This window comes from Meriones unguiculatus, chromosome 14 (genome assembly GCF_030254825.1).
Source record: "Meriones unguiculatus strain TT.TT164.6M chromosome 14, Bangor_MerUng_6.1, whole genome shotgun sequence".
NCBI lineage: Eukaryota > Metazoa > Chordata > Mammalia > Rodentia > Muridae > Meriones > Meriones unguiculatus.
The window spans coordinates 10,465,369-10,609,547 of NC_083361.1; the positions used below are offsets into that span (position 1 = coordinate 10,465,369).

General features: G+C 41.6%; 1 long non-coding RNA gene across 1 annotated transcript; it reads left to right on the forward strand.

Moving 5' to 3' along the window:
* The first annotated feature begins 3,057 nt into the window (after positions 1-3,057).
* LOC132647012 (uncharacterized) lies at positions 3,058-112,773 on the forward strand. The gene is made up of 4 exons (XR_009585304.1): positions 3,058-3,167; positions 34,710-34,840; positions 53,937-54,017; positions 112,250-112,773. It is a non-coding gene; the product is annotated as an uncharacterized LOC132647012 (long non-coding RNA).
* Positions 112,774-144,179: the final 31,406 nt, after the last annotated feature.

Here is a 144,179-nt window from a genome sequence, read left to right on the forward strand (position 1 = left end):
GGTACCTGCTGTAAAGCCTGAGGATGCTATCTGGTTCAATCCCTGGACCCCACATGCTGCAGAAAAAGAACTGACTCCATTAAGTTGCCTACATATGTGCACCGTAGCATGTGAACATACACACACACAAACAAACAAATAAAATAAAATAAAATAAAATAAAATAAAATAAAATAAATGTGAAAATCAGAGCAGCTGAGCAAATGCACAGAATACTCTTCTTTGTAGAAGGAGAGTGTCCTCGGACCCTCATTTAAGGATCCTTTCCTCCCAGTCCTTCCTGATGTACATAGTCTTGGTGGTGCCTAAATATGTAAGTAGTGAAGGTTGACTGGGATGGGGACTCTGGGGAGATAGCTTTTATGAGTCATCATTTGGTGACATGGTTTCCATGAGACTCACTTATGTGAGTGTAAGTAACCCCTCCCCCATGTGTCTGTGAAGAAACACAACGAACTCATTGCTTTACCACGCTGAGTGGAAGCATTTCCTTTAGCTACTGATATCTTGTCAAGTTTGCATAGTCATTTCTGTTTATCTCCCATGAAAACTCATAAAACACTTAAAAAAAATAAAACCACTCTTGTTGGGATCAGACCTTGCATTTTATGCTGTTATATCTGTTAAGTCAAATCCTCATATTCAGTCCAGTGGGGCTTCCTGGGTTTAATTTACAGTCTATGAAAATGAAGCTTAGAGAGTGGTTTGTGTGAGGTCACAAAGCTAGATGAAACACAAGGACACCCTAGGTCTCTGTGTCCATGTCTGTGTTTTCTCCAGGAATGCATGATACCTTGGAATGGGAAAAGGCTTATCATACACCTACCCTTGGGGACCAGGCTCTCTCCTATTTAGAAGTAAATAAAATGGCTGAGTCTACTAGTCTTTGGGTTCTCTAGCAGCTTCCTAGGAACACCTGGTATTCTATCTATCTCAAAGGCAGTTGCTCTGTACTATGCATTAGACAAGAGTGTTTTGGTTTTGATGAGCCCTTAAGCTTGACTTGGAAGAGGTACAGATTGTGTGTGTTTTGGCGGGCACGGGAAGGGGTATAACAAAGCACTGAAAGGGTTTTATTAGGTATATGGGTCCCTGAGGTAAAGAGTAGAAGCTGATTCACAGTGTTCCCAACAGGTGTGGACCTCTTTCCCCACCCCCTGAGGCCTTGCCTTGGTAACCAGTTGGCTCCCTGATGTCCCTTTGGAAGCAGTCACCTAGGCAGTACAGATACAGATATCACCTTTGGTAGCACATACTTCCTATCAGACTCCATTCCTCCACAGGGGTAGACATGCCTGGTGCCAGAAGTGAGGTGCATGGAGGCCCATGCTCAGTATCTGTTCCCTCCTCCATAGCAGCCACTCAGAAGCAAACACTGGCTCAGAGCCTCATTGTACAAGTCACACCAGGACCAATGTTTTTGTGTCAGGAGAGGTCGACCATGTGTCTGATCACAGACATTTTTTTATGTTGTTCACAGTCAACGCAAAACAAACTCAGTGTCATTATGTACAAGGTTGCATGTACAAGGTACATGACGGGACAACTCGTCCTTTGGCACATCACCCTGACCTTACTTTATCTTACTTTATCTGCCAAGGCAGTTGGCTTCCATGAGGCTTTGCAATGCTCCTTTTGTGCCATCTTTACCCCCTACCCCACCTCCAGGCATGCACAGAGCTGCTACTCCTCAGTGTACCCTTGCTGATCACTGGTCCCTGTGTATCATCTCCCCAAACACCATCATTAACTGAGCTGTTTTCTTAGTGTCTGACACCAACGCTGTCTATTGTTTGCTTTGCCTTATTAGAACGCAAATGATTAGTGTATCAGCACCTCTAGAACAGCGCTCCACAAAATATTGTTACATGAGTGAATTCCTATCAAGAAAAATGGTCATGGCTCTCAGAAACACTATCTGGAACCCATAGCAAGTTGATAACAACTTGAAATGATCGCATCTCTTATTGTATCACAGTTGGTCTCTCTCTTCCTTTCCCTGTGTTCCTCTGGGAGTAACCTGTTACCCAAGGGAAATCGGTTTAGAAGAGAAAAAGTTCATTTGAAACCACAGTTTGAAGGGCTTCAGTCTGTGGTCTGGGCTGAGCATCGTGGTTGAAGGGTACAGCAAAGCAAAGCTGTTCATCTCACAGTGCTCAGGAGATGAGAGAGAGAGAGGGCGAGAGAGATCAGGGCTCTAATATACCAATCAAGAGCATGTCCCCAGTGATCTACTTCCTCTCAGTAATCCCCACTTCCTGAAATTTCCACTGCCTTCCACTGGTGCCACAAGCTAGCCTTTTACAAGGCCTTGGGAATATTTCAGATCCCAAACATAATATCTCTTCTCCTTTAGCTTGTGCTCCTCTGTCCTCTTCATCCTGCCTTTTTTTCTTTTTTGCCTGCTTCCTGGTAAGTAAATGTGAGAAAGAGTCCTATCTGTCTTTTTAAAATATTTATTTTTATATATTTTAAGTGTCTTATCTGCAGCACGTATGTGTACCATGTGCATGACTGGTGCCAGCGGAGATCAGAAGAGAGCTTTGGATCCCTTGAGACTGGAGTTAAAGATGGCTTTGAAGCACTGTCTAGGTGCTGGGAACCAAACCTTTTCAGGTGCAGCTGGTGCTCTTAACCATTGAACCATCTCTCCAGACTTGTTTACATAGTTCTTGGTGAAATCTTCAGTGACCTAATCATTCCAAAAAGCCCCCTCCCAGCCTTTTAAATCTGGATAGTCATCTGGTGTTCCAAATTAGCCTGTCATTTCTAAAGGCGTGGTGTCACTTATAGTGTGACACATGCCTATCACAGGTGGATTTGGGGCTTGAGTGCTGGAGATGAGCAGGTAAATTCCCATCAGGCACCAAACTAAATCAGCAAAACCCACACAGAGCCACCCTTGTTTACCTAGAGCAGGTTTAATCTATTTTTAACTCCTTTATCCTTTTTTTTTTTGCCTCTAATGCAGGCTTTGGTAAAAAGTGAAAATGCCATTTCCCCAAAGCATATAAGCACAGTAGTATTTGAAAACAAAAAGTGATTGTTCTTTGTTCCAGTCTTAGATTCCATCACCTTGGCCTGCACAGCTGAGTGTGGTAACGAGTGCTGAAAGGCAATCTGAGGATGGTGATCGGGTATTAAATGTGGACAGATGCTGCCCAGAGGTGAGTCGTCCTTCAGAGCCCTGCAGAGGATCTCTCTCATGAGCTTGTCTGGACTGGGCAGAGGGTGGGCTGCACTTTGGCAAAGGGAACTTTGGTGTAAAGATTCCAGGCACATGGTTGCTACTTCCAGCAGGCTAGATTTGTAGACTGGCATTTCCTTGGGAGGATCCCAGATGTCATATAACTCCACATTTCTAGGCTATAGAAGGGTAGATGGAGACTTAGACTCCTTGTTCTGAGTGCGTACAATGTGCATAGTGGTTGAGCACTGACAAGCAGCCTCCTAAAAGCTGAGTTTGCATGGAAGAAATGATTTGGAAGGAAGGCTAAGGGTTCCATCATTTTAAAATTAGGATATATAGATCAGAGCTCTGGATTCCTCCCAACCCCAAGCACTCCCCTGTACACATCCCCTTGTATGCAAATATGTGGAACACATGCACACGAACACACACAGCCCTCTCATATTTTACTAGTTGCTTTTAGAGTGATCAGGGCTTTAAAAAATACAACTTGCTGAGTTCTGACATATCCAAAGGATCTGTACTATTAGGTAGGAAATGTTTGTACCTATAGCTTCAAGTAGGAGATACAGAGAATTGCAGACATATGCAGGCCACAGTACCTCTCTGGTACCCAAGATGTACACAGGCATTTAAAGTTCATACATACTTTCTTATTTGGATTATATTCTGGGCATCTGCCTTCTATTTGGCTACCCTACTCAGGACACCTATTTTGAGGACTATAGAACTAACTATTTCAGTCTAATCACAAGGTTGAATGAACATTTGCATTGATCTCAGAGCCCTTAATCAATGTCACATCCTGCAATCAATGTCACTTCTATGTATTTGAGCCCTTCCCATTAGCCGGAGGTAACCAGCGGTCTCCTTTCCATGTCTCTTGACTTTTCTATTCTGGACATGTCACATGAACTGAGCCACATGACAGGCAATGTTTTGTGTCTGCCTTCTTTCATTCAGACTTTTCAAGGCTGAGCCACAGCATAGTATGTGCAGACTTTTTTTTTTTTCCTTCATCTCTGAGTCTGCTGTAGAGCTGAAGGACAGTTATCCACCATTCACAAGGTTAAATGTATGAATTACTCCCACTTTGGGTTATTGTTATCAATCCTGCTGTGAATTTCATGTATAAGTCCTCATGTGGACACATGCTGTTAATTCTGCTGGTTGTGTATCTAGGAGTGGAAGGAACTGCTGAGTCATAGCAACCATTTTGGGGTTTTGTTTTGCTAGAGTTAGATGTAGTTTAAAGTTTTGAAGGACTACTAAGCAGCCTTAAAGTGGTCTCTCATCCCCATTGGCAGTGGGGAAAGTCTGCTTACTTCACAGTGACCAACATTTGCTCTTGCCTGTTTAAAAACACAATCTTCCTTCTGGATGTGAGGTAGAGTCTCACTGTAGCTTTGGTTTCTATTTCCCTGGTGTCTAAAGATGTTGATCTAGTCAGGCATTTATTGTGTTTATTTAAATATTTCAGAGAGGTAGTTGTTATTCAAAACTCTTATCTACTTTTAAATTAGATTGTCCTTTACTTTTGAGCTGTTCTTTGTATATTTTGAATGCAAGTTTCTTATCGTATACACGCTTTACTAATATTTTTTCCCATTCTGTTGGGTTTCCCTCCCTTTCTTTCTTCTTTCCTTCCTCCCTTCCTTCCTTCTCTCCTTCCTTTATTTCCTCTTCCTTTTCTCCTTTCTTTTTTTCTTTCTCTTCCCCCTTCTCTTTCTCCTCCTCGTGTTCTTCTCATTTTTCTTTTTTGAGACAGAATCTCACTCTAGCTCAGGTTGGTCAGGAACTCAGTATGTAGCCCAGGTTGGCCTCAAACTTCCACTGCTTCAGCCTTTCATATACTGGGATTATAGGCATGCATTATCATACAGAGCCTTAGGAATACTTTTAAAACAGCAACAATGACAGCAACAACAATAACCTTAAAGTATTCACGGTCTTAATTATCTTGACCAAACTATCTTACTCTATTATCTGTAATTCATGTATTTGGAGTATTTTTCCTGAAATTAGGTGATAATGATTAGTGTTACAACTTTTTTAGTTCTCAATTAAATATATATATTTGGTGGCTTCTTGATTCAAATAATAAAAATAAAGCTGCACAAAATTTGTCAGTTTGGGGTGAATGCAAAAGATGTTATGGTACATGCAGGATATAGCCACCTGGGGAAAATGGAATTTGTGCTAATACAGTGATTAATTTTCTAGGAGATGATTTATCTCAGAGGATGCAGGAAAAAAAAATCAATGTTTTTCATTATTTGTTCATATTTGGGACTAATACATTACTTTTGTTGATTGATGTTTAGAAATTTATGTATGTGTGGTTCTTATTTTCAATTTGAAATACGTCTTGAGTTGACATACAAGTGTCAGTCCTCATGGAGAAGGTCATTCTTGCTCTTTAGTGCCAAGATGTAAACTTTGACTTAAATGTAGCTTTAACTGCTGGGTGGTTGGCCTCCCATATTTAGTTTCTGTTTTCAACTCTTGGTATTGTGACTTAAAGTACCTGGTCCTTGGGAGATTTAGCTGAGGACTGAAGTTCCTCCACCTTCTGTGGCTCCTTCACAGGGAAAGAACTGGCAAAGGAGGATCCACTCAATTGTTCAGGGGCTGACACATAGGCAGGAGTGCATGATGTAGGACTTTGGTTTCCTGTTCTCCTCTTCGGTTCACCCTCTGATGAGTCAAAGGTTCAGCTTCTAAACAATCATGTGACCCTGAACAAGCATTTCCTTCTCCTCTTCTGGACAGTGATCAGGAGGGATAATCTCTGAGGTCCTATTTGTCTCAATGATAATAATTTACGTATTAATTCTGATCCCTTGTTTTATGCTGCTGTGATAAAAACATTGACCAAAACAAACTTGGGGAGGAAAGGATTTATTTCTTCTCATACTTTCAGATCAAAGTCCATCTTTGAGGGAAGATAGGAAGTCAGGCAGGAACTCAAGACAGAAACCTGGAGTCAGGAACTGCAAAAGAGATAGTGGAAGAATATGGTTTATTGGCTTGCCACCAGGCTATCTTCAGTACTTTTCTTACATCAGTTAGCAACCTAGAAAATGACCCACAAAGCTGCCCACAGACTAGTCTGATGAGGGCAATTCTTCAGTTGAGGTTCTCTCTTCTCAGCTGTGCCAAGTGGGCAACCAAGAGTATCCATCACACCTCCTGTGTCTGCAAGAAAACCCTATGTACCCTGTAAATTGGGGGAGGTGGATTGTGGGTGCTTTGAGAAGTTATTAACAGCTGCCTGGAGGTGAATCCCATCATTCTTTTTGCTCTGGTACAACTCTGGACATAAGACCTTAAGGAGTGGGTTGATAACTGTCTATTAGGATGCCTTGGTATTCTTTTGTGGTGAAAAGCATAATATGACTGCCTTACGTGGGTACAGAGGCCTACCATTGGAAGGACATGAAAGATCATGAGCTTCAGAAGGAGAGGTAATACCAATGAGTTTAAACAGCAGGAGATACTTTGGAGACTGGACCAGGAATCTCCATGGGATCAATGGATCCCAGGGAGGAATTCTTTGGAATATCTCATCTGCTTACAACTCAATTACAGAGGGAAGTGTGGCAGTCAGGCACTAGCCAGGTCCATTGATTAGCTTCTGCTCCCTTTGATGACTATGATGGACTGCGCTTCTTCACTACTTTGGCTTGTTGGGGCTATAGCCAATGAATTTAAAGAAGAAATGACAAGTAAAAATCTGGAGCAAACAAATTGCAGCAAGACCTGGCAGAGCTTCGTTTACACTGCCTTTGCATAATGGGAGTGTGTTCTGAAAGGTAACTTGTGATAACCTGGACTGATGTTCTTCAAAGAGTAAAGCACCTCCTGCCCTTTTAATGTGGGATGGACATGAGAAAGAAATAAGCTATTATTTAATCTACTGGGAATTTTGAAGATTACAATGTAGCAAACCACAGCAGGTTAGTTGGCCAGGAGACCAGCCATTGGCCTGGCTTGGGTCTTGCTCATCCCTTGAGGAGAGTGTGTCCAGCGGGAGACATCTAACTTCGTCATAAGAAAATGGGTATATTGTTACTGAGATACAAAGGACATTTGATAAACATGCCATCTGTTCACTGTGGTGGTCACAAGATTTATCTAGAAACCAGGGTCATGACCTTGTAACAGTTGTACATCTGGGTCTTTCTGTGGGACTTCTAAAGCTGGGGCAGGGATTTTCTCTGACTACATTGCTTGCCTTTGGATCCCTTTCCCCTAACTGGGCTGCCTCACTTAGGCTTTATGGAGAAGATGCACCTAGTTTTACTGCAACTTGATATACCAAGGCTGCTTAATAACCATGGGAGGCCTCCCTTCTTCTGAGAGTGGGAGGAGGAGTGGATGGGCTAGGGAGGGGGGTTGAGAGGGAGGGACAAAGAAAAGAGGAGGTAGGGAAAGCTGTGATTAGTATGTAAAGTAAGTTAATGATGATGATGATGAAGAAGAAGATGAAAGATTAAGTCACTTATCAGATGCCCCTCAGTGAATGATAAACTCGGAATAATAATAATAATAAAAAAGAATGTTTGGTCTTTAATCACCTCACTTCTGAAAATAAGAGCCATATGAACCCTACAAAGTAACAGTCTCAACAATGTGCAAAACAGCTTCTAAAATCTAGTCTTTCTGAAGAAGCTCCCCAACCTCCAAAGATGCTCAGAGTCTCATTTGTCACCTGTGGTATTTAATTTAGTTTTAAACCACAAAATTTCCTGAAAAGAAGTTCGAAATTCAGATTATATTAAATATTAAAATACACTTTATTGCACAGCATTAAGAAGCTGTATTAAAATACTCAATAAATCATGTTCTGTTTGTGTCATGCTTCTAACATGAATAATACATGGCTGAGGCGCTATGCCTTTAATGGGATGAAGAAATCTTAGGGCATTTCTAGACTTTGTTTCTCCCCACTCTCCCAGGTTAGTATGTTTTGTCATCATCTGACACATTTAGCCATCATTTGAATCACCGTGTTACCTCCAACTAGACTGCTGGGTAATTAAAAGGAATAAGAATAAGTGTATATAATAAATTCAGAAGACTTGCTAATTATGTGCATATTGTACTATATTAATACCACTAATAATTCAAAGGAATACTAACATAAAAACCATCATCTAATTTGCCATGTTCTCGCAGACCCACATTTTATAACCTCGCCACAGGGAGAGATATGGATTAAGCAATTTTTCTTTCTTTAGGCTGCAAGAGTCACTGGAGAGCACACAAGCAGTAGGTCACCATACTGCTCAGAGGTGGTTTCCTGGGCATCGAATGGTGCTCTTTGAGAGAATAGGATGATCAATGGAGGAGATGGGCTCATCTGCTGCTTAAGGGCAGGGAATGTGTACAGACTGGGGTCCTTCAGCAGGGCTTCGCATCGGTGGGAGGACAGATTTGTCATTACTGTAGCTGCATCTGTAATAGTGACCTAGAAACAACTTAAAAGGCTGGCAGTAGGGCCGGGTTGAACAAAACGTGTAAAGCCCTGCAGAAGGAATGGTAGTGTACAGGGAGAAAGTGAGAATCTTCATGATGTTGCATCACAAGAATTTTCCTGGGAAGACACAACACACACACACACACACACACACACACACACACACACACACACCCCTAATCACCCCAGATGGGGAGCCCAGGTCAGATATCCAAGTATGGATACCATCGAATTCCAATTTGATGAAGCAATGAGTTTTATGGGGTTTACTTACAGAAATGGGGGTGAGGGGTTACTTAGGGCAGCAGAAATGGCTCACAGACAGCTGCATCACCAAAGCCCACCTCTGCCTGAGTAACAAACAGCTCACAAAGCTGAGAAACTGGTACACTGCACAGCCTGCAGGCAGCACAACAGGTTAGACAGTGTCTTTTCCGAGTGACTCTGGTATAAACCTCTTCGAAGCAGCTACCTTGGTTCTGCCTCTTGTAGGCAGCTGGTGTGGTTTCTGAGTCTTCTTTGTAGCTTTTGATCTTCTGAGAGTCTGCTTTGCAGCTTGTCTTGTCTTAAAAAATCTTCTTTGCAACTGTCATTGCTTACTCTGGCATAGGGGATCCTCGTGAATCTCTTCAGTTTCAGGTACTTCCTGAAGATGTTTTGAGTAATGCACTGAAGAGTTTAAGTTAGCCTGAATATAACTCCATTTTGAAATAAAGATCTTGACTGGGAACTGAATTCAGGTACCAGGAAATATTACAGAATGTACACCTAGCAGAAAACAAAGTTAACTCTCCTAGCAACAGCTTCCAGGAAAAATAACAGAATAAATGCTTCATAGAAAATAGAGACAAACTCCCTGGCAATAATCAATGGGAATCAGTTGAGAATTGGGTGGGAAAATTCTCCCCTATGTTTCAGAGATGGTTTAGAAAAATAGCCATTGTGATTATATGCCTTAGCCATTGTGATTGTGTGCCTCAGAAAAGGTCATCCCGCCCTGCTAAACTTCACCCAATTCTGTAACGCCAAGGCTTGTGCCCCCCTGCTTGCTGCCATGGAAAGTCTGCTCACAGACTTTCCCTTTAAAAATCCTGTTCACTCAGAGCTCAGGGTCCCACTTCTCTACTGCTATGTCAGAGAGACTTGGATCGCTCTAGTAATAAAGCTCTCTTGCTATTGCATCAAGTTGTCTCCTGGTGGTCTCTGAGGGTCCCGTGAACCTGGCATTACAGTACCTTCCTGGCTAAGGAACTTTCTGCAGGATGGAATGCTTCAGTCGTAGAGAAAACTGTTAGACAACAGTTTTTAAGGCCACATGGAGAAGTCTAGAACTTGTATTTTAAATAAATATGGAAAAGATGGAACATGTTGTATTGAGTACAAGATGGAGGAATGGCATTGTATTGCTTTTGTATCTACATGAACTTAAAAATGTATTTTCTGGGGCAGGAATTAGGACTTCAATGGATGGGAGGAAGAAAATTCTTGGAATATCTGTTTTGATTTGCATAAGAAGTGTCCCTCAAAGGCTCAGGGCTTTGTTGAGAGGTAACAGGACTGGGAGGGTGTTAACTTCATCAACAGATTAACCCATTGGTGAGTTGGTAGCTAAAGATTCTGTTAGGGGGCAGGGTCTGGTGTGAGGAAGTGGGTCACTAGGAATTCCTGGGACTCTTCTTTTTGCTTATTGTCTCCCCCAGGTGAGTGGCTTCCCTAATACACTCCTACCACAGTGATGGAGACTGGCCCCCACTGACTGCTACCATGAGCTAAACTAAACCTTTCACCTTTAAGTTGATTTTCTTAGGCATTTTGTCACTGTAGCGAAAAAAAGTACTCTGATAAAACACTTTTTATGATTTTATAACATTTACAGGTTTGCCTCATCATCTTTGAATTTTCAACCAGGTGAACACATTTCTCTTGTCAAATAATTAAATTATTTTAACATTACCTCCCAGACATCAAATATTGAACAAGGTGACGAGAAGTTTTAGAAAAATAAAATGTCTCTCTTTTAGCCCTAGAAGAAAATGCGGCCCCGAGCTGCTATAGAACAGAGTAACCAACTGAGCTAGGAGGAGTGAATCAATTTGATAATGAGGGGCAGATACAAGGACCAGGAAACTGGTTAGTGTCTTTCCAAAGGGAAGAATGACAGACCTTTCCATATTGCTATATGCTAATGGTCCCCAAGCTTAGATGTAGAGATGTGCAAACAAAAGGGACAATAGACAGAGCAGACTCCAAGGCATTAGAACAGCAGAGCCTGTGAGAGCTGGGTTATCACAAAGAATGGCAGAGCTGGGGGCTGCTGGGTCACATGATTTTTCAAGGAAGGTGGCCATCTAGATTTATAGTACATTACTCTTATATTTCTAATCATTAACAATTCCAGATTGCTGTAATTAGTCCAAGACAGGAACAAGTCAACCAGAAATATCCCTGTACCCCAGGGCCTGAGGAAAGTCTTTAAATGAGCTGATCCTAGGAAGCAAACACTGTGTATCTGCCTTTTCCTACAGGAGCCACCATAAAGGCTTTTGATCAGTTTGTCCCTGGTTCCCTTCTTTCTGATGGCCCAATGACCCTGGTGCTTCCCTATGTGTCCCTGTATGGCTTATTGTGGCTCTCTGTTAGAGAAGTATGAGCAAAACCCATCTATTCATTAGTAGTTATTTCCTGATTTTCAGACTTCATTATACTAAAAAACTAGTAAGCCCTTCACTTAAAACAGAAGGCAAGAAAGAATAGATGATGGAAGTAGTAAGAGGTCCAGAGAGGAATAAGAGAGGGAAAAAAAAGAAAGAAGGGCTGGAGGAAGAAAGGAGGAGGAAATAAAGAAGAAACAGAGAAAAGAGGATAGGAAGATGGAGCTGGAGGGAGGAAGAAAGAAAAGACGGACGGATGGGTGAGTAGGAGTGAAGGTATCTTAGTTAAGGATTCTATTGCACTGTGATGAAACACCAAGACCAAAGCAACCTGGAGAGGAAAAAGTTTATTTCACTCACACTTCCATATCCCTCTCATCATCAAAGGCATTAAGGGCAAGAACCTGAAGGCAGGAGATGATATAGATGAGCATGGATAAGTGCTGTTTACTGCCTTGCTCCTAATGCTTTGTTCAGCCTGTGCTCTTACAGCACCCAGAGCAGCAATGCCACAACAGGCTGGGCCCTCTCTCATCACTAATTAAGAAAATGCCCTACAGGTTTGCCTACAGTCTTATATTATGGAAGCAATTTTCTCAACTGAGGTTCCTTCTCCTCAGATGACTTCAGTTTGTGTCAAATTGACATAAAACTAGCTATCACAGAGAAGATGAAAAAGAAAGGAAGGAAAAAAAGAAAGTATGTAAATAGAGAGGACATAGGAAAGGAAGAGAGGGAACAAAAAAGAAAGGAAGGGGACGGAAGATAGTTGAAGAAAAATGCATAAAGGGCATAAGTGGAGCAGACATGCAGGCAAGAAAGCCACTGGGGTGGTTCCAATGAGAGGTGATGATGACTTGGACTTTCAAAGTGTCAGTGGAAGGGAATAAGTGGATGACTTTGAACCATTTTAAAAGTAGCATCTATAGGCCTTGCTGTTGTGGGTCATGAAAAGGTGATCAGGAACAGTTGGGGCTGGGATATAGCTCAGAGACAGGAAGTTCAGCATTGAGGGGAAATAGGAAGAATGGACCCTGCCTTAGTGTCTTGACCAGCTGAGTATCTGGGTACCATTTCCTGATGTAGAAGGATGGAGTAGGAACAGATTTGGACTTAGATAAACTTCACTGGGTCTCAGTGAATTGATCAGTGCAAGGTGGATGTCCATGGCAACTTCCCAAAGTATAGGGGCTAAGTGAAGTGATGGTGTGTATAGAAGAAATACAGGAAGGAACTCAGTAAATAATGTGGGAGTGAATACAGTACCTACTGTGTGGTGTGAATGAGGAGGGGCTGGAGGTTTACTGGAAAGTTAGGTAGAGCAGATGGTTGAGAACCTGTGAACTTCCTAAGACTTTATCAAGGGAGAAGAGTCAGTAGAGTGCATCTTGTAGACTGCTATTTAAAGGACAGGCTGAAGAGGAGAAAGAAAATATGAGGAGACCGGTTAGGTGACCATCTTCTTACTGGACTAAAGCTAACCACAAAAGATGAATGGTTGGATAGGTAGCAGATGAATTGATAGTTCACAAATACAAGCATGAAAACAAGTATTAAATTTGCAAGTTTTCTTCAATGTTAACTGAAATCAAAGCTCTATCTCTGCCATTCTGCTGATGACAAAGGCAGCTTTAAATTCAGTCAACCCACAGCCAGTATTCTTTGTTTCCCACTTACTAAGCAGAATCACTAAAAGTCTTTGGGCCCCACATGCCACCATGGTTCTACAGTTCACATAGGGATGTGTGGTTCTTTCACGCCTAGAGATCTTCAGAGCACCATTAGGAGAAGAAACTGGGCAGGGATTTCCAAGGTCCAATCTTCTTAAGCCACCTCCAGGGGCTGGCTTTGCTCTCTTCCCAGTTTGGGGAAGAGTTTCCCTGTCTCCTCAGGGAAAGGCACACATCCATGTAGAAGTGAGGCTGCTACTAAGGAAGGAACATCAGGTAAAGAGAAACACACCAGTAGATGTTGAGAATGTTGCTGGAGCTGGGGCAGGTGTGCATAATCCTGGTCATGTATAGTGGCATGCCAGGCACACAGGGGGCAGGCATAACTGGCTTGAGTTGTAGATAAGGCCACAGGATCTCCCTTCTGCCCTAGCTGATAGAGAACAATGAGTGACCCTGCAGGAGTAGGTGAAAAATACAGTCTAGGTCCACTTGAGCTTCACTTGGGAGCATCATTCTGATCTTCAGGTTTCAAGGAAGATGAGCAGGGCCTTTGAGTCACTTTCTGACTGGACATCAACCTCTTTAGGATTCCCCCCCCTCTTCCTTTCCTTTTTCCTTCTTGCCACATTGTCCTCTTATTTCTGTCTGCCCCTCTGTTCTCATTGACTCTAAGATGCTAGGCTGAGTAGAGACTGTGCCTTTCTGTGGAATACAACCCTGCATCAAATAGGATGCCTCACAGTTGTTAATAAAAGGGCTTGCTCCTGCTCATCAGGAGGGAAATCATGCATGATACTAGAAACCTAGGCAACCTCCTGGAACTAGTGAGGTTATGGTTATTAGAGAAAAACCTACAACCATCACTTTATTAGGCCAGCATGATTCCTAAATGCATTCTAAATATTTATTCTTATGCATACAGATAATTGCAGTGCTTTCCTCCCATCAAAGAAGCTTCTCTTTGCATCAGACTATTAAAGAAAGCCACAACTTCCAAAAATGCAGAGAATAAGTTGAACGTGGGGTTCCTAGTCCCATTGGATCCTTCTATAACACAATCCTTGCACCAAAGGCTTAGGGAACATCTTGGAAGATGAGGAAATATTATCAGAGCTGAGAACAGAGGATATCTGCTGTATGATTGTCTTCATGAAATGACAAGGAAGCTACAACTTTCATATCTCAAAAATAGGGCTTCCTAAATAAGACCTGAGCAAGCATGTCATCAACAGACATACTAACACGAAACTGGGGGAGTCTCATGGGGCCTCACTTCTGAACAAAGAACTACAGACAGCTAAGAAATGCTGAAATCAGGAGAAATAATCCCCACCCCCAACACACACTATATATTTAAAAACAAAAGAGGTCATGAATTCAAGAGGATTCATTGGAAGGACTAGAGGGAGGAAAGAGAAAGAGAAAATGAGTAATTATATTTTAACTTATTTTTTTCTTTAAAAGGTCTGCCTTGTTCTCCCCTACACTCCAGTCTGGGAAAGTCCAGACAGGACTGGCTTGACCTTGGCTGGTTTCTTCTAGCTCAAGTTTCTGTCAGGTCAGGGTGATGAGTGTTTCATTTTGATTGCTAATTTTGCTAAACAAACATACAACAAAAATTCCAAACATACTTGCCAATGCAGGGCAGCCAAGCCAGTGAGGCATTGCATTTTAGCAATTGAGTGTGCAGCAGCCCCTGGCCATGTCGCTGCTATTCTAAGGCCTGTATTTAATGCTGGATTTGTTATTACTTGGTTATATATGGCCCTAAGCCAATGGCTGTGACCAGCAAGCTTGGCTGCAGGATGGTCCACTTGGATGTGGTCTGCTTGGACTGCTTCTTTGTAGGGAGGATTCTATGTCGCATGTGGTACATTCACTAGGTCATAACACTTACCATGGCCAGCTTGACATTAGGGACACTGCAGTGAGCCACTGGCTGACTCAGATGGCTCTTCTGTGGGCAGAACACATTTCTTGCACTTGGGGAGTAAAAGGCAGCAGCCTGGATGTGTTTTCACTGACATGAGTTTGGCTGTCTCCTCTTCAAGATGGAAGGTGCCAGATCTGAGTGACCTTATAAGGGCAGTGGAGTGAAGCTGGAGGAGTACTAATAATATTGTGAGCACAGGAATAAGACTCCTGAGGCTACTAAGTAGACTACCCAGTACAGCTGTGGTCAAGTGGCACACATCTGTGATGTTAGGATAGTAACACTTGTCTGCCCCTAGCATAACTCCAGATAAATTGGAAATAAGGAACTCAGAGTTGGGGATAGAGAGATGAGTTATTGGTTAAGAATGCATACTGCTCTTGCAGAGGATCTGAGTTCAGGTCCCAACACCTCCATCAGGTAGATCACAACCAAGTGTAATTCCAATTATAGGAGGTCTAATGGCTTAGCCTCTTCAGGCACTGAACCTACACACACACACACATACTATTAAAAGAAAAAGAAAGAAAGAAAGAAAGAAAGAAAGAAAGAAAGAAAGAAACTCAGACCCTACAGAGATCAGACAAAAACAACACTTGTTTATCAGTGATATGAGGCAGGACAAAGATTTCAAAGTGCTTACATTGTGAGTCTCACAATCTGATGCTGTAACCAGCTAGCAAGAAGATGCAGAAGCAAACAAATGACCAAGCAAACACTTAAGAAAAATAAGGTCCAGGTCATAAGACTGTGAGCCCTGGAAATTATTCTTTATTCCTATTTAGAATTGCTCAGCCTTCACAGAAGGCCTTGTGCCTTGGATGTCAAAGGTGGAAATATTTGACAGGTAGAGAGCAAGGGGCAGATACTGTGACAGTGAGAATAAAGAGAGCAAAGTCCCTCAGCATCCTTGCTAGCACAGCATTGGGAAGGGTGAAGCATCTGCAGAAACCTACTGAGGTGGCCCTGTCCATGGACACGGACCTGGCAAGGAAGGCAGTTGACTCTGAAGTCTCCAGCCTGTGGCAGCTCTGCCCGGAGGGCAGCTTTCACTGATGAGACTATTCATTAATACAGGTTCATCAGCATCCCACAGACAGCTCTGGGCCATTTGTTTGCTTGTCAAGCTGGGCGTTGCTCTCCGCCAGGCTGCAAGAAGCTGACATTAATATTTTTATCAGCCTGACTTTGGGAGGTCAGGTGGGATTATTACAGATGACATCTCCCTGATCTTAGTAAATAAAATGGATTAAAATGTGCTGAATCAGAAAGTCTGGCCCAACAGTTAAAAGCTACAATATATTACGGTGTGAGATCATGTCCAGTTGCCTCAACTGGAGAACATTGTTTTAGCTCAGAAGGCTCCAGAGCTGTGATTCAAGAGAAACAGGAAAGGGCTGGGAGGGTGTTGGGAAGGGTGTAGTGGCATTCTTTATACCAGTGATTGCCTTCCTGTCAGTCATAGGTTCCCTGAATGTGACTGAGTGCTTTCCTCACTTTCACTTTCATTTTATGTATGGACTTGATTGAGCCACAGAGGACCCACACATATTACCTTGGGTGGTCTCATGATAGAAGCACACATCTGGGTAAGATGGACACTTGAATCAGCAGACTTAAGAACATTAGTCTCCCAGGGAGGATGGGCCTTACATAATCTTTTGAAGGTATCTGCAGAACAACAGGTTGAGTGAGAAGGTTGTTTCTTTCTGCCTGTCTCTGCTGTCTCTAAGAGGCCTGTCTTTCCTGCCTTTGGTATTGTATTAGATTAAAGCATATACCATCAGCTTTCCAGATCTGGACTCAGGATCCATGATGGGATGAGCCAATTTCTTATGAGATATGTATACACACACAATTCTAATTGGTTCTGTCTCTCTGGAAAACACTGACTCATGTTATGTATAAAGTGTATAAACAAATTGTGAAATCAGGCAAGAGCTAAGGAAAAATCTGGAAGCTCTCCATGTCAGATGGTACAGCCTTACCAATGCATGCATTCTTAAAGACCATCTGATCCAGTCTTTATATTGTAGGTTGAGAGAAGAGAGGCAATTGACTATACTCCTGGAAGAGACCTGTCCAATGGCTGAGCTCAGCTCAGCCAAACCTTCTGAGTCTGGGCTGTATTCTTCCATATGCATGCTCACACATGCACATAAACAAACGTATGAATGCATATAGGATAAATACATGCATACATAATCAAACATGCTGCACATTTCATACATACTCATATGCACACACATGGATGCACATGTATAATATGGACACAGATACATGTCAGAGACCTTCCTTCCTAGATATTCAGAGAGAAGCCAGTTAGCCAAGGTCACCAAGTCTACATCATGAAGGCCTTTTGTCCTGATTTCTGTCACCAACAGGGCCGCTGGAGGATGTTTCATCTGTATCAGTGACTGCCTGGCTGGTATGAGCTAGCAAAGGGCACTGAGCTAAGGCACGGCTGAGTTAGCTGTAGTCCCACTCAGGTGCCTGTGGTTGATGAATTCTAAGGTGTCCCCTGGTGTTCTTGCCCCTGCTGAACAGTTTGTGTGAGTCAGCCTTTGTGTGTGTGTCAGAAGCTGTAAGTATGTGAATACAATGAGGTTTCTATCTTGATTTTTATGTTGCATGACCTAACCCTGAGGTTAAGATTGCTAATCAGAGCAGGACAAGATGCAGAAACAGAGGATTTGCCCAGCATAAGCTAGGTCCTGGTTGTAATCTCCAGTACTGACTTATCAACTGACCAAACAATAGATAGGTAGATAGATAGACAGACAGACAGACAGACAGACAGACAGATAGATAGATAGATAGATGATAGGTAGATGGATCTATAACTAATATATTTTGATGAGCCAAGTTTACAAAATGAAGATTAGTTTTTAGCTTGACTACAAGTCCTTTAAATATGGGTCTAGAGTATAAGGCAGAACTGTCAAAGAGCTCCAAAGCATGGGTCAGTCTTTCTGGACTGGGAGAGATAAAACATTGTTACTGTCATCTGATAATGGGGTCATGTGTAGGAGAAAAGAGGTGGCTGGAAGCTAAAAGTGGTCCCAGCTAACCACTCACAAGAAAACATGAATGTCAGCCATGTACATCCAGGGAGCTGACTTCTGACCACACGCTGAATGGGGTGGGAAGGCTCAAGTTCCCATGCAGTTCACCAACTTCACAATATCAGTCTTGGAAAATGCAGGCTGTTTGTGGCAATTTATTACACAGTAACATAAAATTAGTACTAAGCCTTGAATGACTGCAGGCTCTTGGATGCAGAGCCACCACCTCCTCCATCTTGTGGCTTATAAGTAGGGATGTAACCAGAGTTGGGTTTTTTAAATCTCTGCCCTATCTTGCCCTATAGGAAGGGCCTCAGACTCAGTGCAGGCCAATGTCATCACAGTCTACAGAAACAATGAGCATAGGTTGCCAGAGGCAACAGATTCCTTGCCAGGGTCACGATGGATTTTGAGGAGTCCACATCTTATACCTCATTCTTGGAGGAAGAGAAGCTAGCACCCAGCCAGAGTGGGGCTGCAGCAGATCCACAGTGAGCTGAATTTTGTCCTCACAAAGTGCCAGGCTATGGCTCAGTCCTTTGTACTTATTCATCCTGAATGAGATCTTGTTAGGATTTGGACCTGACTCCTTCTATCCTGGTCAGGCTGGCCTTGGTTTCCAACAGTATGTTCAGGCCTTTGCCCTGGCTCTTTCCTAGCTGTGGAACACCTGAGAAGGTAAATTTGAGAGAGGGAAGGTTTATTTTGGCTCACAGTTTTAGAGGCACAGTTGGCTGGCTGCTTTGCCTCTTCTGGTCTGTGGGGTGGTGGAGCATCGCAGAGGAAGAAAGGGCATGCAGAAGAAGAGCTAGCCAATCACTTCTTGGCAGCCAGAAAGCAGAGAGAACAACTGTCCTTGGAAGAAAAGAGCTTGAACCTGGAATCTGGATTTTCTTCATCTAACTGTGTTCCAGGAACGCCCTGACCTGTAGGAGTGTGCTCCCCACATTTGTGACAGGTCTTCTTACCCTAGTTGCTGTCTCACATGTCAATCATCTTTGCAAACACCCTCGAAGACACACCCAGTCTCCCAGGGGTCTTAAAATCCTGTCAGGTTGACTGTCATTGAGAACCATTATAGATGGGTTACCTTTTCTGTGTTGGTGTCTGTTTCAGGAATTGACACAGTTTGTAAAATAAAAACCCAGCATTCCCACCTGGGAACTGGTAGTGAAGGTCAGGAGAGGTGAGACAAATGGAAGACAAATTCCCCAACCCCCTTCCACACCAGGAAGCACTGGAGGTAGCAGGCTGAATCACACCTGTGTAAGGCTTGGCTTTGCTAAACCTCATCCTACCTTCTGCCCCAGCCCCATGGCTTTTCCTACACCATCCTAGATGGCCACAAGAACAATCTCACTTAGGGAAATTCATTCCAGGGTCATTTGAAGCCTTAACTCTTTCTCTGGACTTGGGGAGGAAGGTGTTCCCTTCTCTCCCAGGAAATACCACAGTAAGCCCCTAGCCAGCCCTAAGAATCTTGACTAACTATTGGTTCTGAGCCCCAGGTATCACCCAGATGTCCCAGCATGCAGGACTCTGGAGACCAGTTACATCTCAGGACCTGCATAGTACCTAGGCTCTCTCTCTGCGGGGTGCCTTTCCTTCAGATACTCCCAGGACTCCCCCTTTCAGAACATGGGTCTTAAATCCCTTACTCGCTCCTCTGCAGAATCCCCTGCCTTTCTCCACAGCCTGCCTCACACTAGCTCTGACTTACTTTCATTTTTTTTTTCTCCAAAAACAATGGGTAGATTTAAATTTCTCTGCCTCTGTGCTTATTCCACCCAGTCCCAGCATGGGACCTGCCCACCATGGAGCTGTTCAGAGGAGAAAAGCAGCAAGCTGCTGCATAACGTGTGGCTCCCAGTGGTGGGGAGCTTACCACTTTGCAAAGAGACAGTGGTAGCTCTCATACCTGCTGACTCCAACTTGGGGTCTCCAGAGCAAGTCCAGAACTGCCTTGACTCGAGGGAGGCTGCAGCATGCACTAGTCCAGCACCCCAGGGACCGTCAGTGTCAGTTTCCTCTCCTATGCTTTTGTTAGTAGGACTTTTGCCACTGTTACAAATACTTGTTTAGACTAACTTAAGGAAAGAAGGATTTGTCACAGCTTCAGAAGCTTCAGTCCAGGGTCAGCTGGCTCCGCAGGCCTGTAAGAGGGCAGGAATTTCATGTGGAAAGGGAGAGCAAAACTCTTTCTTCATTGTGGGAGGGAGGGAGAAGAGAGGTAGAGAAGGAGGGAGAAAAGAGAGGGAGGTAAGGAGAGGAAGGAAAAGAAAAAAGGATAAGAAAGAGGGAAGGAGAGAGAGAGGAAGAGGGAGATAGAGAAGAGGAAAGGAGAGGATAGGAGGAGAGAGAAAGGGATGGGAAAGAGAGGAGGACAAGATATATCCCCCAAGGTCTCAGCTTTCACAGTTTTCATCCCTTTCCAATCCTCTATCTAATTACAGATCTGATGAGGCCAGAGCCCTCATGGTTCAATCACTTCTCCAAAGCCTCACTTCTGAACATGGCAGTGGGGACTGAGCCTTTAGCTCATTAAGGACATTTTGTAACCAAGCCACATTTCAGGAAAATGACCACACCATGGACCTGACTCAGAATGTCTTCCCTCCCACTTGCTCAAGGCCCCGGATCCAGCAGGCTATCTGGGCTAGGAGTGCTACTTCATGCTCAGAGCCTGAAAGCCAAGGGGGAGCTGCAGTAGGGGTCAATTTCCACACAGCCTTCATAGCCACCTCTCCACTCTCTATTTCCTTTATAATGTCAGAGCATATTCTGTAAATATTGTCACTGCTGACACGAGTTCCTGCCCACAAAGGCTATTCCGAATTCTAGCAAAGCGTAGAAACTGGTGCAGTGCTTCCAGGTGCAAATTGGCTTTTCCTCCCTATAAATAGAACGAAGGGGATGTAGTGATCGTTGTTTCCTGAAAGCAGAGAAAAACTGCCCACTGCTGTCTTCCAATCAGCCATTGCTGCCTTACCTATGTGGAAAATATTTTACTAGAGAGACCTGTCTTTTGGACTCCACTGGAGAGGCCCAAGCAAATTGTATCATGGAAACCACATCCATGTAGGTGGGTCCCGGGTGAACTGCCTGACTCACTCAGCTCTGCTGCTGGCTGTCCCCTAACAACAGCTCAACATCTTTCTTTCCCTCACTCTCTGTAGCCCCCAACAGGTTTTCTTTATTACCAGACTAATCTTGAACCCCAGATACTTCTGTGTCATAATGCCTCACAGCTGTAATTTCTTGAGTCTAGAGTCAATCATTTTCTCTAGCACTTTGTATGTGTGTGTATATGTGTGTGATGTTGGGGTTTGAACCCAGGACTTTGGGCACATGAGGCAAGTACTCTCCTACTGATGTACAGCCCTAGACCTTGAATATTTGAGATAGGGTGTTCTTAGGTAAAACAGGATAATCTTGAGTCCTAGATACTCCTGTGCCACAACACCAGTTTCTTGAGTGACCTCCCCATTTTCATGCCTGCCAACCTCACAACCATTGCCCACACTGCAGTACATGGCCTGTGTCTGATCCTGTTTCTCACAACCTATCTGTGTGGCCCAAAGAGTTTTGTATACTTTATATCATGTTTTTCCATTACCTACATTTACATAAAAACTGGAATCTTCCTGCAGTTCCTAGGTTTTTCGTATTTCAACCTTTGACACCTGTCCCCTGGGCTCTGGTCACTCAGTCTCTCTACATTTAGATTCTGACAACCTCATTCTTGCCTCGGGGCCTTCACACATGCTGTTTATTCTGTCTTCGATATGGTTGTCCAGACCTTCCTTCAGCTCATTTCATTTGCCTTCATCAGTTTAGTCAATTTGGGTGTCACCTTTATAGGACACACCTCTGAGAACCCCAGCTGTTGTAATTTTTTCTTTGTGGCTGTGGATTTTTCTTTGACTTCTTTATGCAGTGCTCTCTGTTTGCAGATTAGCATTCCTGCACCCACAATATTGGTCACATGTTTGGACCTGCAGTCCTTGGGAGTCTAGGAACATAGGTTCTGCCTTTGAGGTGGAGACCAGGACACTCCTCTGTACATCACCAGTAGTGTTTTCACTCTGAAACAGGAGGTGGGGCTGTGCCTGGGAGCTTAGTCAGTGAACCCATTTTCCATAGGGGCCTGTTGATAGGTGTGGGCACGAGTTATTGGGAGATGCAGAGCCAGGCAAAGAGCAGCAAATCTGACAGTGACAAATTCTCCACCAGGTGACTGGAGGGACAGACACTGTGAGCTCCTATCCCGGAATGGCACAGCCACTGGGTTATTTATTAATTGCACTGTACTGAGCACAGGGAAATGGAAGGTGATTTCTCTTAGGCACCAGCTAACACCTGAGGAAACTCTTTTGTAGAGGACAAACCATTTTTTGAGCATTGGCTTGACCTGGACCTTTGAGAGACCCTAATCCAGGAAGGACAGAGTCTGGATGGGGTGCTAGGTAAGGTTCTTTCTTGGCAGCCACCCTTTCCTGCTTGTTGTATATTGAGGCTGTATGGAAATTTCCAGATTTGGCCTGGAAAACACAGAAAAAATCAACTAGGCAGAACCCCAAGGTGAGAGAGACATCGCCTTTGCCTGAAAGCCAAAGTAGAAAATAAAATGCTGTCTCACTCACAAGTGTAAGGAACTCTTTCCTGATGTGTGCCTCCAGGCACCAAAAGGGAGCCTTTTTGAGGGTTGAACCCCAGGAGAGAAGACCATTCTCTGGGTATGTCTTTGAGAGATTTTCAAGAAATAATTGGAACCAGTGGATGAATCTAACAGATGTTCTTATATTCATTGTCTATGGCTTCATAATATAATAGCATTATTAGGACTGATGAAAGGTAAGGGCTAGGGCTTGGTTGAGGAAGTCCTTCGGGTTACATATTACTTCATTTTCTTTTGCTTCCTGCCTGCTACAAAAACAAAACAAAACAAGACAAAAAACCCAACTTCTAACCACCATGCTCCCCACAAACACATAGGTCAAAGCAAACAGAGACTAAAATTGTGAGCCAAAAGGAATCCTTTCCCCTTTAGTTGTTTCTGCAGGGTATAAGACCACAATGATGCTAAATGACAAATTTAGCTATGTTCCTACCCATCCACAGAGGAGTAAGTGGGTAGGAAGGAAGGAGCAAGGATCCTTTCCCCTCCTGATGCCCGCACTCCAGGTAGCTTCTACAAGTCTGGGCATATTCAGGAGCACATCCCACAAGATTTGATGTGATCTCTGCAGCATGCTGAGGCCTTCTTTGCTCACTTTGGGTCTTTATACTATTTCAGAAAGCAGTGAGGTTGATGAAAGCGTGAGCTGTTACCAGCATGCATTTAACCAGCTGTGCAGACAAATCATATCCAGTGGGGCCAGGGTGGAAGAGGAAATAGTGACAGCATTTGCTAAAAACTTTCTGTAACTTTGCAAACTTAACTCCACTTTTGGGAGGAGGAAAGAGCAAGATCCATTGTACATAAGACCAACTGAGGTATAGATACCAGACAACATAACCAGGCTCTCACAGCCCATGAGCCGCAAAGCCCAGGTGTGAGCCTGAATGGGGGAAGGAGGGTTTGCAAGGTGTATGCACAGCTCTACACTGCAGCATGCAGATGGATGGAGCTGGGCCTCACAGGAGGCATCAAAGGGCTGCTCCGAGACAGCTGACAGTGATTGGTAATATCAACAGCTCCATCGTTTAATTAGTCCTCGAAAACAATCCATTCGCTTACCTAGTTTAAATCTGTCACACTCTGCCAACATGCCAGGACTGTTAAATAGCTCCTTCTTTGCAGCTTGTATAAGCTGAAATTTAACCTTATCCATGTCATCACGTGTGCTGTATTTAAAGAAGCGGCAATTAAAAACTGCTCACTCATCAGCCTACTGCTCCATCTTTGTGACTGTGTTCATCTAGGTCCTTTTTTTTTTTTTCCTCTTCAGTGCTCCAGTTGCCTCAGCACTCAGAGTCATAGCACTCTCTTGGTACATACTCTCGCTGACTGCCCAAGGTGTGTGGCTTTGCTAAGTGGGCAGGCCTTCCATTTCCTCCTTCTTTGGAACATGTTCATATTTTCTGTCATCTGGGGATGAGGTATGACGAAGAAGTTTTCTTTCCCCTGCATGAGTGTCTTTGTGTTTCTGTTTTGTCTCCTCCTTTTTCCTCACATTCGATTCGAGGCCATTTTCTGTAAGTTATGATTCACTCACTCCCCTTAGTACTAGCCTGGGGCTCTCTCTTATCGCATTATGGGAATGAATGAGTGAGTGATACTTTCATAATTTTGTCCTTACCATTCCTAAATTGATTCTGCTTTAAGTCAAAATTCTAGCTCTTGCCCCCCAAATCACCAACCAGCTCACTAGCTTCAATGAGCTTGCTTTGGAGGACAGGCTTGGCTATTATAATGGACACAGACAGTGTTAAAGGAATGGTTAATTAATACAGGCACAGGCGCAGGTGCAGAGACAGTAACTCCCTGACTTGGAAGTCTAGCTGCGCATCTATGGTCTCTCCTGAGGAATTCCTCCATGGGCTGACCCGGAGCTATGTCACTGTTGGCTAATAAGTACCAAGACACTAGCCGTGGAGGAAAGGAGTATTGAATGTGCACTATGTCTTGCCCAGACAATCCCTGCAGAGTGGTGCTGCCTTGGCAACATGGATGTTGATGGAGGCAGGGGAGGAGAGAACTATCTGAGAGGCCAGGCTAAGGATCATCCAGGCAGCCAGGCAGTGTCGTGGTAGGAGACTGGGGACAGGTGGCCAGGACATAGGTGGTGGGGTTTGTAGCACTGCCTTGAGGAATATAGCAGTTATCATGGTCCCATCTGCAAAGTGGTCATGAGGTCATGAGGGCCGATCAATCAGTTGTAGAACAGTTTTTGGCCCCGATTTTCATAGTCAGCAATCATCAAGATTGCTTTATCCAGTGGATTTCACAGCTCACCATCCTGGATTTGACAGTCCAGGTAATGGTCACTCTTTTCTTCACTTTGCTGGGCCGCTGAGTGAGGTGTGGTTTGTTCTTATTCCCAGCAAGCAGGAAGACTTTGTGAAGGATGGAACTGGCTGGGCTCCTGGCAGTGTCAAAGGGAAGGGAAATCCACATCTGAAACCTTGACAGAAGATCTCAATATCTAACCATTTTCCCCTTACATTAGGCTTCATCTACCTTAGCCGGGGAGATACCCTGTGACAGTGACACAGGCCATTTGTCATCACTGTGACAAAATATCTGAGATAATGGACCAAACAGAAGAATAATTTGTTTTACCTCATGGTTTCAGAGACATCAGTCCATGAGCAGATGACTTCATTGTTTTAGGCCAGTGGCATTATAGAAACATCATCGTGGCAGGAGTAGCTCAGGAAAGCTGACTACCGCATGGCTGACCAGGAACAAGGAACAGAAGGACCCAGGGACCAAGATTTTCCCTTCCAAGTCAGTATTATAATGACTCACTTCTCTAAGCAGTCCCCCATTTCTTAGTTTTACCTTATTTCTATTAGTCTTCCTGGTGATGAATCCATCAACGGCTCAATCCTTTACATCATAGCCCTCAGGATCCCATCACTTTTCAGTAAAACCACCAGATAAAAGTCAGGCAGATGGACTGGCGGCCAGTGGGGATGGGAACAGGAGGGATCAGTTCGGGGGTGTGGAGGTTGAGAGTGCTGGGGGAGATGACAGGGATTGGTAGAAACGTAGTCCAATGGAAACTCCCTGGAATCTATGAGAGTGACTCTAGCTAAGACTCCTAGTAAAGGTGGATACAAAGCCTGAACTGATCATCTTGGCAAGACTTCAAGTGGAGGGATTGGGACATCAACCCAGTCACAAAACCTTCAAGTTATAATTTGTCCTGCCTGCAAGATGTGCTGGGGAAAAGGTGGCTCAGAACTTGTGGGAATGGCCAACCAATGACTGGTACAATCTGAGACCCACACAGGAGAGATAACCTATGCCTTATACTGCATGGAGGGCCAGGAGTGGCTGGCTAGCCAAGATGCCTAAGATAGAACCAAACACAACTAAAAAAAAAAAAAAGTCAATGAAATCATTCCTAAGATAATCTGCTATATTCCTAGACTACAAGCCCAGCATAATTATTATCAGATAGGAGCAGATGTAGAGAACTATAGCCAAACAGCTCAGAGAACTCTGTGTAAGATGGGGAGAAAAGACAGTAGAAGCCAGAGGGGTGGAAGACACCACAAGAACATAGCCCACAGAATCAACATACAAGGGCTTATAAGGGATCACAGAGACTGAAGTGACAACCAGCGAGCCTGCATAGGTCTGACCTAGGTCTTCTGAATATGTATTGTGGTTGTGTAGCTTGCTGTTCTTGTGGGACTCCTAACACTAGGAGTGGGGGAGGGGGATTGTCTGAGTCTTTTGCCAGCTTTTGGGACCTTTTTCCTCCTACTGGTTTGCCTTGTCCAGCCTTGATTTGAAGGTTTAGGCCTAGTCTTATTGCAACTTGTTATGCTATGTGTGATGGATATCTCTGGGAGGCCTGCTCTTCTCTAAAAGGAAACAAAGTGGATCTGGGTGAAAGGTAAGGTGGCAGGGTTGGGGGAGGCTGGGAGGAGAAAGGTGAGGCTGCTGTCGGGCTGTAACATATACATATGTGAGAAAAATAAGTAAACTTTAAGAAAAAAGTAACAGAAGTCAGGCCAGACCATAGCAAAATGAACCCTGATACTTTTTGCTTTTAGCCGGAAGACACATCCTCTTTTGGCTAGTTCAGGAACTTCAAAAAGCCCTCTCTCAGGAGCTTAGACATCTGTCAAATCACAGAAGCAAAGCATCCACGGAGGAACAGCCTTTACTCAGCAGGCCTGGCATCCCCACAGCGCTTTTTCCTTGTTGGTGTGTCCCTATGCACCCTATCTTTTAGCTTTTCCATGGCTCGGAGAGCAAATTTTAGTTTACTGTAGAGTGGGCAGTGTGAGTTTTAGCCACGGATTGTCTAAGGGGTGAGCTTTAAATTTTGTGTCCATGTATCATGAGATTCAACTTCTTGTCTGTCTCTGTGATGCTCTGAACAAAACAAAACAAAACAAAACAAAACAAAACAAAACATAACAGAGAGGTCTGCATCTTCCTGCAGGCTGATCTTCATGCTAAGGCAAATGGACGAGATTAGACTAGATGAGTGACCACTGCAGCACCCAGCACTAGAAAATTGGAAAAATGAATGTCTTATCATATATCTTTGCTTAGAGTGGGCTCCCCCTCACCTTATTTAATATGGCTTTGAATTGACAAGGAAAAAGAAAGTCAACTTCTATTTCCTTCCTCCTTCTTTTCCTTCCTTCCTTCTTCCCTCCCTCCTTCTCTCCTTCTCTTTCTCCTTACCTGCCTCCCATCCTCCCTCCCTTCTGCTGTACCCTCCTTCTTCTTTCCTCTCTTTTTCTCCTTTTCCTTCTCTCCTTTCCTCTTCTCTTCTCCCCCTGTCTCGTTATCTCTTTTGTGCCATTTTTAAGTCCAGTTCCCTCACCTGGACACTGGGGACAATGACAGAAACAGACGCAAACACTGCGTCTGTAGAACACTTTCTCACTCTTGGGCCTTATAAAGAATTTTGTATGCATTAATATGTTGTGATAATTAAAGGAAGGGACATACTTAGAAGTACTTAGAATAGTGTCTGTCATACAATAGACACCTCATAAATGTTAACTAATGAGGCTGTGCATATATTCAGTGTGGATGAGGTCACTTGCTGTTTCTGTTAGATACACTGACACCACATACACACACACAACACACACACACACACACACACACACACACACAACTTAGTTCATATTTATGTGTATATTTAACTGTCAAATAAATTCATTATTTGGCTACCTAGGTGAGAATTTCCAAAGGGTGCAGAATTTCTCTTGGTGTTTTTTGTTTGTTTTTAATCTTATTTTTCTGGATGAATGGGTCTTTGTTTCTTCAAGATTCTTCTGTTTAACACTCATACCTGCAACTTCTGGAGCCTGGCACTTGAAAGTGTTTCTGGAAACAGGATAGCCAATGACTTTGCTTTGTTGATGGTGAGTTTGGTCATTGCCGGTTGCTGCTGGTAGGCTGTCTTCTCTTCAGCTCTGTGCTGAACAGTCAGGGAACATTCTGCCCCCAGGGTGTGCTGGAGGCAGCTGTTAGACTGGTTGCTTCCACTTCCTAATCTACTTCCCTGATGGAAAAGCTCCTGGTCACACAGATATACCATAACGCTTCGTTAGTGAGAGCTCTGGAACAGTACAGAGCCCAACCGCTGAGTGGCCAGAGTGGAAGACATGCAAATAAGAAGGGTCCTTGTTAGTACGAACGGTTGCATTAAAATCATGGCTATACCTTATGATCAACTCATGTCTAAGTATTCTTATTCCCAATCAGTGGGCAAAGGAGGAGATCCTTAGATGGAAGCTTAAATCTCTAAGACTTGCCAGCATTAAGCAGTTAGTGGGGGATTGCTTAAAACCAACCCCTGACACTGATTTTAGAGATGGAGAACTTGGTTTTACCACAAGAACCAGGCTTCTGTGGCTCAGCTAAGTAGATGACAAGGAAGGGGTGCTATGGGGCATGGAAGTTTTATCCATGTTAGCTCATCTACTCAACATCCAGCAGATGGTAGATTATTAATAATGCCTCAAAGCTCATCCTGATTTTCTCCATGACCATCTCAGGGTGGAAGCCCAGGTTTCAGGTATCTACTGCTTCTCCAGCACAGAGGAGGCTTATCACTAAAGTCAGTGCCACTCCTTTGGCCACTAGGTTTGTGTGACAGCCAACATGATGCTGAGCAGGGCAAAGAGCACACAGTTGCAAAAGCCAGATGGTTGTTTCTGAATCCAGTTCCTGCCTGCTGCCAACCTGCTTTGAAATACAATCCATCACTCACCATGATAGATTCCTTTGAACTGAGCAACTCAGCTCTTGAGAAGCAGAGGAGGGAAATTTAATAGCAACTGTTCCTATTTCTCCAAGAGAGGTTCTACTATGGCCTGAGGTGGTGACAGCTTAGAAAATGCTATCACAGCTCAAATTAGTGCTGAGCAGGCATGGCGCAGTGGAGTCATCAGGGCCTACTGCTCTGAGGCATGGCTGAGGTGACCTGGGACACAGTCATTCGCACTTCCATCAGCAGCCTTGTAGACAGATTTGGCTTTATAGACAGAAAATCCAAGGCCTCATGAAAGGACATTTGAGAAAGAGGTAATAGAGGGGTGGATGGAGTGTGATGGGAAGAGAGTAGGAGAGACAAAGTAGAAGTCTAGAATGGCCAGAGAGAAACAGCCAGGTCAACATGGTCAGCCCAGCATGCCTGAGCTCTTTAAGTATTTCACTCGTAGCCTTAGACTCAGCAACATCACAAAAGATGGGAAAGAACAAATACCTTACAAGAAGTGGCCAAAAGGCAGCCAGGAAGGACGTGGAGGATCCAAGAGCCTGGGGGTCCGTGAGGTAGCACCTTGTGCTCAATATGAGAAGCTTTGAGAAAGCACTAGATAAGGACTCATGGAACACAACTTTCATTCCATGGCCTAGAGGCACATAATTTTAAAGTGAGTCTTGCTGATTGGCTTTAGAAGAGGAGAGAGAGGGCTGGGGAGATGGCTCAGCAGTTAAGAGCATTTGCTGTTCTTGCAGAAGACCAGAGTTCTATCTCCAGCAACCATACTAGGCAGTTTACAACCATCTGTTACTCCAGTTCCAGTGAATCTGACGCCCTCTTCTGGCCTGTGTGGGTACGTGAAACCATGTGGCGCACACACATACACACAAAAATAAATTTATAGAGGTTTCAGGCTGATTCCTAAAGACATTCAGGTCAAAACTACCTACCTTTGATTGATTGGATTGTTCTGTGTAAGACATACCCCATGGTCAAAACTGCTGTCCACAATAGAGCTCATGTGTCCATCATGGCCACAGATGGTTTTTTCCGTAAGTAGTACCTTTCTCTTCCATGCTGATCTTTACTAAATTATGCCATAATCAGATCTGGGTGCTGGCCTAAGTGCTAAGACCATCAAGCCTGGAAGACAGTGGAAGGCATGACACAAGATGTGCATACCAAAGCCTTGGAAAGAGAAGTCCAGCAGCACAGGTTTGGTTGTTCACAATTTTTCTTATAGCAAATGCAAGTGCCTGTGAGCCTAAGCAAAAGCAAAAGCAAGGAAAAGTAGGTAGATATTTCTTATGGAAGGGAATTCCAGGGTAAGGACATGGAAAACTCTGCCACGGGGATGTCTTGGAGTCTAGCTCTGATCTCAGCATTTGTTCTAGTGTCCCTCTCAGACACAGTTATCACTGTCAGTCCCTTCTTCTACCAGTAGAAGGAGGTAGCTAGCTTCCTCTAATTGGTGAAGGAAGAGTCAGGTTAAGGTATAGAAGAGCTGGGTGAGAAAAGCATTTGCACTGTGACTCCTGACTGGATAGATACCTTCAGATGAGTTAATGTCAGTTTTGCTCTTTGCAAAAACAAAAGTAGGGGGTGGAATAAGTGAAATTTATGAAGCCCTGGGTTCCTACCCTTGCCTGTTGTACCATTTTAGAATTTATCCAACCTTTACTGAAGTTTTTTCCCATGGGTTGGTGGCGAATCTTTTGCTTTCATTACTTTCTATACTTCTGTGAGAGTGTTATTTTAATTTGTTTAGTGCCTGCGTGCATGTGTTGCTTTTATTTATTTGTTGATTAATCTATTTATCTATTAACTTATTTATTTGTGTGCATGTGTGTAGGAGGGATTGTAGAGGTCAAAGCACAGGTCACAGAAGTTGACTCTTATCCTGGGTCGTGTGGATCAAACCCAGGTTGTCATCTTTGGCATCAAGCACCTTTGTCCATGGAACTATCTTGCTGGCACTATGTAAGGTTATTTATTCAGGCATATTTTTTGAGCACTTACTAGACCCTAGGTACCTGAGATAGCTAATACTGATTGTCAACCTGTCTATATCTGGAATGACCTAAATCTGAAGGAGCTGATCGTGGATGTGAGGGATTTTCTTTTTCTTTTGAGGTGGGAAGACCTACCTTAAATCTGGATCTTTTTAAGGAGGAAAACTCACCCTACATCTGGGCCATATTTTCTAGTCACAGCCCAAACCTGTGAATAAGGAAGCTTTTGCTTTTTGCCTGCTTGATCCTACTCTCAGTGGCAAGTTTATATGGTTGCTGAGGCATTCCTTTACTGATGTTAGAACCTACACCAGGGTGAAGATATTTTTTTCCATTCTGTAGGCTGCCATTTTGTCCTTTGACAGTGTCCTTTGCCTTATAGGAACTTTTCAGTTTCATGAAGTCCCATTTGTTGATTGTTGATTTTAGAGCCTGAGCTCCTATGTCAATATGTTCAAAGCTGTTCTCCACTTTATTTTCTATTAGATTTAGTATATCCTATTTTATGTTAAGCCTTTTTATCTACTTGGACTTGAGTTTTGTGCAGGATGATAGATATGGATCTATTTGCCTTCTTCTACCTATAGCTACCCAGTTAGATCAGCACTATTTGTTGAAGAAGCTTTCTTCTTTTCTTAGTATAGTTTTGGCTTCTTTGTCAAAAATCAAGTGTCCATAGGTGTATGGTTTTACTTCTGGTTCTTCAATTCAATTCCATTGACCAAACTATCTGTTTTTATGTCAGTACCATGCAGCTTTTATTACCATTGCTCTGTAGTACCCCACATCTGACAAAGGGCTAATATTCAAAATATATAAAGAAATCAAGAAACAATACCTCAACAAACCAAATAACTCAATTAAAAAATGGGTACAGGTCTAAGCAGACAATTCTTGACAGAGAAATTTCTAATGGCTGAGAAGCATTTAAGAAATGTTCAACATTCTTAGTCTTCAGGAAAATGCAAATCTAAACTACTCTTAAATTACATCTTACACATGACAGAAAGGCTAAAATAAAGACACTCAAGTAACAGCTCTTGCTGGAGAGGATGTGGAGCAAGAAGAACACTCTTCCATTGCTGGTCAGAGTGCAAACTTGTACAACCACTGTGGAAATCAATTTGGCAGTTTCTCAGAAGAGTGAAAATAACTCTACCTCAAGACCCAGATATACCACTCCTCAGCATATAATCAAAAGAATTTCCACCATATCATAAGGATACTTCCTCAGCTATGTTCATAGCAGCTTTATTCATAATAGCCAGAAACTGGAAACACTGTAGATGCCCCTCAACCAAAGAATAGATTAAAAAATGTGGCATGTTTACACAATGGAATATTACTCAGCCATTAAAAACAATGCCATCATAAAATTTCCAGACAAATGGATGGAACTAGAAAAGATAGTCCTGAGTGAGGTAACCCAGACCCAGAAAGACAAACATTTTATGTACTCACTTATAAGTGGAATTTAGTCATAACATATGGGATAACCTGCAACAAAACACAGCTAAGTACCAAGCTAAGTAACAAGGAGGGCCCAAGGGGGGGGATACGTCAATTTCACTGAGAAGTAATTAGATTAGACATGGGGGTGAATGGAGAGCAGGTACTGGCTGTGGAAGGGGAGAGATGGGAACAGGAGGGATGCTGTGGGCAGAGGACAGAGGGAGAGTACTAGGACAGACAACTGGATGTGGGAGCATCTCTGGGATGAGTTAGAAACCTAGGATGAGCTATGGAAACTCCCAGGAAACTATAAGAGTTACTATAGCTAAGAGTTCTAGCAATGGGGGATAGGAGTTGACCCAGCCATCTCCTGCAACCAGGCAAAACTTCCAATGAAGGAATGGGATACCAACCCACCCACAAATCCTAAGACTCACAATTTGTCCTGCCTACAAGATGTGCAGAGGTGAAAGATAGAGCAGAATTTGAAGGAAGGGCCAACAAATGACTGGCCCGCTTGAAACCCATTCCATGAGAGCCTCCTCCTGACACTATTAACAATATTCAGCTGTACTTGCAGATCAGAGCCTAGCGTAACTTAGTCATTAGAGAAGACTCACCCAGCAACTGGTGGAAACTGATGCAGAGATCCACAGCCAAACATTAAGTGGGAGCTTGGGGAATCCTGTGGGAGGGTGAGGAGGGAGGCTTGAAGGAGCAATAGAGGTCAAGGACACCACAAGACGATCTAAAGAGACAACTAACCTGGGCCCATAGGGGCTCACAGAGACTGAACTGCCAAACAGAGCATTCAGGCCCTTGGTACAACATATGTACCAGTTGTCCAGTTGTATCTTCATTGTGGAACTCCTAAAGCAGGAGCAGGGGCTGTCTCTGACTACACTGACTGCCTTTGGATCCCTTTCCCCCCAACTGGCCTACCTTGTCTAGACTCAATAGAAGATGTGCCTAGTCTTAGCGCAACTTGATATGCCAAGGCTGGTTGATAGTCATGAGAGGCCTCTGCTTTTCTGAAGAGGAAGGGAGGAGGGGTTGATGGAGCAAAGAGGAGGTGAGAGGGAGGGACTGGGAAGAGGAGGGATAGGAAACCGCAACAGGGATGTAAAATAAATAAGTAACTTTTAATAAATCAAAAGCCTACTTCTTCAGGATTACAGCATAGACTGAAGACCAGCAGCTCTTTAAAAATCACCTGGGACTCTGGCACCAGATTGGGCTTCCTGTAGACTAAACAACGCTTGTGCACACATTCATTCTCTCAGTTCTATTCCTTTAGAGAACCCTGAAAAACGCAGTACCATCTGAGGTGACCGGAGATTGCAGTGCATAACGTGGGGACATTGTAAACTATGGCAAGAGAGAATCTGAGAGTAATGCAGCATCTGGTAATAGTCCCAGGGTGATCAGTACCAGGTATCAGAGTAACAGGGTGATGGAGAGGGTCTAGGGTAAAGGGTGGCTGCAGATGAAGCAGGCAGAGGAGGCCTGCTGAGGAAGGGCTTAGTGCCAGCAGTCATTTCCCCCTGTGGAGTGACAGGAATAGCAGCACAAGCAGAGAACACCTATGGAGACAAATCTGGCGAAGCGGAAAGAGATACTGGTCAGAGGGAGTTGGGGAGCGATAGCAGCTGAGCAGTCTTTCCCAGAAGCTAAGTTCTTTGCCAAGCTTGGTCTTACTCTGGAAGCACCTGGAATGCTGTATTAAAGCTGGGCCTCAGCCCAACAACAAATTTTGATTCAAACTAAGCAGTTTAATTTATTATGTATTTTTCAAAAGAAAATGAAATTTATGGTACATTTTGTAAGTATTGACAAATCTGTGTCCTTCTCAATAGGGACAGAGTATATTTTCATCACCTCTAAAACTCCAGCCTGTCTTTCTGCTGCCAGTTTCACCCTTTCCAACCTCATTTACACAGAAGCATTTATGTTTCTTCTTATTTCTACTGCCTGCTTATTTAATCAGGTCATTTAGTTACAAGCTGCCTGCATAGTCGATATTTTGAGAAATCATGACACTGTTTTCCCCCAGTGACTATACAATATGTACACTCATGAGGATTGTGTAATAGCTGCATATACTCTACAATGGTTGGTATGGTACTTTCAGCCATTCTGCTATCTATAAGGGAATTATTTCATGATGTGATGGGTCTTTTCCCAGAAAATTTTTGCCTGACTTTGATATCAAGTATTTCTGGTTTTATAAAGCTGATCTGGAATGTCTTTTTATTCTTGTGTGGAATGTAGAGTTGACCTTTCTTCTTCAAAAAACCCATTTGTTTGTTTGTTTGTTTATGTGTGTACCCGAATGTAGGTGTATCACATACATGCAGTCCTGAGGTGACCAGAAGGGGGCATCGGATACCTTGGAACTGGAGTTATAGTCTGTTTTCCCGTCACCCAGTGTGGATGCTGGGAACTGAACTCAGGTCCTCTGCAAGATCAGTAAGTGTGCTTAACTGCTGAGCCATCTCTCTAGTGCTGTGACCTTTTCTTCTTTACATATTTGACACTGCACATGGAAGGCACCTAGGCCTGAGTCCATCTTTACTGTGAAACCAATCTCTTTGTCACTCCAGTCAGCTTTCCTCTCTTCTCCCTTTCTTTTTTGTGGTGCCGAGTTCAAACCCAGAGTCTTACATATGCTAGGCAAGCACTGCATCACCCCTAGCTGAGAGGATTATAAAACATTACTGATCAACTGCAAGTTACCAATAATGCATCAGTGTTGCCTTAAGGAAGGAAATAAAAGTACTTCCTCTTGGAGTCATTTAACCATGAATGAGTCCAGATTTAAATTCTCTACTTCATGCTTTCATGCTTTCAGTTTCTTCTGTCCTCTCTGTTTTATGATTGTGAATCTATGCACACCTGAAGGGTCTTTTGAATCTGTCTCTCTGTCACTCTCTCTCTCTCTCTCTCTCTCTCTCTCTCTCTCTCTCTCTCTTTGTGTGTGTGTGTGTGTGTGTGTGTGACTGTGTGTGCCTGTACCTAACAAACAAGTCTATTCTGAATTTTTTGAACAGAAATCATATCGGGCAAGGAATGAGATAGTTTAAAGAAATCATTAACAGAATTTTACAAGGAATTAAGTCACTTGATCCAACTGATTTTAACTGATCCAAACAACAAACATAATTTTTTTTTAAATCAACCAAGAATCATAAATTGATGCTTTCAACCTTTATGGTAGATTACAGGAAGTTGCTTTCAACTTCTGTATTTTGCTGCTCGTAGCAAATGATGTACATGAATTATTCTGGGTCAGAGGCATGGAAGAATACATAACTTAAGATCAAAGCTATGCATTAGCATAGGTGGTAAAAACTGATTACATGGGAAATCCAAGGCAAGTAGGGTTGATGGTTACATTGTCACTTAAAAGCAGGTTAAACAAACAAGCAAAGGGCACAGTAGGCTAGCAGTCTTAAGTGACCTCAAAGCCTATTATTAATTTTGGCTGTGAGGTGCAGCAAAATTTACATTCTTTCAGAATGTAGGAGCTATTTTCAGAACATGTTATTGCCACGCTTAGATCTTGGATTTTGACACAAGGTCTTACTCTGGAACCTGGGCTAACCTGGAGCTTGTGATCCTTCTGCCTCAGCGCCCCTCTCACTTAGTGATGAAGTCACGCAGACATGTCTTCAATGCAGACCGGCCTGTTTTGACAGGAGAGCTTAACTTAGCTGGCTTTGAGCTGCCCTGGGCTTCACAGGGTGAGTAGGGCACTGGGCTCGGGGATAGCAGCTGCACTTAGAGATGGGTTAACATGTCTTGGTAACATTTCTGTTCTTCACAGAGGTCACTGGGCATTGCTGGTCTCCTCCACAGGCATGAATGATTTCAAAGCTGATGAAATTGCAGGCCGGAGGGAGCACTAGGAGAGCCGAGCTCCAGCAGTGCCCGGGTTGTAGGAGGGCAGAGTGCTACAGAAAGTATGACTGATCACTGCTGGCACCATGTCTGAAGAAATCTAAATAGGGACCTAGATTTGGACACCTTTGGTATTTGTTATGATTTATGTTCTTGTTTTAATTCCTAATTTTCATGCAAAATGTTGTTTGTGCAAAATTGTAGTTCTCCTTCTTCAAGTGGATTTCCAGAGTGTAAAGACAGTGCCTTTGACCCTTGGTCTTTCCAAGCTGACTCTACAGTTCAGCCCTCAGCAGCTTCCCCAGGCCCTTTCCAGTCCTCAACATGGTCTCCTCCCTAGGTCCACTAAAACCTCAGGGTGCCCTCCTTGGCCCTTTCTACTTTTGACATAACTCCAGGCTCTCCCCAGTCCTTAACATGCCTCCCAGGCCCTTCGGCTCTCAACATGCCTTCACCAGGATCTCCAGCCCACAGTATGCCATCCAAACCTCCTTGTCTTTCACCACCTCCTCTAGTCTCTAATCTTCAGCATGTCCCTTAAAGCTATCCATGCCCTCACCAGACCCTCCAGCCTTCAACGTGCCCCAGGCCCTCAGTATGCCCTCACTAGTCCTGTCCAGCCCTTTGCATATACTTCCCAGCCCTCACTATGTCCTTACTATGCCCACAGGCCTTTCCCTGTCCCCAGTATGCCCTCACTAAGCCCTCCCAGCCTGCATCATGCCCTTAGGTCTTTTCCAGACCTCACAGTCTGTCTCCAAGCTGCTTCCAGACCCTCCTGATGTCAGAGCACTGGGTCCCATGTATACAATTGTCCCTTTAACCCTAATAGAGTTTTCCTATTAATGTCCTCCATGTTGTGTGACCCATCCTGAAGAGTTGGCTTGATGATGGTGAGGGGACAGGTCTGGGATGAGGCAGTGAAAACACTGTGTTTGCTGGAGACTTAGAGAGGAAGAATAGAGCTGAGAGTGTCTGGAGGGGGTAGGGCTGGTGTTTAGGCTGGAGGGGAACTCTGAAAGAGAAAAGAACAGTGAAGAGCTCTGTTGGAGGTTGGTCTAATGCCAATTACTGGCTCTGTGTGTAAACCTGCCTAAGTCATTATACATGATTGGCTAATGAAACAGCTTGTACCTGGGTAGGGGAAAATGGGGTAGGCATGGCTAAGGTTCCTGGGCTTTGGAGAAACCCAGGAGGAATCATGGGAAGGACAGACTAAAGGGAAGAGAGGAGAAAGGAGGAGGAAGCCATCATGGGTTAGTATGGAGAAAAAAACATGTGGTACTGGAGAAAGGACTCCCATGATGGCATGGGAAGGCCCAGATAAAGAATAAAAGCAAGTACCATGGGATTATGGATGCAAGGTATTTTAATTTAGGAGGATTAAGGTGGATGGCATTGGATGGGGGATGGGAGATGGATGGATGGTGAGGATATTGAGACAATGTAAGTGAAATATCTGCCTGGCCCAAGGTAAATAAGGTAATTACAAATCTAACAGGTGTCTGTGTTTCCTTATTTGTCACAGTGGGTTAAATAATACCTCTGTGCTAATCTTAGGGCAAATAATAATAAATATTTTATAGCCCAACACCCATTTTACCATAATTTACTAAAACAAGCTCCAAGGAGTTCTCTGTTCAAAAGAGAGGCAGGTCCCAGGGCTACAGTGTGACAGATGAGAGACGGATATCTTGGGCTCCTTGCCCCTTCTATATAAGCTATTTTTTTCATATTATTTTAAGTTCATGCACAGAGCACAGAATGACAAATTAAAACAGCACAAAAGTTAGTTTTTTTTTGTTTTGCTTGATTTCCCCTTGTACACACACACACACACACACACACACACACACACACACACCTGTGCAACTTTCTGCAGCTGTTATGTATTAGTGCACACCTGTTAGAGCTTCCTCCACACCTGGGGCTCTGCATCAGCCCGTTGTTCTGAATGCTCAGTCTCAGGAATGCTCTGAATCACTGTCCACACCACCTTGGCTCTTCTTACCCTGACAGTGGCACACTTTGCTCGCCTATAGAATCTACAGGCCTGTGTGGCCCTGTCCCACTTGATGACACTGTCCACAGCACACGACCTGGGCCAGTTGTGTGGCTTCACTGCCTCAGTTTCCTTGCTTGCAAAATGTAATCACTCTCTTCTTAGAGACAGCTATAGGATTAGTAAAGACTGTGCAAACTATGTTGTTCAGCAGGGTACAGCATGCACACACCCTTGTCTTGGCTGCTGGTGTCTACCCGGTGAGACAGGAGACCCAGGGGACAAGCGACCCACCTGTCCTGAAGGCAGAACAACCGGCCCATGTGTCCACCTCATCTCAACCCTGCACCTGCCCTCTTCCTCTGGAGTCTCCTCTGATGTCGCTGCCCACCAGCTCCCAAAGGAAGGAGGGAGTGCCAGCTAAATGTCACCCAAGCAGCGGTCCACCTTTCTGTTTATTAAACTGCTTGGGTTAGACTGCTCAGGCATGAGGCTAGCTGAAGCACACTTCTCTGGCTCTGCCCAGTGGTCCCCTCCCACACTAGACCACCCTCAGCCGATGGTTTTGTGTGAAAACAGAACCATGCTGGGATCTCGTGTGGAGATGAAAATTAAGGGATAAATACACAGGTTTAATAATATTCTGTCATCCTGACAGGCTCCACTGCTTGTCTGTGATATTTTAATCCACTTTGCATGCTTTCAACATTAGAACTTATAACAAAGTTTGGCCTGGAAGATAATATCATTATATAACAGCCTTGTACTGTGTCTGTGATTCTAAACACAAATTTATTTGCTTTTATCACTCTGGACTAAAGAGAAAGAAAATGAACCATTAGAGCGAAGGCTTCTATTATCCACCCTCTAATTCTCCCGTGGAAGCCTCCTCTTTGCCTTTCATCTCCTGCTCTACACTTTCAGGCAGAGCTTCAGTATCTGCTCCAGTGCTGCCTCCGAGGTTAATATTTCAATTCCGTCCTTCCGCCTTAGCCGTGCAGATGAATTAAACCGGTGCTGGCAGGAAGAGTGAATTAAATAAACTTTAAAATAAAACTACCTCCTCCCTCTGCTGTGCTGTATCCCAGTTCAATTCTCAAATGGAGGCTATAGGGCTTCGCAGATAGCTGTCTTTAACTACGTATAAACAGAATTTCAGGTGGCTCAGGCCTTTTCCAGTCTCCTGTAATTCATCTGCCATTTGGTTCCTAACCCTGTGACAGGCTTTGTCCTGTCTGGGGAAGAGAGTGTGGTGTCCATGTCCCAATATGATAGAATAGATGGCTACTTTTGAGTGGAGGTATAGGAGGTTAGCTGAGGCAGTGTTCCAGAGAGAGAGAGAGGGAGAGAGAGAGAGAGAGAGAGAGATCACTAAATACCTTTTAGACCTCTGAATGTTTGAAATTTTCCCCTGTGGACTAGGAAGCAACTGGCAGCATGCAGCAAGACAAGTCGTTGGTAGAAGCTCAGCAGAGAGACAGGAGTGGCCATCCGGGGGAGAAGAATGGGAGTTGCACACAGTGGGTGGCACATACTGCAATCCCGCACTTGGGAGGCTGAGGCAGGAAGAACATGGGTTCAAGTGAAGCCTGGACTATGGAGAAAGACCCTGGCTCAAAACAAATGGCAACAAAAAATGATGGCTGCATCTGGGTCTGACATGACAGCAAAGGAGATCAGGACAGAGCAGCTTCAGGGTACATGGAGGAGGAAGACACCAGACCTGTGTGACTGGGTTTCCATGTTTCCTGCCTCTCCCACAACAGGAAAATGCATCTGTTTGAAAAAGAGATTGTACACAACTCGGCTCTGCAGGGGCACCTACCTCATCCCCACCTAAAGCCTAGCTTCCTCCAGATTTCTGAGGGTCCTATACTCTGAGAACTATGGTGCGGGTGCTGCAGGATGCAGAGAGGGTAGACAGAACAGAACTGGACTGAAATGTGTTCTGATGACAAGGTGCCTTGTCTAGGTAGGGAGCTGTGGAGGCCTTTTCACCCCTTGTCCACTGTACTCCAGATTCCTGGCTCTGAGCATCTTGGATTCAGACTCAGAGGCACAGCCTGAGACAGTGTACCTCTCCCTAACCTCCCCAACTCTGGACACTCGGTTGGGTTTTATTGCAGCTCCTCCCTTGCTAGAAAGTGGTCACTGACAGGTACCTCCAGATTTGCTGCCAACCTCATCTGACATGTAAGAAGCACCCTTTTTGCTCTCATCCCAACTCCAAGGAGAAGCTAACTGTGGGTCTGGCACGTTAGATGGTTCCCGTTAACCCTGAACAGACTCTCACCCAGGTTTTGCACGCAATGTCCTAGCTTCTGGAATAGTTGAGAGAATGGAGTCAGCAGGTTCAGTGGCTAATTGAGGAGACAGCCCAGTTTAGAGCATGTTGGGTCTCCTGGGTCAAGGCCTGATTTTTTAAAACGATGTTGGGAACCTGAATGTCATCTGAGAGCTTTGCAGGTACTTACTACAGAGTTTAAATTCAGACACCTTTCATAGTGAGGGCTGGTTTGGACCCCAGAGCCTCCATCCATCCTGTGACCCTGTTAAAGCCACACTTCACTGACCTTCAGAATGGAAGCTTATGTTTGCAGTGGATGTTTGTTCTAGCTACTGAGCTACCCATCCCTTCCTCCTCCCAGACAATGAGGAATACCTGCACTCAATAGCCCTGCTACCCTTCTGCCCATTTCCCAGGACACAGCAATGACCGGGTGGCATTCTATACTTGAGTGTGATGTGATGAACAATTTTCAGGGAGGCTTAGGCAATGGCATGGGGTTCACTCTAAATGAACTTAGGTAGGAGAGGAAAGCTCCAGGAAGCAGGGCGGAATGAGAGAGACGTGTGTTCAAATGTGATCCCTAACCTGGATCTATGCCTGAAGCTCCCTACCGCTTTATGTGTGTCAGCAATTGAAGACATGTCAGCCTTAGTTTTTTTTTTTTTATTTTATTTTCAGTCTCTTAGAACCAAAAAAATAACTAGGAGGATAGGGGATCCCTTCCTTGTCCAGAACAGGATGAAAATAGATGCAGAAGTGCCACAGAGCAGGAAACTCACCATTCACTTGTGTGCTTCTTCTAAAAACTCATCCCTCTACACCCCGCATGAGTGTCTAAGCCTGTGAAAGCCAACATGCTATTCGTGGGGTGGACTGAGAACTCGCTGTGTGCTGGGCACTCTGCCAAGTGTTCACTCATAGCAATTCAGAGTCTTCTCGCAACACTGCTTGAGACCCTGTTGTACTTTGCCTGCATTCCTGGAATTCTCTCTAACAAAAGGCCCGATTCAAGACTGGACCCAAACAGGAACACGTAGCTGTGAGGCTTGCTGGCATTTGAGGTAGGAGGCCAGGGGTTCCCTGAAGAAGTGCCCTGAAGAAGTGCCCTGAGGAAGTGCCCTGAGGGAGTCTGGTCTTCGCCTGCGGTACTCTCATGGGATTGTGTGTTCTGCTAGGTGTCTGGGGGGGGGATTTTGGAGTTGTAGGGGAGATCACACTATTAAATATTAATTTATCTTCTTTGTTTTAATTAGATTCTTTCCCCTATAGGCAGGTAGAAGGACAGAGCCTTCAGAGGCCTCTTTGTTGTATTTAAAAACCTCTCACACAATCAGTACAATAATTAAGAAGCACCGTTTTCTTTTCTTTTTTTTTTCTCCTAGCAAAGGGAGCTAATTATTTCAGCCTTGTGCTGATTGATCCATTTTTATGAGCAGTTTTAAACCTTAAAGTTTTATTTTGTGAATCATTTCAGAGCAGACCAGGATGAATCATGCTTAGTAATTGGGAACAGCCACAGCAGTGGCTGGGAAGCGTCCCAAAGTCCAAAGGTCAGCTCCAGACTTAGCATTTTGGCTTTCACCACAAGGAGTTCTTGATAGGCACCGGGAAGAAGTTGTGAGAATTTTAACAAGTTTTGGAGACAAGCTTGAACTGTATCCTCCATGAGTGCTAACTGAAGTGTCTCTCCCCCATCCCAAGGCCAGCATATCTGCACTGGGCAAAGTCTGTCTGTCTAGCAGCATCTCCTCAGTGACACCTGCCATCTCTGTGTCACATAAAACTTTTCTTGACCTCATTAGTCTGTCCACTCCTGTAAACCCAAGGTATTATTAACTGGATGTTCTTCCTGCCCTCTGGCTGGACAGAGGATGGCCTGGTATTCTTCAGGGACCTTGACTTGGCATTCATTTCTAACTTATGGTGAGTGGTGAGAATGCTGGAAAAAGAGGAAGCGGGAGAGCATTGGTGAAAGGGATGAAAAAAAAAAGAATAAAACTCTTTGCTGGTTTCCGCCTTCCACCTTCCCGATGGTGAGTGCTCTCTGTCACGAACAACTCCACATTTGGCTAAGGCCGAGGATCTGGCTTGCTTCCATGTCTGTGGACCTATCTGCATTGCCCCCGTGGCACGCCTGGGTTGGCTACCCAGAGGCTATTTAAGCTGTGGGCTGGCTTTCCCCGGGGTCCGAGGATTGTTCAATGTTCCTGAATAAACTGCATTGAAAAAAAAAAAAAAAACTCTTTACTGATGGATATTTTAAAATAGAGCTAGATGTGTGGGGAAATACCTTCGTGGGATCTTCCTTATCCAAGGCAGGTGTGTCCAGGTGGGAGAGGAGTGCTTGCTAAGAGAACAATTGTTATGACATTCCAAACAGAGGTAAAGGGGCTCCAAGTGTTCCCCGTAAAGGTTTGGATATGAAATGTCTCCTCCAAAGGCTCATGATTTGAAGTCTTGATTCCTCTGGTGATGTTCAGAGATGGGACCTTGGGGGAAATATCTGGGTCATTAGAACGCTGATTTAGCCCATGGGCGGACTCTTAATTTGGTGGCACTCTTGGCTGGTTATATAAATTTCTGGAGGTGTGGCCTAAAGGAGGTAGGAGCATGTCTTTTGGGGCTTTCCCCTGTCTTATTCTGTGTTTCTTGACCATTAGAAGTGAGCAGATTTTTATCATATACTCCCTTTTTCCATTATATTCGGCCTTATTCTAGGCCAAAAGCAATAGATCAGCCCAAATAAATCATCTTTCCATTCCAGTTAGTTCTTTCATGTTTGTGCCAAAGAAATGAAAAACTGACAAACATGTTCTCCATTTGAGTAAAAGAGGAATAGGTATGTGGAGCAGGGAACTAGGGAGATGAAGAATACTATAATTGGAAAGAGAAGAATGAAGACATGAGGGAGAGATAGAGAGGAATCCAATCCAGCAGTCAAACCTGGTCATCTATTATGGGCAAGACAAATTATTTCTCCAGTTTCACACAAAATGTACTGTGACCCATCAGTGCTTTTCAACATATGGAGAAGGTTTAGGGGTCTATGGAGATAGGACATGCTGCACAGTTGAATCTTAGAGTAGACCAAGCCAAATAACACATGTAGATAAACCTGCCATCTTGCTCTTCAGCCTTTTGTGGTCACTGTGTCTGATAAGACCCACTAAGTATGTTGAGTAGTTTTATTTGCTAAGTTGATACAACCTAGAATCACCTGGGAACAGAATGTCAATGAGTTGAGAAGAGAGTATCAATGAGTTCACCTGGGTCAATTTGTTGGCAAGTATGTAGGAGATTATCTTAATTAAGCTCATTGATTTGGAAAGACCCGTCCTACAGTGGGAAGCACCATTCCCTAGGCAGGGTTTCTTGTATAAGAGAGGAGAAAGTTAGCTGATTACAAGCAAGCCAGCAAGTAAGCATGGAGCGTGCATGTATTTATTTCTCTCTGCTCTTGTCCACTGCTTTGCAATTCTGCTATGACTCTTCCCTGCTCCTATGGTGGTCTGTTACATGGAATTATAACCTGAATAAACCCTCCTCTTCTTAGTTGTTTTTGTCAGGGTATTTTATCACAGCAGCAGAATAGAAACAAGGACAGTGAGTTAAACTCGAGTTTTACTGATGCAGGTTTATGCAAGTCTTCACCATTTTACTTTAACCCCATCGATCTCTGCTTTTTTCATCTGTAAGGTAGAGCTAAAAACAATTTATTCCCACAGAGGTCAGTGGATGGGTTAACACACAAATGCACAAAGCACTTAGAACAGGACATGCCAAATAAAAACCCAGATAGTATCTCCACATCCTTTCTCATTTCTTGCCAAAGAGACTGCACGTAAGTATAAAAAGGTTCAAGATATTCCTAGGAGTGCTGCCAGAAAAAACACAGGACTCTAAGTTTAAGCAGAATTTTAGATAACAACGAATAATTTGAAATTAAAATTTAAATGAGCCTCCTGAATTTTTAGCTGCTAAATTAATCTATGTAATTTCTGCCCTGACTCTAAGCTTCCATGACTGGAAATTTATTCTAAGATAATTGTAAATACAGAAAAAGAGTTGTGGAGGAAATTTCCCCTGAAGATTTTGAAAATACACATTAAAAGTTGTATGCAAACAATATGCCCAATGTGAACAAAAAATCATTAAACAAATTATTTATTAAACTATTAATCAAGTATCTACTTGAATGAATAGCATAGAGCTATTAAGAATGGTGTGTCTATAATAGAACTAGACGTATCTCCATACTTGATCTGAAGCTTTACTACAGAGAAATAGTAATAAAAACTTCATGGTACTGGCATAGAAACCAACTGGTGGATCAATGGAACCAAATTGAAGACTGAGAAATAAACTCCCACACATATGCTCACCTGATTTTTGACAAAGGAGCCAAAACCATGCAATGGAAAAAATGACAGCATCTTCAACAAATAGTGCTGGTCTAACTGGATGTCTACATGTAGAAAAATGCAAAGAGATCCATATTTATCACCCTGCACAAAATTAAAGTCCAAGTGGATCAAAGACTGCAACATAAAACCAGACACACTAAACCTGTTAGAAGAAAGAGTGAGGAAAAGCCTTGAACTCATTGACACAGAAGACAACTTCCTGAACTCAACATCAATAGCACAGGCTCTAAGATCTACAATTTATAAAATGGGACCTTTTGAAACTGAAAAGCTTCTGTAAAGCAAAGGACACTAACAATAGAACAAAACGGCAGTCTACAGATTGGAAAAAAGATCCTACATCTGACAAAGAGCTAATATTAAGAATATATAAAGAACTCAATTATTAAACAGCAACAAACCATGTAATCCAACTTAAAAATGTGGCAACAGAGCTAAACAGAGAATTCTCAACAGAGAAACGCAAATGGTGGAAAAACACTTAAAGAAATGTTCAATGTCCTTAATCATCAGGGAAAGGCAAAGCAAAACAACTCTGAGATTCCATCTTACACCCATCACAATGGCTAAGATAAAAACTCAAGTGACAACGCATGCTGGTGAGGGCATGGAGAAAGGGGAACCCTCCTCCATTGCTGGTAGGTGTGCAAACTTGTACAACCACTTTGGAAATCAATCTGGTACTTTCTCAGAAACTGGGAATAGCCATACCTGAAGATCCAGCTATACCACTCCTGGACATATACCCAAAAGATGCTCCACCATACAAACAAGGACATTTGCTCAACTATGTTCATAGCAGCGTTATTTGTAATAGCCAGAAAATGAAAACAACCTAGATGTACCTCAAAAGAATGGATAAAGAAACTGTGGTACATTTACACAATGGAATACTATAAAAACAAGGAAATCATGAAATTTACAGGCAAATGAATGGCACTAGAAAAGATCCTCAGTGAGATAACACAGACTTAGACAGACACAAATGGTATATATTTACTTACAAGCAGATTTTAGTCATATAGTACAGGATAGACATACTACAGTGCACAGACCCCAAGAAGATAAGTAACAAAGAGGACACATAAATCTCACTCAGAAAGGGAAATAGAATAGACAGAGGTAGTTCTTGAAGAGTGGGAACAAGGTAGAAGAGGGAGTACAGAGAGAAATAAAGGTGGAGATCAGACCTGGGGAGGGTGGGGGAGGAAGGGCAGAAGGCCTGCAGAGAAAAGAGAAATAGGTGGGTGAGAGCATCTCTGTGACAAGCTGCAGACCTCAATCAGAATAGACCTCTGGGAGGATATGAGAGGGACTCTAGCTAAGACTCCTGGTATCAGGGGCCATAGAGACTGAAGAGGACACCCTTTATCTAGATAAGACACATAGTGGGGGGTGGAGATTACCAATCTACCCACAAAAACCTTATTTCAAAAACTTACCCTACCTACAAGACCTGTAGGGACAAAAATATAACAGATAGAAAAGAGATTGAGGGAATTTCCAACCAATGCCCAGCCCAATCCTAAGACTGACCCCATGGAAGAAAGCCAGCCCCTATCACTATTAAGGATACTCTAATATGCTTGCAGACTGGAGCCTACCAGAGTTGTCCTCTTAGAGGCTCCACCCAGCAATGATTCGAGACAGATACTGAGACTCACAGCCAAACATTGGGAAAAGCATAGGGAGTCTACTGGAAAAGATAGGAGAAGGATAAATGGACCTAGAGGTAACAAAAGCTCCACAAGAAGACCATCAGAGTCAATCAACCAGGCCTATGGTGTCTGAAACAACAACCAGGGACAATGCATGCTCTGGCCCTAGCTCATCTACTTTATAAGTAGCTGATGGACATCTTAGGCTTCATGTGGGCCCACTAGTCAGGGGAATGAGAGGATATCTCTGACATGTACTATGTTGCTTGATTTTTGATCACTTCTTCCTGATGGGACTGCCCTACCAAGCTACAGGGGAGGAAGACAAACTCAGTCCTCATGTGAATAGATGAGCTGAGGTGTCTGGGTGGGTGGGGTGCTCCCTGTGGGAAGGGTGCTCCCCTATTCTGAGGAATAGAGGAGAGAGGATCCTGGAGGGAGAGTGGGGCTGGGAAAACAAGGAGGGGCCTATGACTGAGATGTAAATTGAATTGATTAATAAAAATTGAAAAAAGAATGTGTGTGTCTAAAGTACAGGTAACATAAGGGTATTGTATGTGACGTAAGAGGAAAATGAACGAATAAGATTAAATGAACAGTGGCTGGAGAGACAGCTCAGTGTTTAAGAGCACTTGCTACTCTTCCACCAGAAGATCCAGGTTTGATTCCCAGTACCCATGTGGTGGCTCACAGTCATCTGTAACTCCACTCCCAGGGGCATTCAGTGATCTCTGGATCGACTGAAGACACTCAGGCTTTCAGTATGGAACTGAGGGTTGAGTCCTGAAAAAACAAAACAAAACTGGGGTGACCTGAAGGAAAAGTTGGGTTTAAGAAATAGATAAAAAGGAATTTTGGGTCTGCAGCAATTAGACACCAACTGCCTTGTCTGATGTTTCGGATGTTCCCTGATCTCCAACATCCCAGGCAAGTGTGGATGGCTCACCTTCTTCCAAAGCGTATCTGCCGACCTGATGAGTTAGTCAATTTCCTGTCTCTGTGATAAAAATGCCCAATACTAATCAACTTCTAGGGGTAGAGATTCATTATGGCTTATGTTTTTAGAGGTTTCAGTCCACAGTTTCTTTGGCTTCATTGCTTTTTCTCCTGTGATGAAACAGAAACATATGGTTGAAGTACATTGTAGAGACAAGTGCCTGGCATCCGGGAAGCATGTAAAGGCACAGGAAAGGACTTAGGACTGGGTATACCCCAGTGATCTTCAACTACACTTCAGTCTCCAATATACCTCCTAACAACCCATTTGGTTATGAGATCATGAATGAAATCAGAACTCTTATGACCCAATCACTTTGTAGCAGCCCCTCTTCTGAGCCAAGCCTTTTGTGCACCCAGGCTTCAGGGAATACTTCATGTCCAAACCACAAAATTGACAAAGGCAACTTCAGTGCCCTGAGTAGGAGACAGCAGTGTTTAGTCTGGAATCCTCTGAAAGCTGCACACTCTGACTGGATGTCTATCTGTGTCTGTCTGTCTGTGTCCATCTCTGTCTCTCTCCTCTGTTTCCCCATTTTTCTATTTCTCTAATTTACCAAGTCTTTTTTTGAAAAAGTTAAAGATTTTCCCCGCTGAGACTTTGCTTAATGAAGTATTTCATGGTATTCTAGCCTTTTAAAAGAATGAGGGTAGATGTTTATTAAATTAATTTTGGCTTTAATGTATTTCCTCCATATTTCATGCTGTGGTCACAACTGTTTCTGCAAATGACTTTTTCCACGATGCCTGATTCGCTTTTAATTGCTTTCTTTCCCTTAGTTTGGTTCCATGCTGCACTTGTTATTTATGTTTGCTTAGTACTTGAAGCCCAGAGGTGTCCCAGGTAAGGCTTCACCCTCTGGAGAGGCAAGGATGTGACTTGGAAGGGTAGAAAAGCATCATCTTGAACAGTAGGCAGCATGTGCTGCTGTTGTACAAACAACTGAGTTCTTCCACTTCTAAAACAACATGGACTACGTCAATAATGTTCTCAGAGAGAAACCGTGCCTTCCACCGAATCTTTTCCAAGGCTGATTAACATGTCAATGGTTGTGGACAGTTTAGAATGTTGCAAGTGTAGAGCCAAATTATCTCCAGACCATCCTTAGCCCTCTTCATGGTCGTTTATTACCCTCCTCTGAATCCAGCCCAACAGCTTTGAGACCATCAGGCTAATCATTATGAGCGTACAGACACCAGCTCCCACTAGCTGAAAGGCTGAGGATATCATAAGGCAGCACCTGAGGCCCATAGCAGAGATTCCCCTACTTGGCTTTAACCTGCTTACCATTGTATCTAAAAAGAACCTTGATTTATGCCTTTCTTTTTTATATTACTCTAAAAACTTAATCAAACTATTACCAACTAGATTGTGGGTGGCCTAAATCTGTGTCCCTTGCCCATATTTAGATCCAGAGTAAGCTAACTTTTACCCAGTGGGAGTTCATAGCTGTGTTCTAGCCTCAGCAGTACACAATCTTAGATGCTCCCCGTTTTTGTGAGGTGTTTGCTTTTGAATTATGAAGTCATCACGGAACTCATGCCTATTTTAAGGATCATGGAGGAGGCAAACATTTTCCAGCTGCAAGTGTTCCCATGGACATGTGTTCTCATCTTGAACATTGGTCCTCCATAGCAACGGCATGCCCCTAACCCTCAAGTTATGTTTATTCCTTACACACTTGTGCTTTTAGGAGAGAACCGAGCAATAGTGGTGTACATGTGTAATCTCAGCACTTGTGCGGCTGAGGAAGAAGATTTTCAACTTCCCGGCCAGCCTGGGTTATATAGCAGGTTCCAGGCCAGTCTTGGCCACATAGCTAGCCTGGGTTACAGCAAAAATCCAAACCAAACAAAATCTCAATCCAAGTGTACTAAACCAAGCAAAGAATATCAAGCCAATCAAAACCAAGATAAAACAAGATAAAACCCCACCAAAACAAACAAACAAACAAACAAACAAACAAAAATAAATGAAAAAAAGACCCAAGCCATAAAAAGAAAAATAAAGTAATCCACATTTGTTGTAGAACAAAGGAAAAACTAGTGTGTGTGTGTGTGCTCATAGGCCTGTATTTACCACTTACTAACACTCTTACACAGGTAACCATCTAGAAGGGCAGGAGTGGTTAGCTAGGCTGTAGGGCATACAGCATAGGAGAACCTGGGACCCTGCCCACTATCTGCTGACTCATCTTCACCAAGAACAGTGTATCCTTCATCTTAGGGTTCCTCTGGGAAACACCTATGTCTGGGAGCAACTCTACAGAGGTTGGAACAGTTGAGCCCACCTCAGTCATGTGACCTAACCTCTCCAATCAGAGCCACAATCCTGGAAAGTCTTCTGAGAAAATTTCTGTGGGCTGTGTAGCAGAAGGTCACCCTCCTGCCACCAGGCCACACGGTGAGTGTAAGGTTCTCGCATTCAAGGAAGGAGAGCTTGGAACTAGAATGGCAAGTCCCAGCCTGTGCTTTTCTGTTTCGTGACCCAAAGCATCTACTTTTTTTCCCCAATTTCTATTGATATTGCACAATAATATTCTGTAGGAAATCTGAAATGGGTACTAAAGGGCACTGCTTATCAAAGTAGACACAGGACAGTTTTAAAAAAATAAAATATATTTTTTAACTGACCAGCTCAGTGCTTACTAAAGAAACAAGAGTTCTGATCTGTGTTCTCTGTAATCCAAGAACATTTTCTGGAAGGCTTCATTCTTCTGAAATATTTCTCCTTTTACTTTCTGGTATAGGAATGATCTTGTTGGTTAAGATATACTTTTAGTGGAAAACATTGTATATTCTGCAGTTTAGTGAAATGTTCTAAAAATAACAAGTAGGTTAGAGGCACTAATAATCTTTTTCAGAGAGCCAACATTTTCTTTTTAAATTTATTTATTTTTATTAATTACAGTTTATTCACTTTGTATCCCCCCATAAGGCCCTCCCTCCTCCCCTCCCCGTCCCATCCTCCCTCCCCCTTCTTCACGCATGCCCCTCCCCAAGTTCACTGGTAGGGGAGGTCCTCCTCTCCTTCCTTCTGATCTTAGTCTATCAGATCACATCAGGAATAGCTGCATTGTCATCTTCTGTGGCCTGGTAAAGCTGCTGTCCCCTCAGGGGGAGGTGATCAAAGAACAGGACAATCAGATTATGTCAGAGGCATAATCTTCCCATTACTATGTAACCCACTTGGACACTAAGCTGCCATGGACTACATCTGTGCAGGGGTTCTAGGTTATCTCCATACCTGGTACTTGGTTGGAGTATGAGTCTCTGGGAAGACCCCTGAGTTCAAATATTCTGGTTCTGTTGCTCTCCTTGTGGGGCTCCTGTCCTCTCCACATCTTACTATTTCCCACTTCTTACATAAGATTCCCTGCACGTTGCCCAACAGTTGGCCATAAGTCTCAGCATCTGCTTTGATAGTCTGCAGGGTAGAGCCTTTCAGAGGCGCTCTGTGGCAGATTCCTAGGTTGTTTCTGGTTTTCTTCTTCTGATGTTCATCCTCTTTGCCTTTTGGGATGGAGATTGAGCATTTTAGTCAGGGTCCTCTCTCTTGATTAGTTTCTTTAGATGTAAAGGTTTTAATAGGTTTATCCTATGTTATATGTCTATATGAATGAGTATATACCATGTGTGTCTTTTTGCTTCTGGGACAGCTCACTCAGTATGATCCTTTCCAGGTTCCACCATTTAACTGCAAATTTCATGATTTCCTTATTTTTCATTGCAGAGTAATACTCTATTGTGTAGATGTACCACATTTTCTGCATCCATTCTTCAGTTGAGGGGCATTTGGGCTGTTTCAAGCTTCTGGCTATTACAAATAGAGCTGCTACAAACATGGTTGAGTAAATGTCCTTATTGTGTACTTGAGCCCCTTTTGGTTATATGCCTAGGAGTGGTATGGCTGGATCTTGAGGAAGCGCTATTTCTAGTTGTCTGAGAAAGTGCAAGATTGATTTCCAGAGTGGTTGTACGAGTTTGCATTCCCACCAGCAGTGGAGGAGGGTTCCCCTTTCTCCACAACCTCTCCAGCATGTGTTGTCACTTGAATTTTTCATCTTGGCCATTCTGATGGGTGTAAGGTGAAATCTCAGGATTGTTTTGATTTGTATTTCTCTAATGGCTAATGACGTTGAGCATTTTTTTAAGTGTTTGAGAGCCAACATTTTCAATTGTTTCTTATATCATTTTTATTTATTAAAAAAACACAGGTGTATCATAATGTTTCATAATGCTGGCTTTATGTATTTTTATTTTAATTTCACCCATTTTTCATGTTTGTGTTTGAAGTATTCTGTATCATTTGTGAGGATGATGATGTTGATTATGATGATGCCTATGCTGCTGCTGCTGCTATCTTTGAGACATAATCTCTCTACATAGCCCTGATTGTCCTGGAACTCTCACTTTGTGATCCAGCTCAGCCTTGAACTCATGAAGGTCCACCTGCTTCTGCCTCCCAAGTGCTGGGATTATAGGGGTGCATCACCGCGTCTGGTGGTGATTTATTATATTTATTATTATATAATATTATTTTAAAGTGTTTTTATTTTATGTGTATGGGTTTATTGCCTTCTCCTATTCTGTATACCACACAGGTGCAGTGCCTTAAGAGATGAGAATAGTGAGTCAAATCTTCTGGAACTGGAGTTACAGTCTGTTGTGAACCATCAGATGGGTGCTAGGAAGGCAACCCAGCTCCTTTAGAAGAGCAGCCAGAGCTCCTAACTATTAAGACCTTTCTCCAACTCCGGTGACTGGTTTTAATGTCAATTTTAATGTCATAACTTTGAATCACTTGAATAGGGAACCTCACTTGAATTGTCATAATAGTTTTAATTGATGTGAAAGAACCCATCCAAATGTAATTGGCCTTCCAGTAATATCCCAGATAACAAAGGAAAAAAGTGGAAGGAAGATGATTTGTATCTTGCTTGCTAGGCTCACTTCTTGTCACTGAATTCACTTACTCTGTGGTTGCTGCTGCTGATTCCTTTGCTGATAGCACAGTCGTGTTTACTGGTTTCAATTGTGGACAGAGGACCAGAGGCTCCCCAGGAACCTGCCAGCTATTGGCACTAGATTGGGACTGCTGAGGCACCTAGCCCTGTGGGCTGAGCAACTATCTGGGTTCTTCTTTTCTCCAGGGAAAGATAGCTATTTTGGGACTCTTCCAAAAGCTGAGGCAGAAAGCCTCAAGGAAAAAGCAACTAGGAAGTACACCTGTTCTCAGCTGTTATTTAGCTATTGTCACCACCATTTCAATAAAAGTGGGTTTTATAAATTATTTATATAGATACACATGTGCTTATATACCTATACAGTCAGCCTATGAATTCAGTTAATATTTGTTATTTACTAATTCGTTTATATCTTATTTTTTTCAAGGAACTATTTTAATAGTTTGCATTCTGTAAAGTCTCTTTCTGCTAGATATCTGTCAAAATATTGCTAGTTTCTTATGAACGCTTTTGCCCTTTTTCTTTCTGTGCCTACTGAGTTGAAAACTAAACACTGTCGATTTTAGTGAATCTAAATTGTGCTGTGTTTTAGGTGGTGTGTGTGTGTTATATTCAGTATAATTTTCTGGGTTCAAGTTGCAAATTTTAACTTTTTTGTGTGGCACCTGTATACAGGAGTGAGCCCTTGTCCCCCTTTCTTCCTCAAGATGGCATTTGTTCTGGTACTGTGGGTTTTTCTCTGTATAATTTGGTGGTTAACCGATGACTTTAACAGGACAAAGCTAACCATTTCCTGTGGTTTCACTCTTCCTGGACACCTTCCTTCCCTGCAATTTCCTAGCACTAGCAGTCTGTGGGTCTTGACCTTGGTCGCTCTGAACCTGAAAAGTCTCTTCTCTTTTCTCGTTCCTGCTCAGGGGTCCACAGTTGGAGTGAACACTTGATTTAAAAACTTCAAATTCACAGGGTTTTAAAATGGGTCGTTCTTTTTTTTTCTATAAGCATATTTCCCCCTTTTGTTGTTCAGTGTCCTTGAGGCTCCCTCCTGTGCATGCCACTTAACTGTCAATCAGGTATGCTCTCATAATTTGCCTCTGTAAGTTCTCTGAGTGGAACTCTGGCCTCTGGAGCCCTTATTTTGCTGCAGCTACTCTGAAGGTATCTGTAGAGCAACCTCTAATCACAAAGTCATAAGCTTAAAACACCCTTTAAAGGCACAGTATGTCCAAATCCTGTCCCGTAGAATAGCCATTAGCTTAAATTACTCAGTCTAGTTTACATTATTGCTACATATGGCAGGTTCATATGTCTGCCTTTTTGTTTTCTAGACTCAAACTGCCTCCTGGATTTCTTTTCAACCTTCTAAGGCCACTGTACTATTCACCCGGGTGTGAGAACAACAAACCAAGGTACGTTATTATGCTGTTAAGAAACCTCTGAAGTCCATGGACTGGAGCCTGTGATTGGACTGAACATAATTCTATATGTCCTGTTCCATGTGATTTGAAAGAAGGTAAATGGGAGTTGTGGGATTAGTTAAGGGGTTGAGCATTTGCCTAGCAAGCACAAGGTCCTACCACCAGCACCAGAGAACAAAACAAAACAAAACAAACAAACAAAAAACAGCTGAGTATATAGGGTGCGCCTGTAATCTTAGAACTTGGATGGTGTAGGGTTCTCTGGAGGAACAGAACTGACAGAAAGAATATATTTATTAGAATGGCCTGTAGGCTGTAGTCCAGCTAATCCAGTAACCGTTGTCTACCAACAGAAGGTTCAAGAGTCCAGTAGTTGTTCAATCCATGAGATTGGATATATCAGCTGGTATTTGGTATATGCCAGAATCCTGAAGAAGTAGGCTCTAATGCCAGTGAAGAAATGAAGAAGACCAAGGAAGAGCAAGCAGCAAAGAAAAAGCCAGCTTCTTTCTTTCACTCTTCACATAGGCTACCAGCAGAAGGGGTGGCCCAGATTAAAGGTGAATTTTCCCACCTCAAAAGAGCCATATTAAAAGTGGGTCATCCCACTTCAAATGATTTAATTAAGAAAAAAAAATCCACAACAGGTCTCTCTTTTAGTTAATTCCAAATGTAGCCAAGTTAACAACCAAGACTAGACCTCACTATCAAAAGAATCATGAGTTAGAACCCAACCCGGCCTATATTGAAAATTTCCTAGCCAGACTATTTGAGAAACAAACAAATTAACCTTTTACAAGGAAAGAAAAATAAACACTGGCAGCTTCTATGGTATGAGTGCTTTTGTTGCTTCATATAGAAATGTGATTCCCAAAGCAGCAGCATTAAGAGGTCTGGGTTTTGTTGATGATGGAGGGAGGCTGTCCTCTGATGTCCTTCCACCTCTGCATCCTTCCATACAGAGGATGCAGTGACAAAAACACCACCTTCGGAGTGGACAGAAGCATCCACTGGCCAATTGTACCTACTGGTCCCTGGATGTTAGTTTCCAGGTCTATACCTGTGAGAAGCAGATTTCTACTTTTTTTTTTTAATTCAAAGGAAACAACATAGAAAAAATATCTTGACAAGTCTCTTAGTTATCAAAAGCAGCCGAATAGAGCAGCTCAGAGCTCAAAAGCATATGTTGGGACCAATGACTATTTGGGACCAAGGACACTGGGAGCCTTGTTAAACCAGACACAGTAAGTCATCTTAGAATGGTGGGGAGTCTTGAGAACTGATCTCAGGAACTGATCAGGAACCAATAAAGAACAGACCCATTCCTGGCCTTAATTATTCCTCACCAGACTGACTCTTGGGCAAGGCTGTGCTCTCTAGGACACACTCATATGTCTATAAAGTCACATGCATCCCAGAAATCGCTCTTGATCTGTCTCAGGACAGACACTGACATCACCACAGGGAGTCTGGTGGTCATGTCCCTATCTTCACAAGTCCTGGATGTTTGCCCCATCATAATCTATATAAATAAACTCTGGGATGAGGGGAAGACTGAGTCAGAGGCCACAGGACAGACCATAGGAACACAGCATGCCAGGAATCTTTGGGGTATTTTAACAGTGTTGTTTGGTTTGACAACAATAAAATTGAGGACATGGTAGAAGGGATTGTGCAATTAGGTTGAGTTTACCTTCTAGCCTACCCGGGACAGGCATATACTCTTTGCCCTTGCTTCTGGGGACCTTGCTTGGGAGTACTTATGTCACAGTACTCTTTATAAAGGATAAATTATTAGAGAAGTGCCTGGTGAATTAGTGTCAGCCCCTTCACCATCTTTGATGGTGCCTTGAAAGAGTCTCTCATCTTTGGCAGGATGTTGAAAGTTAGCCAGCCTCTTCTTCTGGTTGAAGGTGGCTCTTTTTCCATTGGTGACCACTCATTCTTTGAGAGGGTTGTGTGTCATTTCCCCTGCATGATAGGGAGAGGACCAGGAAAGGAGGAGGACAAGGCTTGAGGTGATGGTGATGGAAGGAAGACTCAGTGTATCCCAGGGAGGCAGAAAGAAAGGAGAAAAAAAAATGGTGAGTACAACACAGGAAGGCAGTGTTCAGGCTTAGGGGGACAGCAGAGGCTGAGAGAGACTGCATGTCAGTGCCCCAGAATGGCAGGGAAGCCTACTCAGAGTTCTTGGTAAGAATTTTTCTAGGTCCTCTGCCTGGGGCCACAGCAGCTTGACTCTTCATTGTTCTGCAGGTCAGCTACTGCTTAGAGATACACATTCATGTCACTTTCCAATACCCTGCCTCTGCCTACTCAGCACAAGCCACCTTCACACTTCCCCAGGACTCCATCTGCTCCCAGGTCATTAGCTCTGTGACATGCCACCCCCTTCATAAAACTCTAGGATACCATGAGCTGCCAAAGGGGATATCTTCACCTGTTCCTGGTGGTGTGATCCTGAATTTGTAATGGAGAACCCTTGTCATTGGGACAGTCTGCACTGACATCTCCCCCAATGATGTATCTGTCTCATGATGGATTCAGCATAAGAGTTCAGATGGGGTACTTGACATTTATAGAAACCTTGAAAGAAAGGTGTCACCTTCATTTTAAAAAGTGTCAGAGGTATTCACTTCCATTTGGCCATGCACTGTGGTGTTTGGGATACAGTAGGTGTTGTAAGTCACCTGGAGTTGACTAAAGTGCACAGGAGGATACATGAAGGTTGTGCAAACATTATGCCATATTGCATAAGAGACTTAAGTATCTGTGAGTTTTCATGTCCTCACAGCCTGGAATAAGTTCCCGTGGATACAGTGGGACAATTTAGCAGTAAAACACAATATCCAGCCTTGAAATATCTGCCTGCCTTTCATTCAGTTGTTACTCCCACAAACTTTGACCCAGGCTCTGAGATTCAGAAATCAGAAGGGAGAAGACATTCCAGCTCCAAAGACCTTTTGTTCTTTAAGCATGAGGTGGGAACAGATAGTACCCACTGTGCACAGAACCCTGCGTCATCCCCCAGGGGCTTCTGAGGCAGGCCCCTTGTTCTGTTCCTGTTCTGTTATTAGCTACACACACAAAAGTGTCTGTAAGTACTTTTGGTATGCCAGTGCAGTGCAAGAAAGACAAAAGGAGCCTCATCCTGGGAGTACATCTCCTGGGTATTGGGCAGACACAACAGGATGCTGCACACATGAGCTTGTGATCTGAAATGTGGCCAGAAGTATGTTTTGAGCACTTTGGTCTTACTGATGTCCTCCCATGAGTTTCATAAAGCATCTTTGTGTAGGTTTCCAGGATGCTGCTGATTCTGAGCCTTTATCTATACTCTGTCACTTGACCTTCACTTCCATCTTGACTGACAATCTTCTGTTTCAATTATACATCAGCACCCTCCACTGTGCCCCCCTCCAATGGAATCAGGTGTGGATTGGGCTGTCCAAACTATGCCAAGGAGCTTTTGAGTAAATTCAAGTCCAGCATCATCTGCAGCTTTTACAATTCTAAAGACGATGAATTTCCCATTTATATTAAATATGGTGTCATTCAAATATGAAGAAGGAGAGCCAACACAAATTATAACTGACATGGTTACTAAATCCACAGCTATTGATTCCTACAAGCGGGGCCTATTCACCAAGGTCTCTGCCTGTGGGCATGGATAGCCAAGCTCACTGTCAGGATGGAAGTGGGGTGAGAGCTGTGAAATCTGGGCAATTTCAGTGTTTTTACTTTTTTTTCTCTGTCAGAAGCTCTTGATCAAAGGCTTTTCAGAGGAGGGTGGAAAAGGAGAAGGAATGCTTAGATACTGCACAGGGACAAAGGACAGTGCCCTTATAGAGAAAGACTGCATTCTGGGGAGTTGTTGAAATACACAACCAGCTACACCATGTTTATATAAGGAAGGAGGTTGCCAAACATTGGAGGAAATGGATGACACTCAAGAGAGGGGGTGAGGGGGTGAGGAGAGGCAGAGGTGTTCATCCACTCTACAACGAGGAGAGGAGGCTGGCAGCATGAGGCCAAGAGGAACAAAGCTAGGCTTGGTGGATGGTGATCAGTTTTCTGTGCACTGTTACTTTATTGGTCCTTTGCTGGTAGGCATCTTGTCCTAACCATCATCTCTGATCAGCATTCCATGGACACAGTGTAGAAATGCCTCCCCAGCTGTGTCTCTGGCTTCTTCTGCACTATAGGGTTACTATGGTGCAAGCCAGTGAGAGTTGTGTTAAGCAGTTACATGTGGAAAACATTCTGCCATTAGTGCCTACAGTGCCTCATCTAACCTGTGTGGATGGGAGTGTGAAGCAATTATTATGATTGTTGTTATTATTTTTCAAGACAGGGTTTCTCTGTATAGCCTTGGCTGTCCTGGAATCTCTCTGTAGACCAGGCTGTTCTTGAATCCAGAGATCCACTTGCCTCTTCCTCCTGGGTGCTAGGATTAAGGGCATGAACCACCATGCCCAGTTACATTTTTTTTTTCTTTATAACGCTTCAGGGAATCAAAGAAATCATGGTTGTGATTTGACCCACAGCCCTCTGCTGGTGAACTCTCCTGGGGGTGTTGTAGGGTTCTGGTAAAGTCCAACCTGTATCGTTCACCTGGTTGTTCAGCTACTACAAACTTTTAGGATAGTGAGAGCCTGGAGGGAACGTGACTGATTAAATTTGTACCATTTGGAGATGCATATATCTAAGATGCCAAACAGAGTGCCATAAACCTGTCTTGGATAATTAACCTTTTGAGAGGCAAGTGTGTTCCACACTTAATATCCAAGAAGGTGAAACACAGCAAGAGTGGCTGTAAACAAAAAAGCTGGAAAGCCTGGTTGCTTTTTCCCAGTTCGTTATGGGGGATTGTAGCTAATTAATTCATAATGCTATTGAATTGATACCTTGTCATTCATGTTCATGCAAATTGCCGCATAATTCTTGTTAAAAGACAAACAGTGAGTAGGTTAAACCTCCAGGAAAGCAGCTGTTCAGAGAAGACAAAATGGTTACGGATGCTTCTGAAGATAATGCGGTGTGGGTGCTTCCAGTGGAAACTCCTACAGTTGATAACTTGGCCATAAAAACTAAAAGTGTGCTTTTCAGTAAGTGAGTGGGTATGGGATATACTCACCCACCCTGTGTTTAAAAGTAGCTTCATGGAAGAAATTAACAAGTCCTCCTTGCCCACCTGGGTGGGGTAGGGCACTAAAAAAGAACCTTGCTCTCCAATCTGGCTGCCAAAGGCATCCATGTTGGGGTGATTTCAATGAGAGGTGATCATTTTCTCTCTGAGTCGGGTAGTCTAGCACCATTGCTTTCTGAAACAGCCCTCTCCTCCCTTTGCGTCCATAAGGCTCAGAAGTCATTTAGTCATTTATTCATTCGCAATTTATTCAGCTTCATGCTGATATGGAGACACAATGGTGAACAAAAGCGATATGGTGAATAGAGCTTTGATGGAGTCTCTTACACCCAAACAGTTGAGCACTGCCTTTGTTTTGGAGTTTGTGGGGTGGGCAGGAGTCACACTTAGGATCATTACAGCGCTAATCTGTTGACAGCAAATTTCACGAGCCTCACGGCTGTTGCCCAAAAGACTGCAAAAATAAGCATCATTGACTCAAATGGAGATGAACTCAGTAAATGAAGGAAAAGGAAGGGGCGATTGAGAGTGACAAGGGCCATGAAGCGTGAGAAGACCAGTTTAAGTTGTGAATGGGAAGCTCTGAGGAGGGCTGGGATTTAACCTGAGAACCTTGTAGCAAAAGGAGTCCACTTATGTGATGTCCAGTCCAGGGGAGGAATAGCTGATGCAAGGGCATTGAGGCTGGGCTGAGTTTGGCATGTCAGAAGGACAAAGTGTGCCCAGTAGCACCAGGGCACAGTGGGCAAGCAGTGAAGGTTCAGAGTGGTGAGCAGGGCAGAGAGAATTCTAAGCTATTTTCCTTTCTGAATTACAGGTCCTTCTTATTCTTTTTGTTTGTATGTTTAAAAATATATATGTGTGTGTGTTTTGCCTGAATGTATATCTGTATATGTGCATGCAATGCTCATAGTGGCAGGAAAAGACCATCAGATCTCCTGGAACTGGAGTTACTGACAACTGTGCTACCGCATGGTTGCTGAGGATTGAACCTGGGTCCCCCGGAAGAGCAGACAGTGCTTTTAAGCACTGAGCCATCTCTACAAGCCCCTGTTCTTTATTACATTCTCAAATTAGAAGCAAATGAGACTGGCTTTCTTTCTTTCTTTCTTTCTTTCTTTCTTTCTTTCTTTCTTTCTTTCTTTCTTTCTTTCTTTCTTTCTTTCTCTTTTTGGTCATGTCTAAAAAGGAAATTTATTCTGTTATTTTATTTAAATTTCAAAAACAATAATTAATCTAAGAATGTCAAATAGTATAAAAATATATAGAAGAAAGCCGAGTATTTATCGATAGTTCTACTGTGCCAAGATAATCATTCTGAACATTTTATGTGCACCTTGGTGGTCCGTTTTGTTTGTGAAGACAGACATTATAGACACACACACACACACACACACACACGTACTTGACAAACTGGTGTGGAGTGACATGCCACTAATGAGAGCACTTTTGGTCATACATATGTGCAAGTGCACATAAATAAATGAAATGTAAGGAAAACAGCATTTATCATGCCATTTTATATTATAATTTTAAATGATGACAAAGGTATTTTATGAACACACTCCAATCTTACAATCCCTACATAGTAGACATTTCTCTCCACTCTAAACATTATTGTGGTGAATACTTTTGAACATTTTCCTCCATACACTTATCTGGTGACTTGTGTCAAGCACGTCCTTACAACAGGAGTGGCTGCTAGGCCAAAGACTTTGAGCTGTGAATGCAAATAATACAGCTTCATATTTGATCATCTAAATAACCTGTGGGACCTCCCAGGACAGCTGGAGAGTGGCTCTCACCTCCAAGCAAGTCAGGGCTCTAAAGAACAACTCTGCTGTCTCCAGGATCCATTCACCTTGGCCAAAGCCCAGGACTCTGTGGTCTCTGTCCCCAGTAAATCAGCCACGTCCTCTTGGATCTGAGTTCTCATTCTAATGCAATAGGCTAATGTATAGGTGAGTGTTTGGCTTTACCATAAGACAAAAACATGCTTCAGGTGAGGGTGGAGTGGGGCTCATCAGAGAGAGAGAGAGAGAGAGAGAGAGAGAGAGAGAGAGAGAGAGAGAGGCAGTAAAGCCTGACCCCTGCAACTTTAAATATTCATTTTTGATTTCCTGAAAGAGATTTCCCAAGAGTGCCCACCTTTTCTCAGGTAATTCAGGGCAACATTTCTCCATGCAGGAGCTCACAAGGACTACATTTCTCCTCTAGATGCATCTGCTGAGGGCTGAGATGCCTGAATGTTTCCTACACCTGAATCTGTGGCACTGTCACCCTTTCCTTCTCTCTTGCGTCTGTCCCACCCCACCCACAGAGCTTTTGTGCTATTGCCTTCCCTGGCTGCTGTGATCTGCCTCCCATCAGAGAATGTACTTGGCTACAGTACATTACCTCAGCATAAGCATTTGCTTACATTCTTTCAGCCAGTCTACACTTCCTGGGCTTGTCAGGATGTGTAGAGTATCCACTATGGATTAACTAGAAGGGTGTTAGCCACTTTTAAACAAAAGGATCAAGAGCCTATCCTCACCCTAAGGAGATGATTTAGTGGAGAAAACAGGAGAATGCAAGAGTTTCAGAACCTAAATGAGAGAGTCAATCATTCATCCTCCAGGAGTGCAGAGGAGGTAGGTGGGGAAAAGGAATGATAGAAATACTGACAGGCACACACCAGTTTCACCAGAGACTGTGTGGAATATCTCTCTCCTTGTTTGCACTTCACACCTTGTAAGCCTCTTTTGAACATAAGAAAAGTGATCCAGGAGACAGGAAATAAGGGAGTCTGAATGGAGGGTACAGAGCTTGTATGGGACATAGACCCATAGACCAACGGTAAAGGACCATCAGAGGCCTAGGGTGGGAGGGGAAGCTTCTGCCTGTGTGCAGAGTTCCCAGATGCCCCTCCAACCTCATGCCTTTCACAGTCCTCATCCCTCTAGCTCTAAAATCAACAGGGCAAAACATCAGTTATTCAGACTGGAATTGGACGAATTTAATTGCAAAGAATTAAATAAGTTGTAGATCAATACTTCCTGAATGATCAATTAATCATTCCCTGTAATTAAAACAACCAATCCCTAATACCATTCAGTTATATCTGAATGTGCAAATTTCAACTTGAGAGCTTGTAGGCAATTGCATCAATTGTAGCTATATCCTACCTGGTAACCAGATAATTGATTAATCAGCTTACCTCATTATAGGATACCTGGTTTAGTAATATGGCCTCAACTAAGAAGGCAAGTTGCATCCAGTTTCGGCTTGTTTCAGGATGTTGGAAGTTGGGCATTGCATTCTGGCACATCATTTCACATGCCATACTGAGTTCTTTCTTTTGTGGGGGAAATAAAAAGATCCTAAGAAAAGTAGATGGCTGGGTTTACAGGGTCAGTCGGTGGATGAAGTGGGGTGGTTCTTTAAAATTGCACTTTAACTTTCATATTTGTCACGCCTGTTTTACAACTTAATTAACTTTTTTCCAGCATGCTTAGCAAGTTGTTCATAGGATTCCAGGATGAAAGAGCCTTTGACTACACACATGGGCATTGCCTTCCTTATTACCTTGAGCAACGAATTTTACACCAAACACTTTGCAATATGCTTCCCCCAAGTCCATCAACTTTGAAACAAGTACAAATAACCTTTAAATTGATGATCCCAGTAGCCTATGCTAGGTGAGTCATTGTTGAATTTAATTTCCATTTGTGTTGCCTGGGCATTGTTATGATAGGAAAGTGATGACCTATGACTGTGTGTGTAGATCTTAGGTGAGCATGGGCTCCTTTTTGCTTTTCTCCCTTATGCTCCAAGTCTGCAGGAGCTAAGGTTTGGAAAACACACTGAGACTTATTTCCAAGAGTAATAGACTTGAATTGAAGAGGGATGTCTGAGGGCTGATTAAGCCTATGAGAGAAATCAACGCTTTTCTTGCCAGGTTGCCTCCTCTGCTCATGATCATGCCTTCCATTCTGCATCCTAACGGTAATCTTGGGGATCCTGTGAGGAGATGCTTAGTGAGTAGCCTCGTCCTGAGTGTTACTCAGGCAGTCAGCACATGACTCCTGTGTTCTTCCAAGTCATGCCCAAGTTCCTAGCCTTTAGCCGTGATCTGGCACCTCAAGGCTGCTTAACGTTCATTTGATGAACAGATACACATTGTAAACTTCTCCAGGGACACAGACATGTAGGCAAGAAATGGTTGAAGAGAATGATTGTGGAGTTCCCTCTGAGTGACTTCATTTCATGTCAGCCCAGGAACCTCTTGCCTGCACCCTGATTTTTTTTTTTTTTTTTTTTTGCTTTTTTTCTTTATAGGATATATCACCCTTGGGTATGTTAATATTTTTTCCTCACTCACCTTTCTCAGATAGAATGCAGGCCCATTGTTTATTTGCTTTATTCCCAGGGGGAGGCACACAGCTTGCCTAAAGAAGCCAGTGTTCACAAGCCTTTTGAATGAATGCAGAGTGCCATATTTCCAAATAAGGAAACTGAGATAGAGGGCTTCGGAGACCTACCCAAGTGACTTGTGCAGCAGGGAATGGAGTCTGCCTCAAATCTCAAAGAGAGACAGCCTGACTCAGGAGTCCAGGCTCCTAACAAATGTTTAGAACAAATGAGCTCAATTAACTGGATGAGTTTTTCAGGAGACCCATAATGCAATTTTGGTGCTAAAAATGGGAGAGTTTGTGGTGCTCCTGCTGTAGCTTCCTTGGCAAGAGATGGATGTGTGGCTGATAGGGGAAACTGAGATGATTTTCAACAAAGCCCGCAAATTAATTATACTTAATGAATGTGACTAATTCGTTAGAGGAAGGAGCCATTAAAATATTAGCACAACTGAACTTCTCCTCCCTGGATAATTTCTTCTCCTCCCTAGGGTTACCATATTTCAGACAGGTAGGGGCACGGAGTTACAGAAATGGAACTTATGGAACAGAAATGCATTTTAAATGGCTTGAGTTGGGAACAGTCTGTGCTGTTCTCAAGCGGCTGTCAGTCTTCATGTCTCACTGCTCAAGCAAGGGATGTGGGCTGAGCGAGGAGGCGGGGATGCTGAAGCTGTCACATAGCCGGGGGACTGGAGATGGGAAGCCAGGCATTTCCCTGGGTAATGGTGTGGAAACAGGAGACAGGTGTAGGGTGCCATCATAGAAAGGCATTTGCCTCTGTGTAGGCTCTAGGTGACCTGAAAATGGCTGAGGAGGAATATCCCTCAGGGTGGGCCTCATGGGCTTTGCACGTTATCCAGACCCAAAGATTCTAAATGTCCAGTTACCAATAAAGGAACAGCCAGTGGAGAATCTGAACATTGTCTACAGAACCCACTACCCCACTTACCCAGAGACTAGATGGAAGCTTTTCAGAAATCATCCTTTTAAAGCCTGTTGGTGTTTTCAGAATTTTGGCAGTGGGTCAAGCTTTCTCAAAGAACAATGGTAGCATGAGGGCCTACATTCAGAAGCCTCCGTGGACAGGCAGGAAATGACAGAATGAAATTGCCACAGTGGGAAAGGACTCAGCAAGTAAGCATCACCCCTGACTGATGGCACCCCTTGTCTTCCTCTGGATAAGGACCCAGGCTTAGTGTGACTAGCTCTCTGGATTTTATGGAAAAACCAAATGTGTATTAGTTTCATACTACTGCTATAGCAAAGAGTGTGGTTAGTACAGCACAAGCTTATTGTTTTACAATTGTGGTGGTCAAAACCTGAGTTGTGTCTGCAGGGCTGGGTTTCTGCTGGCAGCTCGAGTGGAGCAATTGTTTCCAAGCTTTTCTAGACCTAGTATTTACATTCCTCACTCTGGAACCTCTGCAAACATTCAAAAATTTAAAGTTATGGTCACTATGGTCGTTTGTATGTGTATGCAGATGTGTACAAATGCATTCTCTTCCAGTTGCATGAAAGTTGTCAGGAATTTGTTCTCTCTTTCTGCCATGTGGGTCCTGGGGATTAATCTCAAGTTCTCAGACTTGGTGGCAAGAGTCTTTTTTCCACTGAACCATCTTCTTGTCCCCTCCAATAAGGCTTAGAGCCAGCAGCTTAGCATCTCTCTCCTCTCTGAATTTCAGCCTCCTTTGTGTTTGTGTGTGTGATAACCCTAGGCTCATGGGTGATCTCCTGTCTCAAGCTCTTTATCATGTCTACAGAGCCTCTTTGCCATGGAAGTAATAAGAGACATAGTCTCAGGTTCCAGTGGCTAGGATGGGACACTTGAGAAGAGGCCTATCTTAGTTTGCTTTCTATTGCAGCGATAAACATTATGATACATTTTTACCTCAGAGACTTCTAGTATACTTAATGGCTTGCCAAGTGTGTATGTTACCAGGCCTATGTCTATTTTTTTTTTGCTCTTACTCTACAAAAATAACAATAAATAGTTATTAAACATTCATAGTACAAAAACCATAGAGGTAAGCACTTTGCAACTGTTTCTTTCAATCCTCCCAGTGGTATGAGGAATCTGAAGGTCAGTGGTTGTTCAGCTGAATAGCTAGGAAAAGGCAGAGCCAGTGTACAAACCTGGTAATCTGATTGTCTGAATCCCTAGCCTTCAAGGAAGAAGGAAGCTAAGGCATGAATACTCACAGCCCCTTTTGTGAGGAGTTATTAGTTAAAAGCTAATAACTGCTGAGACCATCCCTACATAGCTCTTCTTACCTTCCTGCCTCATTGCTGTCTCAGGCCCAGCCTGGGCAGACCCTTCTCAACCACAGGTCACACCTGGCAAAGGGCTAGGTAGGCTGCCTGCATATCTTTTCCGCTCTCTTTATTACCTCAGATCCAATTCTCAAGTTCACCCCTAGCACTGCAATGGAACACTATGGCTAGCTTCCCCTTCCCACTGTCCATGCTCCTGTGTATACCTCGGACTATTTCCTCCTGACCTCTCCTTTTCCCAGCCTTCAGCACCAGCAAGGATTTCCCCATGAACACACCAGCCAAGCAGGCCAGTAAAATAGGCAACACTCAGCAGAGAGGATACAGAAACCAAGGGGTTGGGGGAAACTCCTACCCAACAAAGACAAACCCAGTAATCAGCACCTAGACCTATAAGCATCCCAAACCCAAATGCCTAGATGCCCAGCCGACAACAGGCAGGGCAATATGTCACCACCAAAGCACAGATACACAGATATTCTACCACAGCAGGTCCTGAATATTCTGCACAGACAGCTAAAGCATAAGAAAAAGGCCTTAAAACTAACTCTATGATGATAATAGGGGTCCTTAAAGAGCAACTGAATAAATCCCTTAAACAACTCCAGGAAAACACACACACACACACACACACACACATACACACACACACACACACACACACACACTTAGAGATAAAAGAATAAGTTTCTCAAAGAAAGCCAGGAGAACACAAACCACCAAGGAAACAAAACTGTTCAAGACTTGAAAATGGAAAAGAAGCAATAAAGAAAACACAAACTGAGGGAATCTCTCAATAGAATACTTCCTCTGTCAGCAGATTGGACTGGATGCAGAGAACCACCAGAAGACATTTTGCAGGAAGAATCTAAATTGAAGATCTCCATCAGGTCCATTCCATCAGGCCCCTCCCCTTAGAGACAGGGAACACTGAGGAAGAGGGAGAAGAAAGACTGTAAGAGTCAGAAGGGACGGAGGACACCAGGAGAAACATGGCCCACTGAATCAACTAAGCAGGGCTCACATGGCTCACAAAAACTGAAGCTGCAAGTACAGGGCCTGCATGGCTCTCCACCAGGTCTTCTGCACATATGTTACGATTGTTAGCTTGGTGTTCTTGTCAGAGTCCTAATGTGGGAGCAACCGTATCTCTTATATCTCTTACTCCTTAGCCTGTTCTTGAGTCTCTTCTCCTCCTGTTGGATTGCCTTGTCCAGCCTCAATATGAAGGATTTTGTCTTGTCTTATTGTATCTTGTTTTAAACGGACATTATTGTGCCTTGCTCTTTTTTTTTTCCTTAGACATTTTATAATTTTTATATTATTCGTCTTGCTCTTGAATGGATCTGAGGGAGGAGAGAAGTGGGGCACAGAAAGGAGGAGTAGAGGGAGGGAGAACTTTGGTTGGGATATGTTGTATGAGAGAGGAATGTATTACAGAGAGAGAAGGAGGGAGAGAGGAAGAAAAAGAAGAAGGAGGAGGAGCAGCAGGAGTGGCGGCACCTATTAACTGCTGAGGGTAGTAAGGTTAGCAGTGTAGGATTCCTGCAGCCCCTAGATGCTAGTTCCTCCTGACTAGAGGACAGGTCCCCAGCGCTACTCCTCCTTCTGCTTGGACACTGGACTAGAACCCAATCAAGTATGTGCTTTCACTTATCAGAAATTTGTCTTGATGGTGGCAATTTATCTTCATGTCTCTTTTATTCATGTAGAAAATAGGAACACGTTTGAAGTACTTACTGTGTGACAGACAGTATACTATACATTTACTGTGAATTCAACCTGGAACACAACACACGACAGGCAAGTACTCAGTCATTGGCCACTATTACAGACGCTCTGTTTCCTTTCTTTTTTGGAAATAGGATCTCATTAAGTTGCTCAGTCAGACTGAACTTGAACTTGTGATCCCCCTCCCCCATCTTCTGAGTGTTAAGATCCATCTTTGCCTTTGTACTTAGCCTATCTATCTATCTATCTATCTATCTATCTATCTATCTATCTATCTATCTATCTATAAAGGGATTTATTTTGGCTTATGGTTTCAGAAAAATAAAAACCCATCATAGCGCAGAGGTATGGCTGCAGGCAGGCATGGTGGCTGGTACCAAAGCTGAGCACTCAGCTTATTTATTTTTTGAGATGTGTCTTCTCTATTTCCAGCCTCTACCAGTGAAGTGCTGTGATTAAAGGTGTGCCCCGCCAAATATGGTTCTTATTAGTTCATTTAATGTTTAAAATATTTTGGGGGCTGATGGTACCTCCATATTATAGAAGAAAGGCTGGAGTACACAGAGATTATAGAACTGGCCTCAGGGCATGGCTAGGGAGAGGTGAAGATGGGATTAAACTCAGGGAGCCTAGAGATGATCATTCCTCTGCTCAGACCCCTGGGAGGTCATGAGGGCCTTGGAAGGGGCATTGACTTCTTCATTCCTTCTCTACTTGCTCTGTCACTTTCAGCAGGAGCTTGTGAATTCAGTAACTTCATGCAAAGTACTCAGACTGTGCATTGCTGTGATCCATGCTCTGCTGTTCTGTTTATTCTGTTGCTGCTGGGGTTAGATCAGTTCTAGCTGTGTGGCAAAGCAGGTCAGGTGGATCTTGAGGGAGTAGTCCCAAGGGCTACAGGTCAGACCTGAGACCTGAGGAGAAAAGTGGACTGCATATAAACTGTGTACCTAGAGAGTAATGAAAATGAGTAAGCAGGGGCTTCAGAGAAGGCGGCGTTGTCACATATCAGGATATTTTCTTCTCCCAGTAACTTTGTAAGGTGGGCACCATTATTACTGCCTTGGTTTTATAGATGAGGAAACTGAGGCACAGAGGTTCGGAAACTTGTACAGGTAAAAGGTCCATATAAAGTAGCAAGCAATGGCTTCCACAGTGGTCATATACCAGTTCTACTACTATGTGTGTACATGTTTGCAATCAGACTTTTCTTAAATTAATTCGTTATTTTGAAACCAACACAAACCTGTCTTTTATTGATATATGCACTATTTTATGTCTTTAAAAAGGTAGTATTGCACACATATACACTCACAGAGAGAGAGAGAGAGAGAGAGAGAGAGAGAGAGAGAGAGAGAGAGATGAGCAGAGACACAAAGGGGAGAAAAAGAAGAGGGTTCCAGAGCAGAAAATAGCATAATTTAATAAATTTCTTTCAGCAGGTGTAGGTCATGAATTCAATGGGATCTAACACGGAGGAAACAGAGAAAGCATGCTAGTGTAATGAACCCTAATAGACACAGCACCTAGCATTGTCAAGCCATTTTCTCTGTATCCCCACCTCATTTCCCCGCCCCTGTACCGTCTGAAACAAGTCAAAGCAAAACATGTTTCAATAATGAATCCAGATTAAGAATCATAGTCTCATCATCACAGCAAAACTTTATAATTATAATGTTATTAAACTGATAGATTTTTTTTTTTTTAGTTTCATGGATAGATTTTTGCTTTTTCTATTTGTTTGTAGATACTGTTAGCATTTCCATTAATTGTATCAGGCAGATAAATAATGCCCTTCTTCTTTAGTGAATTATATTAAAATACATTATAACACAAAGATAAAATGGTAATTATACCAAGTACAAAAATAACTTATCAAAACAATAGTTGTACTACTCTTTTTAAATTTTATTTTAAATTAAAATATAATTCATCATTTCTTCCCTCCCTCTCCTTCTTCCATCCCTCCTACTCCCCTTCTTCCCTCTCAAATTCATGGCCTCTTTTCTTTAATTTTTATTGTTTGATATTTATATATAAATCAATAAATATGTATATAAATTTTGTTGAGTCTGTTGAATGCTGCTTGTATATTTATGTTTTGGAGGCTGACCACTAAGTACTGAGTGACTGATCCCTGGGGAAGATTAATACTATCTCTCTGTGGTCTTTTCTTGCCTTTAGCTTTTCTTGGGGGGGTGTGGTGGTGGGATGTGATTTCTTTCATCTGTGTTGGCCTGTAAACTGGTGTTACTGTCTAGATCTTGTTTAGGCAGCCATGTTGTTTGTGGTGGTTTTAGCAATAGGGACTTACCTTCAACTTTTCAAAAGCCATCAAGGGCAACAGTAATGGCCCATATTGTTTAGGGAGTTTCTTGGATTCCCCTGATTAAAAACATGAAAAGAGTCTTTTTATCTGGTACTGGGATTTTTGTTAGATAATCTATGGTTCTTGGGGGGAGTATTATCACCCCAAGTGGCATAACTTCATTTGAAATGTGTGTGTATGTATATGTATTCACATATACTTATATGTAGTTTATGTAATTTTAGGAAGATAATGATTCAATATGGCTTTTCAAACACCCCTACTGTTATATATCTCTCTTTCTTTTCCTTCTGTATTGTCTTCCCTCTCCCCTCTCCAATTAAAGGGGCAGCTGTTTTTCCTGTTTTCCTCTTCATGTGAGACCCTAAACCAGCATTCTCCCTCTCTTGAGCTCATTTTCCACCTCTACTGTCCAATTTTACCTTCTGGGTTTCTGTTACTCAAGGTTATACACTCAGATTTGAAAATATAGAGGTAGGAGTCACAAATAAAAGAGAACATCAATGCTTATCTTTTGGGGTCTTGGTTACCTTACACAGCATAGTAATTTCTAGTCCCATCCATTTATTAAGCTTTTCATCACCCCTAACTTAACTCAATTTTAAGTTCACTTTATGAAAAAACAAAACAGCTTATGTCACTGTAGCGGATAGTGGATAGTGGGTAACCAGTGTGGATGTTAAATGCATTATCATTGAAAATGCATGGTATTATTAACTTGCATGTGGATTCACTTGTCTGCTGATAACTTTAAATTCAAGACTTTTTTTTTTTTAGAGAGAGATTTAGCAAGTGTAAGAGGGATTACCGTTATATTATGGTTATATTAGTCCCAAACTGGCACTGTCTTTTGGCATAATCAGCACCGAAATAGATGTTCAATGTCAACAACTTTTATACCGTGTGTCAGAAAGTTGTTTAAAGGCTACTCCTTGTACCCCATAAAGTTCCATGTGAGGAAACCCACTGGTTCAGACCATAGACTGGGTGATTACTTCACACTTGCTGGCCATCCACGTATACCCAGAATTCATATTAACCCTTACTAGTAAACGACTTATTACAATAGTTCTTCCTCTATAAGGATCTAGATTACAAATGAGCCATGCAGGAAACTATGCAACCCGATACATACATGGTACATCCTTCATCATAAGCCATCTTAATTTAGTCACCAAGTTTTGCAAACAGGTCTCTGTCCTTTATGCTGTTGTATAATGATGATCAAAAACCATGGTGAGCACACATGGCTACTTCACGGCCTTTGGGACTATCATTATCCCCACCTACATTGCTATAATGTGGGCTGGAGCGATGGCTCAGAGGTTAAGAGCACTTGGCTGCTCTTGCAGAGAATCTGAGTCCAGTTTCCAACACCCACACGGTGATTTACAACCATCTCTATCTCCAGTTCCAGAGGATCTGATGCCTCTTCTGATCTCTGTGGGATCCTGCACATATGTGGTATACATAATAGACTCTGGCACACACACACATATACACACATAAAATAAATATTTTAAAAGAATAAAAAGATAAAAGCAAACTCGTAATTGTTTATATCTAAGCCTCCATTGATGAACTCTGGGCCCTAACTTAAAGGTTCCTGGCCACAATGTATTTCTTTCTCCCTGCTTTGTTTTTTCTTAGGCAGGTACAACACCAAGCTTGCATTCAGACAAACCCTTCCCAGCCTGGTCCTGCCTCTCCTCCCTACATCTTACGCTGCCTCCTTCTTGGTCTTGTCTCCTTTCTGGCTCTGCCGCTTTGATCCTATCTTGTCCATGACCTCTCCCCTTTCAGCCCCACCTGGCCCTGCTATTATCCTGAGTTTACAGGCCCACCTCTGAAGCAGTGATTTCCTCCCCCTCTTCCCCCCACGCACCCCAAGTGACTTTTGCTCCTGGTCCTCTGCTGTCACAGGTCCTATGTCTCTTCGCATCTGTCATTTCTGGCTGGGTGTGCACAGGCCCAGAAGTGGGTCATTCACATGGACCTGTTTGTGCTGCACCTTGTTGGGTGGTGGATGTACTGCGGGCCCTGGATGTAAAATGACCTTCACTGTGCCCAGAGCCACCTAGAGGTCCACTCTATGAGCCTCTGTTGAGCCGGTGAAGAACCTGTTCCAGGCTGTGGTGATCTGCTTCTGGCCTGTGGACATGCAGGGAAATGACAGCCTAGGAATCCTCTTGGTGGACCATGGTCCGAGCCTCCTCCTGCAGGCTTCATGTTACACTGTGATGACTAGCATTGTGTTTAAAGTTTAAACTCACTATGCTTGAGAGATAACAAACAAACAAATAAACAAGCATGCTTCTAGCATGTAAGCGTCTAGCTTGTACATGCTGTACTCTAGCAGCCTGCTTCCCTTTTTTCCCCCCCAGATGTTGAAGACCGTTCTTAAAATTGACTGATAAAATTTAACTGCTGTACTTGCAAGATAGCGGGTCATGAGGCTAAGCACTGTTTCTGCTTTTGTAATCTAGCTTGCTTACTCTGCTCAACAAGATGACTAGGACAACTGCAAGGCAAAAATCTTAAAATCAGCCCCTGCCTACACTAGGCAGAATACATGTAATCTTGTGGGGTTGGCCTTTATAAGCCCTAGTGTGGCTAATGTGGCTAGCTGCTGCAGCTTGAGTATTTTAGATCTCAGGATGCAGTCCCGGTGCCAGGCACCAACATGAATACCTGAATTTAAAAGCCTTTTCTTTGTTAAAGATGCTCATCAGCCTGGTGAGTCTCTGAACCACCCCAGATCCATACCAACACTTTACGTGTTACGTTCAAGGCTGACCTCCTGACTCCCCAAAGTCTGGCAGCGATGCTGTTGCATACTTTTGGGAAGTTTCTAAACATTTTCCTCACCTGGGGAGTGAATGTCATAAGGAAACCATGAAGCTTGCAGGAAATATAATTGCATATCGTCATTGCTGCAGTATGGATACTTACTACATGCTCAGAATAGGAAATGTAATTCACACTTGGGAAATTATTCTCTTCTCTCCATCCCTACTTCTCCCAAACAAAACAAGAACAACAGTGATGACCCCAGTGGCAGTTACAGGGTAGAGGGTCAACAGTGTTTTCAGGATCCTGGCCAAAGGGTCTCACCATTTTATTTACTCTTGAGGTTCAATGATGTTCTGTTTCACTGATGAGACAGCACCCTGGGCTCTGTTTTCTACACAGGGAGTTAGATACACTCCACCACTTTGTGGTCCTCACTGTGTTTACTGTGTTACCTGCTTGGCTCCACTCAGTGCTGAGTTTATGACTATTTTACATGTTAGTCAAAACTGCTTCCTTAGGCAACATTTTACTCTGCATTCATTCACCCTACTGCTGTCCCTGTCCCCTCTCTTCTTCCCAAGCTCTTCCCTTTGTTTCTTTACTTCTTCATTTTTCTGAGGCAAGGTCTCACCTCACTATGTAGCCCAAGCTGACCTCAAATTCATGATCCTTCTACCTCTGCAGTGCTGGGATTACAAGCACCCATGGCCTTCCTCTGAAGTTTTTGATGATCCTTCCACTCAGACTTCATACCTATGTCTTACCAAGCCATTCAACGTTAATTTAGGATGTTTTTTTTTTTTTTATTGATTTCCTTATGTCCTTATGGTGTAGAATATTTTTTACTATGTTTTGTTTTATTGCTGATTCCTCTGACCTTGAACTTAAAGGCAAGGGATGTAGCCTTTGTTTTTCTGTATCTAAGTCTAAGTTGATGCCAGATATTTCTGTGAATGAATGCTTGTTAATGAGCATCAGTGGGGTTTGGAGAAGCTGTTCGGTACACGAGTAGAGTACCCTACCCCATCCCACATCTTCTCTTGGGAACAATAGGTAAAACATGAGGAAGCAGAAATTACAGGAAAAAAAAGTGTCTCTGGCATTTGTCAAATATGAAAGGTTTCTTAGGAAAATTAGTGACTTAGTGCCCACGTAAAAAATATCTTTCCAAACCAGGCAAATAGTTAGAACCACAAGTCAAAATGCTTTTTTGCTGAACTTGTAACTTAAGTGGATGTTCAAATCCCTCTAGGGGAAACACATAGAGCAGCAGTATGCTTGGAGTTGAGCTTAGTGGAGAGTGGGAACATTCTCTACAGGAGCACCTCTTTCAGAAAGATTTCCATGGCTCATCATCTCACCTTAAACATGTCCAAAAAAGTCTTGGGCTTTCTGTATCCCTAGGTGATATTTCTGTAATGAATTTTAAGGTTAGAGCCCACATGCAGCATCTTTGCTTAATATAGCTTCTGCAAATCACTCAGAGAACGATTTTTGCACCATGGTAATTTCCTGACACTTTTTCGGTGATGTAGCCCAATGGAGTGACCTACTACACAGAGAAAGGTAGAGAACTAGATTTTGTTTCTCACCAAATCTCTAAGTGAGAAAGTCATTCTGCTTAGTGCTCTTAATGATCTTGTGTTACGATGAAGTGCAAGGATTCTGAATGTCAACTGTGGACCTGGCTTCGTCATATTGTAGGGGCATGTCTTTTTGGTATAAGCCAGAAAGTGCCATAGGAAAATAATTCAGGCTTGAGCTTAGAAGACTGTCTCTTCTGTCAGGTTGGCATTAGGCAGGATGATAAACACCATGATGACACTTTGATACCCCAAAGCTACAGCTATGAATCTCAGGTTGTAAGTATGTCCTGGTCCCTTCCCAAAATGATAGGCTTATTCAGGAAAATGCATAGTAATTTCTATAGGTTTTGCCTTTGTCCGTGAATATGAGTAGTTTCTTTGAAGTTATCCACCTTGAAAAGTCATATGGAAAGTAGGTGGAATATTTTGTATTTAATACTGACTGCCAAAGAAGATGAGGACCGGGTAACTTTGAAGACCAGAGCAGAATTGCTCTTTATTAGAATGAGATAATAGTTTATGAAATCTTTCTTGTTGAAACAACACATTTTCTAAAACTGAGTATCTTTCACCATAACTTTTCTAAAAAGAGCAATCTTTCCTACAACACACACACAAATAAAAATAAAAAGTCTTTACAAAAAGAATGTCAATTACTCGTAATTATTATCTTATTTATTTTAATCAGTTCTTTCAGAGAGCACATAGTCAGGCCTTTGCCTTATTAGAATGATCACCAGCCACCTACTAGGTAAGCTAATTGAGTTTTGAGACCCCTGATAATCCAGGGACTGCAAGATGTACTTAGCATGCTTTGATGATGTGTCTTAGTTGGGTTTTTCAGAAACTTGGAAATATTGTTTGCTGGGTCATTTTTCAAAATTTATTTTTGACATTAATCACAGATTATTTACTTTGTATCCCAGCCGTAGCCTTCTCCCTGCCCCTTTCCAAGTCCACTAACAGGGGAGGACCTCCTCCCCCTCCATCTGACCCTAGCTTATCAAGTCTCTTCAGGACTGGCTGCAATGTCCTCTTCTGTGGTCTAGCAAGGCTACTCTTCCCTCGTGGGAGGGAAGTGGAAAAGCTTGCTGTTGAGTTCATGTCAGAAATAGTTCCTGTTCCCCTTATTAAAGAACCCATTTGGACACTGAGCTACCATGGGCTATATCCAAGCAGGGGTTCTAGGTTATATCCATACATGGTCCTTGGTTGGAGAAACAGTCTCATAAAAGACCCCTGTGCCCTGATATATTTGGTCCTTGTGGTGCTCCTGTACTCTCCAGGTTTTACTAACACCCCCTTCTTTCATATGATTTCCTGCACTCTGCCGACGGTTTGGTTATGAGTCTTAATATCTGCTTTGATACACTGCTAGGTAGAGTCTTTCAGAGGCCGTCTGTGGTAGGTTTCTGTCCTGTTACTTGTTTTCTCCTACATCCAATGTCCATCCCATTTGTCTTTCTAAGTGAGGATTGCTCATCTGACCCCGAGTCCTCTTTCTTGTTTATCTTCTTTAGGTGTATAGATTTTAGTAAATTTATCCTATCTTATAGGTCTATATAAGTGAGTGTATACCATGTGTGTCTTTCTGCTTTTGGGATACCTCAGTCAAGATGATCGTTTGTAGTCCCACCATTTGCCTGCAAATTTCATGATTTCCTCATTTTTAATTGCTGAGTAGTATTCCATTGTGTAAAAGTACCACAATTTCTGTATCCATTCCTCAACTGAGGGGCATCTGAGTTGTTTCCAGGTTCTGGCTATTACAAATAAAGCTGCTATAAACACGGTTGAGCAAATGTCCTTGTTGTGTACTTGAGCCTCTTTTGGATATATGCCTAGGAGTGGTATAGCTGGATCTTGAGGAATCACTATTCCTATTTGTCTGAGAAAGTACCAGATTGATTTCCAAAGTGGTTGTACAAGTTTGCATTCCCACCAGCAATGGAGGAGGGTTGCTGGGTCATTTTTTAACTCAGTAAAATGAGATGTTACATATCCTGAACATGCTGTGTTTAGCTAACCAGGAGACACTCAATTTACAAATGTTACCTTATGATTTCATACCAATATGTTAGGTGGTTCAATTGATTTTATTTCATGTATTGACTCTGCCAATTTGATTACTTCTGAGACCACTAAAAGTGTGTGTGTGTGTGTGTGTGTGTGTGTGTGAATCTGTAGAGTCTTTACTGATATTTACCCCTTTGAGGACACCTGTCTAAGCAGTTGCTTGTCTTCTGCTTGTCCTGCAATCCCTGCTTCTGTTTGTTATTTCCACACAGTTGTCAGGCTTCTCTGACTACCATGTGATTTTTTTGATAGCACAGTCTTCTAAAGAGATCAGGGAAGTTAGCAACAGCTTCTGTTTGATAACTGCAAGCACCATCTGTGCAGGAATCAGGTATGGTGCCAAGAGTGGCTTCTCTCAGTTTCCAGTGGAAGTGCTTTTGCTGATGCGCTGGCCTTGTTGAAAGTTAAAATTAAGTTGCTCAGTACCCAAAGAAGGCAAGAATAGTGCTTTCACATGGAGCACCAAGCCTGTATCCACCATAAGACCAAAAAAAAAAAATTGGCCAGCAGTTTAAATGTCCCAGTTGAAGGGTCCACAGCATGATTTAGGCCAAGTGAAGAAGTCTGAACAGTCATTCGGATAGTGTCTTACTTCTCTCGGTTGTGTGTCCAAAGGCTGTAACTGCTCCTGCCATCTTGCAGAATCAAGAAGAAACTTGCTCCTTCCAACCTTGGAGTGCTCACCTGAGGGTCCACCAGTAACAGCAGAGTGACTGTTGGTTAGAGACTCGGGCTGAAGATTAAGCTGCTGCCCATCTTTATATCACCTCTGAAGGGGTGAGAGCAAGCCTCTCGTAATTCCAAGCCAATTGATTTGAAACCTTCAAGAACTGTTAGTAATATAATTTCAAATATGGACATGACCATGAATTGAATCTTGAATCCATTGTTGAGTACTTTCAAGCGTCCACTTCATAAAGCTGTTACCAAGCATAATCAAGTTCAGCTGCAGACTTGGAAGGTGCACTGTGTGTCATGGCTAATTCTAATTAAAAATTACAGACTAGTGTGCAAGATATTTGAAAAATTTATACATGACTTTTACATTTTTATTTCTTGTCCAGATATTTGTGTGTTGCTTTATATTGGGAATACAGATCATACAAAACAGCTGTTAGGATGAGGCAAAATTAGCTCTGTCCTGGGACATATTTTCTCTTTACAGTTTTTCCTTTTTCTCTACACCGAGGGTCCTGCTTTTTAATTCTGCCATGATGTGTATGAAAATGTTGGATACAGTCTTTGAGAAAAACTCTACAAGGAGAGTTAAGGATTTCTTTAAGGATTTCTCTAAGGGTGTGTTGTTTTCCTACCTCTTTGGCAGGCCAAAGTTTTAAGTCCCTCATGAGAGTAATTTAGTTCGATTCTTTACATTTAATAGGCTTTGGAACCAGGCCACTCTGAGGTGCATAGCAATACCCCCTCACAGAAAAGCAAAAACAAAAAGCAAAGGCAATGCTGGGACCCAATAGGAGTGGCCCTGGATTGCTTTCTTCATTTCTATTGGTGGCAGTTCCTGTCCCCAAAGCTCCTGCAGCTACCTTGTCAAGAAAGGGTTTCTGACAGATAATGCCACCATTGTGGGAATGCCATAGCCTAGTTCTCTTCCACAGTGATTACAAGTGTTTATCCTGGTTGGACTTGGAGTCATTCAACACCCCACTATGAGGAGTGGGCATAGGAGAAAGAAGCAGAATTATCAGCCTCTTCCCTTCTCAGTGACCTGGAATAGAATGCAGCTATACAGGCTGAATGAGTCTAGGATATGATACTCCCTATACTCTGAACAAGAATGGGCCTTGACCTTTCTTGAGCATCATAGCTACTTGTTGGTGCATTTGGCTTGGTTCTCTGGAGTGGGGCTGTAGTCTATGCGCTGGATCTTGTGTGCTTGTCAAACAGCAAAGTATATTACATGGGTTCTGTCCAGATAAAGATGAGCATTGGGATTTTAGTTTTTAATGTTAGCACCTGGGAATTTGTATCCTAAAAAAAAGTACCAAAGTTTCTCTTACTCTATGAGTAAAATTAGCAAGTGTGATAACTAGGGATATGAAAATAGTGTTTGAGATTCTAAGTCTCCCAATGACAGAGAATGTTTCTGCCGTTCTGGTTAGAGCCTGTGCAAGAAGGAAATGATCACTGGTGAGAGACATGGGTCTTAGCACTAAAAACATCTCTGTAAACAAAAAGTATAAACCATACACCATGTCACACCCTGAAGTGAAATAGCTATTTTTTTTTTCTCAACTGTATTTGAGTCTGTGTGGTCATGGAGGGCACAGATAGGAAGTTGGCATTACAGGCCCTTTGAGTTGGAATTTCTGTGGCTGGTGGGGCAATTGTTTATGGTTTTGTCTTGAGTTTCATGATATGCTATTGAATCCCAGCCACAGGAAGTTTCTACAGAGGTGGGACAATTCGGACCACTCAATATCATGTTGCTGCTAAGTGAATAAAGGAGGCCCAAGCCAAATTTATATATATAGTGTATGGTGTTTTGTCTCCATGTATGTCTGTGTCCTATGTGCATACCTGGTGATAGAGGTAAGAAGAGGGCATTGGATCCCCTGTAACTGAAGTTAGAGATGGTTGTAAGCCACCATATGGGTCCTGGGAATTGAACACAAGTCATTTGAAAGAGCAGCCAATGCTCTTAGCCACTAAGCCATCTGGCCAGCTCCTCAGATCAGCCTTCTACTTTATGGAAACCTTAGTGACCAGGGGGAGAATGTCATAAGAAGTCTAAATGTTTAGTGTTCTGAGATCAGATAATGAATTGCTTTTTACTGCAAATCTTGGGACAGTCTTGACACAAGCTCTTTCATTATGCTTTATGAAAAACTTAAATGTTGATTTTAGAGAAAACATCAAACTGACTGAGTCTTGCTAAACAAACCTTGAGAAATCTTGGGGAAGAGTCTGGGTGTTTAAAGGACATTGATATTTGGTGTTTGTGGCTGGGGATCACAATGTGCACTCATTTCCCTAAAAAGTAGGAGCATACTATTTATCTGAACAGCAAACGTTGTTCTTCACCTTTCTAGTACTAATTTTCATTTCTCATATTTTCATGCCATTTGAATTTCATTGCGTTTTCTCTATTAACTCAAAGTAAATTCCTTTTTCAAGCTCTCCTTTCCTCAGCACACATAATACATATTTGCTGCAGACACTCCTGTATCTGTTTTCTGAGGCTCTTATTAGTGGTTTAATTGAGGGGCCTGTACTATGACAGACACATAGCTGTTGACACATTGGGGACAGAAGTGAATTCTGAGTGTCAGTGTTTGAAAGGAACATTTTTTTTTGGGGGGGGGTGTCAGTGTTTTGCAAATGCCAGGCTTAACATTCATGCAAAACCCAGAACAATTATTAAACCTTTGTTTTATTTTTCTAGGACTTTAGGTGAAAGAACACATATTACAGGATATTTAGGACTTAAAGTTAGATTTCATTCCCAGAAGGGAGAAGAAAAAAGAACAACAACAACAAAAAAGCAGTAATGTTTCAAGATCTTAGAAAGGCTGTTTCTCATTTCTTGTTTGTTTTATACTGAACATCTTCTGCCTGTGGAAGATTTTAATGTCAAAAGCTCCATTCTTCCGTGTTTTATTTCTGAAACTTTCAAATGCAATGAACATCTCCTTGCTACTTTTGTTGCCTCATCTCTCTTATTCATGTCCCACCATGGGATTTAAGAGAGGAACATTTTGATTAGAGGGAAAAAATATCATCCAGAAGTAACTGGCTAATTCTCCGAGGTAGGACACAGGATCACGTCCTCTTTTCAATACTCAGCACTATTTATTGGAAGCTAAGAATGTGCTCAGCAAAGGGCTGCCAGGAGTATGAGGCTAAGATGGTTTTGAGTCCAGATACTTAAAAGAGACCTAAATATACCACAAAAGAAAGACCGCAATGCAGGAACGCTTATAAAATAGATTGTTATAGATCCAAAATCTCTGGTCTGCAACAGAAGATTCAAATTAACTTTGTGAAGGACGTCTGTGTAATAATACCACAAAAATGATGAACACAAAGCTGGTCCATCAGTGAGCTGAAAATCCTAAAATTATATTTATATGTACATATATATTTCTTTGCAGCAATTATCCTAATCCTGGGTCAATTTGAGTGCAAAGCTTGCAGTCATGTGACTTTTGAAATCCTATCTGATTAGAATATTTGCAAAGGTTAAGACATATGGGCATATAATGGATAGGTTTTACATACATTTTTAAAAGGGCAAATAAAACCTTGGAGAAGGAACAAAGGGAGTGCACTTAGGAAGAGTATCTGAAATTTTCACTTTCTGTATTTGCATATGGTAAAATTTCAGCTCCTCTCACTTCTGTCTTAAAAAGGGGACTCAGCTATGCCACAATTATGTCTTTCCATGATCTTTGCTTGGCTGTTTTGAGGTGATTTTCTGAGGATTCCATATGACCTCAGTATGTAAAAATCACGCCAGGGACCAATTTTCCCTTTATTAAAGAGTTTCTGTTAGTCACTTGAAATTTAAATCTCAAGTGAGATCATGGGTGTTAGCACGCCACTGTAAAGCAGCAAAGATATGCATTTTCAGAGGCAGTGCAGGGCCTTCAGAGGGCTTAGCCACTCAGAGGGGCAGCTAAGGTGGAGGCTTGCAAACCAATTCATTAGTTACTGGTCCCTAGGCCTTGGTTCCTGAGAGTTCATTTTGCATATGTTTTGATGCTTTTGTTGAAATCTTCCCTCCCGTGTCCTCTAGTTTTGGAGGGTTTATGCAAGTTGACTACAAAAGTTGGTTCTTTGAGGAATTCAGGAAGATAAAGCCTTTGTGACCCTGATAAGAATGTTAGATGACGAAGGAGCCTGTTATTCCTGTGATGGAAGAGAATAAAGACAGCAAACCAACAGGTTACTAGGCTAAGGCAACGAAGTTATAAAGATGCAGGGGACATCTTAGATAATGTAAAATGCAAAATTGGTCCAAGAACCCTTGAATGTGCAACAATAAGGAAGATTTAAACACCAACAGCATGACTGGATGGCACCATACCAAGTTCTATATAACCTTTAAAAGAAGTGGTTCCAGCCTTCCTGAAAACACAGGTCACCTACAGATGTTGATGATATGTTTTTGATTTGCTTTGCTTTTGTGTTTGTTTTTGTTTTTGTTTTCAGACCAGGTCTCATCCAGAATTATGTATTTTGAATAAATTCCTAAGTAGTGCTAATGCCAATAGATCACACTTGAATCAACAAAACTCTACCCAGTTAGGGAGATAATTAGATAATTAGGGTGAGGTTGGAATGGAGGTCCTATGATTCACTCAATGAATTGGGTGTAAATGTAATATAAAAACCTGGTGTTGAAAATTATTCATGAATACCACACCCATCTCTCACTGAAAGAATGAATGATCATTTCTAAAAAAAAAATATTGCCAAAAGAAAAAAAAATTAAGACCCATTTGTGTTTGGTTCTACCCAAGGTCTTATCTCTGCGCTGTCAAGTCAGGTTCCTGACCGTCTAGGCAGTGTCAGGTAAGGGTTCTCTCTCAGGGAGTGGGCCTCAAGTTAGATCAGACATTTCTTGGTCACTCCCACAGGTTCTGTGCCACCCCTTCCCCAGCACTTTTGCAGGCCAAACAGATTGTTAGCCAAAGGTTTTGTGGCTGGTTTGGTGACCACATCAAAGAGGCTAGAACGTAGGGGTGAAGGCTCCATGTGGGCATCAGTTTGACCTCTCCATAGTCAGTGAGCTCAGATGTATGTTATTCTCTAGAAATGGGGACCCCACGTTCAAGTCATGGAGAACGACTCTGTCCTAGTATTGGCCTGGGTTGTTTAGGGATCTTCACTGGACTTCGTCAGCCAACAACTCAACCTAATAAAACCCTGTGGAAGCCTTGCCTGACTACAAGAGATGGACAGTTGAGTCTTTTTATCTCCCATTACCAGGAGTCTTCACCAGGGTCACCTTCATAAGTTCCAGGAAGTTTCTACTGTACTAGGTTTCCACTTCACTCCCGGTTGGTCCCCATTTCCAGTCATTTCTCTCTGAATTCTCTCCCTTCATCCCATCTTCCCCCACCTCCTGATTCCTCCTTCTCTTGTGTCCAGGCCACTCATACAATCTATTCTATTTCCCCTTCCCAAGGAAAAACAGGCTTCTCCCCTCTTTATCTAACCTCTATGGATTATAGTTTGGTTATTGTTTACTTAATGGTTAATATCCACTTGTAGGTGGTTGCATACCATTTTGTTTTTCTGGGCCTGGGTTAACTCACTCATAATGTTTTGGTTTTTTTTTCCTTTCCATCTGCCTGAAAATTTTGTGATTGCATTTCTTTTAATAGTTGAGTAATACTCTGTTGTATAAATGTACCACATTTTGTTTATTCACTCTTCTGTTAAAGGATATCTAGCTTGTTTCTGGTTTATAGCTATATGAATAAAGCTGCAATGAACGTAGTTGATCAAGTGATCTTGTGGTAGTTTGGAGTGTTTTGGGTATATGCCTAAGAGTGATATAGATTGGTCTTGAGATAGATCCATCCCAATTTTCTGAGGAACTGCCACATTGATTTTCATAGTGGCTGTATAAGTTTGCACTCCCATAAGCAATAGAGGAGTGTTTCTTTTGTTCCACATCATCACCAGTATGAGCTGTCACTTGTGTTATAGATCTTACCATTCAGATAGGCAGAAGATAGAATCTCAAAGTAGTTTTGATTTGCATTTTCCTGCCGGCTGTGGATGTTGAACATTTCTTTAAGTGTTTCTCAGCCATTTGAGATTCTCTATTGAGAATTCTCTATTGAGAACTATGTTTATATCTGTATCCCATTTTTAATTGGATTATTTATTTTTTATTTCTAAGTTTTTAGTTCTTTACAAATTTTGGATATTAGTCTTCTATTAGATGTGGAGGTGGTAAAATCTTTTCCCATTCTGTAGTCTGCTTCTTTGTCCAGATGACAGTGTTCTTTGCCTTACAGAAGCTTTTCAATTTCATGACATCCCATTCATTAATTGATCTTAGTGACTGTGCTATCAGTGTTCTGTTCAGAAAGTCATCTTGTATGCCAATGTATTCAAGGCTATTCCCCACTTTATTTTTTATGAGTTTCAGTACATTTGGTTTTATGTTGGGGTCTTTGATCCACTTGGACTTGAGATTTGTGCAAGGTGACAAGTATAGCAAGATTTGTAGAAATGCAGCTAGGGCAGCAACATTTGTTGAAAGTGCTTTCCCTTTTCTAGTGTGTGTGTTTCTGGCTTCTTTATAAAAAGTCAGGAGGCTATATGTGTCTAGATTTATGTCTGGGTCTTCAATTTGATTCCATTGATCAATGTGTCTATTTTTTTGCAAATACCATGTTGTTTTTATTACTACAGCTCTGTAGTACTACTTGAAATCAGAGTTGGCAATATCTCCAGCAATTATTGTTCAGTATGGGTTTAAATAACCTGTGGGTGTTGTGTATGTGTGTTTCCATATGAAGTTGAGAATTATCCTTTCAAGGTCTATAAAGAATTGTATTGGAATTTTGTTAGGGATTGCATTGCATCTGTAGATTGCTTTTGATAGGATGACTGCTTTTATTATGTTAATTCTATTGACCCATGAGGATGAGAGATCTTTCCATCCTCTGATATCTTCTTCAATTTTGTTCCTCAACAATTTGAAATTTTCTTATACAAGACTTTTACTTGGTTAGATAGATTTACCCCCAAGATATTTTATATTATTTGAGTCTATTTTGAAAGATGTTGTTCCAAAGAATCTTTATCAGTCTGTTTGTCATTTGTATATAGGAGGGCTACTAATGCTTTGAGTTACTCCTGTGTCTAGCCACTTAACTGAGAATATTTGTCAGCTGTAGGAATTTCCTGGAGAAAATTTTAGGTCACTTATCTATACTATAATATTATCTCCAAATAAAGATGTAATTTGACTTCTTCTTTACCACATTGCATTCCCTTTCTCTCTTTCAGTTGTCTCTTATTACTCTAGCTAAAATGTCAAGTTCAAGAATAATTATGGATAGAATGGACAGCCTTCCCTTGTTCCTGATTTTAGTGGAATTGCTTGAGTTTCTCTCCATTTAATTTGATGTTGTCTATAGACTTGCTGAAAAATTGCATTTATTATGTTAAGGTAGGTCCCTTGTATCCATAATCTCTGCAGGGTTTTTATTATAAAGAAATATTGCAAAATTAACTCAGAAAAACCAGTAGCCCTCCTGTATACAAAAGACAAAAGGACTAAGAAAGAAATTATGGAAACAACACCCTTCACAATAGCTGCAGAGGACATAAAGTACCTTGGTGTGACTCTAATCAAGCAAGTCAAAGACTTGTATGAAAAAAAATCTAGTCTTTGAAGAAAGAATTAAAAGAAGATATCAGAAGATGGAAAGATCTCCCATGCTCATGGCTTGGCAGGATTAATATAGTAAAAATGGCCATCTTACCAAAAGCAATCTACAGATTCAATGCAATTCCCATCAAATTACCAACACAATTCTTTACAGGCCTTGAAAAGAAAAATTCTCAACCTCGTACGGAATAAGGAATAACAAGAAACCCAGAATTGCTAAAACAATCCTCCACAATAAAAGATCTTCTGGAGGTATCTCCATCCCTGATCTCAATCTGTACTATAGAGCAACAATACTAAAAACTGCATGGTACTGGCATAGAAACCAACTAATGGATCAATGGAATCAACTAGAAGACCCTGAAATAAATCCACACAGTTATGGACACCTGATTTTTGACAAAGATGCCAAAACCATACAATGGAGAAAAGATAGCATCTTCAACAAATGGTGCTGGTCTAACTGGATGTCTAAATGTAGAAAAATGAAATAGAATCATGCACAGAGCTAAAGTCCAAGTAGATCAAAGACCTCAATATAAAACTAGTCACACTAAACCTGTTAGAAGAAAAAGTGAGGAAGAGCCTTGAACTCATTGGCACAGGAGACAACTTCCTGAACAGAACACCAATAGCACAGGCTCTAAGAGCAACAATCAATAAATGGGACCTCATGAAATTGAAAAGCTTCTGTAAGCAAAGGACACTGTCGTCAGAACAAAATGACTACCTGCAGATTGGGAAAGGATCTTCACCAACCCTATATCTGACAGAGGGCTAATATCCAGTACATATAAAGAACTCAAGAAGTTAAACAGCAACATATCAAATAATCCAATTAGAAAATGGGGTACAGAGAATTCTTAACAGGAATATTGAATGGCTGAAAAACACTTAAAGATATGTTCAACATCCTTAGTCATCAGGGAAATGAAAATAAAAACGACCCTGAGATTTCACCTTACACCCATCAGAATGGCTAAGATCAAAAACTCAAGTGACAACACATGCTGGAGAGGTTGTGGAGAAAGGGGAACTCTCCTCCACTGCTGGTGGGAATGTAAACTTGTACAACCACTCTGGAAATCAATCTGGCGCTTTCTCAGACAATTAGGAATAGTGCTTTCTCAAGATCCAGCTATACCACTCCTAGGCATATATCCAAAAGATGCTGAAGTGCACAACAAGGACATTTGCTCAACCATGTTTGTAGCAGCTTTATTTGTAATAGCCAGAAGTTGGAAACAACCAAGATGCCCCTCAACTGAGAAATGGATACAGAAATTGTCGTACATCTACACAATGGAATATTACTCAGCAATAAAAAACAAGGAGATCATGAAATTTACAGGTAAATGGTGGGAAATGGAAAATATCATCCTGAGTGAGCTATCCCAGAAGCAGAAAGACACACAGGGTGGTATACTCACTCATAAGTTGATATTAGACATATAATATAGGATACACCTATAAAAATCTGTACACCTAAAGAAACTAATCAAGAAGGAGGACTCCGGATAAATGCTCAAACCCCATACAGAAAGGCAAAAAGGATGGACATCAGAAGAAAGAGAAAACAGAGAACAGTACAGGAGTCTGCGACAGAGGGCCTCTGAAAGGCTCTGCCCTGCAGACTATCAAAGCAGACGCTGAGACTTATGGCCAGCCTTTTGGCAGAGTGCAGGAAATTTCATGAAAGAAGTAGAAAATAATAAGACCTGGAGAGGACAGGAGCTCCACAAGGAGAGCAACAGAATAAAAAAATCTGAGCACAGGGTTCTTTTCTGAGACTGATACTCCATCCAAGGACCATTGATGGAGATAAACTAGAACCCCTGCACAGATGTTGCCCATGGCAGTCCAGTGTCCAAGTGGGTTCCATAGTAATGTCTCTGGCATGAACTGATTGGCCTGCTCTTTTATCACCTCCCCCTGAAGGGAGCCACCTTACCAGGCCATAGAGGAAGACAGTGAAGCTACTCCTGATGAGACCTGATAGACTAGGATCAGAAGGAAGGAGAGGAAGACCTTCCCTATCAGTGGACTTGGGGAGGGTACTGGGTTTGTCTTTGTTGGGTGGGAGTTTTGTTCCTTAGTTTCTTTGTTCTCCCTGGATTTTCAGAGTATGAATGGCTTTGCTGCCAGTTTTGCTGGACTTCTTGGGTGGTGTTGGAGGTTGGGATGCAGTAACAAATGGGGGGATGCCAGTCAAGAAGAGATGGTCCCTGGGATCCACAGGAGATAAGAACTGACAGGGAGGTCAAGGGAGGCCATAGCTGTTATCTGTTGCTGTGCTAGGGAGGGGATTGAGGCATTGGATTTAGGGGAAAAAAGATTAGAAAAGGTCTGCAGGCAGCCCACCTGGTTTTCTGGCAGCTGTGACCTGTGGTTGAGCAGGGGGTGTCTGCCTAAGCTGGCGGTTGGGACACAGTGATGAACTGGGGAGAGAGATGATAGGAAGAGATGATCTGTGGGATTCACAAGAGACTTGAACAGACGGGAAAGGAGGCTGCAGCTGGTATTCTGTTGTAGCACTAGGGAAGCCTTAGGGATTGGGTCTGGGGGAACAGAGAGCAGAGAAGGTCTTCAGGTAGGGTACCCAATCTGGTAAAAAAAAAAATCTTAAAAGTGTAGATAAAAAAAATAATAGGTTGAGTATAGCAGAATGTTATTAACATTAGTTCATTGCCTTCTCTGGTTCTAGCCTATGTCTCTGCCCATCCAGCCTCTGATTTTTGGTTCCCCAGGTAATGCCAGGGGTAGAAAAAATGAAATAATAAGTTGATTCCGGGAATGCAAGGTTTTATGATACAAATACTTTTTATCAAAAAACAAAGAAGAAAAGTCATATAAAAATTCCATAGCTTTGGATATGTCAATTCTAATAGAAATCTAAATAAAATAGGGAAATAATATTCTCAAGTATGAAAAGCCTGTTTACCTAAAGTCAATAACAACTTCAAAGTCCGGAGTAGGCAGTGGTGCCCCCTACCACTACTAGTGGTTAACACTGTTTTAGAGGCTCTAGAAAATTCATTAAGTAGGAAAAGGAAACTCCTAGAGAAAGATATACTTAAAAAAAAAATAAATTTCCAAGCCTAAATGGCTGAACTAAACACTAGACTTAAATTGGGTGGCTGAAGAGATTACTCAGTAGTTAAGAACATTTACTGCTCTATCAGAGGGTGAGAGGTTAGTTCTCAAAACATTCATCAGTCAGCTCACAACTGTCTATAGCTTCAGCTCCAGGACATCCAATCTCAGTGGATACCTGCGCATACACAGACAGACATAGACTCAGACACAGACACAGACACACAGACATTCAGACACACAGACACACAGACACACAATTAAATCAAAGGAATTTGGCAATATGTTAAGATTCCAAAGCAAAACTTTGTACTACATCAAAAATAAGCTCAGAATTGATGCATGGGTTGGTGAAATGGTTCAGCAGGTAAAGGCCCTTCCCTTGCTATGGAACTTGATGACCTGAGTTAGATCACAAGACCCATACTGTAGAAAGCAAGAATCAATTCACGCAAGTTTTCCTCTTAACACACAGACACACAAATATTGAATAAATAAAATTATTTAAAATAAAGTAAGCAAAAAAACCCCTGTGTTGTGCTTTGACAGTCTTCACACTCTTGTTGGGATTTAACTGCCTCTGAGCTGCTATTAAGAGAGAGGACCTTTAAAAAATGATTACGAGGCTGGAGGGTCAGCTCAGGGGTTAAGAACACAGCTGTTCTTAACCTGAGGTTGAGGACCTGAGTTTGGCTCTCAGCACCCATATGGCAGCTCATAACTATCTGCAGTTTTAGTTCCAAGGGATATGATGCTCTCCTCTGATTTCTGAGGGTACCTGCTCTTACATGCTACAATACATACACTATTTGCACACACACACACACACACACACACACACACACACACACACATTAAAACGCAAATATTCTTGAATTAATTAACATAAATAGGGCAGGGACTAGGAAGCTGGCCTCCTGGTGGATAAGTACAGTTCCCTCTCTTTCTGAATGTTTCCCTCAGGCTTACGTGCCTTTCCTTCATGTTAACAGGCCATTGCCAGATGCCAGCTCCATGCATGCTCTTGGGCATCTCAGACTCTTGAATTATTTGAACCAAATACTGCTTACAATTACTCAGTTTGATATTTTGTTATGATATCAGCAAATGAATTTAAGCCAACATGTCACCCACTCCTGAGTGGAGACTGTGATTTAAGTCAGCATTCTTTGTCCTGGAACACATTAGAGGCTTAAAAACAAAGGCTCATCTAGTGAATGACTCTTATCACCAAAATGCAAAACATGAGAAAAATTAACAAATAGCATAAGTATTTATCTGAAAAAATTAAATCAAGATCCAAACAAGTGGAACAAGAGCATGTTTGCAGTCATTGAAAAGCTTCTTTCAAATTAATGTTTATTTTAAATGAACTTTCAATTGGAATCAATACACCATTTTAAAGTTGATTTATTTTATTTAGAATAAAACAGTTACAAAGTTTGCATAATAGCCAAGAGCAGCCAAGATTTGCTTCAAATATGGGAAACCACATGGTCACTGCAATCAAATTAATATTCCATGGCCTTGGAAAGGCAGGTTAGTGAAAAGAATAGATCTCAGGGCATATGAAAACTAAACGCAATACAAGTAGATTCAATTCAATGGAGAAAGTATAATTTCCTTAATAAATGGGCTTGATAGCATGTAGGATTCAAGTGGACGACAATAGGCATTGGATTCTAGTTTTCAACATGATTAAAATGAATTTTAAAGGAAGAAGATGTATGTCTTGGGACTGTGTGTGTAGCTTAAGAGATGAGTAGATATCAGGCCAGGAGAGATAGCCTGCAGTTAAGAGCACTGGCTGCTCTCCCAAAACTCTGATGTCCTCCTGTGGCTTCTCTGGGCACAAGGCACGTATGTGAGGCACAGACCTACATGCAGGCATAACACTCACACACATGAAACAATAAATTAAAAATCTTAAAAAGAGTGGAGAGTTTCTTGATCATGAGTGAACATTTAAAATCTGCTGCAGAATAAATATTTCAGCAAAATTCCAGGCCACAAAATTAAAACACCCAAATTAGTAGACTTTCTATATACAAAAGAGAAACTAAGAAAGAAAACAGGGAAACAATCCCTTGCACAACTACCTTGGGATAAACCTAACAAAGGATATGAAAGATATGTGATAAAAACTTCAAAACACTGAAGAAAAAAATTAAATGATACACCAGAAGATGGAAAGACCCCCCCATGCACAAAGATTGCTAGAATTAATATTGTGAAAATGACCACACTGCCAAAAACAGCCCACAAAGTTAATGAAATCCTCATCAAACTGAAACACAAGTATTCACAGAAATTGAAAATCAATATTTTAAGTAAGATTTAATGGTACTGGAGAGATACTTTCACAGAGGACCCAGGTTTGATCCCTAGTACCTACACAATAACTTACAACCATCTGTAACTCCAGTTTCAGGGGATCTAACACCCAGTTATGGCCTTGGCAGGAACTCCACACATGTGGCACACAGACATATATACAGGCAACATATCAAAAAATGTAAAATAACAATAAATATATCTTTAAATAATAATAAAACAATAAAAGATATTTATTTTAGCCACTGATTTGTGTCTCCCACCCTGAAAAGCTAGCATTAAAATTCATATGAAAGCACAGACAACCTCAGAAAGCTGAAACAATATTAAGCCAAAACTCCCCACATTCAAGTTAGACTACTGAGCCATAATAGTAAAAACAAGCATAGTCCTGGCACAAAAACATGTATATTAATCAGTGGAATAGAACTGAGAACTCAGGTGCAGTGCACACACATTGACAAAGATAGCAAAAACACCTCCGAAAAATGGTGCTGGGAAACTGGATTTGTCCATGTAGAAGAGAGAAACTGGACCCCCTTTCCCTTTTCACACAAATCAATTCATAGTGGATCAGAGATCTCTCTTAGAAGAAAGAGTGGGATGTACACTTCAAGATATAGGCTCAGGTAAGGACATGCTGAATAGGACCCTGGATCTCAGGAAATAGGACCAACAACCAACATGTGCGACCTCATGAAATTATAAAGTTTCTGTTATTGCAAAGGAAATTGTTGATAGATTGGAGAGGAAGCCTAATGGAAGAGAAAAAAAATATTTTCCAGTTGTATATCTGATAGAGGATTAGTGTCTAGAATATACAATGAGATAAAAAAACAATAACAAAGCAAAAAAAAGAAAACCAATCAATCAACCAAACAAAAAAATCTGAACACCGAGAAAGTGAACCAGTTAAAAAGTGGCCTATGCAAAGAACACTGTTGTCAGAACAAAACGACAGCCTACAGACTGGGAAAGTATCTTCACCAAACCTATGTCTGACAGAGATACTACCCAGAATATATAACTCAAGAAGTTAAAAAGCAAAAAATCAAGTAATTCAATTAAAAATGGGGTACAGAGCTAAACAGAGAATTCTCTGTAGAGGAATATAGAAAGGCAGAGAAACACTTAAAGAAATGCTCAATGTCCTTAGTTATCAGGGAAATGCAAATCAAAAGGTCCCTGAGATTCACCTTATACCCATCAGAAGATCAAAAACTCAAGTGACAATACATGCTGGAGAGGCTGTGGAGGCTGAAGAGGCTAGAGAGGCTTTGGCTAAGATCAAAAACTCAAGTGACAATATATGCTGGAGAGGCTGTGCAGAAAGGCGAACCCTCCTCCACTGCTGGTGGGAATGTAAACTTGTACAACCACTTTGGAAATCAATCTGACAATTCCTCAGACAATTAGGAATAGTGCTTCCTCAAGATCCAGCTATACCACTCCTAGGGATATATCCAAAATATGCTCAAGTACAAAACAAGGACATTTGCTCAATCACATTCATAGCAACTTTATTCATCATAGCCAGAACCTAGAAACAGCCCAGATGTCCCTTAGTGGAGGAGTGGATACAGAAATTGTGGTATATTTACACATGGAATACTACTCAGCAATTAAAAACAAGGAAATCATGAAATGTGTAGGCAAATGGTGGGATCTAGAAAAGATCATCCTGAGTGATGTATCCCAGAAACAGAAAGACACACGGTATATACGCACTTATGAGTGGATATTAGACATATAATGTAGGATAAACCAACAAAAATCTGTACACCTAAAGAAGCTGAGCTAGAAGGAGGACTCTGAGTAAGATGATCAATCCTCACTCAGAAAGGCAAATGGGATGGATGTTAGAAGAAGGAGAAAACAGGAAACAGGACAGGAGCCTACCACGGAGGGCCTCTGAAAGACTCGGCCCAGCATTGTAGCAAAGCAGATACTGAGACCCATAAACTTTGGGCAGAGTGCAGGGAATCTTATGAAAGAAGGGGGAAATAGTAAGACCTGAAGAGGACAGAAGCTCTACAAGAAGAGCAACAGAACCAAAATATCTGGGCACAGGGGTCTTTTCTGAGACTGACCAACCAAGGACTCCAACCAAGGACGATTCATGGATATAACCTAGAATTCCTGCTCAGATGTAGCCCATGGCAGCTCAGTGTCCAAGAAGATTCCTTAGTAAGGGGAACAGGAACTGTCTCTGACATGAACTTAGTTGCTAGCTCTTTGATAACCTCCCCCTGATGGGGAACAGCCTTGCCAGGCCACAGAGGAGAACAATGCAGCCACTTCTGATGAGAACTGATAAGCTAGGGTAAGATGGAAAGGGAGGAGGACCTCCCCTATCAGTGGACTTGGAGAGAGGCATGGGAGGAGATAAGGGGTGGTGGGATTGGGAAGGACTGAGGGAGGGGGCTACAGCTGGGATACAATAAGTGAATAAACTGTAATTAATATGAAAACTAAAAATTTAATAAAAGTGAGCTATGGAACCAAACAAAGAGTTCTCAAGAGAAGAAATACAAATAACTAAGAAAATATTTTTTAAAGTGTTTAACTTTGAAGCCAGCCTAGGATATTGGGGACTCTGTCTTAATACAGAATTTCAAAATAAAGATTTAGATACAGAAACAAGGATGTGGACAAAAGGGAACAGTAACAGGTTCCTGGCAGGAATGTAAATTATTCCATTCTCTATGTATGTCAGTAAAGCCCTCAGAAAACTAGAATGAGATCTAACATATGACACAGGCATACCACTCCTGGGTATTTATTTAAAGGATTCCAAATTGACACATCAAAGAAATGATTGCACAGCAGTGCTGGTTGCAAGCACTGAGGCAAGACTAAGTGTCCATCAACTCAATCCCAATAACAAAAATGTGAACGATCGAAGTGCATACAATGGAAGCTTTGTAATTAAGAAAAAAAAGACTCATCTCATTTTTCAGAAAAATGGGTACAGCTGGAAATAATCATATTCGGTGAACTAAGCCAGTTCACCAAAGACAAATATTGTTTGTTTTTTCTCGATCATGGTTACTAGATCTTATATAGGTACACAAAATGTTGTGTATATGTCAGTTGAAAGTAGAAATGCAACTTTCTAGGGAGAGGGGAGGAAGGGGGAGCATATGGGGAGGGGACATGCTCAGCATCTGTTATTATATATTTGTATAAAAATGTCCTTAGGTAACACAGTACTGTGTTCAATGAATATACACAATAAAATTTTTCTTTTATTGTTGGTGAGAAAGATTTTTAAGTATAAAACCCTTTTTATTGTAATGAATTCACAAGTCATTATATGCACAAGAATGCAACCACTCAAGCAAACACTTATCCCATTCCAAACTCTTCATTCATCTCAGTATAGTTAGAATGGCCATTCAGAAGCCATGGTGCTTCGTTTAGGGTTTTGCACGTTGACTGCCAATTACATTTTTATGTATTTATTCTTCAAAAGAATTTGTGGTGGGGCACACCTTTAATTTCAAAACTTGAGAGGCTGGCGGATCTGTTGAGAGTTTGAGGCCAGCCCAGTCTGTAAAGACAGTTTCAGGACAGCCAAGACTGTTAGACAAAAAAAAAAAAAAAAAAAAAAAAAAAAAAAAAAAAAAAAATCCGTGTCTCAAAACAAAACAAAGAACAAAAACAAACAAATAACGATAAAACAAAACAAAAGAGAAAAATTGTGACAGAGTCATAACTGGAAAACAACTAGTTTTATGTCCTCTTTCATGACTCAAGTATCTTTTAACCTGAATTTATTCTTTCCACATCACTCAGTTCCTACCCTTTCTTGTTCTCTTTTCTACATGTTATACTGTACCCACACATACATATATATACGTATATGTATATATGTACACACACATATGTACACATTATAGGCTAGCACCTGTAGATGAGGGAGAACATGTGTTTTTTTTTCTCTCTGAGATTGTATGACCTCACTTAATATTATACATTCTAAGTCTATCCATTTTCCTAAAAAAAATTGTGATTTCTTTATTTTTTGTTGTTGTAGTCTTTGTTTTTTCAAGACAGGGTTTCTCTGCATAGCCTTGGCTGTTTTTGTACTCACTTTGTAGGCAAGGCTGGGCTTGAACTCACAGATTCACCTGCCCCTGCCTCCCTGAGTGCTGGGGTTACAGTCATGAATCACCATGCCTGGCTTTCATTTTTTACAGTTTAATAATATCGATATATGTGCATGTATGTATGTATGTATGGCTGTGTTCTGCTTCTTCATACTGGAATGTACAGAGTAGCCTATATACATCCAGTATGTACAGGGACGTATAGCTGGTAACTTGCCATCACAGAAATAAAACAGAACAAGCCCTTCAGGGTTGTTTTTGTTTTCTTGTTTTTGTTTTGTTTGTTTTTGCTTCTAGCCAATGACAGTATAAAGAATTTGGAATATCGGGAAACTCACAGTTCCTTAGAGGGAGCTAGTCTCCTGAAGGTCAGAAGTCATATTTCGATCTTAAGATAATGACTGCAGGTGGTTTGATGGCCAGATAGATTACAGTGTGAGAAGGGAGGGGTGGAGGGCCAAAGTGAAAGGGAAGATTACAGATGCTGACATTATGGTACGAGATGAAGACGCATTTCTGCAGCCCTCATGGTCCCTTCTGCCTTAGGAGCAGGTGATTCTCAGTGCAAGCCTATGGCAGTCTTACTGTATAAGGAAAGAGAGGTGCATTTGCCATTTTCTCTCGCCCCTTCCTTTACCTGGAGGAAATGGTTGTTTCTAGGGAGAAAAGTGTTCCCAGCTGAGCTGAGAGAACATGTAGATCATAAAAACATAGTATCTGTGAGAAGCAGGTGGTGGCTCGCCCAGCAGAGTGAGAGGGGAGGTGATAGGAAAACAAAACAAAACAAAAGAAAACAAAAACAAACAAGCATACTGGATGAAGCTGATGCTGACTGGTTTATGCTTTCTTAGAGTGGGGGTGGGTGGAGGTGGGGGGAGGGAAACAGAGAGAAGGTAGACTAATAAGAAAATGAAAATTCCAACAGAAAAGCCAGAAGATGCAGATTGTGACTACTCTACCTCTGGGCAATTTTATTTCATCTCTTGAACTCAAGGAACCAAGGCTGGGGAAATCACCTTTGATTGACTTGGGAGTGGAAGGAAGATCATTTAAGATTTAATATTTTTCTTTGCTTGATAATAAAACTTTTCACAGTTTGATAATAAAACTTTTCCTTTTCTCAGGAAATGATAGTTATTGAAGAGATAAAAGTGTAGAGAAGTTAGAGAAAATAGTATTTTATTTAAATGTATTTTTCTCTGCTGTGTTTTGTTTTGAGTCAGGATTTCACTGTGGAGGCATGCTGGTCTCAAACTTGAAACCCTTCTCTTTCTTCCTCCAAGGGACAGGGATTACAGACATGTACCACACTCAGTTCAGAGGTATTTCCTCAGCACAAAAATAATAACAAAGAAAAACTTGAAAGCCCAGGAAAACTACAAACAACAACAACAAAACATAAAAGACAAAAAAAAAAAAAAGAAAGCAAAATCTGCTAAAAAAAATTGTGTAATTTCTTCTTAGAACTTAACTCAATAATCACAGTTCTAAAATATTGAAATTATTGAGGAAGCACTATTCCTAGTTGTCTGAGAAAGCACCAGATTGATTTCCAGAGTGGTTGTACAAGTTTCCATTCCCACCAGCAGTGGAGGAGGGTTCCCCTTTCTCCACAACCTCTCCAGCATGTGTTGTCACTTGAGTTTTTCATCTTGGCCATTCTGATGGGTGTAAGGTGAAACCTCAGGGCCGTTTTGATTTGCATTTCCCTAATGGCTAATGACGTTGAGCATTTCTTTAAGTGTTTCTCTGCCATTTGATATTCCTCTACAGAGAGTTCTTTGTTTAGCTCTGTACCCCATTTTTAAATTGGATTACTTGGTTTGTTGCTTTTCAGCTTCTTTAGTTCTTTATATATACTGGATATTAGCCCTCTGTCAGATAAAGGGTTGGTGAAGATTCTTTCCTAATTTGTAGGCAGTCGTTTTGTTTTGATGATTGTGTAGTGAAGAAGGGGGAGGGAGGGTAGGACCAGGAGGGGAAGAGGGAGGGGCTTTTGGGGGGATACAAAGTGAATAAAGTGTAATTAATAAAATTAAATTAAATTTAAAAAATTATTAAAAATTTCATTTTCTTTTATCATTGAAAATGTGTAATGGCTTCATCTCACAGTGACAACAGACATAGCTCAGAAAAGGAAACTATAAATAATATACCCTTTGGTAAAAATTCTCTTATGATTTATAGCCATGTTCATCTCTATAACTGTGATTAAAATAACTTCATGGTTAAAAAAGAAAAATCATTAAAATCTTATCCAGAGATAAACATTCCTAATATATATAGATGTATGTTATTATAATACTTTTATACATATGTGTGCTTTTCTTTCTTTTTAAAAATAAATTTAAATTTATTATCTATCTATTTTTTTTTTTTTTCCTGCACGTATGTCTGTGTGCCTCATTCCTGAGGAGAACAAAAGAGGGCATTGGATCCCCTGGACCTGGAATCACAGAGGGTTGTGAGCCACCATGTGATGTGGGTGCTGGGAATCAAAGCCAGGTGTTCTGTCACAACAGCAAGTGCTCATCTCTCCCGTTCTTGTGTGCTCACATTGATAATGGCAGGGGTGGTTCTGTTGGTAAAGCTCCTACCTTGCAAGGATGAAGACCCAAGCGAGAGGCCCAGAATGTAGACAGCAAGGCTCTGGTGTTGGGGTATGAAATTGTAATCTCGCCACTGGAGGGAAAGGTGATGACAGGAGGATCCTCTGTGTTTACTGGCTAGCTAGGCTTGCCTAATGGGTAAGTTCTAGGCCAATGAGAGGACCTATCAAAAAGGAAGTTAGGTGGCATTGTTGAAGACGCACTCTGGGGGTTGTCCTCTGGCATCCGTGTGTGTGCGCATACACACACACACACACACACACACACACACACACACACACACACACAGAGTCGTACCCTTTGTGCTTAACCACTTAGCATTAGAATATCCTTCTTATGCTAGGGAGAGAAAGCAGCCTATAAAACTGTTTTTTTTTTTTTTTTTTTTACAAGCACAGTCCACTAAGGCCATCCCTCCAAAACATTTGATTAAAAAGTTTTAAAGTTATTGGGAGGGGAGGAGGGAGAGAACTAGAGGGGGGATACAAAGTAAATAAAGTATAATTAAAAAAAAAAGTTTTAAAGTATGTATGTATGTATGTATGTATGTATGTATGTATGTATCTAGCTAGCTAGCTAGCTATCTGTCTATTGAGGGCTGGCATGGCACTACTCGTCTCGTATGGAGGCCAGAGGTAAACTGGTAAGTCAGTTTTCTCCTTCTATTATGTGGGTTCTGGGATCAAAGTCAGACCAAAATGCTTGATGGCAGGCACCTTCATCTACTGAGTTACCTCCTTGGTCTAGGATTTAATGTTGAAGAGAAGAACTTGAGGTCAAAGCCAACCACAACGGAGACTATGGCCTTCAAAATCCCCAAACCTGGGCTGTGAGATGTCTCAGCAGGTAAAAGTGCTTGCTCTCTAAGCCTGATAGACAACCCAATCTTCATTCCTGAACCCTATGGTAGAATGAGAGGACCCAAAGTTCTCTCCCAAAGTTGTCCTCTGACCTCTTCTTGATGTGCACCATGATATTTGCTTACATACACATGCACACAAAGAGTAAAAGGCCTAAAAATAGAAGTTGCTAGGCCCCCTGAAAACATGATCATTTGGCATTTGGCCTTTGCCCACCCAACTCCCTGTTACTTGACTTTGAACTGTCTTGTTCTGTCTACTACTATTGCCGTTTTCAATCAGCTATCAAGTTAGCTGATAGGCAAAGTCCCTCAGCAGTCAGCCCTTCAAGCTGAGGAAGACTAGCAGGGAATGTGGACATAACGACCTAAATACAGCTTTCTAACTCCTGGGGCCACAACTATGTTAAATTCGCTTTCTGTTTTCACAGACTACTTAGCATAATCAAATTCTCTTAGCGACCATTACAGTCCTGGAGTGACTGAGCAGTCCACCAGTAAAGTTCTTCTCCATCAGAGAAGCTTCCGATTTGGTGACAGTTTTTAAGACAGAACCACTGTTATTACCATTTGTCTTGAGAAGATCCTGATACTGTTTCTTCTCTGTGTGTGTCTCTCTCTTTCTCTTCATTTTTGTCTCTCTTTCTCTGTCTCTGTGTGTGACGTGTATGTGTCTGTGGTGTGTACATATGTGTGCATTTTGTATGTGTGTGATTATGTGTGTGATCCTATCGATGTGAGTGTACGGTATATTTTGATGTGTTTTCTCTCTGTGTGTATTTGTGTGTCGTGTATGGGTTTGTGTCAACCCATGTACTCACATGAAGACTAGAAATCAACACTGAATAATGTCTTCCTCTATTGTTCTCACTTTACTTTTTGAGACAAATCTCTCACTTAACTTAGAACTCAGCAAATGGTTGGCTAGGCAGGCCCCAGGACCATTTCTGCCTTCCGCTGATGGGATTACATACACATGCCAATATGCCCTGCTGTTTGTTTGTTTTTTAATGTGAGTGCTGGGTATCTGATAACAAACTACATTCACACCAAGCCCCCACACCAGCCCCGAGTACATATTTCTGATGACATCAGAGAATATAATTCCAGCAGGATATCGGTTCTGTTTGCTCATTCATAGACTTCTCCTCCAAAGACCAAAGAGTTCACCCTGAAGTGAGGCTAGACTGCTGACAGCGAACTACAAAATGAGATGGCCTACCTACTGAGATGAGATGCTTTGCATTACTATGACCAAATATCTGAAATAACTTAAGGAAGGAAATATTTGTTTAGGCCAACAGTTTCAGGGCCCGTATATCTGTGGTTGCTTGGCTTTGGCTGCAAGTTTCTGGGCCTGATATAAGGCAGAACATTGTGTGACCTGGAAACAAAGAAAAGGAATCCCAGAAGGTTCATGCAAGATCCTGACTGGAAACAGCTCCCACCCCCACCAGCAACAGTTTTAAGGTCTGCTCAGGGCTCTCTATGCTCCACTTCCCCTTAGCTTTCCAAACTCCTGTGATTATATGCCTGTGCTTCGACAGCCTGCTTTATTCCATAACCTTTCATTCTAAATTTATAGCTGATGTTCTGGAAGTCACCTGCTGAGGACCCAGGACACAAGTCTGATGCACATGGGAGGTTCTGAGACTTATCAGCATGATAAGAAAAATCAGGACTTCTATTCATTAGTCTTCCTTAAGGGACCCCCTACCCATTTATTGATTTGGTTTTAAATAAGAAATGATTGTGTACCAGGTACATAAATAATTAGAAATTTAGCCTAGAGAAGAGAATATTGATTTAGTGGGACATGAGATCAGACTTTGATTTAAAGGTCCCTGGAGGGAAAGAGGTGCAAAATCGTTCTTTGAGTGTGTTAGCTGGCCTGATGTAGAGGAGTAGGAAAGACTCCAGAAAGGGATTATTGGCAGGCTATGATACCATGTGGAGAAAAGAGCAGGCAGCCTAGATGCGGAGAGATGCCCACCTTGGGTGTGAGCACCCGGTGGCTACACAAATGCCCAGTGACCATCAAGTACGCAGTTTGATAAGTGGGGATGGCTGTGCTGGAAGAGGCCCTCTGATGGAGATTTGAAAGTAGAATTTCTAGATTTTGAAAAACACGCTTATTTTTAAAATGCTTGTTATTATATGTTACACCAACATTATGACTTGAATGTGAAAGGCCACCCAGGGATGCATGTGTTTTGAGAGATTGTGGAAACTTCGGGACCTGACACCTAGCTGGTGGATGAGGGTTACTGGGGTTGGTCCTCCATGGTAATAGTCCAGCCGGACATCTGCAACTAAGCCTGTTTAATGCTTCTTGGTCTGGCTGCCAGTGAAGGAGCTCTGCCTGGTGTGGAGTAGCTCTACCACGTTTCCTACTCAGCCAATGGTAATATCTTCTCTGAAGCCGTGAACCAGAAATAAACCTTTCCTCTTTTTAACAAGCTTCTGTCCAGCATCTTGTCACAAGAAAAATCACCAATGCAACAAGCTAGAATCAGCTATAAAATACTGCATCTGGTTACTTAAGTGTAAGGGGGACAATTTGGTTTACAAAATGACTATTCAGAGAGCCACTAGGCATGAGCTGTATACTCAGGGACTTGGGTGAAGGGGTCACCATTCTGTTTCTTGTTTCTGGGCCCTTGGTTCTCCATCTTTGCCATTGGCCTTATCTTCCCAGCAAGGCATGGTGTGAGTCTACTCTCCAGCTTTTGGAAAACAGAGGGAGAGCGTATCTTTGAACCATTATTTGCAGGCAAAATGTGTTCCTGGGGAAATTTAAATTCCTGACAATAAAAAGCCTCTACCCCATTTGATACCAATACAGCTGAGGAAGGGGAATGTGGTTATACCTAATCAGCCTCATGGGTGCACCTTGTGATGTCTCTGTAGCCTGTGGAGAGATTGTGGAGTCTGCTGAGGAGGCAGAACTTATGGTTTACAGGCTAAGAAGGCCCATAGACTTGTACTGTACATTTAAAACAGGAATGGGGTTACCTGATTCCATCTAGGAGGTCTGGATTGCCAATCATACTCTGAGAAAGACACCCGAGGGGTGGGAGGGGCAGTTACCACCGTGTGGTGGAGAAAATTCCACTGTGTTCATCTTTACAAGGCCATCCCAGTGCACTGGATGGATTGGTGCTATGCTCACAAATGGACATATTTTTATGACACAGCAGAAGGACTCTCTAGTTAGCGTCTTAGGTCTGGATTATAGGGGAGAGATTTCCAGGAGGTATTTATCTCACAGAAAAAAGATGTGTGGATGCTGTGAAGCCCCTTGTAAATATTAGGGCGATGACACAGGGGGTAGCGTTCCTCTGGTCAAGCACAGGAGGAAATGTCATTTGGCTCTGAAAAGCTAGCATGTCCCCAAGATGCCAATCATCAAGCCCTTTTTATAGCTACAGGATGGGAGTGGAGAGGAATGAACAACTGAGGTTTCCTGAGAATAACATCTCTACTTGCAGGAAGCCTACAGCAAAAGAATGCAAGGTCTGGGCTGAGAGCCAACTCTGAACTGAGAAAAACATCTTGGGTGTTCTGTCTTTCTTGGAAAGCAAGTGTTCAGGATGCTCCATATGTGGAGCTTTGGCATCTGCAGTCCACCCAACAGAGCTGCAAAGGAGCAAGGAAAACCATCCAGAGTAGATGGAAGTGCTCAGCCAGCTAGCATACGTGAGGTCTGGGGCCAGGTCCAACTATGCCTGCTACACCTACAGCTCAGTGTCTTATGTGTGGGTGACAAGTGGAAAGGGTAGGACCTTTACCTGATGTCTGTGTGTGTGTGTGGGGGGGGGGAGTAAACTGAAAAATTCTGCCAGAAATGTTTTCTTTGAAATCTATATGTGATGAGCAATTACTGAGGGACCATTGGAACAAAAATATTAAACACAGAAGCAGAGTGGAGAAGAATGCAGCTGAGCTGGGTTGAGCACAGAACACTGGATCAGGAGTTAGTAACTCCAGCTTCACTGTTGCTGTATAGATAGAGGACAAAGCTTGGAGGTTCTGTTGTCACAGCCTCCAACACTAGTGATGGCTAACATGGCTATTTGTTTTTCCTTCCTTTTCCCCAGTCTGGAGATCAAACCCAGGGCAATGTAGCTATATTCTGCAATCCTCTAAACTATAACTTGGGGGGGTTAAAGCTATAGCTTAGTAGTTGTACTTTGCCTGGCATGCTGAAGGCTCTGTGTTTGAGGTCCAGGACAACAAATTAATAAACTGCAGTTTTCAAGTAAGTTATCGATAACTAGAAGTGGTGGGTGACTTCAAGATGCACCCATGAATTCACAGCGGTTGTGATAGCACGCACAAGACCAGCACAAGCTCAAGCTGGTAAAAAGCCTAAAATCTCAGCATGGAGGGGGTAGGTGGTCACTTAGCTCCACCATTAATCTGATGAGCTATTTACATTTAATAGCTTCTAGAAGAGGTAGCATCAGTTTTATTAATTAGAGAAAGAGAACACAAAGTTGAGTAGGTAGAAAGATGGGTGGATCTGGAATGAGATGGGGGAGGGGATCACTATGATCAAAATATATCATATGAAATTCTCATCAAATTAATAAAAATGTTATCTTAAAAGAGTCCAAAGCCATCAATTTTTGAAGCAGAAAAAGAAACCCCACAGAACCTCTTCTTCTTATGATGGCTAAGAGAGTAAAATGCTTTTGAGGATGGTGAGATGGATTATTGGGCAAAGGTGCAGGCCAAAAACCTGGAACACATGAATTCAATTTCCAGGATTCATGTGGTGGATGAATTCAGACTCCTGGAAGATGCCCTTTTTGACCTTCAGCAAATGTGCATGTGCACATAGATATAAACAACAAAAATTTTTTCTCAATTTAAATTTTTAAATGTCATTGAAAGTCATGGACCTCAGGTTCAGAGACGCTTCCCATATGACTCCAAGAACATCTTTCGGTGAAGGTCTGTGGAGTGGTTTCTGCTCTGGACCTAGCCTTTGTCCTTTTATGTCTGTGTAAAGTCACTGGTCAAGGTTAGATGGATTAAAGAGACTTTCTAGTTCACTAATTAACTGTGGTCTGAGATGTGATTTGAGCAGAACCTGTCACTGAGGAACTCCATCAGTCTCTGGACTATACAGGTTAATCTGGTCCCCAGTCTGGGAGCCAAGGCCCTGGCATGGACTCCCCCTAAGGCTCAGGACCTGCATAGTCTGATCTGATTTTTCTCCAACATGTAATGTCCTCTGCTGGAGAGGGAGCAGTAGGGGCAAATTTGATGAGTGGAAGCTCTGGTATTAGTTACTCCTCTGCTACTATGATAAAATACCAAGATCAGAAGAAGCTTAAGTAAGTAAGATTTTATTTTGGCTTGTGGCTCCAGAGCGATAAGCCTATCAAGACAAGGAAAACATGTCCTAGTGGCAGGAACAGGAGGCTGGCTGATCACACTTTCATTCATATTCTGGAAACATAGAGAGTAGGAAGTGGGGCAAGGCTGTCAAACCTCAAAGCCCATCCTCAGGGACATACTTCTTCAGTAAGGCTTCACTTCCTAAAAGTTCCATAACATCCTCAGACAGTTTGAACAACAGGAGACCAAGTTCAGGTACATGAAACCAAGGAGAACATATCTCATTCAAACTTCCTGACAGCCTTTGACAGCCACTCTTCCTGAGACCTTGAGCCTGAATATTCTCCAGGGTTCCATCCTTCCCTCCACTGGGGTCTTCTTACAGAGAGACATGGCTACTTCTTTCACTAATTGCTATAGTTTGCATGTGAGAACCTCCCACAGGCTCATGTGTTTGAACACTCAATAAACAGGCCGTGCAGACAAGACTCCATATGCCCTCAGTGAGGCTGAGCATAAGGAGAGGGCCTAGGTTTTGGTTTTCACAGAACCTAGAAGGAAGAAGTGCTCCCTTCCCTTCCCCCCACAGAGAGGTCACAGCTTGACAGATGCATATAGTGGTGCTTGCTACTGACTAGCAGCCATTTTGGCTTCGGGTGACTAAATGCATACCTGTGCCATTTACTTTTCTTGTTGCTGTAACAAAATAACTGGCAGAAACAAATTAAAAGAAGGAAAATTTATTCTGATTTTTGTTGTCAGGGGAATCAATCTGTCATGGCAGTGGGAGCAGGTCAGCCCATGGCAGCAGAGGTCTGGGACAGAGGCTTCTCCCATTTTGATGGGTCAAAAAGCAGAGAGAGCTTAGACTGGAACCAGAGGTGCCTCTGGTGGCCTACCTCCCCCAGCCTGGCTTCCTGCCCTCAAAGTTTCCAAAGCCTCCACAATCTAGGGACTAAGAGTTCAAACATGAGCCTGTTGGGGTCACTGCACATGTAAAACACTCTCCTCATTTCCCTTGCCATTGCCAGCTTGTCTCACCTGAGGCTGATTCAGAAGCAGAGAGAGATACCATGGCTGGCCATCAGGTAGATCTGTTGGTGGTCATCTAGAGAAGGTCTATTGCCCGTGATGACTTATTCTGTTCTAACATTCATTTTGAAAAGACAGTATCCTTCCCTGATAGATTATCCACCCTGGTTTATGAACACATCTGTACCATCAGCCTGGGCCCTCCTGGCATGCATTCTGTAAATCACCAGCCTTTTCTGCTGTGAGTGCCTGTCATCTTCACATCCCTGGGCTGAAGTCATTAAAAGCGGTTGCTGCCAGTACTATTTATCTTCAAGCTTTGTTTTCACTTCTGCCTTCCCAGGATTTGTCTCTCAGGCAAGTCTCCTTTCAATTATTTCAACAGGTCAGCCCCTCAGTGACAATGATCCCTGCCATTAATTTTGCTGCAGCTGATGTAACAGTCTATGGTAGCCCTGTCTGCCCATCCCAGGCCCCAGGATGCTTGAAGATGTAAAGCTCTTTCCTTCCCATTCAGCACTTGAAGAGCAAGGTGGTGGTGGCCACGGTGGAGCAGCCTTAGAGGTGGTGTATGGGTCTGTGGAGCTTGTGTATTTTCAGTGACTGGAGTCTGATCTTCTATGAATTCACTCTAAACTACCCTCCCCTTTCACCAAGATGGGGTAGAACGCCTCTCAGTCACTCCATGTTGGTAAAGTTACTGGATGTAGGAATGGATGCATGATTGTCATAAGCAATTAAAGATATCAGTGAGACAAAATAATAATGAATCTTAAGCCCCGTGCCTAGCTCAAAAGAACCTTCCTGCTCTGTCTCATGCAGATGTGCCTGTTTGCTCTCTCTGTATGTACCCCGCCCCCAGCATTTCGTACTGATAGCACAGAGCATACAGATTCCTACAGCCTGGGCTTTTGTTATGTGCTGCAGGATGCTGCTCAGATAGCACTCTCCATAACAACCTGTCTTGAAATCACCCTAGAGTCAGCTTTTGCCCCCTTGGGCTTCTTCCATAATTGGTCTGCTAGGGTCTGGTACATTCACGATCTATAAGTATGTTTCTTAGGGTGTATTTGGGGAAATGCCATGCAAAGAGATGTCTCCCTGAAACTGGAAAGGATTCTGTCAATAAATCAGGAGAATGCTGTGAATGGGAGCTCTCTCAGGCAGTCACACTGACCACTGGCATTTTAAAGGGTCAAAGATATCAAAAAAATAAAGAAAAATATCCACTTACTCACTTGAACAAGGACCTCCTTTCCATGGAGGTCTTTTAATTATCCCATGCGTTTGTTTTTCTTTGATGTCCCCTTAGTGACATCACTTCACTGACATGCCATTGTCTTCTCGGGGTGTGTCTTAGCCAGTGTGCTAATGGTGTGGACAGCAACTCTTATAAAAGAAAGCATTTAATTGGGGCTTGCTTACAGTTTCAGAGGTTTAGTCCATTATCATTATGGCTGGAAGCATGGTGGTGTGCAGCCAGACATTGCGCTTTGGAAGGAGCTGAGGGTTCTACATCCTGATCTGCAGGCAGCAGGAACAAAGAGCAAGCAACTCTGGGTTTGGATAAGTGTTTTGAAACCTCAAAACCACCCCCAGTGACACACTTCCTCCAACAAGGCTATACCTCCTAATTCTTTCAAATAGTGCCACTCCCTGCTAACCAAACATTCAAATCTATGAGCCTATGGAGAAATTTTTATTCAAAACACCAAAGGATAGAAGTTCAGAAAGGGTTGTAGCTGAGCATCCCACTGCTGGTATCCAATAAGACTTAGCTACATTCCTTACTTGGTCCAAGAATTTGTGAAAAATTGTCTTCCATGGTTTTCCCGAAAGTCTGTAAACAGGAAACACTGGCTAAGACACACTCAGAAAAGAATTCCTGGCTCACAGCAGCGTTTCCCAGGAGCTCATGGTGGCTTCTGATGATGCTTCCTTTTATATCACTCATGGGCTACACTGGTGATGAGTGCTAGCTGCTTGAAGAGGTTTTGGAAAATTTCTGCCTGGCTGGAGATGCGGTAGACTGGTTAGTTTTTATCGTTAACTTGATACAGCTGGGAAAAGAACATGAGTTGAGTAATTTCCCAGAATAAACTGGCCTGTGAACATGTCTGTAAGGGATTGTCTTAACTACTCCTTGATGGCTGATATGGGAGGGCCTAGCCACTGTAGTCAGCACTGTACCTAGGCAGGTGAGTCAGGGCAGTAAAATAAAAGTAGCTGAAGTTGAGCTCTGGAGCAAGCTAGTAAGCAACATTCCTTCATAGTCTCTATTTCATTTCCTGCCTCCAGACTCTTTAGTACTTCCCCTGAATCACCTGAGTGATGGACGATAATCTGTAAGATGAAATAAACCTCTTCTTTCTCAGGTTTCTTTTGTCATCGGTGTTTATCACAGCAGCGGAATGCAAACTAGAGTATATGCACAGGGAACTAACAGGAGGCACGTGTGCTTAACTGTGGACAGAGAGAAATATGGGTGGTGGGGCCGGGCAGGAGGAGGGAGACAACCAATGGCCTTGCATGTCATATCAGAGACTCTACCCTGTGCACTGAAGCATTTGAGACAGAAGATGGAAATCACTTTATAACTGATTTGGAAGCAAACGGGAGTGAGCAAGTGGTGAAGGAATTCAAAGCCAGCAAGTCACTTTGGAGGCTGTGGCACAGATATGAGGGTGGAAGGGCACAGACGTGTGCACATTCATGAGAAGTAGTTAGAATCTTTTTGTTTGCTTTAAATGTACCAGTACAGATAAGACATGATGCTTACCTGATTGGGAATATGGAAACTCTCAGGTAGTTGCCTGGTAACTGAGATTTTCCATATGAAAGCCTTGTAATCAGAAATTAGCATGATGGCTTCACAGAGGCACAAAGGACAAAGAGGCTTCACAGGACAGACAGAGAGGTGGTCTAGATTTTGCCAGTTTGCTTTGCTGAAGTGCTTTTTTTATACTTATCTAAAGTTGTTTCTGCTAGTAAAGAAAATATAAAGCCATGTCAACCTAGGCCTCCATTGGATAAGTTTATTCGAATCCCACAAATCTCATGTTTTCGCAGCAGGAAAGCAAAGTGCCTTTGCCTCTTTATTCACAGTGGCTCCACTCAAGGGAAAGGACCAACTCTTGTTTTCATTCTTATGTATTGCGCCGCGTTTCCTCAGGAACTATCAGACTCTAGGTAAAGTTGAACAAGGATCTCTTTAGGGCTTGTCTAACATGAACCCCTAAAGGGGATCTAATAGGGATCCTGAGATCCCGTGCTGTCCAGCAACAAACCCAGCGATCCCCAACCACCACTTCTTATTGAAAAGGACACACTTGTTTTGGATGCCCTGGTGCCCCTGAGATCATAATCCTTCTTTGTAGAATTCCAGTGTGTATGAGTGCGTGCCGGTTGTTTGATTTCCATACCTTCTCCGTGGAGGTTTACTTGATTCCCTTGGAAGCAGCAGGCACCATCCTTAGAGCCCCTTACTCAATACATTTCTCTTAAGGTCCTGATGGCAACTACTGACAGCTGAACCTCAGAGTCAAGCCCTAGTTCTAATTCCAGCAACACCACGTAATCCCTACTGAGACAGAGACCTCTGTTTCTTCACTGATAAAGACATGGATGCCAGCAGTTCTTCTTAGGGGCCTATCATGATTGGTAAATGAACACACAACAAACACCTGGCTCAGCTCATAGTAAGCCTTCACTTTCTCTATTCCAATGTTTCTTTTTACTAACATCAAAGTTATGTCAGACTAATATCGTCATTTGTATTTCTGTTTCTCCTACAGCTCTGTGAGAACTGGATGATGGTGATTTTAAGTCTTCACCTCGGAAGTGCACTTACCACACAGTTGCAGTTATGTAATGATTGTTGAGTGACTAACCCCTTGTAATCGATACTAAAAACTCCCAAGGAAAGTATCTTGGGTCAATCCTTGTGATTTACTCCAGTCTCAAGCCCTTGCCATAGACTCACCACTGAGTGCAGTGTCATACAGATGGCCTCTAGTGTGTGAGCCTTACACAATACCTGCCTTTTGGTCACTTCTCATTATACTGTCTTAGAGGGATTGTGCTTCCCACCCCCAGCACTTAAAGCATCCTTCAACTATTTTTTTTGAACAGAAAGATTTATTCATCTTTAAAAAAAAAAATCATTTATTTATTTATTTATTTATTTGTGATATGTTGTGTGTGTGTGTTTGTGGTGGATGTTCACTGCCAGGGAAGAAGAGAAGGCAAGGGATGTTCTAGAACTAGTGTCACAGATGTTTATTAGCTGTTTTGCGTGGTTGCTGGGAACTGAACTCAAGTCCTCTGGAAGATCAGTACGTTCTGTTAACCACTGAGCCACTTTCTACTCCTAAACAGTTTGTTTTATGCTTTCAGAAAGTGAGGTTTCCAAACACATTTCCAAAGAGTCTGTGTCCTTATCAAGGCATTCGTCCAAGCAACACTAAGCAGACAATTCTGTTTTAGGGTATAGCAGTAGCAGAAAGCCCCATTCATGGGTGAGTGACTTTCTTATATGATAGCATCAGCTCTTATCAGTTCATGCGGTTGCTTTTTTAAAGAACAAAACAAAATACTCTTTTATATTTACTTACGTGTTTACATTCAGTTTTTGCAGATCTCAGTTTCCGTCTGGTTTCATTTCTCTTTAGCATTTATTGACTAGTCGTCACATTTTGTCCCTTCATCAATCTACAAATATCTTTATTTTACTCTTGCTTTTGATGGATATTTTTGCCAGTGTAGACCTCACCATAGATGCTTCCTTTCATTATCTTCAGTGTATTGATTTGACCGTCCTGTGTTCTTTATTATTTCAGATGAGAAATTTGGTTTAAAGATTTTTCCCTTTAGTTTTCAAGACTTTGAGTGTGATATGGCCAAATGTGGTTCTCTTTGTCATTACTGTTCTTAAAAGTTCCAGAGTTTATGGGTTTAAAAAAAATGCTGTTGTTGTTTTTCCATCACATTTAGAAAAATAGCTGTATTCTTACAGTGTAGCCTCTCATAGATTCTAAATCACAAGTGTTCTGGCTAGTTTTTTGCCAGCTTGATAAACAAATTAGGGTCAGAGAAGGGAGTCTTGTCTCTGTTGTGAAAATACTTCCTTAAGGCAGGCTGTAGGCAAGCCTATAGGACATTTTTTTAAAATTAGGGATTGATTGGGGAGGGCCTAGTCCATTGTGGGCTGTGCCATCCCTGGGCTGGTCATCCTGGGATCTAGAAGAAAATCGGCTGAGCAAACCATGGGGAACACCCCTCCATGGCCTCTGCATCAACTCCTGCTTCCAGGTTCCTGCCCTGGCTTCCTTCAGTGAAGGACTATGATATGGAAGTGTGAGACACTTTCCTTCCCAGCTTGCTTTTGGTCATAGTGTTTTATCACAGCATAGTAACCCTGACTAAGACAACATGTCTTGAGCTGTCTAACTGTTGTCTCAGCTTGGTGAGACTCCATAAAAATTAATCTTTTCCTTCTTTCTTAGCTTCAGCAGTTCAAGATAATTTCTGCTGTTTTGTCTTCAAGTTTGCTGGCTTTCTCTTCTTCAACTGGCCTTTAAGCATATTTGTCTTAATTCCTTTAGGTAGAAAAGAAGACATCCAAGGTCACCCTCTGCTCTATAGTGAGTTCAAGGCCAGCTGGAAATACATGATATCCTGTTAGAAAGAGGAGGTGTGGGTGTGAAGGGTCTAACTTAAAAAAAAAAAAGCACAATAGAAAATTTAACTCGATGGTGTTGTAGGTGTAGTATTTATGCTTTCCAAAAATTCCTATGTTAGTTCTAAGCCCCACTGTTAAGGAATTTGAGGATGGAAATTTGTTAAATTGTTAAACTTGGGGATGAGAAATTGTTAAATCATGAAGGTAGAACCTCATAAATAGGGTTAGCATTCTTAGAAAAAAAAAAAAAAACAGGTCTCAGAAGACTTGCCTGCCCATTTCTCATAGGAAGATATCGATAGGACATCCATCTATAAAATGGGTGGACTCTCACCAGAGGAAGAAATTGCAACACTCTTGATAGTAAACTTCCCAGTCTCTGCAACTGTGATAAATGAATTTCTCTTTCTTATAAGCTACCAAGTTTATGGCTAGATGCATCTCTCTAATTCCTTACCATAGGCACAATATAACTACTTCAACTCCTCACCATAGTTGGTACTCCGCACTCTTTGGAGATAGGATTTCTCCCTGTATCCCTGGCTATCCAGGAACTTACTCTGTAGACCTAGGCCAGGCTGGCCTTGAACTCGGGGATTCACCTGCCTGTGAATGCTGGGGTTCATGCTGTGTGGCACCACCGACCAGTTTGGTAGTCTGTAGTCTTAAACCGTGAATTGAAACAAACTCTTCCTTTTTAAAAGTTGTTTTTGTAGGCTATTTTGTCATAGCAAACTGAAAAGTACTACAATGCAGAATGACCTTTGTTTTAGGGAGGCTTGGTGCTAGCCTCTCCTGACCCCTAGTGGTGGGGGGTCAAATCCAGTACTTTATGCATGCTCGGTTAGTAATCTACAAATGAACTAAATCTCCAATCCTTGTTTGTTTTCTTTTTTCTTCCCTTCCCTTCTTCCCTTCCCTTTTCCCTTCTTTCCTTCCTTTCTTCCTCTTTATTTGTCTATGCCTCTCTCCATACCCGTATTCCAGATTCCAAGGCTACGTTTAAGGTGGTGATCCATGACTAAGTTTCTACAGTCTGGCCTCTGGTTTGTTTTTAGAACAGAGTTTTGCTATGTATTCCAAGCTGGTCTCAAACTAGCTACATGCCCAAGCTTGCCTCAAGTTCTCAATCATTGTGCCCCAATAGCTCCAGTGCCAGGATTCCAGACATGGAATTTGGCTTTTGATTCCAGACATGAGTTTAGCTTTTGTTAGTTTATTCTTCTTATTTGGGCTTTTCCCTGGGGGCATATTATATAATTTTTGCTCCTAAGCTTTGGTCTTTATAAAGTTTGAATTAGATAGCTCAAGGTATTGTGCAGACTCTACTGGCTTAATAAGATTTTCAGGTCAGACTCTGTCTCTGAAGAACTCACTGTCTCTGACACTTAGCTGTTTCAGCCTCCAGCTGCTGTTATCTGCTTTGTGGGCATATAGTCACAGTCATGAAGTTTTGGGAATATCCGAAGTTTCTTAGTAAACTGCACATAGGCATGAGAATACTGGATGTAGATGCTTCCACATTCTGAGACTCCTCTCCCCAGTTAATGTTCAGCTGTGTTCTGTCAGCTTCATCTAAGGCAGGTCCTCGTGGACTTCATCCATATGCTCTTTGGTCTATACACTTAGTAGGACCCTTGGGAGAAACAATCATGTCAGTTTTGCTTGGTTTTGAGGCCATATCTCCTCTAGTTGATCATGGCTTTTAGTTGTTTTCTGGTGCTTTTCCTTCTACTTTCTTCTTTCTCTCTTTCCATCTTTCCTTTCTTTTTTCTGTCTTTCCTTCTGCTGGGGATGAAGCTCAGGTCCTTTTGCATGCATACTGGGAATACACCCCAAATTCCCATTGAACACAGGTGCTGAGATTTATTAAAAATGGGGCTAGATATAAAGTACAGGATAACCATGCTACAATAAATAGACACAAAAAAGCTAAGTTACAAGGAGAAATTAAGGGATGATGCTTGAATATTACTCAGAAGGGGAAATAAAATAGGCATTGGAGGTGGATAGAGGAAGAGATCTGGGTAGGAGAGGGAATGGAGAGGGGATCAGGATTGGGGACTAGTAGTAGGGAGAGCAGGGGAGAGAGGGGATGGTAAGAGATAGGAAATTGAAGGTGGGGTACATCTCTGGAATTTGTCAGAGACCTGGATAGGAAAGGCCCCAGGAAGTCTGTGGGGGTCAACCAAGCTGAGACTTCTAGCATCAGGGGATATGGAGTCTGAAATGGCCACTTCCTGTAGCCAGGTAGGACTTCCAGTGGAGGGATGAGGACCCCAATCTACACACAAAACCTTCCACCCAAAATTTGTTCTGCCTACAAGATGTGCAGGGATAAAGATGGAACAAAGATTGAGGGAATGACCAACCAATGACTGCCCCAACTTGAGACCCACTCCACTGGAGAGAACCAATTTCTGATGTTATTACTCTGCTTTGCTTACAGACAAGAGCCTAGCATAACTCCTCTGAGAAAATTCACCCAGCATCTGATGGAAACAAATGCAGAGACCCACAATTGATGGAACAATTGAGGGAGCTGGAGAGATCAAGGACTCCATCAGAAAACCTACAGAATCAGCTAACCTGGGCCCATGGGGACTCACAGAGACTGAACCACCAACTAAAGAGCATGTACGGACTGGTCCTAGGTCCCTGTTCACATATGTAGATGCACAGCTTGGTCTTTATGTGGATCCCCTAACAACTGGAGCAGGGACTTCATTTACTCCAATGCCTGCCTTTGGATCCTGTTTCTGGTCTGCCTTGTCTGGCCTCAGTGGGAGAGGATGCACTTACTTTTGCAGCGATTTAACATGCCAAGGCATGTTGGTACCCATGAGGGACCTCTTCCTTCTCTGAGAAGAAGAGGAGAGAATGGGGACAAGGGGTATGTGAGGGGGGCGGTCTGGGAGACGAGAAGGAGGCTACAATTAAGATGTAAACTGAATAAATAAATACATTTTTAAAAACGGGGCTAGAGAGGCGATTCCATGGTTAAAAGCACTTGCTGTTCTTGCAGAGGACCCAGGTTTGGTTGTCAGCATGCACACAGTGGTTCATAAGGCTTTGTGACTCCAGTTCCAGAGGATTCCTACACCATCTTCTAGCTTTCACAGGAACTGCACACTGGTAGGGCACAAATATACAAATAAACTATCTTCCCCCACCCCTTTTGGGATAGGGATTTACTATGTAGCTTTGAGCTAGAACTCTCATGTAGATCAGGCTGGTTTCAGATTCATTAAGATCCATTTGCCTTTGCCTCCTGAGGACTGGGATTAAAAGTGTGTGTGTGTGTGTGTGTGTGTGTGTGTGTGTGTGTGTGTGTACTTGGGTAAGTAAAGGGATCGGAAGAAAGCATCATATCCCCTGGAACTAGAGTTATAAGCAGTTGGTCAGCTGTCTGATGTGGGTGGTAGGAGTCAAACTCAGGTCCTCTGAAGGAAGCATAAATAAAAATAAATGCTCTCAACCACTGAGCCACCTCTCCAACTCTCCAAGTCCACTTTATTTATTTATTTTTACTTTGAGAAAGTGTCTCACTATGTAGCCCTGGCTGGTTTGCAACTTGCTACAATCTTTCAGCTTCTGTTTCCCAGTTGCTACCATTACAGTCATGATCCACATTGCCTAACTCCCCTACACCAACTGGAGAGTTTGTCTGTTTCACCCAGAACAGGAAAAGCATATTAGTCAAGGTTCTAAGTGGAATGTTTCTGTTACATCACCCAAACCTGAAAGGATAGATTTGGCCTCCTCAAACTGTTTTTGGTTGAACACACTTAAACAAACCACATCAATCCTCAGGTCCACAGCTGACAGTCTCTCCTTGGTACACTGAAACCATTCTCCTGCGATTTTCGAGACTGAGAGACTAGATCAACAGCACTGATGATAGCAAGATGTGGTCTGCAATCAAACTCCATCTCCTTTCCCAAGTGGATGGAAACTCTTCAGGGATATTAATTTTCTGTGTTCCCTCTCTGAGGTAGGCTAATGCAACCTCAGTCCTTGTCTACTGGACAAGAGGTAACCTTTGAACAATTTGTGAGGACAGTTGTATAATATGAATTCTGACTGCTCCCAATAGGAGTGGATTTTAAAGGTGCTTACATAGTCAGAAAGCTCCATGTATTGGTTTAGAGAGACCATCAGCTTTTCTTTCCAAATTTCAGCCTCCAGTCAGCAGTGTCTTCTAGGCATTTTAAAAGTAGAGCTCCTGAGATCTCATCTGTTTGATCCACCAAACATACTTCTCCTCTTCTAATTTTTGTGGTAGTTGAATCCTTTTGTGCAAATTTCACAAGTAAATGGTAATTTCAAAAGTTTTTTTAATCTCCCCTCTTCTTTTAACCTTTTCTTCTCTGTTTAGTTACAGTGAAGCTTTTGGTGCAATCAGACTCATAATGATAAATATTTTTAGCAAATAAGAAACTGTCATCCTAAACCAGATTCACAGCCCTGTTGTCTTTCATGATCCCTAGGTTTCCATGGCAGCATGAGCCCAGCATGCCCATTGCCCCCAATCATATTTATTTTTGGCCAGATTGGTCTGTCAGTCATTTGTCCCTTTTTGTTCCTCAGGGCTACCTTCTCCAACTACATTCTCCTTCTGATGAACTTGGATGTGTGTCTTCTCTAACTTCATAAACTAATTTCACTTTGTTTTCCTGTTGCTGCCTTTTCTTCAGATACATTTACAGAATTTCCCCTTGTGTCTACCAGGATATATTAGCTCAGTCATAGTGGAAGCAAGGAAACAAAGAAATCCATTTTCCTCCCTTGGTAGAAAAGGAGCCTTTGTTTACAGCAGCCTGATCTGATCACAGGGATCATGGGAATATTGGTTCTTCTTTACAAAAATGGAAGATCCCTAAGAACAGAGTCACAGCAGGCCCTTTATGTTTCCCAGGGTCATGTCGTCTTCTGTCACCGGCTTTGTCTATGCTCCCTGCATCTTGGTATTTAGCGAGGAACATGATTGATCCTGGACAGCAGAATATGATACATGCGGAGAGGTGGTTTGAAATCCCTGCGAAGTCCACTGATCTTTCTTCTGGCAAAAAGACTGGAGGGAGCTCTGTGATAAGGTCCAGATGTGGGAAGAATGGTCACCACTCAAATCACAGCACAGGGAAAAGAATCAGTAATATGAATTATACTTCTTTATCAACTAATTAAAAAAATTGAGATAGGATCTCATAATGTAGCCCTTGCTGACCTAGGACTTGCTATGTAAACTAGACTGGCCTCTAATTCAAGGTTATTAGCCTGTCTTTGCTCCTGAGTGCTGGTATCAAAGGCTTGAGCCACCATTTCTAGCCTGTTTTGTGGTTTACCAAGAATTGCACCATATATCCCAGACTGGTTTTGAATTCATGATAATCCTTCTGCCTCATCTTCTGGAGTTCTGAGATTATACGTGTGTGCTACAAGGCCTGGTTTTGTAGTATACTTTGAATAAGAAATAAGGTCTCATTATGTTAAGATTTTGAAGCTGTTTGCTAACATATCAGAACCTCTTCTGTCACAAATAATGGAGATGTTTAGACTTGAAATCATGTTATAATTTTCTAACAGTGAAGCACTCAGATCTCAGACATCTCAAAAACTGTCTCCAGAAATGCCTCCACTCATATAGGTCATGCATTTTAAGGCATGGGCCATCACTGTCATCCTGGGAAGAAGTTCTGGTGACTTAAAAACAAAAACAAAACAATAAAAAACAAACAAACAAAAAACACACCATGCTTTATCTTCAGAAAAATCACTCACTCATTTTCTTTTATAAATAGTAATTCAACCAGTTCTAGAATCTCACCTAAATAGAATCATACTGTAAAAAAACTTTGGTAGGTTTATCTGGCTTTTCTCATTCAAGAAAATACTTCAGAGATTTAGCAACATTGATAGCATTTCTTAGGGATCAGTTCAACCATGCTCCAGATCTCTTTTGAAGACCCCTAGATATTTCCAGTTCACATTGTTATGAATGACATTCCTGTGAACATTTGGTTACAAGGAACTTTATGGACACATTTCTAAATTTTTTCCTGAATGAATGCTTCACTATGGTATTTCTGAATCATGGGCAGATGCTTAACTTTCTTAAAAGCTTAAAAAACTCTGTAAATGGTATCTAAAATAATTTTATCATTTATATTTCTACTAGTCACACATGTAAGTTCTGGTGGCTTTGTGTTTTCACCAGCATTTGGCAGCCATCTTTCTTTCTTTCTTTCTTTCTTTCTTTCTTTCCTTTCTTTCTTTCTTTCTTTCTTTCTTTCTTTCTTTCTTTCTTTCTTTCTTTCTTTCTTTCTTTTTTTCCTTCCTCCCTCCCTTCCTCCATCCTTCCTTCCTCCCTCCCTTCTTCCTTCTTTCCTCCCTCTTCCCTCCCTCCCTCTTTCCTTCCTTCCTTCCTTCCTTCCTTCCTTCCTTCCTTCCTTCCTTCTTTCTTTCTTCCTTTCTTTCTTTTTCATTTTAGACATTGTAATGGGTGTATAGTAGTAGCTCACTGCAGTTTTAATTTTTATTTCCATGAGAAGTAATAGTGTAAAACTTTTATTTTTCTAGTGGGCATTTTAGGTCTTCCTTTAAGACATAACTCTTTGCTGTTTTCATTTTTAAAAAATTATGTGTTTTTATTGCACTACTGAATGTATATTTTTGAGTCCTGTCTAAGAATCTTTTCCATACTGAGGTTATATAAGCTTTCTTCTCCATTCCCATTATTGCATTTGTCTTAAGAATAATATTTATTTTTTCATTAATTTGTCCTTATATTTTGAAAAGTATACATCTATGGATTTTTTACATTATTTATATTATAAAAATTCTTAAAGACATTTTCTTTTTTCCCACTTAATTGTCTTTGCATTGTTTAATACATGTATTGGTCTTTTTTGAGATTTTGTTATTTTCTATTGATTCAATGTGACCATTATCTTATTAAATGTATATTTTCTTAATTATTGCTTTATAAAAATAATTTTATCATAATAATATATAAATATAAAAATTAATATAAAATATAAACTGATAAATATAAATATAAATAATAATAATAATTGTATAATAATATAATATAGATACATAATAAGATAATAAAAATATAAGAATAATTATCATTATATAAATTTTTCATTAATTAGTTTATTTTACATCCAATCCTCCCTCCTCTCCTAGCACCTCCATCTCACCTCATACCCCCATTTCCTTCTCCCTTTCTCTTCAAAGGAGGGGGTTCCTCACATGTATACCAACCAGCTTTGCCATATCAAGATGTGGTAGGACTAGGCATATCTTCTATTGATGCTACACACTGTAGCCCAGGTAAGGGAAAGGGATTCAAAGGTGGGCAACAGAGTCAGAGAAAGGCCCTGCTCCACTTGTTAGGGGATACTCATGAAGAGCAAGCTGCACATCTGTTACATATGTGTAGGGGGCTTAAGTCTGTCCTATGCATCCTCTTTGGTTGGTGGTTCAGTCTCTGTGAGCCTCAATAGGCCCAGGTTAGTTGATTTTTTGTGGTATCCTTGACCTCTCTGGCTTCTTCAATCCTTCATCCCTCTCTTTCACAAGAGTAATCTTGTGTAATCACTAAATAATCACTAAGCTCCATCTTGGCTGTGGAACTATGTGTCTTTTTTTTTTAAGATATAACAAAAAGTTAATTTTTTAATTAAATTTTTATTTTTCTATATTAATTACTGTTTATTCATTTTGTATCCCAGCTGTAGCCCCATCCCTCATTCCCTCCCAATCTTACCCTTTGTCCCTCATCTCCTCCCAAGCCCCTCTCCAAGTCCAGTGATAGGGGAGGTCCTCCTCCCCTTCCATCTGATCCTAGGTTATCAGGTCTCATCAGGACTGGCTGCATTGTTTTCCTCTGTGGCTGGCAAGACTGCTCTTCCTTGAGGGGGAGGTAATAAAAAAGAGACAGCCACTGAGTTCATGTCAGACAGTCCCTGTTCCCTTTACTAGGAAACCCACTTGTATACTGAGCTGCCATGGGTTACATCTGAGCAGGGATTCTAGGTTATATCCATAAATGGTCCTTGGTTGGAGTATCAGTCTCAGAAAAGACCCTTGGGCCCAGATTTTTTGGTCCTGTTGCTCTGTTGCTCTTTGCACAATTTCTGTATCCATTCCTCTGTTGAGGGACATCTGGATTGTTTCCAAGTTCTGCCTATTATGAATAAAGCTGCTATGAACATGGTTGAGCAAATGTCCTTGTTGTGTACTTGAGCATATTTTGGATATATGCCTAGGAGTGGTATAGCTGGATCTTGAGGAAACACTCTTCTAATTGTCTGAGAAAATGCCAGACTGATTTCCAAAGTGGTTGTACAAGTTTACATTCCTACCTAGTAATGGAGGAGGGTTTGCCTTTCTCCACATCCTTTCCAACATCTGCATCTGTTTTTATCGGTTGCTATGTGAAGCTTCTCAGAAGACAGTTATGCTAGGCTCTTCTTTATGTAACAGAATATGGTAATAGTGTCAGGGGTTGGCTCTCTCTCATAGGATGGGTCTCAAGTTGGTTCAGTCATTGGTTGGTCATTCCCTTAATTTTTGTTCCATCTTTATCCTTGTGCATGTTATAGATAGGACAAATTTGGGGTCTAAGGTTTTGTGGGTGGGATGGGGGTCTCCATTCTTCCATGGTAGTCTTGCATGGTTCAGAGCTGGCCATTTCAGGTTCCATATCTCTGTTGCTAGGAGTCTTAGCTAGGGTCACCCTTATAGATTCCTGGGATTGTTCCCTTGTCCTAGGTTAATTGTTCCCTTGTCCTGGCTAATCCCAGAGCTGCTCCCCTACCACCAATTTTAGTTCTTTCTCACAGTTTTGTCTCTGTCAGTCCTCTCTGCACTTAATAGTCTAATATCCACTTTATATCCACTAATATCTAATATCCTGCACTTTAAGTCTAATATCCACTTATAAGTGAGTACATACCATGTTTGTCTTTCTGGATCTAGCTTACCTCACTCAGAATATTTTCTAGTCCCATCAGTTTGCCTGCAAATTTATTGATGCTGCTTTTAATAGTTGAGTTGTAATCCATTGTGTAAATGTACTACATTTTCTTTATCTATTCTTTTTTTTCTTTTTTTGGTTGAGGGACATCCAGGTTGTTTCTAGTTTCTGGCTATTATGAATAAAGCTGCTATGAACATAGTTGAGCAAGTGTCCTTGTGGTATGGTGGAGGATATTTTGGGTATATGCCCAGGAGTAGTGGAGTTGTGTCTTGAGGTAGAACTATTCCCCATTTTTTTTGAGAAGTTGCCAGATTGATTTTCAAAGTGGTTGTACAAGTTTGAACTTCCACACAAGCAATGGAAGAGTGTTCTCCTTGCTCCACAACCTCCCAGCACGTGCTGTCAGTTGAGTTTTTGATCTTAGCCATTCTGACAGGTATAAGATAGAATCTCAGAGTCATTTTGAATTGCAATTCCCTGGTGATTAAGGATGCCGAACATTTCTTTAAGTGTTTCTTAGCCATTAGAGATTCTTCTGTCAGGAATTCCCTGTTTAGATCTGTACCCCATTTTACAATTCGGTTATTCAGTTTGTTGATGTCTAATTTCTTGAGTTCTTTAGATATTTTCGATATTAGTCCTCTGTTGCATGTAGGGTTTGTGAAGATATTTTCCCAGCCTGTAGACTGCCTTTTTATCCTTTTGATGAAGTCCTTTGCCTTACAGAAGCTTTTCAGTATAGTGAGGCCCCATTTATTAACTGTTGCTCTTAGAGCCTAAGCTGTTGGTATTCTGTTCAGAAAGTTGTCTCCTGTGCCAGTAAGTTCAAGGTTCCTCCCCACTTTTTCTTCTATCATATTTAGTGTGTCTGATTTTATGTTGAGGTCTTTAATCCACTTTGACTTGAGTTTTGTGCAGGGTGTTAAATATGGATCTACTTGCACTCTTCTATATGTAGACATCCAGTTAGAGCAGCAACACTTGATAAATATGCTGCCTGTTCCCCATTGTATGGTTTTGACTTTTTTTTTCTTCCAAAAAATGAAGTGTCCATAAGTGCATGGATTTATTTCTGAGTCTTTGATTCAATTCCATTGATCAACCTGTCCATTTTTATGCCAATACCATCTAGTTTTTGTTACTATTGCTCTTTGGTACAGCTTGAAATCAGGGATGGTGATACCTCTAGAAGTTCTTTATTGTACAGGATTTTTAAAAAAGCTATCATGTTTTTTTTTTTTCATATGAAGTTGAGTATTACAAGGTCTGTAAAAACATTGTGTTGGCGATCTGATGGGTATTGCATTGATTCTCTGGATTGCTTTCAGTAAAATTGCCCTTTATATAGTTAATCCTACTGGTCCATGAACATGAGAGGTCTTTCCATCTTGTATTATCTTCTTCAGTTTCTTTCTTCAAATACTTGAAGTTCTTGTTATATAGGTCTTTCTCTTGCATTACACTAAGATATTTCATATTATTTGTGGCTATTGTGAAGGGTGTTGTTTCCTAATTTCTTTTATCATCCCATTTTTAGTTTGTGTACAGAGGACTACTGATTTTTTTAGTTGATTTTGTAACCAGCCACTTTGCTAAAGGTGTTTATCAGCTGCAGAAGTTTTCTGGTAGAATTTTTGGGGTCACTTATGTATATTATCATATCATCTGCAAGTAGTGATACTTTGACTTCTTTATTTCCAAATTGTATCCCTTGATTTCTTTTAGTTGTTTTATTACTCTAGCTAGGTTTTCAGGTGCTATAGTCAATAGATGTGAAGAGAGTGGGTATTGTTCCTTTTTTCAGTTGAATTGCTTTAAGTTTCTTTCCATTTAATTTGATGTTGGCTATTGACTTGCTGTAGATTGTCTTTATTGTGGTTAGGTATGTGCTTTGTATCCCTGATCAGTCCGAGACTTTTGACATGAAGGAGGGTTGGATTTTACCAAAGTCTTCTTCATCATCTAATGAGGTGATCATGTATTTTTTTTTCTTCCTTTCAGTTTCCTCATATGGTGGATTACATTGACAGATTTTCATAAGATGAACCGTCTCTGCATCTCTGGGATGAAGCGTACTTGATCATGAAGGATGATGTTTCTGATGTGTTCTTGGATTGGGTTTGTGAGTATTTTATTGAATATTTTTGCATCACTATTCATAGGGATGTTGGTCTGAAGTTCTTCTCTTTCTTTATTGAGTCTTTGTGTGGCTTGAGTGTCAGGGTGTTTGTGGTCTTATAGAATGAGTTTGGCAATGTTCCTTCTGTTTGTATTTTGTGGAATAATTTGAGAAGTGTTGGTATTGGTTCTTCTTTTAATGTCTGAAAGAATTTTGTGCTAAAACCACAAAATGTTTTTTGTTTTGGGGGTTGGGAGAATTTTCATAACTGCTTCTATTTCTTTAGGGGTTATAGGTCAATTTACGTTGTTTACCTGATCTGTATTTATCTTTGGTAAATGTTTTTTTTAAGCCAGGTTATTAATGTCTTCTCACTCCCCCCCATTGGTTATTCTTGGTCCTTTGCATTTTAAAAAACAATTTAAAATCAGCTCTGATTTTCTTTAACTTCTAAATAATCCTGCTTAAAGCATATTTGAGATTTCGTTGGATTTATAGACAAATTTTGAAGGAAATTGTCATGTTAATAATGCAGTCTTTTAGTCCATAAAAATAGTAACCTCTTCATTTAATTATGACTTCATTATTCTTTCCTAGCAATGCTGTCTTTCAGTAGAAGTTTTACATATATTTCTTATTTGTTCCCATTTTACATTCTTATTTAGCTTTAATTGGAATTTTTAATCTGGATGTTTGGAACTCTATTATTGTTCTGAGGATTTAATACATTTGAACTTAAGCCTGTGCATGACTCCTCTTTGCCCCTGTATCTTTGCTTATGGAATTATCATGTACTTATCTACGCCCTTTTCTCCTCAGCAGTATCTAATAAAATCCTGTTTCCTGTACCAGTGCCTTTCCACTCTGGAAGTATTTCCCACCAGGGGAAGACTTTCCCAATAGCTGTGCTTTTGTAGCTCCTTTACTCCATTCATAAACCACTCCTTCATACAGAGAAATGAATAAAATGTATTTTCTGTTCTGAAGAAGCTTCCGTTTTAGAAGAGTAGGTACACAGACAGTAAAGACTATGAAATAGACACTGTCACTTGCAAGCTAGTGGTAACATTCACGGCCTAGTTAGCATCAGGAGGAATTTATGTGAAGGGATTTTTCCTGGAGGACTTTCCAAACTGTAATTGTCAGGGTATCCTAGAACCTGTGTTAATTATTAGCTGTTTTTCACTTTTACACTCTATGCTTCATGATTGTAGGGAGTCTGGATTGCTTTGAAATCCAACATGGTAGCAATTTTCAGACTTCTGTGTATCTAAGATTCTCTTGGGATCTCTCTGAAAAAGATTCAAATCTTAAGGCCTGTCCTCTAGGAATTTTGAAAAAACAAAATTGTAAGAGGGCTGTGGAATACAGATCCCTAGGAAGTCTGTTTAAGATGATTTGCAGAATGGTGCCTGTGGAAAATGGCATAGTTTTAGATCCGTAACTGGTATTGAGAGCCTAGTAACTTGTTTAAGGATTCAATGCAAAAAGACCAGAACCTTAGGGAGATCCTTGTGATTTGTTTTAAAATAATTAATCAGGATATTGTAATGTTATGTGAAAAACCTCTGATGAAGTATTACCAAATACTTGTTAACAAAGTCAAATTGTCAAATATGACCAACATGAATTCCTTTTGATCTTTATATTTTTGTCCTAGTTTGATTTCTGTTGCTGTGAGATATATGCCCAAAAGCAACAGAAGAATTCTTCTTACTGGCTTTCTTCCTTGCTCTCATCCAACTATCTTTCTTATACAGCTCAGACTCAACAGCCTAGAGATGGTAGCACCCATGGTGCATTGGTCCCTCCTACACTGATTAGCAATCAAGACTATGCCTTACAGGCCAATCTGATGGAAGCAATTCCTCAATTAACAGTCCCTCTTCCCAGGTAAATTTGGATTGTGTCAATTGACAGCTGAAGCTAACTACATCAATTTTATTCTGCTTTTCCTTTCTGTTCAGGACCTTTCTGGTCAGCACTTGATTCAGTATGACTTTGCAAATTCTCCTTATTCTTGAAAAATCTTATTCTTGAGAAAAAAGAAAATGCTTTCCATCTACAGCCTCTTTTTCCTGGGTTATTTCTTTGGATCTTACTGCTCCAGGCCTTTTCAAACTGAGGTTGCTGCCTCTATTTCAGCTACATCCCTGCATTGTTCACTCATGTAGAAACAAAAATCCATTTCTGTAACAGTTGAAAGCACCCTGCTTGCTGCAGTCTTGACTGTACCAGCTGTTCCCTTGATGGGCATCTGACATTTCAGGTGTCTGGGATAATATATAGCCCATGCAAATCAATTGTTATGACAACTGTATTTTGTTGCATACAAGGCTTCCTCCTGTAAATCTACAAGGGCTAATTTCACATTGTATTCTGCATTCTACCAGATACTATATAGCATGCTATAGTCCTCTAAGACACCTTAGATCAAGGGTCTTGAATTTCAATGATAATGGCTTCTTTGGAGCAAAGTGAATTGCAGCCCAACTATATAGCTACCATTTAATATCCCAAATGAGACAAAGAGAGGCCAGGTAGGACATTTTTCATAAGCAAAAAGGTTTTAAACCTTGAATGTAGACTTTAAAAACTTGCATATATTTCTGGTAACTGGTCCTTGGCTGATTCCTAGAGAAAGGCATTTTCAATAAATAATCCCTCTGCTGGCTCCTCAGTCCAATCTTAGGAAGGCAAGTATTACTTGTTTGTGTTTAGCTCATGGAATACACAATGAGTTTATTCCTCCATCAGGCTCTTTCTAGTGCATCCGTAAAATAGATTGTGGATATGAAAACAAACAGACTGACAAGCCATCACCACTGTACCTGTTCCATTCACACATTTTCCTAGCAGTCCCTCACTTGCTCATTCCTCCCATCTCTAACACTGATCAATAATTCCAAACATAGCTGGGGGAAAATTGATAAAGGGAAGCCCAGTATGATCACCGCAGAGCATCAATCAGTAAGAATTGCAGGCACATTGTTGCTGAAATCAGGCCCAACAGAGGGAGATTGTCCCTGGCCAGAGCTTGTCGAATATAAGCTGCTTTTCTTCCTTGTCATGGTACATGAATGTGTGTGTGTGTGTGTGTGTGTGTGTGTGTGTGTAAGTGTGCACATGTGCATGTGTGAAGATGAAAATCATTCTCTACACCTATTATGCATTTAAGTTAATGGCTTAACATGTTGAGATGATGGCATTAGTGGAGCTGTTACTTGAGACCTGGCAGGTCAATCACAGAGATAACAGAATAGACCTTAGCCAGTCCACCCACCATTTATTTCTGGGTCTGATAGTTTGCATTTTAAGTGACTTTTTAGAAGTTTGTGTGTGTGTTCAAGGCTTGGCTTCTCTTATATTGGTACTTGTGGGAAGTGAGAAACTATAGGATATGGGGCCCAGTCAAATAGGTCGCTCATGTAGAAACAAAATCCATTTTTGTAACAGTTGGAAGCAGCCTCCTTGCTGCAGTCTTGACTGTACCAGCTGTTCCCTTGATGGCCATCTGACACTTCAGGTGTCCAGGATGACATATAGCCCATGTAAATCAATGGGCATATCCTGGAAATATGTGTCTTGTCTTTTGCCCTATTCTCTCTCTTCTTCTTGCCCACCATGTGGTGAGAAGTTCTACCCACCTTGTGTTCCCTGCTCTGATACTCTGCCTCATCACAGGCTCAGAAGCAGTTGAAGTTAAAAAAAAAAAAATCCATGGACTAGAACTTCTGAAACCCTGAGGCCAAATAAAAGTTGATTTTTTAAAAATTTTTCTAATGTTTTGGCAGCAGTGATGAAAAGCCGATAGATACATGTGCCTTCTGCAATGTTGTCCTTTGATATTCTAGTTAGAATGTCCTTGTGCTACAGGACCGTTTAATGGACGACAAGCTCCAGGAAGGCTTCCAGAATTTTAGAATACACAGTGTCCCCTTCTCTTGCTTTAGTTTGTGATGGAGCATGTGTGTGTGTGTGTGTGTGTGTGTGTGTGTGTGTGTGTGTGTGAGTGTGAGTGTGTAGGTCAGAGATCAATGCTGGGTGCTTTCTTCTATTCTTCTCCACCTTAGTTTTTGATCCAGAGTCTCTCACTCAACCTGGAGTTCACAGACTGGCTAGATTGGCTGGCAACAAGTTCTGTCTCTTCTTCCCAAGTGCTGGGAACTACAGGCATGTTCCACTGTGCCTGGTTTATTACATGGGTGTTGGGGATCCAAATTCTGGTTCTCATGCCTGTATAGCAAGCACATTATTGGTTGACCTGTCCTCCCCTACCCCTAAGTCTCCATTCCTTCATCACTGGCACGGAATATTGTTGGGGGTTGGTCTGATATTTGTATTTTGATGTTAATTACTTTCTCTCAAGATCTGGTTACTGCCCTGTCCTTGTGTAAATGTGCCTAAGACATTATTCCTGATTGGTTGATTTAAAAAGGCCTGTACCTAGGAAAGGCATAAGGAGGAGGGTGTAAGGTTCCTGGGCTTTGGGAACAGGGGAATCATGGGAAGAAGACAGAGAAATAGAAAGATAGGAGGCAGGGAGATGCCACGATGGGTTAGTGTGGAGAACAAGCCACATGGGCCAGGAGAAAGGAGTCCAAGGATGTTGTGGAAAGACCGAGATGAAAAATACAAGCAATTATCTTGGGATTATGGATGGAAGGTAGCTCAGATAGGAATGGATAAGGCAGAGAGCATGGGGTAGGGCTAGAAGATATGAGATAGCATACTTGAAATATCTGTCCAGCTCAAGATAAATAAGGCAATTATAAAGACTGACAGGTGCCTGTGCCTCATTGATTCTGATAGCAAATTAAATAAGACAACCATAATAGTTATAGGGCTAATAATAAATAATATTTAGCCCAATACCAGTTTATTTCCAACAATAAAAAATATGACTTTATGTTTTCTTTATAAAGTTGATTGTAAAAAGGATAGTAGAAATTTGGAGAATATCCAACTTGTGACCTATTTTTAGAATATGTATATTAGATGTCATTGTCTTATTGTTGTTATTGTCTTTCTTCTTTTTAATTAAAAAATAAATTTATTTATTTACTCACTTTATATCTCTATCACAGCCCTGTTCCTCCTTTTTTTCTGGTCCCACCCTTCACTCTCTTTCCTCTTCCCCTCCCTGAACCTTCTCAGAAAACAGGAGGTCCCCTTCGTCCCCCACTGTGGCACATCAAGTCATATTAGGACTAAGCACATCCTTTTTTACTGAGGCCATACAAGGCAGCCCAGCTAGGGAAAAGTGATCCAAAAGCAGGCAGCAGAGTCTATGCCAAAGATGGCTCCCACTCTGTTTGCTAGGGGACCCACATGAAGACCAAGTTGCCCATCAACTCCATATGTTTAGGGGTTGTAGTTGCAATGCATACATGCTCTTTGGCTGGTGGTTCAGTCTCTATAAGCCCCCATCCCATGAGCCTAGATTGACTTCTTGTGAAATTCTTGTCCCCTCTGTGTCCCTTTACTTTTCCCCCAACTCTTCCACAAGACTCCCCAAGATCGGCCTAATGTTTGGCTGTGGAAGTCTGCATCTGTTCCGATTAGCTACTGCATGTGTTTTTAAAGTAAATATGTGTCTACCATCAAGCAAGGTGGTATAGGCACAGAAATGAATAGATTTTGTTTGTTTGTTTTTGTTTTGTTTTACTCTAAGGTGATTTCAGGTTACTGTGAAGAAAGACAGGAGTCTATAAATTGTGGTTCAACTAGGTAACTTTGAAAATGGAGCTATTGAGGACAGAACTACAGTCCACTTTATTTAGGTATCAACTTGGGTTTTTATGTTGGTCCCATGGGTGCATACATTGGTGAACGGTAGAGAAATCCCATTTCTATGCTTTGATTTTTCTCAAAGTTTTGACAAATGATGATTAAGTTAAACTTGGAGTAGCTTAATGAATTTAAAAGAGAACTGGTCTCCCCATGTTTCTATAAAAGGCCAACTATCTTTGCTTCCTTGAGCCACAGGTGGCACTGGTAAGTTCTGAAGGGCACCAGCAATAAAGACAAGGTTTAAAAGTTCCAAGTTGTCCAGAGGTGATGACCATGCTAGATGATAAGGATGGTCCCTGGTGGGTGCTGTGCTGCGCCAAGTCAGGTTGACTCACTGCCCGTCTCTCTGCCAAGGTCAACACAGTGGGCAAGTGACTTCCAGGAACAAGCAGGCCCCAGGGGACTGTCACCCTAGTGGGTAGTTACTTAAGTTTTTATGAGCGTAGCTTGATTAATTAGCTTCAGAAAGGACAGTAGTTATTCTCTGAGAGGATATTAGGAAGCACCTATGTTATTTGGTCCTTGCAAAAAACGATTAACTGAAATTCACACTCTGCAAAATAATTAACCAAGAATGGCGATGCTACATTATCCAGTCATTTTGAAGAAAAGGTCTCTTAGATAGCAACTTAAAACTTTAAATTATTTTGGAGACTAGCTTTGGCTTTTAGATAGATTATAATAAAAGCAAATTATTGTACATTTTAATAACTTGCTTCTTTGGAAAAGGAGGTCTGATGCGAGGCTGATGACTGTGATGTATCTCATAAAAGCTAATTGACAATCCAGTTCTTTAAATACCACAGGAATCCATCTTGGTTCACATTATTACAATGAGTTCCAAAGGAATTAAAGATGATTTACCAGCCATTGGGACATTTTGCTAATATTATACATACTGAAGGAAGTAGTAAAAGAGACGAATGCTTTGAGGCACCTCCAGTCTCTTAATTTGTAAACAGATGCCAAATGCACAGTCTCCAGTTCAAGGGCATGCACGGGTTTGGTAAAGGTAGCACTGTGACTACAGATAGCTTTGTCTTGAATTTCCCACCCCTGGCTCTATGCCTGCTGGATGTCCCACCTCCTATTTCCTGCCTAAGCTATACACAGTCATTTTATTATTGACAGATAAAGTTTCCACATAGACACAAAATGTTCTCTCAACAATGTGACCCTTGGAAGACCCCATGTCAGAGTAGTAGGCCCCATTCCTAAGACTAGCAGGGCACCACAAACTAGACTTGATAAGAAAAAAGGAAAAATAAAAATAAAAAGATATCTCATAGTTAGGTGGGAAGGGATTAAAGGGTAGAGAGACTGACTGTAAGAACAGGAGGGAAGTGAATGTGTTCAATTTATATTGCATGAAATTCTCAAGGGAATAAAATCTTTTTAAAAATAAATCTATTTTTAAAGTAATATAAAATAGTTTTGTATCTGGCTTTGCTAATGGCTTTTGGCTGTGTCTTCTTGTAGGACCCATTCTCTTCCACCATCTATGTTGAATTTCATGTACAATTTTACACTTAGAATACAGATTCCTGCCTCAGGGAGAGGTGAGCAAGGATAAGGTAACCAGAGGGTGAGGGATGGGGGAAATGGGATCCCTCAGTGTGCCTTCCAGAAGAAGATAGGGATTTGGAGAGGATAATATTTTCTTTACAGGGTCCAATGTAAGAGAAGAAGTGATGTGTCAATAAATCTATACAGGCCATACTGTTGAGAAGAGAAGCTTGGGAAAACATAATAAATGCTTTGAATGATAAACAAGCATGTACCTTGAGGTTTATAGGTACCAGGAAGCTAGCATCTCTGTTTTTCATCACTCTTTGTATTGCTTGTGGGCAGGGCTAGTGGGAAGAATATCAACTGTATTTGGGGCCTTTCTTTTGATAATATGTAACCAGGATTTAGATGGTTTAGTTCTCTAGCAATTCTCCTTTTCTGAAGTTGTTATTTTGTTATCTTGTTCTTTCTTCACCAGTAGATAGATTATGAAGGGTCAGAGATAATGTCTCACCAGTGTAGATACAAACCTTGGTTTCCCTAAGCCTCACCCATTTACAGGTGGGATGAAGCTGAAGCAACAAATTGCATTACCCACATGTGGTTCTACCCTGCTCATTCTGACCTCAGTCTTCTGTAAAAGCTGACTTGGTATTTCTGAGGAGCCTCACATTTGCTCACAAATGAGAGTGTTTATCTATCCAGAGCCATTTGCAATTTACTTCCACATTAGTTCCAGGCTTTCTTGGGTGGATCTGGTCAAATGGTCACCAGATGGTTTCTGCTGGGCCTGACCACTGAGGGCCCTGGACAATTGTTTATCTGGCACCCAGCCTTTGCTTCTGATAAACACATTCACGTTTAGGGGAATAACAGCCATTTCTACCTTGTCTTCTACTGATGGTCACAATGGCAGTGATGTGTCAGCAATTGTTTGCTATAAAAAGTGAACAATGCTGTATAACAGGAAATCCCCAGTCCAGTCCTGTATCTTTCAAGTTGTTAATGGTAGTATTAAGTCCATACTTATTTTCTTTTCAAATTATTTTTATTTTTATTAATTAAAGTTTATTCACTTTGTATGCCCCCTGTAGCTCCCTCTCTCCTCCCCTCCGATTCCCACCTTCCCTCCTTCTTCCCCACCTGTGCCCCTCCCCTAGTTCACTGATAGGGAAGGTCCTCCTCCCTTCCCCCTGATCCTAGTCTATCAGGTCTCATCAGGACTGGCTGCATTGTCTTCCTCTGTGGACTGGTAAGGCTGCTCCCCCCTCAGGGAGAGGTGATCAAAGACCCAGCCACTGATTTCATGTCAGAGACAGCCCTTGTCCCCATTACTATGGAACCCATTTGTACACTGAACTGCCACCGGCTTGCCAGAGGACAACTGGAGCATTGAGATAGCATTAAATCACTGATAACTCAATCAGGTGGTGACTTTAATTGGAGAGGCTATTGCAGATGTGGTTCTTTATTTTAATCAAATCACAATTTAAAAGCAACAAAGTTCTTATCACTAGAGGGGAGCACTCTTCTGGGAAATTCTTTTTTCTTTTCCCTTCCTTCCTTCCTTCCTTCCTTCCTTCCTTCCTTCCTTCCTTCCTTCCTTCCTTCCTTTCCTTCTTTTTTGTATCCCCAAGACTAAAGATACTACAAACGTTTCTTTGCATTTGGCAGGGTCAGAAGTAAGACTTCTCAAAATTTTGCTGCAATGACATTTCACATCCCTGAACTCAATTGTTTCAGCCCATTCGCTTCATATCTTGATAGGTAGCAACAGTGACATTATGCTATCTGGGCCTCCCAGGCAGAAATTGCATAGCAGTTACCCAAATGCATACAAGTAAAGAAAACATAAATACAGAGACTAGTTCAGTAAAGTTTCTGGGGCCACCGACCTGTGATGAGCTAGACTGTTCTTCAGTGTGATAAGTCAATGCACATCATGTCACCAATGCAGCTTGGGTAAAATTTTGTGGGCCCCTTACCCTTTTATGAAAAGCATATACTATATTTGGGTGAATTGCGGTGGGTTTATGGATGATTTTAATGTCACAAATTTTACCTACCTGATGATTCCTACTTAGTAGGAATCCTCACCTGATAAAGTATCCTGACTGCCATAATTAATGTGGGGAGACCCAAGCTGACTGTGCATGGCTTCTTCTGGTAGCAGCACAAATACAAAAGGGCCTGGCAGAAGGAAGATGGTCTCACCCTTTGCTTGCTTGGCCTTCCCTCTTGCTACTGAGTTGATTTTTCCTGTTGTTGATGATGATGATGACTTCACTGGCAACAGAATCACCATTTCCAAGCTTTCATTGTTGAGCAGGGACCAGTAGCTCCCCAAGAAATTGCCAGGATTCTAGCACCAAATTGAGGCTACTGAGTCACTCCAACTTGTGGACTGAGTAACTATAGGTTCTCACCTCCCATTAAGAGGCAGATACTGTGGGAATATTATAACTGATGGGGAACCAGCCTCAAGAACCAAGTAACTTCCAGGTTCTCAGCTTCTTAGGTGTGATTCAACTCTTATTATTGTAAAGCTAACTTAATAAATGTGTATTTGTGCGTGTGAAAAAAAAAGTGAACAATCCATACCACTGGGTGTCAGGTATACTCTGAGTCTTCGACAGCACAGACCAAGATATCTGAAAACTACATCACCATTGGTAAAGTGTGGGCACAGGAAGGACTTGCAAATTCAGACTCACAGGAAAATCAATACTTAAACGGAACCCTGGAGATGAGAGTTAGGGAAGAGGCAATAGATTATGAAAGAAGGAAAGAGATTATGATCTTTCATTTTGATTGTCCACTTGGTAGGATTGAGAGGCACCTAGAATTACATCTCTGGGCATTTTCAGATCATAAAGAAAGCAGAACCACTCTGAATATGGTTGCTACCACCTCATAGGCCATGGCCTGGAGGAAAATAAAGGGGCAGGAGGTTACTTCTTATATGTCATAATGTGAGCTACTTGACAGCGCTACCATACTCTCCCCACTATGCTGGCAAAACAAATCTTTCTTTTAAGTAGCTTTGTCAGGTATTTTGTCACAGTAAAAGAGGGTTAAAATGAAATAGTAGGAAATAGTATTTGAAAACCTAGTGGGGAAGAGGGCATGAGACTTTTGTTCTGATGACTGAGAGTCATTTAATCCAGGTTTGGCAACAAGAAGGTGCATGGGAGATGATGGACAGGGATGTAGCTAGAGAGGTTTGTAGATGCAGGACTTACAAGCCTGATTAACACTGTGGAGTTTTCCATGGGCTAATGTTGAGTTAGAAACAGGCATGCAATTATAGAGAGACTTGCTATAATACTACTCTTGTATAAAGAAAATATTAAGAGTTCTAATTTCACCAAAATAAGTCTCAGAATTTGGTCAAATCAGTCCATTCAAACACTGGCTGAATAACATATTAGAAAATACATCACTGAGAGGCATGTTAGTGAGGAAGGGTCAGAGGTTAAACTCTAAGGAAAATCAGGAGTCCTAGAGGCAATGAGCGAAGTTGATTTCATCTTTTGGTAACCCAGAAGCAAACAGTACTTAACACTAACTATCTTTCTCCTGTTTGCCAAACTGGGTGACCTTGAGTGTTATAGTTTGTAGTTCTGTAGGGCATGTGATATATATAGCCTATCTTAAAAAGCATCTAGCAGTGCTTTTTCTTACCTTCCTTCTGCTCCCACTTAAATCTGATGGTTCAAATGGCCATACTAAGTATAAATGAAAAACAGTAGTCTACATCATAAACCATCCCACCAGGGAACTGTGAGGAAGACTGTTGTCCATTTTAACCTTTAGATTGAGAAAGCCAGGGCTGGAGAGATGGCTCAGTGCTTACTACTCTTACAGGAGATATGACTTGGGTTCCTAGTAACCACATAGGAGCTTGCAACAATCTGTAATTCCAGTTCTAGGGAATCTGACATCCTCTTCTAGCCACCATGGTTATTGAACACACACAAGAGCGCACACAGTAAATAAATAAATATTTAAAACCTTTAAAATTTATAGCCACAAACAAGCCTTCATATAGGTTTGTAGTTCAAAATCAAAACATGGATTAAAAATGCTTCTTTAAAACTTTAAGCGGAATTGATTCTGATAGTAGTACATCTATGCACATGGGCTAAACCAATTCAAATCCTTTTAGACCTTGCTTTCAAAGTAGTTATGAAATAATTTTTAAAAGTCTAAAAAATGTAGCATAATAAAATTGAACACACGCCCTCACACATAAAGAAGTTAAGCATAGGAGTCAGAAAAAATATTTAACCTGAAAACATACCAAAGAATGGAATCCTTAAACACTTAACGTGAGAGAAATATGTTTAATATACTTTAAGCAATAAAAAGGTTACAATACACATAATAGATGAAGACTATAGAATGAGATGAATTTTAGAACTCAAAATACACTATTGGCATGAAACAGAATAGGTCAATCTGAGAAAATTATCCAGAATATAGTGATTGTGGTTTGAATTTAGAATGTTCCCATAATCTCAGGTGTCTGAACACTTGGTCCCAGTTAGTGGCATCATTCTAGTAGGTTGTGGAACCTTTATGGGGGTGGGGGAGTGCTTTGCTGGAGAAAGTGAGTCACTAAAGGTATTTGAAGCTTTACAGACCTACCCCACTTCCTGACCATTCTATGCTTTCTTGGTGTAGATGCTATGTGATAGGCCTCACTCCCTCACTGGCCATTATTCCTCCCTTACCTACTGACATATCTTACCCACAGTGATAGGTTGTACTTCCCTGGAAATATAAGGCAAAATAACTTCTTTCTTCCTTAAATTGCTTTTGTCACTGAACTGGAAAAATAAACACAGATGCTAAAACAGAATCAAAGCAATAGGACATCAGACAGAAGTTTGTGAAACATGAAGTGAAGGGTTCCAGTATGCTTCCAATCCAAGTTGTAAGAGGAATGAAGGGAAAGAATGAAGTACTAGCAAGAGTGGAATAAGCAGTAGCTGAAAACTTTTTAGAAGATATCAAGGGGTTTATTCTGAGAATTTGTGAGTCCTAAGAAAGCAAAAGAGAGAGGTAAGAAAAACATATTCCACATGCTACATGTAACAGAGACACATCAAGGAAAATGTAAGACCTTTACCAGTGACAGGCTAGAGAAGAGGGATAACCCTCCATTATAAACAAAATGATAGTGGAATCATCAACAAAAGTAACAGGATCCAGAAAGCTACAGAAAAATACCTTCAATGTGAAGCAAGAAAAAAAAATCTCTGCCAACTATCAGTTTTATACCCAGTAAAAATGTCTTTCAAGAATGAGATCAAAATACTCTGCGGATGGGAAGAGAGACTACGTGTGGCGATATGTAGCAGTGTCTTTGCCCTCTTTGACCTTGACCCTCTTGAGGCCAATAGATTGGCCCAGTATTGATTAGTTAAAACATGGTTTTAGTCAAATGCAGCAGCTGATGTAGCTGTATCATAATCTCCAGGCCAATGTGCTTGGTTTCTTACAAAAACTGGATATTCTCCCGAAGCATATTTATACCATCATTTTCTCTGCACTGGCTCATCACAGAGATGATTATGTCAGCACTAAAATTTTGAAGATATTGCTCTTTTACTTGAAACAGTTTCTTGACACTCTACCATCATTCTCAGCAAGAATGTAACTTGTTTAACACCGTGGACAAAGCCCTGTGCCCCATTATTATCAATCTCTGTATGCCTTTTTCTGGTATCTTTGGGGGCAGCACCACTGCGATGTTATTTACTTAACTTTTATTTGTCTTCCTGGCTTAGGATTATGGTATCTTTACATTCTAGCTGGAAATTAATTTCTTCTGAAGCACTCTCAAAGTTCTCAGGATTGAGACTTGACTATGTGACTCTAGAATGGCCTGCATTTCTTCTTTTAAAGTATGATTTTTTTCCAGAAGGATGTTTTGATCAACGAGGATTACCACATTCCCTGGGGTGCTCTGTGTAATTCTCTCCATACAGCTAGGAAGAGCTGGGACACATATATGAGATCCTTGTGGCCATTCGCTGTTAATATTGAGAGATATTGTGTGTGTGTGTGTGTGTGTGTGTGTGTGTGTGTGTGAAGACAATATCTGTGTGATAACAGGGTGCATACCTCTGGTCACACTAGTCTGCTAGGAACTTCTGATAAGTTCTCCTGCCTCTGCCTTTCATCTAGCATAAAAAGTGCTGACATTACAGATGTGTACCACTACATCTGGATCTCCACATATAGATCTTTTACAAGACTCAGAGAAAGCAAACACATATCCTGAGGCTTTACTGGGAACGGATTTTACCCACTAAGTCATCTTTTCAGAGTCTGGCTATGTTCTTAGAGTATTGAGTTCCAGGCAGTTAAGTGATGGCAAAAAGAACTAAACGATTAGAGGCTTAAAATTTCATTTTTTGTTTAAAACCAAATGTCTAAGTTTGCTCTCTGTTGCTGTGACAAAACCACTGACCAAAACCAACTTTAGAAAGAAAGTGCCTATTTGTCATAAGTGTCCTAATCACAATCTATCACTGAGGGAAGCCAAGGCCAAACATGGCAGGGAACCATTGTTTACAGACTTGCTCCATGCCTTGGTCAGCTTGCTTTTCTATACAGTGACAACCAGCCCAGAACTAGCACCTCCCACAAGTCTGTCTACCTCCCCGACATCAGTCACTAATCAAGAACATGGTCACCCAGGAAGGAAATTTTCTCAGTTGAGGTTTCTTCTTCTCAGATGACTCTAGCGTGTGTCAAGTTGACAAGAAAATTAATCAGCATACTTAGCTTCTTTACCGTGGGTTGTAATTCCTGTATGGGGATGTGTAACTAAATGAGAGAATTTAGCAACAGTACATTTCCTGAGATACCTCAGCTCAGATCTGAGGTTATGGTGTGTGAAAAGTTGGAATGTGTTTACTGTATATACAAAGTTTTCTGCTCTCATAGAAACATAATGGTTAAATTATGGAAAAATGACTTTTAATATTTTTATACCAGTACACCTTAGAATGTAAATATCAAATTAGCCTGTCATTGGATTGTATTCTGTTTGAACATTTGAGTTTTAAAAACTGCTATTTGATTTATTGACTTGAGTTGCTAATTAAAAATCATGATATAAATTTTGGCTTAGGATTAGAACAATATTTCCAAACATTTCTAGAATAATAGTAAACATATTTCCCCATATTGTAGTATGTGTATTTATGCTAAATACTGTTCTCAGCTTTAATGACTAGAAAAAATCAAAATTATTGATGAAATTTGAAAAACATTGTTGATGACTTATATCCTGTGGTATCAAATATTTACTAAATCTTCATGTGAAAATAAACAAAGCACATCTATCTCACTAGTGGGCAAGGGTCAGTCATCTTCAGTCATTATATGTATTCTGAAGAATTATGCAAGTAAATTTTTGTGACGTATGCTCAGCAAATGTTTGATTTATACTGTTATTCCTCTCCCTTGCTCTCTCACTTGCTTATTCTCTCCTTCTTCTTTCCTCGTCCTTTTCAGTGTGTGTGAGTGTTTTCCCTCAGTGCACATGCATCCTCTGTACCATGTGCACCATATGCCTGCAGTGCCTGTAGAGGCCAGAAGAGGGCATTGCATCTGCCCGGAATTTAATTTATAGGTAGATTGTTGTAAGCTTGTTCTGTGGATGCTGGGAGTCAAACCCAAGTTGCCTGCAAGATCAGCAAGTACTCTTAAGTGCTAAGCCACCTCTCTGGCCCCTATATGTCTTTTATTTTTAATTTATTTTTTTTAAATTTCTCCACAATTTATTTTCACTTCTACATAGAATGTCTTCATTTTGCCCTCGCTCTTCCTATAATACCTGGTGAGAGAATTGTGCATTGGGATCTGTGGAAAAAGTGTCAGAAGTATGGTTTAGTATCTATATCTGGAGGCAGGATGTCACCATTTCCATAAACATAACACTTTCCTTATTGGTAAAGTACCCAGGAAGATTTATGGACACTGCAGTGATATGACTGGAAAGCATGTCACCCAGGTCTATCACTGTGGAGCCTATAGATCCTCCTGCTAGATCCTCCCACACTAGCACAGAAAGCCTGACATTGCCCTCTTGAAATGATTTCCAGGATCCTTGATATTACAGAGCAGGGACATCCTTTCCCAGTTGTGTTATGTAGATAAGGGTAGGAGGTTCCTCTTTGTCTTTTTAATAAGTTTTTCTTTTGTGTTTTCACTGTTAGCCTGAGCTGACTTCTCCTTCATGACTCTGTCTCCTTGCTACCACTTTCATGTCTTTGAAAATTATATTTCATAGCTCACATGCAAATTAATTCAATAATAGGTCTGTGACCTTATGTTTTTGAATGGTTAGGGAAGAACTCCATTGTGGACTGAGCCACAGGTTGGTCTGTGTACAAAAAGAAATCTCTTTGTAGATAACACTACATAAGGGCATCAAACATGGACATGTAACTGACATGTGATACAATAAGTTTTTATTTTTTTCAAAACATGCCCCTCTATTCTTGGGAAGACATGAACCAATGTCTACTCACCCTAAATAGACAGCCAATGATAAACTAAGATAAGGATACTACCAAAGTCTAATTTAGTGAACCAATGAATTTTATTGGGGTTACCAGAATTTCGATGCAGGGTTATTTACAGGAGCGGAAATGACTCAAAGATAGCTGCATCACCAAAACCCCACCCCGGCATGAGTGAGGGACCAGGAAAGCTGGTACTCTAGGGCTCAGTGATTGACTTGCAGGCAGCATAGTACACCATGCAGCTTGGCTGGTCTGAGCCTCTTCCAGATAGCTCAGATAGCCTGAAGGTATCTTAATAGTCCCCCCTGCTTATATATGTTTGGAGGGAAGTAACTAGTGAGAATGTTCAGTTTAAGGAACTTTCTAAAAATTGTTTACTTCCTGAGTCTTAATCACCCTCTCTTTGGAGTATCCTGGAGATTTTTTTTTTATTAAATACTTTATTTTAAATTAAGGATATTGTGTGTGTGTGTGTGTGTGTGTGTGCGCACACTCTTGAATGCAGGTGCCAATGGAGGCTAGATTAGGGTGTTATGTTTCCTGGAGCTGAACTTATATACACTTGTGATCCACTACACGTGAGTGCTAATAATTGATTTTGGGTTATCCTTAAGAGCAGTAGGTGCCCTTAACTATGTGAGCCATTTCTTAAGCTCCACATCCTGAGTCTTAAAGGAGTTTTTCTGTAGCAGGAAGACATTTCAATAGAATAGCGTTGCTAATCAACAAGTCTAGAATTCGCCTGGTGTAATTTCACTGTGAATTCTCCTCCACAGAGTCAACTGATAACCCCAGCTAGTGGTGCTATTCTGGAACTGTTAGAAACTTGAAGTTGTAGGGCCAGCTGGAAGTAGTATGGCACTGGAGAGTTGGTTCCACCTGGCATCCATGCTTTCTTTTTCTCTGCTTACTGTCTGCCATGAGGCATTCTGCTATATACTCCCACTGATACGATGTTCTGCCTCACTGTGGGCCCAGAAAAAAATAGAACCAAGGACTATGCTTTGAAACACCTGAAACTAAGAGCCCAAATAAATCCTCCCATGACAAGTTTTTATCAAGTATTTTGCCTCAGTAATGATAAAAGTAACACAGCTGATTTACCACTGACTGGTCTTATGGACCAAGAATATTTTGAATTATCCCAAATAATACTCAATGTCTCTGCGGTACGAAGTTCTGGCCCTGGTTTAACTCAGAATGGCTTGGATGGTGCACCCTTGGCATCTTCTGGGTATACTCCAGCGAATGTGACCCCATTCCTGTTTTCCTCAACACCTCTTTATGGAAGGGTCTGAGAGAGGTTCTGCTTTCCTTGACAGGATTACTTACTGGCTTTTATCTCTGTCCACTGGCATCTTCATTGACACGATTTAGAAGGTAGAAGCCCTCAGATTTTATCTCTATAGCTTCAGACATGGTTTGGACATTGGAACTATAAAGAATGTGGTCCTATACAGCCAAGGTCTCTAGGCATGCTGACAGTTGCTCTGGGGAGTATCTAGATTATTCTATAAACTAAGTAGCATAAGAATATTACAGACCAGCCTGCCCCACAACTCTGCCTGCTTTCCCAGAGGCCTGCCTGCACCAAGGACCCCAGGTAATAACCTGCCCCAAACCCTTGCCCAACAGCATCCCTAAAAGCACATCCAACAGTGGTAAACAAAATCCATACCCTATGTTCCGTTTTCCACCCCACAACTTGGCTTGCTTTTTGGGAGGTCACACAGGTACCAGGGACCCCTGGCCACATACAACTAGAGACAATTCTAGCACCCCAAACCTCACAGTCCATGCAGGGCACAAAAAACCCCAGCAGAGACATCCTACTGGACCTGAAGACTTGTTGGTCACCAGAACCCCAGGCCACTCAGGTCTGAAGACCGAGAGGAAACAAACCAAGGAGAAAAAAAAAAGTATCAAAACATATGCATCCAACAAAGATAAACTCAGAAATCAGCACCTAAACCTATAATGACTACAAAACCCAGATGGCCATAAGCCAATATAAGAATATAATCAACAAAATCCAGGGCAATATGGCATGACCAGAGCTCAGCTATACTACTACAACAAGCTCTTGATAACCTAACACAGCACAAGAAAATGACTTTAAACCCAATCTTATGAAGATGATAGAGGCCTTTAAGGAGGAAATGAAAAAAAAATCTCTTAAAGAAATGCAGAAAAACACAATCAAACAGGTGAAAGAAATGAATAAAACTGTTCAAAATCTGAAAGTGAAATGGAAGCAATAAAGAAAACATAAATTGAGGGAATCCTGAAAATGGAAACCCTAAATAGAAAAACAGGAACTACAGATGCAAGCATCACCAGCAGAATACAAGAGATGAAAGAAAAAAAATATCTCAGGTGTAGAAGAAACAATAGAAGAAATCAATATATCATTCAAAGAAAAAATTTAAATCAAAAAATTTAAATCTTGACACTAAAGATCCAGGAATCCGGAGACAAGCTGAAAAGACCAAACCTAAGAATAATAGTGAAAGAGGGAGAAGATTCTGAGCTCAAAAGCCCAGAAAATATTTTCAGCAAAATGATAGAAGAAAAAATTCCCAACCTAAAGAAAGAGATGTCTGTAAATATACAGGAACACCAAATAAACTGGATCAGAAAAGAAAAGCCTTCTACCACTTAATAATCAGAGCCCTAAATGTACAGAACAAAGAAAAACTATAGCAAGCTACAAGGGAAAAAGGCCAAGTACCATATAAAGGCAGATCCATAGAATCAAATCAGCCTTCTTAACAGTCTCTAAAAGCCAGAAGAGCCTGGGCAGATATCTTGTAGCCTATAAAAGGCCACAGATGCCAGTCCAGACTACTCTACTCAGGAAAACTTTCAGTCACCATAGAGGGAGAAAACAAGATATTCAATGACAAAACCAAACTTAAAAATCTATCTACAAATCTAGCCCTATGGAAGTTACTAGGACAATTCCAACTTAAGAGAATTAACAACACTCAAGACAACACGGGAAATAAAGTTTCATAGTAGCAAAATCAAAAGAAGGGAAGCATGCATGCACACACACACACACACACACACACACACACACACACACACAGCCACTACCAACATCAAAATAACAGGAATTAGCAATCATTGACGATTGATAACTCTCAGCATCAATGGTCTCAGTTTCCCAATAAAAAGACATAGGCTAACAGAATGAATGTAAAAACAGGATCCACCTTTCTGGTGCACACAAGAAACACACCCCAGCATTAAAGAGATATCACCTTAAAGTAAAAGGATGGAAAAACATTTTGCAAGCAATGGACCCAAGAAGCAAGCTGGAGCAATTCAATAAAATAAACTTTCAAACGAAATTAGTCAAAGGTGATGAGGAAGGGCATTTCTTACTAATCAAAAGGAAAATCCATCAAGATTACATCTTAATTCTGAATATCTATGCCCCAAATGCAAAGGTATCCACATTTGTGAAAGAAACATTTCCAAAGCTTAAATCATGCACTGAACCTCACACATTTAGAGTGATGCACTTCAGCACTCCACTCTTGCCAATGGACAGATCAACCAGAAACTAAAGAGAGAAATAGTGAAACTAATAAAATTATGAATAAAATGGACCTGACACCTACAGAACATTTCACTCAAAGACAAAAGAAAATACTTTCTTCTCAGAACCTCAAAAATCCTTCTCCAGAATTGACAATATATTCAGTCACAAAGCAAATGACAACACATACAAGAAAATTGTGGTTGGAGTAGCGGTTTCAGAAAAGACCCCTGTACCCAGATTATTTTGGTTCTGTAGCTCTCCTTGTGGAGCTCCTGACTCCTCCAGGTCTTTCATCACCCTTTTTTCCCTCCAGAAGATTCCCTGCACTCTGCCTTTCTGCGTGAGTATAGATCATCTTACCTAGGGTCCTCCTTCTTGCTTAGCTTCTTTAGGTATACAGATTTTAGTATGTTTATCCTATATTATATTTCTAATATCCACTTGTAAGTGAGTATATACGATGTGTGTCTTTCTGGTTGTATATACCTCACTCAGGATGATCTTTTCTAGTTCCACCATTTACCGCTGCACAGATGTAGTCCATGGCAGCTCAGCGTCCAAGTATTCTCTAGTGAGGGAACAGGGGCTGTCTCTGACATGAACTGTTGGTATAATGTTCTTTTAAAATGTATATGCCTTACCCTTGTTAATTCAAATGCTGATTTCTCCACCCCCAACTCTCTGGTTTCAATCTGGATATTGCATTGTGATACTCACTATAAGCATCCTGTCTCAACTCTTGTGTAAACAGGACACAAATAAAGCAACTAGATACAATGTTGTGCAATGGGAGGAGCCAGAGGACAGGAAAGAGGGGAGGAGCTAGAGAACAGGAAGGGGCGAGAAGGAGGAGGAGCACGAGGAGAGGGGAGCACGAGGAGAGCAGAGCAGGAGGAGAGATCTTGGAGGATGTGGAGCATGAACCAGACCTAAGATTTCACAAAAAGCAAGTATAATGTGGGAAATCTAAATGTTAGGAAACTGAGGGCTTGGAGGTTTAGGAGGGAGTAAATATTGCCCAGCATTGTGTTCTAGGTTAACTAAAAACCCAGTCTCTGTGTGGTGATTTGGTTATACAGCTGCTGAGGAATAACAGCAGAATTATGAGAAGTTAAAACAATAGTAAATATCAATAACTTCCTACAACAATGAACAATGGCTCTTAGATCACCTCCCCCTGATTGGGGAGCAGCCTTACCAGGCCACAGAGAAAGACAGTACAGGCAGTCCTGATGAGACCTGATAGGAGAGGGTCAGATGGAACGGATGGAGGAAAACAGCCCCTATCAGTGGACTAGGGGAGGAGCATGGGAGGAGAAGAAGGAGGAAGGGTGGGGTTAGAAGGTGATAAGGGAGGGGGCTACAGCTGGGATACAAAAGGTATAAATTGTAATTAATAAAAGATAAGTTAATAAAAAAGAAAGTTGTAATAACCCCTTGGATCTTATCAGACCACCATGAATTAAAACTGGACTTCAACAATAACAGAAACAACAGAAAGACTACAAACTCATGGAAACCTAACAAATCTCTACTCAATAACCACTGGGTCAAGGAAGAAATAAAGAAAGAAATTAAAGACTTTCCAAAATTCAAAGAAAATGAATGCATGATATACCCAAACTTATGGGACATAGTGAAAGCAGTGTTATGAAGAAAGTTCATAGCATTGAGTGCCTTAATAAAAAATTTAGTGAGATCCCATACTAGGAACTTAACAGCACACCTGAAAGCTCTAGAACAAAAAGAAGCAAACACACCCAAGAGGAGTAGATGGCAGGGAATAATTAAACTCAGAGCTGACTGAAATCAACAACTTAGAAAGAAAGAGAAGAATACAAAGATTCAATGAAACCAAGAGTTTTTTTTTTTCCTGAAAACAAGATAGACAGACTCCTAGCCAAACTAACTAAAAGGCAGAGAGAGAATATCCAAATTAACAAAACCAGAAAGGTAGGGGGCCTATAACAACAGGCACTGAGGAAATCCAAAGAACCATTAGGTCTTACTTCAAAAACGTGTAGTCCACCAAATTGCAAAATCTAAATGAAATGGATAATTTTCTTGATAGATATCCCTTATCAAAGTTAAATCAAGATCAGATAAATGATCTTCATAGACCTATTACCCCTAAGGAAATAGAAAGAGTTATTAAAATTCTTCCACCAAAAATTGTCCAGGACCAGATGGTTTTAGCACAGAATTCTATCAGAATTCCAACGAAGAGATAATACCAATCCTCCTCAAATTATTCAAGAGAATAAAAACAGAAGAAACCTTGCCAAATTCATTTTATGATGCCATAGTCACCCTGATAACCAAACCATGCAAAAACTCAACAAAGATAATTTCAGACCAATCTCCTATAAGAACATTGATTCAAAAATACTCAATAAAATCCTTGCAAATCAAATGCAAGAACACATCAAAAATATCATCCACTTTGAGCAAGTAGGCTTCATCACAGAGATACAGAGATGGTTCAACATATGAAAACCCACCAACTTAATCCACATTTAAATAAACTGAAAGAGAAAAAAACCCACTTGATTATCTCTTTAGATGCTAAAAAAAGCTTTTGACCAAATCTAACACTCCTTTATGACAAAAGTCTTGGAGGGATCAGGGAAACAAGGTATATACCTAAATATAAAAAAAGGCATTATACACCAAGCCAATAGTGAACATCAGAGAATTCACTAAAATCAGGGACAGGACAAGGATATCCACTCTTTGTGTCTATTCAATGTGGTACTTAAAGTTTTAGCTAGAGCAGTAAGATGACTAAAAAGAATACAAATTAGAAAGAAAGAAGTACTGATATTCACAGATGATATGATAGTATACATAACTGACTGCCAAAATTCTGCCATGAAGCTTCAACAGCTGATAAATACCTTCAGCAAAGTGGGTGATTATGAATTAACTTAAAAAAATCAGTAGCCCTTCGATGTGCACATGATAAATGGGCTTCGAGAAAAATTAGGGAAGCAACACTTTTCACAATAGCCACAAATAAAATAAAATATATTGGTGAAACTCTTACCAAGCACGTGAAAGACCTATATGACAAGAACTTCAAACTTTGAAGAAAGTAACTGAAGAAGGTATCAGAAGATGGAAAGATCTCCCATGCTCATGAATTGGTAGAAATAACACAGTAAAAATGGCCATATTAAAAAAAAATCTACATAGTCAATGCAATTCCCATCAAAATTCTGACACAATTCTTCACAGACCTTGAAAGAACAATACTCAACTTCATATGGAAAAACAAACAAACAAACAAAACCTAGGTAGGCAAAACAACCCTGTACAATAAAAGAACTCTGGAGGTATCGTCATCCCTGATTCAAGTTGTATTACAGAGCACTAGTAATAAAAACCACATTATATTCGTATAAAAACAGACAAGTTTGCCAATGGAATCGAATTGAAGACCTAAAAGTAAACCCATACACATGTGGACACTGCATTTTTGACAATGAAAGCAACACTATACAATGGAAAAAAAGAAAACATCTTCAGCAGACATCCAGTTAGACCAGGACTGCATGCAAAAGAATGCAAATAGATCCATATATATTTGTGACCCTGCACAAAACTCAAGTCCAAGTGGATCAAAAACCTCAACATAAAACCAGAGACACTAAGTGTGATAGACAAGAAAGTGGAGGATAGCCTTGAAACACATGTGCACAGGAATCAACTTCCCCAACAGAACACCAACAGCTCAGGCACTAAGATAATTGATAAATGGGACCGTCTCAAACTGAAAAGCTCCTGTAAATCAAAGGACACGGTCAACAGAACAAAATGACAGCCTACAGAATGGGAAAAGAGTTTCACCCACCCTGTACCCAACAGAGGGAC